This window comes from Somniosus microcephalus, chromosome 1 (genome assembly GCF_052327205.1).
Source record: "Somniosus microcephalus isolate GS21.2 chromosome 1, FLI_Smic_1.0, whole genome shotgun sequence".
Classification (NCBI taxonomy): domain Eukaryota; kingdom Metazoa; phylum Chordata; class Chondrichthyes; order Squaliformes; family Somniosidae; genus Somniosus; species Somniosus microcephalus.
This window is the reverse complement of record NC_140987.1, coordinates 123,508,895-123,653,073: the sequence shown is the minus strand read 5'-3', so window position 1 is coordinate 123,653,073 and position 144,179 is coordinate 123,508,895. Positions and strand designations below refer to the sequence as shown.

At 46.6% G+C, this 144,179-nt stretch overlaps 1 long non-coding RNA gene across 2 annotated transcripts; it reads right to left on the bottom strand.

Moving 5' to 3' along the window:
* Positions 1-43,726: 43,726 nt before the first annotated feature.
* Positions 43,727-118,360, bottom strand: LOC147124341 (uncharacterized). Of its 2 annotated transcripts, XR_015079761.1 has the most exons (4): positions 118,196-118,360; positions 61,635-61,699; positions 48,038-48,303; positions 43,727-44,024 (listed from the first exon to the last, which is right to left on the bottom strand). It is a non-coding gene; the product is annotated as an uncharacterized LOC147124341 (long non-coding RNA). The 2 variants fall into 2 exon arrangements; XR_015079763.1 differs by lacking the exon at positions 61,635-61,699.
* Positions 118,361-144,179: the final 25,819 nt, after the last annotated feature.

Genomic DNA, 144,179 nt, shown 5'->3' with positions numbered 1-144,179 from the left:
TGAGCATGGAAAGTTTACAGCAGCAGCAATTCTTCTGGTTCTTAGCCAATTTCTTGTACATTTGCACAGATATTTTCCAGTCAGCTTGGTAAGTTTGTTTTACAGTTTTTCTTTTCATTTCCAGTTGGATGTCACTTCTAGGGAGAATGTAGCAAATGTTTTTAATTGCTGGTAAACTACAAACTTTCAAAACTTGAACACATAATTACAATGATTGCTGTATGTTTTAATTTTAAATGGTGCCAAGATTGGATAACTACCGCCAATCACACCCACTGTTTGCGGGAAGCCAGTTTCCCTTGTAAAATTGGGCAAGTTCATCTCCCCATGGCACTTTGATGAACTGCAACTGCAGCAGCTCGACAGCCACAGTGCCGAGTTAGCACACAATTACACAAATAGCAGAGGGCACGACACATAATAAATTTGCAAGCATGTGGAACTCACAACACCTTCCCAGTCATCACAAAGTTATCGCCACCGGGCCTCAGCTGGAACAGTGAAAGACGGTATCCTCACGAGATATACAGGTGCTCCCTTTACCTACAATAAAGAATAATGTTTGTTACTCATTCAGAGATTCTTTGTCCAGTCTGCAGAAAAGAATTCCTTCATAACAGTTTCCTCCCAAAACAGTTTTGTTCTGTACTCATTCCAAATTGATCAGTGTCACAAGTTATGGCAGGAGATTGGGAGAAACCTGTGTAAATTCAGGGCCAGTGCTTGTTCTATGCAGGTTAATACCAATAGTAACTACCTGTCCAAATTTGGCTCAGTTTAACTTTACACTCTCTTGATACCTGAAAACTTCTTGCACATTTGCTCCTTGGTCCTATGGACTGGGAGGCTGCATTCACTTTCTCAATGACCACCATCCATGCATTTAAACTTTAGCTTTAACAGGAGAGTGCCCGTCAGCACCTCCTGCGGCAGGATTCAAGGCATCATTATCAAAAGAGGAATTTTCCCCACATCAATTCTCATATCCATTTCTTTTGCTAGCAAAAAAAATTACCCTCCCCTTTAGTGGCAAGTGTCTCTTTAACAGCTGCTGCCTTGCTGGATTTTCCATCCCCTGCTTTACACTACCAGTACTCATTCCACGCATGCAGGAAGCCTATTGAAATGAGTGCAAGATCCAACAAGGCCAGTCCTCCTGGCTCCTGGCCTGATCCCAATCATACTCACAGCAGGCTGGCAATAATTTTGCACATGCACTCCCAAATGTTATGATGGTGGTAAAATTCAACTTTGGCAGAGGTGCAAAACGGGCAGTAGCAGATGAACCACCTGTTATACCATCCCCTCGCGCCCCCCCCACCCCCCACCCCTCCATTCGCTATCACACACCAATGTCATGATGTCAATACTTCAGATGCATTTGAAATCCAGGAAGTTTCGGAAGGGCCAATGTAAATCCACTAACCACACCCAAAGTAAACTTAGGAGCGATATACCCCGTGCTCATCTGGTGTTGTGCAAACAAATCCCAATTCAAATCAAATCAAATCAAATCAAAATGAATCACTATCTAATGAATGATTAACATTGCTAAACAAATCAGGATTATGCATAACACAGAGAAAGTTCCAGACTAGCATAAGCTAATATTACAATTTTAGAGAACAATAGCAAGAACTCAATGACAACAATAGCAAGGAACAATGCCAAATGAAACGGGTAATTCCGGCAATCCGACACTTTCAGAAGGGAATGGCACTCACAGGGAGTGATTTATTAAATTAAAATGAAGTTACCGAAAATCAAATGCTGAATGTTTTCTATTTCCCAAGGTACATTCCTTGCAATTACAGAATCACTTCCAACTATAGTCCAACTGCAATGTAATCTAAACTAAGAATTTCAATCAAACAACCCACTTTGCTTTCACTCCCATGGTATAGAGTTCCTTATCCAAGCATTCAACTATTTCGGATAATACAGAATCCTGATTCAAGAACAAAATGTTTCCTTGTTTCTGGATTTCAATGCAGCAAACTGTTAATTTACTGCCAAGTTTCCCCAAGACTGCAGTACATTTGGAAGTCTTATCACTCCTATGCATGATTTATGCTATGTGAAATGTTTTCAGTTTTCTGTTGAGATTGAATTGGTAAAAAAGTAATTAAATTGGCTATGGTGAAAAGTTTTGCCAATTGGCTATTTTGAACAATAATTTAAGGAAACTGATTGAAAAACAAACTACTTATGTGTTTAGTAGAATTCAATTCTGTTACGGGGTACCAACCAAATCCAAAAGTTGGAGAATAATATCAACAAAAATACAGAAACATAACACAAGAAAAAGGAAACTTGCTATGAGAAATGCTGAGCAAAGTATTCCCAAAAACAAAAAGAGGCAACTAGAAAGATTAGCCATAACAGGGGAAAGATTGCAATCCAGATTGTAGTAATTCAAGCACACAGCAACAAAAATAAGAGCCTCGTCCACAAATTGGCACCACACCTGTTAGTCAGTGGATCAGTTCACAGCTTTCAAGAACACAATTATGCAATGAAAAATAATGGCCCAGAAATTCGGGTCGGAGGCTTCCCGCGGGTGCAAGCCCCCAACCTGCACTTAGCTAGCGCACCGGCCGTTGAGCTGTGGGCCCACGTGGGATTCCGATCCTGGGCCTCCTCCAACTGCCGGCGCGCAGTGCTTGCGTATCCCAGGGGCGCAGTTAGATCGATGTGTCCCCTGGGATCTGGTGGGCCATGGAGAGCCAATGGTAGCAGGGAATGCTTCATTCATAAGTTTGACAGGAAGAGCGGTCAAGCCTATAAATACTATAAGCCCCAAAACATCACTAAAACTTCAAATACATTTTTTTTTATCACATTTTTAAAATTACTATAAATTACATGAAATAACTATTTTAAACAATAATTTAAAGTTTTGAAAAAATTAATTACATTTTCTAACGGGGTTAAAAATAAACTTACCTTTCTTTAAAGTATTTAAAAATAATAAACCTGTGGAAAAAATGTTTTAATTTTAATTAATTCACCACTTACCTTGTTAAAAGCAGGCCTTGCGCCTGCTTTTTAAAAGCGTAACTGCTGGAGACTTACCCTCCCAGAGAACCCTGCAAAAAAAAACGTAAGTTCGATGCGCACGCGCTGCCTCTCCGGCGCACGCGTTCCACCTGTCAACCCCTTCTTTCAAGGGACCGGAAGTGCCGGTTTCCCACGCATGTGCAGTGCATGCACGAAACCAGCACTTTCGTTGGACCTACGCGTGAGTACCCCGTGCGTACTCATGCGTTGGGACCCGAATTTCTGGGCCAATAAAAATTCTCTGTACCCATTCGGCACGTTGAATTTTATTGCAACTGGTAAGGTTAACTCATTCCTCCTACAGTACGTTATGTGGTTTCTTCAAAAGCCAGTGAAAATTGAACAAAATGGGCTCGATTTTCATTCAGCCGTGGAGTCGGGCTTGGAGGCGTGCGGGGGGTTAAAATCACAAAAACTGGCAGGCGGGACCCCCCCACCCCCGCCTGGTTCCCGACTCTGAGCAATTTTAACACAGGCGTGTCTGATGGTCCCAACTCCATCCCGCATCCAACAGGCGGGACTGGTCTTTAAGGCCATTAATAACAAGTAAATGGCCTCTGTAATCCTATTTTAACAGGCCCTTGCAAATTTACCCCTTTTCCCACGTAAAACACGCCTGGTGGGAAACACAAATGTGAAACTTGGTGGGAGCACTATTGGATTGCTGACTATCAACTGCAGGCCAACCATTAAACAGGAGACTTGATCAGCCATCATTTGCAGGTGGCAGGACTTAGTGGTCTCAGGTCTGGGGCAACTTTTAGAAGGCTTAACCACACCTGTGGAAGGTTGGAGCCTCACACCCATCTCCAGTGTAACCTCCTGGGAAACCCCTCTCGCCACCTTCACTCAGCGCTTCCTCAATGGAGGCATATACCAGAAGCATGGGAGCCATTTATTTCCTTCCCATCTGGGAATTAGAGGTGCTCGAGCACCAGCCGCGGCAGCAGCAGAACCAGGAACAACAGCAGCACCAGCAACAGCAGCAGCAGCAGGAGCACCAAGCTGCTGCTCACCCACCTGAAGCTGCACAGGCCAGAAGGGGCCAGCGCCTGGAAGTGGCTGGAGAGCACCTTGCTGCACATCAGGGGGGCCGTGGGGACCCGTATCTGCAATGGCAGTCCTACTCAGAAGGACTTCCATGAAGGTCTGGTTTCTCTGTTCAATAGATGTCCATCGCTCCTCAAGAGATGTCATTCTATTCTGAACAATGACCATGTTTTCCATACCCTGGCGACTAAGCTCCTCCATGGCCCTAGCCATCCTCTCCTCTACCGTAGCCATCCTTGCCACGGAGGTTGCCATCCTTTCCGTGGTGATGCGTTCATGCGCCAATGACTCCACAAAGGCTCTGCTCATGTTCGCTATGGACTCCTCCATTCGTTCCACACTCGCAGCGACCCCAGAGACAAAACCTGCCAGAGACTCCTGCATCTATGCCTGGAGTTCCATCACCTCTGATCTTATGGATGGACCCAGAGGCAGAGGGTCGACATGCTGCTGAGCCGAGCTGGCAGAGTCCTGCGCCCTCCGACTAGGACTCGCCACTGCTGTCCCTGTCTCCATAATCTGCTGATGCTCACTTGTGAGCTGTGATACACCAGGTGACAACACTACTCTATGTCCCGAAAGTCCCACCGAGGTGTGAGTGTCTGCGCTGGTGCTGGGTGTGCTGAATTCTGCTGACGCTGCGCCCTCAGAGGTTGCAGCTTCCTCTGAGGAGTCTGGCTGCTCAGCCTCTTCTTCCTGGCTAGGGGGGATGGATGCTTGCGATAGTCCTGTGGGGGAGTAAAGGAAAGAGTCAGAGATGTGTTGCAAAGGCTATATGCGCATAGCTTTTTGCAGATGCTCATAAGTCCATCTGTTACAGCTTCACAATCATTATCAGCGACTCATGCAATGTCAAAGAGATGGGAAACTTTTCTGTCACCAGCTTGCTGTGTTACACCCGTCTGTCCGTCCCCCATGCGCAAATCATCCTCTATTCCCATAATTTCCAGGACAGCCTCCTCCCAGGGGGTCAGGTGGGCTATTGAGGCTGTCCCTCCTCCTGTCCTGGCTCGCTCTCTTTTGTTGTGAGCTCTCTTTTCCTGCAATGAGGGAGACAAGTGGAGGTTGAGTGAGAATGAAGGAGTGAGTGTAGATTGCATAGCATAGATAATTAGAAGTGTAACGTCCGTGTGTAATTGAGACACGGACTGCAGGAGTTGGTTATAACAGGTGTTTACTGAATGGAGACAAAACTGGAACTACTATACAAAGTTACTTCACAGGCTTATATACCGGGGTGGTCACTACTGGTACTGCAGTATACAGGGGCTGCAGAATATAGTTCCTTCTTCAAAGTACATACACTACAATTCCTCCCCTTTTAGCTAAACAGTACATAACATTCGATTAATAATTAAATAACATATTTACAATTACAGTTGCTATATACATTAGCTGAAGTTAAGCTATTATAAATTCAGTCTTTGAGGAGGCCTCCTGATTCTGTCCGGTTAACGCCTCTTTGGGGTATCAGGTTCTTCTGGCAAAGTTGATTCGGGATCAACATCGTTGTTTGGTTCGTCTGCTTCCAATATCACCGATTCTGAGGTAGATGCAATTGGTACTTCGGTTTCATCACCTGGTGTATAGGATCGTGGTGTGGATTTGACGTTTTCCAGTGACTCTAGAATCTGGTCAGCATGGCGTCTTACAATGCTCTCTCCAACGTCCACGATATACATTAGAGGTCCTTGCCGTGTGCAGATCGTTCCTGGCTGCCATTTCTCTGTGCGGTAGTCCCGGGCCAAAACTGGTTGACCTATCTTAAAACTCCTGGTTGGCCTTTCATTCATATTCTGAAACTGCCTGTTCTCCACATCTCTTCTGATGTTTGGCTTAACCAAATCCAAGCGGCATCTTAGTCTTCGATTGAAGAACATCATGGCTGGAGTTTGGTTGGTAACCGCATGTGTCGCATTTCGGTAGGCAAATAAGAAGTTATCCACCTTGTGTTGTAGGGGTATGTCTTCATTACACATTGCCTTGATAGCCTTCTTGAATGTTTGAACGAACCTCTCAGCCAATCCATTGGTGGCTGGATGATATGGGGCGGATGTGTAATGCTTAACACCATTGTTCTTTAAGAACCTCCGGAACTCTTCAGACACAAACTGTGGTCCATTGTCGGAGCAAATCTGTTCAGGCAGCCCATTTCTGGCGAATATGGTTTGTAAGGCGGTGATGGTTTTTTCTGTGGTGGTTGAGGACATTTTTATTACCTCTGGCCACTTTGAATGTGCATCCACCGCAATTAAAAACATCGAGTCCATAAATGGACCAGCAAAATCAACGTCTACCTTTTGCCATGGAGATGAGGGCCACTCCCATGGATGTAGAGGGGCTTGTGGTGGGGCGGTTTGGACCTTCTGGCATCCTGTACAGCTCTTGGTTATCTCTTCAATTTCTCTATCGATTCCTGGCCACCACACAAACGCTCTGGCTAAGTTCTTCATTTTTACCCCTCCCAGATGACCCTCATGAAGCTCATTGAGCACTCTATCCTTCAATTTGGGTGGAATTACTACTCTGGATCCACACATCAAGGTTCCTCGGCACACTGACGGCTGTTCTCTTCTCGGTGAGAATGCTGGCAACAGTGGTTCGCCATGTGCTGGCCATCCCTTCACCGTTAAATCATAGACCCTGGAGAGTGTCGGGTCATCTAGTGTTTCCTTTTCTATGTTTGCATTCGTCACAGGTAGACATTCGACTATGGTCGAGTGGAATATCTCCACAGGATCCACTGCAGGTGCTTCTTCCACCGTCGGCAACGGTAGGCGCGACAATCCATCAGCATTCCCATGCTGTTTAGTTCCTTTGTACTCGATGTCATATTGGTGTGCCCCTAGGAAAAGGGACCACCTCTGTAGCCGTTGTGCTGTCATTATCGGGACGCCCTTCTTAGGGTTAAAAATGGAGACAAGAGGTTGATGATCAGTTAGTAGAGTAAATTTCTGTCCGTGCAGGTAGTGATTGAACTTCTTCACCCCCCACACCAGGCTGAGGGCCTCTCTGTCAATCTGGGCGTAGTTACGCTCGGCTGCAGTCAACGAGCGTGAAGCAAAAGCTATCGGCCTCTCTGAACCATCAAGGGATTTATGTGACAGTACCGCTCCATCGCCGTAGGGAGACGCATCACACACCAGTCTTATCGGTAGTGATGGGTTGTAGTGAGCCAATACTTCTCTTGAAGTGATCAGTCCTTTACACTTCTGAAAGGCCCGCTTACATTCATCGCTCCATTTCCATGCTACTCCAGTTTGTAGCAGGACGTTCAGTCGGTGCAGAATTGTGGACAAATTCGGCAAAAACTTATGGTAGTAATTCGCCAATCCGAGGAATGACCTCAGTTGCGACACATTTTCAGGCGCTGGAGCCTTAACTACCGCTTCAATTTTGTCAGGGGACTTATGTAACCCCTCTTCATCAATCACGTGGCCACAATACGATATCTGTTTCTTAAAAAACTCGCACTTGGGGCGATTGGCTCGTAGCCCATGTTCTCTTAGTCTAGTGAGCACCTGCTCTAGGTTGGCAAGGTGTTCACTGTCATTTTCACCTGTCACTAGGATGTCGTCCAAGTAACATTGAGTCCCCGGAATCCCTTGCAGGACTTGTTCCATCGCTCTTTGCCATATAGCCGGAGCTGATGCAACTCCGAATACCAGTCGATTATACTGGTAAAGACCTTTGTGAGTGTTTATCGTGAGATATTTCCTAGAGGATTCTTCAACCTCCATCTGCAAATATGCTTGCGCTAGGTCAATTTTTGTAAAACCTTTCCCTCCAGATAGTGAGGCGAAAATATCTTCTATCCTCAGAAGAGGATACTGTACTGTGTGAAGGACTGGGTTCACAGTCACCTTGAAGCCCCCACAGATGCGAACCTTCCTTGGCTCCTCAGACTTATTGTTTAACGTTTTCTTCATGACAGGAACGATGGGTGTCGCCCACTGGCTCCAGTCTACCTCAGTTAGCATGCCTGCATTCTCCAGATTCTCCAGCTCTGCCTCGACGGCTGGGCGAATTGCATACGGTACTGGTCTTGCTTTGAGAAACTTGGGAATTGCATTCTCTTCTATTTTTATCGAGGCGGTTACACCTTTAAGAGTTCCCAGTTCTTGTTGAAATACCTCTTTAGCGTTAGCCAAGATTTTTGACAATTGTCCAGGAGTGACGTCGTCATCCTTTTTACCAGCCACCGTCAGTGCCTGAATGGAGTGCCAGTCTAAACTTATCTTTCTGATCCATTCACATCCCAATAATGGTGGTCCACCATCTTGCAGTATGTACAGATACAATTTCTGTATTTCCTTGCCGTTGTATTCGACAGGCACCCTTATTTTCCCTCTGGGGTATACTTTCTGCCCCGTATATGTCTTCAAGACAATGGATGTGTCTTTCAAGGGTATGTGTGAGAATAGCCGCTCGTAGTCTCGTCGATTCATGACGGTCAGGGCTGATCCTGTATCCAATTCCATTTTGACTTGGGGCCCTGCTATCGTGAGGGTGACCCAAATGGTTCGGTGATCCTCTTTTGTGATTACGTTGTATAGTTTGAGACAGCTTAGTCTCTTGTTCCCGGATTCACTATCACTCTTCTGGTCTTCGGAACTACTGTCCATCATCTTTTGTACTTTCCTGTACTTTTCCTTAGTAGTCTTTTTGTTGTCATTAGTCTTCTTCCCGGACCTGCAAACTCATGCAATGTGTCCCATCTTTCCGCATTGCCTGCATGTTTTGTCCTTGGACCAGCAGTCCTTCTGGTCATGGGTTGTTCTGCCGCAGCGATAACATTTTTCAAATCCCCGTGTCATTTCATGGGTGCCGTATTCCTGTTGCTTTTGCTGTATTTCCCCAGCTCCCCTTGCTGCTGCTTCGTACGATACTGCCACGCTGAAAGCCTTATCTAGCGTCAGCTCTTTCTCTGAGAGTAACCTCTTCTGGGTTCCTTCACTCAGGAGTCCACAGACAAATTTGTCCCGTAGGGTATCTGCCAGTCCTGCTCCGAACTGGCAGTGCTTTGATAGCTTGCGTAGTTCCGTAAGGTAATCAGCATTGCTCTCATCTTTATGCTGATTTCTCGTGTGGAATTTAAATCTTTCTGCTATCAGCAGCGGTGTAGGATTTAGGTGTTCCTGTAGGATATCAACAGTTTTGTTAAAACTCTTCTCCATCGGTTTGACTGGAGTGATCAGGTTCCGCAATAGGCCGTACATTCTTGCGCCCATTAAGTTTAGTAGTACCGATGCCTTTTTCTCATCGGCTACTTCATTTGCCTTGCAATATACTTCGACTCTTTCCACATACGTGGTCCAGTCTTCTATATCATTATCGAAGGCAGTGATATTGCCAGTCTTCGGCATCTTGGAGATCTAAGATGGCGCCTCCCGCGCTTTGCCTTCTTCCCCGATTGAACAAAATGGCGCCTCCTGTGCTTTGCCTTCTTCCCCACTGGATTAAGATGGCGCCTCCCACGCGTTCTGTCTATTCCGCTGCTGCTAGCGCTGTTGCTGGCGTTTTATGCCTTGATGGCGACACCCTATGGTCTTCACGCACTTCCCCCCCGCGCTGCTGCTAACGCCGCTCTCCGCGGTCCCCGTGGCAAACTGCAGCTCCTCACGGCTTTCTGCGCTTCTAATTTCTTTTATTTTAATTACTGTTCCCCTCGTCAGAGCAGACCCTATGGGACACTTTCCTCCCTCTTCTCGGGTCTGTACACTGCCCGGCTTCGTAGCACCGGACGTGCCCTGTGTGCTCCACCCTCTCTCTCTCTCTCCTCTTCCTGACAACGCTGCTCGGCCCCGTTGAAAAGCCACCCGATCGAGCTCTAGCCCGCCGCAGCCCAGGAAGGATCAGTGTACTACCTGCCACCAGCCCGATTAGCTGGAACACCATAGACTGGATAACCAAGCCCAGCTCTCGACAGCCTCTCCTGCAAATCTTCGAATTCGATGAATCAGAGGCGGTTGCCCACGGTCGACGCACGTTTCTTCTGTTTGTTTTTGTTTTTTTTCTTTTTGTATTTCTTCCTTCTGGCCTCGACCGCTAACAACTTCGCTTCAGGGATGGATCCCCGTGAGTTGGTGCAGAACTGTAGGTAAGTTCGGATCTGTTCGTCGCCAGTGTAACGTCTGTGTGTAATTGAGACACGGACTGCAGGAGTTGGTTATAACAGGTGTTTACTGAATGGAGACAAAACTGGAACTACTATACAAAGTTACTACACAGGCTTATATACCGGGGTGGTCACTACTGGTACTGCAGTATACAGCGCTGCAGAATATAGTTCCTTCTTCAAAGTACATACACTACAAGAAGGAGACAAAGATGGAGTGAGGTTGCAAGACCAAGGGCCCTCCCTGTGTGTTGTCAGTTGTGTTCAAAGCATCAGAGTGATAGGGAGTGTGAGGGCTGCATGGTCAAATAGTTATGTGAATGTGAGCATAGAGAGAGAGGGGATGGGTAAGGGTGCATGGATGTCAGTGTCAAGTGGGATGTGGAGGAAGAGATTGCTAAAGCTGAGTGCTGGTGAGGAAAGGCAATGGGGATCAGATTGAGGGTGATGGGAAATTCATACTCACTTTTCCAATGCGCTGAAGGTCATCTTTTCCTGCACTGTATCCAGGTTCTGCGGGTGACTCCCAAGGAGTTGACCTCCTCAGCCACTTGCATCCACACTGCCTTGGTCTGAGTGGGAGGCCTCTTCCTCCCTGATGAAGGGAAGAGCACCTCCCTGTTGGCCCTATCCCCATCCACTAATGCCTGCAGTGTCACCTCATCAAAGCGAGGAGCTGATCTTGCCCTCCCGCTTGTCATATTTGCTGCAGCTCCCTCACATTGCACAGTCAAGAAGCTTGGAAGCCTGCAGAAGAAGCAAGGCTTGCTGTGGACCTTAAATGCAGTAGCAATGATGACGTCATCGGAGGAGACTTTCAGTGATGAAAAACCCATTTGCAAAGGCTTCCCACACGTTGGAAATCAATTGGCCAATTCAGTTAAAATTGCATCAATCTCCCACATCCATTTAGATTTGTGTGGGAAACACGAAATTCGGATAACACGACACCATCCCGCACCTGAGTTAAAATCCCCCCCAATAACTTCGTGGGATGTCTATTTGAGAAACCAAATTTATGGCAGAATTGATAACCCTTCTCTAAGATAGAGTAGAGCCCATACATTTAAAATAATCCAAGTGGAGAATTAAACTAACTTTGGAAAACAAACTTTTATGTAAAAACTGGTAGATTATAACCAGCTGTTTAATGATTAACTATCAGTCCAACGGAAATTTAAGTAGAATATTTGACAAACAAAGAGATTGAGCAGCAGTGGGAAACATTTCAAAAGGGAATCAAGAGAGTTCAGGAGAAATATATTCCACTAAAAAACAAGAGCAAACTAGCCAATGATAAGACACCATGGACAAGTAAAGAGATAAGGGTAAAATTGATACTAAAGAAAAAGGCATACACTAAATACATAGGCAATGTAGGGGGTGGCGTGTGGTGGTGTTGTTTGGCACGTATGCCCAGTCAGTTATGCTCCTGACTGTTTTGTGAGCGGTTCGAATCGCTCCCACGCCCCTGGGTTCTAGACACCGGACGTAGGTACAAGGCGGTGGTACAGAGAAGACTCGAGTAACAGGTCTGATGTAAACAAAAACCAAGATTTTATTGAAGAGGAAAAACTTGATACAGTCTTATGGGAAAAATTACTAGTGTACACTTCTACAGGCAAAAATACAAAAGAGTAATAATAATAACTATAGTTATACAGGGAATGGGGACAACACAGCACATCGAGGGAAAACAACTATCTTAACAATCCCCTTATCCTTATCCCACCCCCTATACCTAACTAGATTAAGCAGTGAGGGGTCAGAACTTCATGCTCACCAATCAAAAGGTTTGTTAGACTCAAAGCAGCGGTTGGGTTCGGGGTTCGCTCTTGGTGCTCTCTGGAGCCTGCTGTCGTCACGTGGCCTCCAGGCGCTGCAAGGGCGTTGTCCAGGTTCGAGTACCCCAAAGTTAAAATCTCTGTTTGGGTACTTTACCTTGCAGGAATGATGCTTCGTCGACAGCCGCCAGATTGAGTTGGTGTGCAGTTATTCGAAGGTCGGCTGAGGCTGAAGGCCCGATAATTGGAAGCCTCCCCTCAGTTCGTCTCCTCAGTTGGTCTTCCTCAGTTGGTCTTCTTTAGGTGGCCCTCCCTCCGGTGGTCTTCCCTCCTCCCCTCGTCGCGTCCCGCCTCGCCTGGCCTGAATTGTCCGTGTCCGCCCAACCCGGTGCCGGGGCTAGTTCCAGATAGAGTGGGAAAAGGGCACGGGCAAAGGCCAGGGGGTAAGCACGGGACGGGGAAAGAGCGGCAGCCACGAGGGCGAGGGGCTGAAGAGCAGCACCAGCACACCAACCAACAAGAACACGGAACACGAACACACACCGACCATCTTGCTACCCGAGGGGGCCTTCAATTATACCTTCGTCGAAAACCCTTATCTGCGCGCCAAATCAGGTTAGTTCTTTGTTTTAATCTTGGCGGGCTATTTTAAATAATGGTAGCAATCCATACTAACTGGTTTTAGATGGCCGGTAATCGCATCTACCGGCCCGATAATTGACTTGTATTGTCCTGAAAGTTCCTTGATGGGCCTGTCCAGTCTCGATGGCTCTGTTAATCTGTTTCTGATAATATATGTAGACTGCTTCATGGCCTTAACTATAGGCCTAAACTGAACTTAGATTTGCCTCCAATTCGGTCTAATGCATAATTCAGAGTCCTGTCTGGTTCCAAAATACAAAGGCCTAGAAATTCATTAAGGCGCTGCCAGCTTTGCGCCCAGTTAACGCCTAAAGGGTGATTTTGCGCCAAAAATGAGTTTGCGCAGATATTCAGCGCAGCGGTATTGGCGGCGGTAGCCGTTAGCGCTGCGCCGGCACTGATGACGTCATCGGTGTGCGCAGTGCCCCGGTTCCGCCCCGAAACCGCGCCGATCCCCAGATTTAGTTGCGGCTGCCTCCTCCGAAGCGGCCGCAAACAGCGACCAGAAAATGGGGCCATCCTGCTGCCTTAGTGGGGCGCTTTAAAGCGGAAGGTGCGGCTGGCCGCTTTTGCGGCGGCCGCCTGCCCGCACCTCCTTCCCCAGCCTCCTCCACCACCCCCCCTCGCGGCATTGCCAGCTGCTTTCCGCGAGCCCGGCACTTCTCCGTGGTGCCGGGCTCATTTGCCGGCACTATCCAGCAGCGATCTCCCCGTTGCAGGCAGCTCCCCCTTAAGAGAAGGAGGAGGCCTGCAGTACCGCAGCCTGCCGCTGCGCAGCGCCTGGCGCAGCGGCGCCAAGAGCGCTGATATTCAGTGTCAGCACACCAAGCGGAGGCGGGCACACCCTGGTATAGCGCCCGCTTCCGAATTGGGGCGCTAACAATGAATATCTGATGATCGCTATAGGCTTCCCGCCCAGCGCTAACTTTTGGGCGCTAGCCAGCTGGCGGGGCCATAGTGAATTTCTAGGCCAAAGTCTCTCTTCACAGAAGCCTGCAGCTTGGTTTTGATTTCTCCAAGCTGTCTGCGTTGCAGAGTCCATTTTAAAATCTCACAGGCTTGCTGCCACGAGGCATGGACGCCATCTTGGGTACCCTTTTTAATTTAAAATGTCCACACAGTGTCCCGTTTATTAATAACAGCCTTCGGGGAAATGCAGAAATTTTGCAAATCTTACAGTCCGCCCTGTGATACTAAAACTTGCTTGAAGTATCATACATACAAAGTGAGCAAAATTTTTCTGACCCTCCATAGTCAACCTCCCCTGTAATTACCTGTCTAATATACCCACGACACATGCACTTCCCATTCCGCGAAAATGTAGTGTACATCAGCATACAGAGAGTAAAATTACAGACTTTACACACATCCAAGCATGGAGGGGTCCAACACCCCTGCACCACTTGGTACACATATCTTTATTAAACCGCGTCGTAAAAAAACAACAAAAGAAAAAACCTTTAATAAAAATAACAAACACAAAAGAAACGACAATCCTTTAATCAAAATACAGGGAAAAGACTTAAACCGGCGTATCTTCCTCCACCTTTACATAATGTTCCTTCCAAATCCTCTGGTTTCGGAATTCTGACCACCGACCTTTTCCCTTACACTGAATACAAACTAAATACAACACTATCCCTAACTGGCAAACCACGAGAATGTGGGAAGCCAGTCTGATCCATGAAGGGACCTCTATATTACTGAAAATGTTCCACCAGGGTGGAGTCACAATATCCAATATCTTAGTCCCTATCTGATGCGCTATCAATTCTAATAAGAGGCTGAGCAGAGTTCAGAACGACAGGCTTTTATTAACTACTGAATTGCACTTCAGACAGATCAGGACTATGCCTCTAGTGGACGACCGAATGCCTGGAGCTGCCATGCGGCCGTCCTTATACTCGGTAGCCGAGGGCGGAGTCAGCTGAGGCATAGTCAGACATAACAGTGAAACAAGAGTGAACGACAACAACAACAACAACAGCAACAAGTGAACACAGTGAACTACAGTGGTTTACCACATTCACCCCTCGTTTAAAATTAAGTCCGGCGGGGTGAAGTGTATCAAAAGTTCGAGTAGGCGAGTCTGTCAGGCGGCCTCGTTTGCCGTCGAGATCTTCGTGGCGACGGTTGCGATGTTACAGCTTCCAACGACGCGTCTTGAGCGGGGTCGGGCACCGGTGTATCGTCCCCTTTGGTGTTGGGTGGGCGAGTGGACTCCGGCTGGTCCTGGGGTCGCGGCATGCCGTCTACTGGGGTGGAATGGATAGGGGTGAGAATTTGGTCTACTGAATTTTGGGCCGTGTCGAAGGGGGTCGTGGTGGAGGGCAATGGTGACGGGTCAGTGGACCCCGAGGGTGCCAGATCTCTAATGGAGACTGTATCCTCCCGCCCGTCCGAGTATGCCACGTAGGCGTACTGGGGGTTGGCATGGAGGAGGTGAACCTTCTCTACCAGGGGAGCCATTTTGTGGGACCTTACATGCTTCCTCAGCAGGACGGGCCCTGGGGACGTCAGCCAGTGTGGTAGTGAGGTACCGGATGTGGACCTCCGGGGAAAAACGAACATTCGCTCATGGGGGGTGGCGTTGGTGGCCGTACACAGCAGTGACCAGATGGAGTGGAGCGCATCAGGTAGGACATCCTGCCAACGGGAGGTCGGAAGGCCCCTAGATTTTAAGGCTAGGAGGGCCGCCTTCCAAACCGTCGCGTTTTCTCTTTCAACCTGTCCGTTCCCCCGGGGGTTGTAGCTGGTGGTCCGGCTTGAGGCAATACCTCTCATGAGCAGGTACTGACGGAGTTCGTCGCTCATGAAGGACGAGCCCCGGTCGCTATGAATATAGCTGGGAAAACCGAACAGAGCAAAGAGGTTGTGCAGGCATTTAATGACCGTAGCGGTGGTCGTGTCCGGGCAGGGGATGGCGAAAGGGAAACGGGAGTACTCATCAACTATGTTGAGGAAGTACACATTACGGTCAGAGGAGGGGAGGGACCCTTTAAAGTCGACACTCAGGCACTCAAAAGGGCGGGTGGCCTTGATCAGGTTTGCTCTGTCAGGCGTATAGAAGCGCGGCTTGCACTCTGCACAGACTGGGCAGCTCCTGGTCATGGTCCTGACCTCCTCGATGGAGTAAGGCAGGTTGCGGCCTTTAATGAAATGGAAGAACCTGGTGACCCCCGGGTGGCAGAGGTCGTTGTGGAGGCCCTGTAGTCTATCGATCTGCGCGGTGGCGCATGTGCCTCACGATAGAGCATCTGAGGGTTCGTTGAGTTTCCCGGGCCGGTACAAGATGTCGTAATTGTAGGTGGAAAGTTCGATTCTCCACCTCAAAATCTTGTCATTTTTGATTTTGCCCCTCTGCTTGTTGTTGAACATGAAAGCGACTGAACGTTGGTCAGTAAGCAGGGTAAATCGTTTTCCAGCCAGGTAGTGCCGCCAGTGGCGCACCGCCTCCACAATGGCCTGGGCCTCTTTTTCCACAGAGGAGTGTCTGAGTTCGGAGCCCTGGAGGGTTCGTGAAAAAAAGGCCACGGGTCTTCCCGCCTGGTTAAGGGTAGCGGCCAGGGCAAAGTCAGATGCATCGCTCTCCACCTGGAAGGGGATGGACTCGTCTACCGAGTGCATGGTGGCCTTGGCAATGTCGTCTTTTATACGGTGAAAGGCTGAGCGGGCCTCCGCCGTCAGGGGGAAGGAGGTGGACTTGATAAGTGGACGGGCTTTGTCCGCATAATGAGGGACCCACTGGGCGTAATAGGAAAAGAAGCCCAGGCACCTTTTGAGGGCCTTGAGACAGTGGGGCAGGGGAAGTTCCATCAATGGGCGCATCCGGTCAGGGTCAGGGCCGATGACTCCGTGTTCCACCACGCAACCAAGGATAGCGAGGCGGGCTGTGCGGAATATGCACTTTTCCTTGTTGTACGTGAGGTTTAGGAGTTGGGCCGTGCGAAGGAACTTATCAAGATTGGCGTCATGGTCCTGCAGGTCATGGCCGCAGATGGTCACGTTGTCCAGGTAGGGAAACGTGGCCTGTAACGCATTCTCGTCGACCATCCGGTCCATCTCCCTCTGGAAGACTGAGACACCGTTGGTGACGCCGAAAGGAACCCTGAGGAAGTGAAAAAGACGGCCGTTTGCCTCGAAAGCTGTGTACTGGCGGTCCTCGGGGCGGATAGGGATTTGGTGGTATGCTGCCTTGAGGTCAATGGTCGAGAAAACGCGATATTGCGCTATCTTATTAACCATGTCGGCTATGCGGGGGAGAGGGTATGCGTCCAACTGGGTGTACTTGTTGATAGTCTGGCTGTAGTCAATGACCAGGCGCTGCTTGTTGCCAGTCTTAACGACTACCACCTGAGCTCGCCAGGGGCTGGTACTATCCTCAATAATCCCCTCTTTCAGGAGCCGCGTCACTTCAGATCTTATGAAGGATCTGTCCCCGGTGCTGTATCGCCTGCTCTTTGTGGCGATAGGCTTGCAGTCGCGGGTGAGGTTGGCGAACGGGGGGGGGCTGTGATTTTGAAGGTGGAGAGACTACAGGTGGGGCGCGGCGGGCAATTTAAAAACTGCTGGTTGCAGACAGTGAGCGGGGGAAGAGGTCCACCGTATGTCAAGGTGACGCTCTTAAAGTGACAATGAAAGTCCAACCCCAGCAGAACGGCAGCGCAGAGATGTGGCAGGACGAATAGCTTTACATTTTTATAAACGGAGCCCTTCACCGAGAGGGTCACTACGCAGTAGCCGCCGACGTCTGCTGAGTGAGATTTTGAGGCCATGGAGATCCGATGGCGCGTTGGCCGGACCGAGAGGGAATAATGCCGTACCGTATCAGGGTGTATGAAGCTCTCCGTGCTCCCGGAATCAAAAAGGCAAGTTGTGGCGCAGCCATTTACCTGGATGTCCATCGTGGACCTGGCTAGCTGATGGGGTCTGGATTGATCCAGCATAATGGAGGCCGCTGTGGAGTCGGGAGCGTCGCTGTAGAACCCCGGTGAGGCGGCGGTGGGTGAGTCGGGGGCCCATTGGCAAAATGGCGGACAAAATGGCGTCGGAGAAGAAGGACAAAATGGCGGCGCCCATGACGATCCCGATCCCCACGAGGCTGGAGGAAGGCAAGATGGCCGCTCCCACGAATCGCACGCGGCGCTGCTGGAGGTAGGGGTCTTCTGACTTCTGCAGACACCAGCGTAGTGTCCCTTCTTACCGCAGGCAGAGCAGACCGCGTTTTTCGCCGGGCAGCGCGCCCTGGGGTGTTTGGTTTGGCCACAGAAATAACATTTCTGGCTCGGGCGGGACATCGCTGCAGCAGTTGAGGCCGGGGCCCGTGGCGGCGCCGCATCCCAAGATGGCGGCGGCTGCGGCATCCATGAGGCGGCCGCGCGGTCCGGGGAGTAGGCCTCCATGTTCCGGTGGGCTACGTCCAACGAAAGGGTGAGTGAAATCGCCTTCTTCAGGTCGAGCTTGCTACTTTCCAGCAGTCGCTGCCGTGTGTGAGTGGATCTGAGGCCCGCAACGAGGGCGTCACGGATGAGCTCCTCCGTATGTTCCGTGGCTGATACTTGCTTGCATTCGCAGGCTCGGCCGAGTTCCTTCAGCGCCCGTATGTATGCTTCTGTGGGTTCCCCGGGCTGTTGTTTGCGAGACCCCAGGAGATGTCTTGCGTAAACATAGTTGACCGGGCGTGCGTATTGCTCCTTCAAAATGTCGATAGCCCCCTGGTAGCTTGTAGCGTCCCGGATAAGGGCAAAAGCTCGGTGGTTTACTTTAGAATTCAGCACCCTGAGCTTGTCGGCGTCGGTGGCGACGGTCTCGCCGGATGCAGCCAGAAAGGACTCAAAACAGTTCAGCCAGTGCGAGAACTTAGCAGTCGAGTCCGGTTCTTGCGGGTCGAGTTCCAGGCACTTGATCTTAAGTATCTGCAGCATCGTTATTATTATTTTTTTTTTTTTCAGTAGTTAATAAAATTGATGCGCTATCAATTCTAATAAGAGGCTGAGCAGAGTTCAGAACGACAGGCTTTTATTAACTACTGAATTGCACTTCAGACAGATCAGGACTATGCCTCTAGTGGACGACCGAATGCCTGGAGCTGCCATGCGGCCGTCCTTATACTCGGTAGCCAAGGGCGGAGTCAGCTGAGGCATAGTCAGACATAACAGTGAAACAAGAGTGAACGACAACAACAACAACAACAGCAACAAGTGAACACAGTGAACTACAGTGGTTTACCACACTATCTCTACTGTTTTCTGTTCAAGTGTATAAAAGTGTTTCTGCGAAACTGTAACGGCTTTGAGTATTTTGGTCAGATGTTCAGGGAGAGGGGGAATTTCATAGCCAAAGAGCGTTACGTACTTTTGCAAATCCGTAAAATTCTCCTTCACAGTGAGGTGAACAGTGGAGGGTTCAGGAATGGGGACAATTCACTCCTGGGCCACTTGAACTTCTGCCTCGGGTTTAAAACAGAAACTGCAGTCACTAACCAGATGCCGGCTATGCTGGCCATGCTGGTAGTGGGACGCGCCAGTGGTGACACAATATGTCCCACCCTCTATATATGCTACCTGCGGGGGAACATGGCCTTGTGCCATTGCCTCCATGGTACAATTTATAGGCTTCGCGTCAGCAGCTCTGAACCCACGCTGCGGTTTTGAAAAGGCATTCAAGTGCTGGGGACACAGGATTATGTGTGCTCCCCGGCTCTGGCACCCTGAGAGGTCAGTACCTGTCATAGCGTGCTCCCACTTAATGATGTAAGGCGGGACCGCTGTGAAACAAATGTGTGCACCCCCTTGAATGACTCCAGTGTTCTCAACCCTGTATACCGGTGCGGGTCGGGCTCTCCTACCCATGAACGGCATCCTAACTACTACTCCCATGATTGTGTGGTTGGACCGCCCACAATCCACAGGGACTGGATAGGCTTCGGAGGCTAGCCGGAGTTGGCATGGGCTCAATGCATTCTCAAAAGGGTGGAGGGCTGCGAGGTGCTTGTTGCTAATCCAGGAGAGGACCAAACCCTGTTTCAAATCCTCCAGATTACTGCGGCCCTCGCCCAGTAACCACGCCCTGTATAACACGCACACCTCATTCTGCGCAGCCTGGTCAGAAGCATTTCTGTCCTCCCTTATGAGAGCATTTACCGTCTTTGCATGTTTTTCCAACTCGGCTATGATCTCCTTTAAATGGACCTTCATGGCCTGGTCCTCATGCAACTCCGAGCCCACTACCTTGTTCTCATCCAGCAATATCCTTTTTAACCCGTTCATCTGGGTCTGCAGTTCTATGTCATCCAAGCTGTTGATGACAGAGGACCCAGTATTAAACGCAGTAAAAACATCATTCCATATGTCTTGTTTTGCACACTTTGTACAAAAATAATAACTTGCAGGACAACGGAGTATTACAGTTTAAACTCTTTTATGAAGCATCAGGTCTGTGATCTCAATCATACAGCACAGTGGGGACAAGATGGAGTTAGGACCCCAGCCTGGGTCTTCTAAACAATAGCAGTCCTTACAGATGCCTGCAGGCCAATGACAACTCAGCATGTGATCACATGTGAATATAATAGGTATTCCTTACAGATGCCTGCGGGCCAATGATAATTCAATATGCAAATGTACATCCCCTTTCTTTTAAAAGAAAAATGTTACGCATTACTTTTAAACCTTTCTTCTACCTAATGTTCTCGGTAGCATAAACATATAAGTAAACTCAGCATTTAACTAGCGCTGAAAACATCTCAACATTTCAATAACGATGTACAGTTTGTTTTTTTAGGGCAGCGATCCGTCTACACCCTTTGACAGTTCACAAGTCAAGGATAACTCTAGGCTTGACCTCTCGCCCCGACCTTGTGTGGTATGGAACTGAGCATGCTCTTGGATTCTGATGGATTCTCCATTGTGCAGCGGCGGCAGTAGTCTAGCTGACCTGTCATAGTATCTCTTTTGGTGTTGCTGTCTCTGTACATGTTTTGCATGCACTTGCTTGCAGCTGATGACCTCTGGCTGCAGCTGCTGATTGGTGCTTGGAAGGATTGAGCAAAGTCTGCGGCTCATCAACAGCTGTGCTGGTGACTTGAAGTTGTCAACTGGAGTGTTGCGGTACTCAAGGAGACTGATGTAGGCGTCTCTTTTGTCCACTTTGGCTTTGTCCATGAGTGTTTTTGCAATCTGGACAGTTTTTTCAGCAAAGCCATTACTTTGAGGGTAATGTGGGCTTGATGTGACATGTGTGAAATCCCATGCCTTGGCAAATGACTCGAACTCTTTTGATTTGTATTGGGGGCCATTGTCTGAGACTAAAGTCTCCACCATGCCATGCCTGGCAAAGGCTGCCTTTAGCTTGTGGATCACAGCTGCAGATGTGGTGCTGTGAAGCTTGTCCAGTTCAAAAAATCTGCTATAGTAATCAACAGTCACTATGTAGTCCTCGTTGTTCCATGTGAACAGATCCGTTGCCACGACCTGCCAGGGCCTGTCTGGGATACGGTGAGGTATCATGGGCTCTTTGACATTTGACGGGCGGCGTTCTAGACAAATGGAACCTTTTCCGACAATGTCCTCAATGTGTTTGCACATTCCGGGCCAAAACATAATGTCACGTGCTCTTTGTTTGCATTTTTCCATGCCCATATGTCCAGCATGAATTTTTGTCAACATCTCTTCTCTGAGACTGGTAGGAATGATGATTTTCTCCCCTTTGAAGATGATTCCGTTGATTTGTTACAGTTCGTCCCTGTGGTTCCAGAATTCAGATATGCTCTGAGGGCATTTCCTCCTTTCCTCAGGCCATCCTTCATGTATGACTTTGCTCAGCAGTGTGAGTTCTGCATCTTTCTCTGTTCCTGCTCGGATCTCCTTCAGTTTTGAGTCACTCACAGGTAAGATGTTGTACACCACGTGCACCTCACATCCATGCCTTCACTGAGGCTGCTGTCCTAGTAGCTAAGAGACTTTCTGGAGAGCGTGTCTGCGACAGGAATGTCTTTGCCTGGACGGTGAATGATTGTGAAGTTGTACTTCTGTAGCTGAAGGATCATTCTCTGTAGCCTTGGTGGGGCTGCGGCTAGTGGTTTCCTCATGATTGACTCGAGGGGCTTGTGGTCGGATTCCACAATGACTTGTCGGCCATAGACGTACTGGTGGAAACGCTTACATCCAAACAGAATTGCATATAGCTCTTTCTCGATTTGAGCATAGTTGATTTCACTGTCTGTGAGAGATCTGGAAGCGTAGCCGATGGGCTTTCCTTCTTGCAGTAATACTGCACCTAGTCCGTACTTTGACGCGTCCACTTGTAGTCTGAGCTCTTTGTTGGGGTCAAAGTAGGCAAGAACTGGTCCTGGTTCTCTGGTGATTAGGTCTTTCATTTTCTGAAATGCTGTGTCATGTTGTTTGTCCCACAGGAACTCATTGGATTGTTTGAGCAACTGACGCATGGGTGCGTTGATTTTGGAGAGGCTCGGGGCAAACTTGGCTAAGTAATTAACCATGCCTAGTACTGTCTCTAGCTCTGCACGGTTCTTCGGCGGCTCCATCTTCTTGATGGCGGAGATTTTCTCTGGATCCGGCTTAATGCCATCAGTTGAGAGGCGATGCCTGAAATAACTGATCTCGATGGATCCGATTATGCTTTTCTCGGGGTTGAGCTGGATGCCTTTCTCCCATGATCTTTGTAGCATCGCACGAAGGTTCCTGTCATGTTCCTCTCTATTCCTGCCATAGATGAGGATGTCATCTACGATTGCGACTACTCCGTCGAGGACATCATAGGTTTCATTGATCTTCCACTGGAATTCATCCTGAGCTAAGACCAAATGGTAAACGCAGAAATCGGTAGCGTCCAAATGGTGTGTTGAACGTTGTTAGCTTAGATGACTCTTCCGTGAACTTGATAGTCCAGTATCCTGATCGTGCGTCCATTACACTGAAGTAACATGCTTCCACTAGCTTGGGTGTGATGTCATCTAGCGTTGGTAGAGGGTAGCGAGGGCATTTGATAGCTTTGTTCAAATCTCTGGGGTCGAGACAGACTCTGAGCTTGCCTGTACGTGGTTTCTCAACCACTACTAACGCGTTGACCCACTCTGTCGGTTCTGTTTCCCGGACGATGATTTCTGTATTTTCCATGCTCTGCAGCTCTTCCTTCAGGTGACTATGTAGAGCAAGGCGTATCCTTCTCGGTGGGCAAACCACAGGGGTTGCTGCTGGGTCAAGGTGAATAGTGCATTCACCTGGGAATAGTCCGATTCCTTTGAAAACATCAGCAAACTCCTCCATGACTGTCTGCTTGTCAACTGGTGCTGTCAATTATAGCACTAGCTTGACGAGGTCCATGTCTAAACATGCCTTTAGACCTAGCACTGGAGGTGCTTGAGTGTCAACAATGTAAAAGTCCAACATCATGTCGCTTTTTTTGTACTTGCATTTCATCATGCATGTGCCTTTTACAATGAGCTGCTCACCCCCATAGCCGGTCAGTCTGCATGAGGTGGGCTGTAGCTCACACTCATCCTTCAAGCTGTGATACTCACTCAGAGGAATTACATTAACCGGAGCTCCAGTGTCTAGTTTAAACCTAAGCTCTGTGCCCTGTTTTCCTATCTCAATATCGGCAAAGGCTTGCTCAGTCTCTGAAATCTGTTTTTTCTGTGACACAGAATCAATAAACAGTTCCTCTGCATTTGGCTCTCTATCTGGCATTTGGCTGTCACTCACTGTGTGTACTGCCATTACTAAAACAGTCCTGCAAACTTTAGCAAAGCGGTTCCGTTTACCACATTTAGCACATTGCCTTCCTTTGGCAGGGCAATGCTCCTTTTCCCCATGCATCTTGTTTCCACAATATCCACAGTTTTTGAAGCATTTTATGTCTGTGTCGCTCATTTTTAGAACTCTGAAACACGCTCTCTGGGCGGTGTTCTTTGGTGTGTGTCTATTAACTGCATGCACTGTCTGCTCACGTGAGCTGCTCGTGGCGCCGGTTATGGTTTTCAACTGTGCTTGGGCTATCTCGTGCGATCTAACTATGTCCATAGCTTTGTCCAGCGTTAGCCCGGACCCAACATTCAAAAGTTTCTCTCTCACTTTAGCTGAATGTATTCCAAACACGATGCGGTCTCTGACCATCTCATCTTTATCGGCATATTCACAGTCTTTTACCAGTAGTTTTAACTCAGTCACGAACTGTTCAAATGACTCACTAGCTCCTTGTACTTTCTCCTGAAACTTGTACCTAGCAAATATCGTATTTGTCTTGGGCATCACATATGCTTCAAAACGGTCAAAATAACTTTTCAGTACCTTTGCTTCATCTGCAGTGAGAGACCATGGCCCAGTAATTCGGGTCCAAATGCGTGAGTACGGTCTGGGTACTCACGCATCTGGCCGGGTGAAATGCCGGCGTTCAGGAAACACCGTGCATGCGGAGAACGCCGGCATTTCCGGTCCTCTGAACGAAGGGGTTCAGAGGCACAGCGCGTGCGACTGCACAGGCAGCGCGTGCGCAGTGAACTTCGTCGATTTCATTCATGGATTTAGTGAGGGTAAGTCCTTACAAGTTACACTTGAAAAAAGCATGTGTAAAGTTGTTCCAAGGCTGCGGAGGAAGATATACTTTATCGTGGAGCTTCTGAAAGGCAATATTTTTGTTTGGGAAAGTGAGGAAAGTTATTTTAAGAAATGCTGAGGTTAGTTTTAAAGTTTAAATTTTTTTTTTTAAACGGTTTTTCAGTACGGTAGGTAGAAGGAGCAATTGTGGCTGTGTGAATTGAATGTGAGAATGAGTGTTCTAAAATGAGTAATGTAACATTTCCAACACTTTTAAGAAAGAAACTTTTCATCAGTAATAAGTAATTATGTATGTATGTCCGCATATATTCCTTTACGTATATGTATGTATGTTTTATATTCCTTTACTTATGTGTATGAATATGTTTTTAATTATGATTTTCCAATAAGTTACTTTCTCTGAAAGTCATAATTAAATACATACATTCATACACATAAGTAAAGGAATATATACATACATGCAAAGGAATATATACAGACATACATACATAATTACTTAAAAGAATATATTACTGATGAAAAGTTTCTTTCTTAAAAATGTTGGAGTCATTTTCACATTTAATAAACACAGCAAATTCAATTCACATAGCCACAATTGATCCTTTTACCTACAGTACTGAAAACCCGTTTTAAAAAACATAAATTAACTTTAAGACTTACCTCAGCATTTCTTAAAATACCTTTCCTCCCTTTCCCAAACAACCGCAGCCTCTGGAGCAACTGTACTCATGCTTTTTTCATGTGTAAGTTGTAAGGACTTGACCTCACTGAAAGCATGAATGAAAGCTGCGAATTTTACTGCGCACGCGCTGCCTGTACAGTTGCACGCGTGCTGCCTCTGAACCCCTTCGCTCAGAGGACAGGAAATGCCGGTTTTCCCCACATGCGCTGTGCATGCTGAAAACCGGCATTTCCTCCGGACAGACGCATAAGTACCCCGACCGTACTCGCGCGTTTGGAAAGGAATTACTGGGCCAACATTTTACATGTCAATAAAATGAAAAATTTAACAATTGCACGATTTGCCCCCTCGCATCTGCGACTGAGGGTCCAAGGAGGTGCATTGCGCAACAGGTCATCGTCGTACGTATCCTCACACTGTTCCCTTTCGGGAACTGTATGAAGTGGTGGAAGGATTTCTGGCCACGTTAACACTCCTTCCGTGACCATAACCATCTTCATACCAGCCATTAGGGTGGTTAGTCCTATGGCGTGAGGGTTTTACGGGCTCCCACAACCCATCTGAGGGGGGGGGCCACCCACACCCACGGACGCAAGTATCCCGCTGGATGTCCACCCAGAATTTATAGTTGGAGCTCCGACTCCACTTGCCGGGACTGTCTGGAGCGGGGTTCGAAACCCTACTCCTTCTGGCCCAGCGGCGGGGATGCTTACCGCTACGCAAAAGGCCCACTCCGCGCAAAAGGTGACACCCATACGTTTCCTGCGCCTTTTCCCTCCCCGTGACTGGAGCCCTATGCTGCCACTTGAAAGACCAAGCTATCATCTGTCCTTTTTGCGGCGCCTTTGACTTCTCATTACCAATGATGAGCAGGCGCTGCGCCTCCACCTCGTTGAGGAGATTGCTGAGGTCATCATCAGTTCAATTGAGAGTTCTTTTAATGCCGTGAATTGTGCTCATTCCAGCCATTTCACGTTGCTAATCGGATTGGGCCTTTGGCGTAGCGGTAGGATCCCCGCCGCTGGGCCAGACGGGGTAGGGTTTCGAACCCCGCTCCAGACAGTCCCGGTAAGTGGAGTCGGAGCTCCGGCTCTAAATTCTGGGTTGACATCCAGTGGGATATTTGCATCCGTGGGTGTGGGTGGCCCCCCCTCCTTGTATAGCTTGTGGGAGCCCGTAAAACCCTCCCGCCATAGGACTAACCACCCTAATGGCTGGTTCAAAGATGGTTACGGTCACGGAATGAGTGTTAATCACGGCCATAAATCCTTCCACCACTTCATACAGTTCCCCAAAGGGAACAGTGTGAAGACACGTATGACGACGACATTGGTAAATAAATAAATGGAATAAAAAAAATTATTTTAGGGCTTTTAAAAGTCTTTAAATTGCTTTAATTCTGTTTAAAACTACTTCAGATTCTTCAAAATAATGTAAACGTTTTTAAAAGTTTATAAAAGTTGCCAAAAGCTTCATAAAAATACCAAAAACCTATTTAAAATGCTGCTTTGCATGTAAAAATGCTTAGCAGCCTGTGAGAAACATTGGGGGCGTGTCCTATTAAACTGAGACCTCAAGGGGCATGTCTCACTTGCACAGCGCACTCCAGGCTTCGTGCTGGCTGCACTCCTGGGCGGCGTGATGTCAGACGCTGCCTGGGATTCTTCTTTTTCAAACACGAATTCCAGGCGTCCCTGGAGGTGAAATGTCAGCGCGTCGGGTAAGTGCATATACGGGGCTTGCACGCGCGGCAAGCCACCGACCCGAATTACTGGGCCCATGTGTTAAAAATGTCTCTCCCTTTTTCTCCAATCCACAGGAGTAGATAGCTGCATCTTTCTTCCTCCCCATTGCTTTTCAGTGGACCCGAGAACATCAACTGCACGTGTTGCTTGAACTTGCGCCATTCTACAGGTAAGTTCAATGATTCCCAATTCATTCGAGGCAAGGGAGCTCCAACGATGTCCATTTCAAATCCCTGTTCTGACACCATGTCTTGTTTTGCACACTTTGTACAAAAATAATTACTTGCAGGACAACGGAGTATTACAGTTTAAACTCTTTTATGAAGCATCAGGTCTGTGATCTCAATCATACAGCAGTGGGGACAAGATGGAGTTAGGACCCCAGCCTGGGTCTTCTAAACAATAGCAGTCCTTACAGATGCCTGCAGGCCAATGACAACTCAGCATGCGATCACATGTGAATATAATAGGTATTCCTTACAGATGCCTGCGGGCCAATGATAATTCAATATGCAAATGTTACACCATACACCCCTTCTTTGCCTCCCTGTGTTACCCAAAAATTCTCAGTGTGTTATGTAGAGTTCGGTCTTGTCCACGTGGGCAAAATCGAACTCGTAAAATTTCTTGAACATGTCCTTTAATAGGGCCTGGTATAACTGCTCTGTTTCTTTGGGGCACCACTCCGGTAAATGTACCTCCGTGAGATCACAGAGGCTACCGCGTAGTGTACCCTCTGATACAGCATCTGATCATTGAGAACATCTACCAGAAACGCTGTCTACGGAGGTCATTGACCATCATCAAAGACCCTACCCACCCCAGCCACAGTTTGTTCACCCCCTGCCATCTGGGAGACGCTACAGATGCATTTGCACCCGCATGACCAGATTTAGGAACAGCTTCTTTCCCAGGGCTGTCATCCTACTGAACTCTGCTAATAAACTCTAAAGCCTGCACATCTGTCAATGCACTTTATTATGTTTATGTTTATGTTACAAGCCAAATGTATGTTAAATGTCTTAATCAAAATGTACACTCTCGGGAGCCGCAAGCTTACATTTCGTTGTACTGCACTTGTGCACTAACAATGACAATAAAGTTGATTATTATTATTATTACCAACCCATTCCCTGGTCCCTTGGTGGTGGTGGGGCAATCTTCCCTGGATAACCTCGCCGCCTGTGCCATGGGCAGGGGCTTATGGGGGCGGGTCACCAGCTCAGTGGCGTTGACTGGGATCTGGGAATATGGGACTGCACACACCTTCCGGCTGGCATCCCACCTTATCCCCTTCCCGGTGTTGTGCCACTGCCGGTGGAACATAATGGAGGAATTAACATGAGTACTTTATTAACAACTGGGAAACACGTTTACAGACAGCCTGCATCAGCATCCTGGCATTCCACCTTGTGCTGACCTATACAGGAAGCAAACCTCTGATCTTAACAGGAAGCAAACCTCTGACCTTAGTAGCAGCATTGGCTACAGCACCACCTGGTGGATAACCTTAATCATAACATCCCAGATTACTATAGATATGCCTGCGGGGCAGACCGTCTCTGACCCCCACTTTCAGATGTAAATCCCTTGATCCGGTTCCCACCACTTGTCCCAAACACGCTTAGTCCTCCATGAGTCCCAGTGATTGTCCAATGGGTGTTGTTTCCCAACCGTTCCCAGTCGACTTCAGGGTTCCTCATGTCCTTGCTCAACTTCCTGAGTCACCACCATCTATCCAGTGGAATGTGTCCTTTACACGTCAAACATATTCGCTTTCCAACGGTGACGCTGACCCTCGTGGTAACGATTCGCACCCGGGGGCACAGGGGGGAAGCTTCCCCGTACGTGAATCCAGTTTGGCTGGAGTACTGAGACGAATTGGACCCCAGCCATCCTGGCCACCTTCCCTCGTGGAAGTAAACGGCGGTTTCCTCCGCATCCCGTTCACTGCTCCCATCGATCGCCGGGGCGCCTTGTCTCCCGAACACCCATAGATGTGGGAGTCTTGGACGTCGCCCCTCCTTTGCACACTCATCCCGATCAGGGCGAATAGGATTACGATCCATTCCATTCTGAAAATCTTTCTGCAAAAGATGTAAAAGAACATGCAGCCAGGTCCCCAAGAGATTCTCTGGCTTGGTGAAGCATGGTCGGGTCCCGCGACCTCGACCCAAAGATACACTCTTAACAGACTACTTACATAAAACTACCCATCACTTTATTTAACTTAAATTATAAACACCCAAACTTAAGCTAAATAATTACACTTTCTTAAAACTTAAACTTAAACTAAAACTATATACATGCACCGCCCGTCTCCGGGCGGCCAGGCTAATCCCTGGTCGGACTGCGGCTTGCCACTACCCCCGGCGTGACTGCACCATCCTGCACTGTTGGTCCCTCGCAGCCCGTGGCTGCTGGCTGAGGACCTCTGTCCTTGGACCTCTCCCTGGCTCGAGGGGCGGCCCTTGGTAACTGGAGGGCTGGTGACCATGGCTTTCTCGGCTGGGGCGTCCATGGGGACCTTCTAGGGGCTTTGGTGGGTGGGGCTGTCTTGGCCGCTGGGCCTTTAACCCAAACTGCTGCTCCCCCAGGCTTGACCCCTCCCGAACCTGGGCTGGGGGCAGGTAACTTTTCGCAGCCTGCTGCCGCGAGCTGAGAGTCTCCGCCCCCAGGTCCCATGGCTGGGTCCGGGGCGGGGTTTTCGCCCTCAGGTCCCTCCCCCTCGTCTGGATCCCAGAAGAGTGGGAGAGTGTCCCAACCGATGGGCAGGATGGTCCCTCCCTGCAAACAAGCCACAGCGCCTGCCTGTGCAGTCTGTGAACTCGCTCCTGCTGCAGGCTGAGGGTCTTTATCCTCAGACCTTTTCCCAACTGGCTGCTTTCCCCTTTCAGGTGTAAACAGCTTACACTGGTTGATATGAAACCATTTTGTACGCCGGGGCATCTTCACGGTGTATACCATGGAGCTGGCTTTATCTACAATACTGTAGGGCCCCATGTACAATGGTTCCAAACTACCTACTCGGGCATAATTCCTTACCATAACCCGATCTCCTACCTCCCACTCGTAGTGCTTTCTCGGTTCGAGCAGCAATCGGTTACTCCAATGCTGCCTTCCCATGTTCCCAGCCGTCTGCTCATGGACCTGCTTCAGGTGCTCAAAGAGGTTTCGGGCGAACCTGTCCTGGTTTACCTCCCTGAGCTGACCCTCCGTGAGCACCGGGGCTAGTACATGGGTGGGATCCGCATAACCCTGCCAGTCATTAGCTCGTACGGGGAGTACCCCGTGCTTTTAGACTGGCTGGCACGGATCCCCATCAAAACCAACGGTAGGACTTCGGCCCATTTATAGGGCGAGTCCACCGTTTCCTTTCTTAACCTTTCTTTCAGGGTCCGATTCATGCATTCTACAATCCCCGATGACTGGGGGTTGTGGGCTACGTGCCATTTCCCTTCGATGTCTAGCAGCATCAGGGTGTTCTGCATCACCTGTCCGGTGAAGTGGCTCCCTTGGTCGGACTCCACAAACTGTGGTAGTCCCCACCTCGAGAACACTTCCCGGACCAGGATCCTGGCAGTACCCAGAGCTGTGGCAGTTTTACAGGGAAAAGCCTCTACCCACTTTGTAAACATGTCCACCAGGACTAGGCAGTACTTATAGCCTCCCTGGGCGGTGGGCAGGGGCCCGATGTAGTCGACTTGTATCGACTGCCATGGTCCCTTAACCCTCCTGAAGTGTCCCATAGGGACCTTCCTTTTGTGGGGGTCAGGGTTGTTCGCAGCACACACGAGACAGCCTGCACAGAACTCGCGGACATCGTCCCTGAGTCCCGGCCACCATCCCGCCTGTTCCACCCGTTGCCAGGTGGTCTCAGGCCCGGGGTGTCCCGCTCCTGGACCCTCATGGGCCAGTTGAAGGAATTCCCTCCAGTGCTGCTGCGGCACAACCCACTGTTCCCCCCGGAACAGCATGCCCTCTTTAGAGTCGCTGTGCCGTATGGACCTTCTACTTTCTTTCCCTCTGCTATGGCGCCGAGGACTGCTTTGAGGACGGGGTCTTCAGCTTGGACCGTCTTGAGGTCCAGGGCTAAAGCTACCCCTGCACTCCCTTGGGTCCCGTCCCTACCTCTGACTGCCGCCATGAGTCTGGACCCAAATGGGTCTCAGAAAGTGCCTGTGTGGGCACCCTCCTTGGCGAGCAAGTCAGCCTGCTGGTTGCCTTGGCCGCGGGGTTCTGTGGCGGAATGGGCCTTCACTTTGTGAATGAAAACCTCCCCTTCCTCCCCCACTGCTGCCAGGATCTTTTCCAGCAGGGGCTTTACTGTGAGGGGTCTCCCATCAGCGGAGGTGTATCCGCGGCGGGACCAGATGGCTAGGTACTCCGTACATGAATTGCACGTAAACATACTGTCCGAGCAAATCGTGTAGGGGGTGGGGAAGATTTCGGGGTGTGTATCGATGTACACCACCGCGGACAGTCCAGCCTGCTGGGTGCTCATGGTGCTGGGGAGCTTAATCGCCAGGGCAATGTTTGCCGCTGGGTCATAAACTCCACACCCCGTGAGACGCTCGCCAGCAGATACCGTGCTGGAACCGTCTACATAGATCTCGCGGCCTGTGGGATGTATCCCGGCCCGTAAACCTAAGTTTACTTCCCAAACCCCTTCAATGGAACACTGATGGGCTGTTCCAGGATATACCATGTTGGCTGCGAGCTTTGGCTCACAGAGACCCTTCACCTTCAGATCCATCTGTGAGAGGAGCAAGGTCCAGCGGGCAATGCGGGCACTGCTCACTGTTCCATCCTTGATCCTCCCGTCCAGAAGCATCTGGGTGGGTGTGTGATGGGTGAGGATGGTGATGGGAGAGGTGCCTGAAGATCAATGATCTTTTCACAGCCCAATGTGTGACCAAAAGATGCCACTCACAATTGGAATAGTTCCTTTCCACATCTGTGAGTATCCTGGAGGAGTAGACTACCGGCCGCAGCTGGCCGTGCCGCTCTTGGAGCAGCACAGCACTGAGGCTGTCCCCGCTGGCTGCTACCTCCAGGAAAAACTCTTTCCCCCCATCTATGGCCCCTAAAGCTGGCGCGGTCTGCAAGTCCTTCTTGAGCCTGACAAATGCTGCCTGGCAACCCTCATCCCAAAGCCACTCCACTCCCTTGTGTAGGAGTCGGAGCAGAGGGGCTGCGGTGGCTGCATAGTCCTCAATGAAGTCTCTACAGTACCCGGTTAGCCCTAGTAACGACCTCACACCTGTTACTGTGTTAGGGACCAGTAGTTCTTGTACCGCCTCCCTCCTAGCCTTATCTATGGCCCTTTCTCCAGCGCGCACGGTCAGACCGAGGAATTTCACCTCCTGCTGGCCGATCTGCGCCTTCTTGGGATTTACCTTGAAACCCTTCTGTCCTAACAGCTCCAGCAGTTTGGCCAATAGTGGGCCATGCTCCTCTTTCGAATCAGTGAACAGGAGCAGGTCATCCACATATTGAACCAATTGTCTGGGCTGGCTAAAATCCTTCAAATTGTCGGCCATGCACTGATGGAAAATGCTGGGGCTGTTGTGGAAGCCCTGTGGCAAACAGTTCCACATGTACTGTTACCCTTTAAACGTAAAGGCAAACTTGTACTGATCCTCCCTCCTTACAGGGATGGACCAAAACCCATTTGAAATATCCAGCACCGTGAAGGTGGTCGTGGATGCTGGAATATTCCCGATGAGGTCGGCAACTGCTACTACTGTGGGTGCGCAGGCTGGGATGTTGCTATTGAGCGCCCGATAGTCCACCGTGGCCCTCCAGGGATTGTCCGGCTTTCTGACCGGCCATAACGGAGAATTCACGTGTGTAGTTATCGGTCTCAGAACTCCCTGCTGCACTAACAAGGACATGGCTGCTTCCATGTCTGGTTCTGCTTCCCTGGGGAAGTTATACTGTTTCTGTGGTCGGGCCATGGGGTCCCCGTCTACGCTGAGCTCAAACCCTGTGACCCTCCCGCAGTCGTGTTTGTGAGTGGCAAATGTGGCCAGGTGGGCCTGCACAAATGCCTGGAACTCGGGTGGGGTATTGCTGACCATGAGCCCGAAGTTATAATCCTCTTTGGGCTTCATGGTGCAGAGGGTCCCCTTCCCTTCCTTACCCGGGATAACTACGATCTCACCGTTCTTTACTTTTCCTACCCACCAAAGGCAGTGATTCCTCAAATCCACTAGGATCCCATGGCCCACAATAAAGTTAGCTCCCAGGACCCCTCTTCCATCCTCCGCGTCCCATTTCATCAGGACACACGTCCACTTGGAGCGGAGCGATCCTATCCGAATGGCGAGCAGGATGGAAACCGACCCGGCCTGTTCCCTACCCGTGAACCCCGATAGACTGTATGGGACCCCGCTGGAGAGAGGTGAGGTGATGGGGTTAGCTGAGTAGATCACGGTGCGCGATGCCCCCGTGTCCAACAGATAGGTCCCTGTCAACTTTTCCACCTCCATCTCCAAAAGGGGTCTCCTCCACTCATCATATCGGAGCGAGCACAGATAAACAGGCTGAGTTGGCTCTAGTCACGGCTGTGGGTTGGATGGGGCTGAGGGGTGAGAGCACCAGTGGCGGCTGCTACTCTCCCCTGGCCAGTCAATAAGGACCTCATGGCATCCAAAAGTGACTCGACCTCTGCGGAAGGGGTCCCTACCCCTGCCTTTTGGGCTTGGGCTGCGGGACGCTTTCCCTTGTTATCCTTCCAAGGGTTTTTGCACTCCTTCCGCCAGTGACCATCCTTTCCACACCCGTAACAATTTGTCTTTGTGTTGGGGGTGTTATTCCCTTCCTGGTGCCACTCCTTTCTGCTCTGCACTCCTGGTTTTATCTCATGCACCTTCCCCTTGGGTTGGTGTGCATCGGTTGTCCTGCCGTTTTTGTAGGCTAGGGTTAGCTGCTTTATTACCGTGAGCTCTGTGGTCTGGGGATCTTTGGGGTCGAACCAGGCTTCTGCCTTGGCCCGGACCTGTGGCAAGCTGTTCGCCACCAGGCAATGGAGCCAATACGTCAGGGAATCCCCGTTCAGGAACATCCGGCCTGGTGTCCCCAGGCAAGCTTTCTGGTACACTGGCCACAGCTGGTCCGCAAAAGCCGTCTTCTCCACGTGGGAGAAGGGACTTCCCTCATCCATCCCCATGGCCTCTAGAACTGCATCTCTAAGTTCCTCGTACCCACTCTGCCTCCTTTTACACGCATCAGAGAGGGATTGGAGGAGATTACTCTCCAGGAAGAATAGCAGCATTTTGGCCTTCTCAGCGTCATCGTAGTTGTTGACGCTGGCGGTCTGCTCTATTTCCCTGAAGTGGATCGAGGGGTCTCCCTTTGCGGAAAGCTTCGGATATGGTGGACCATAACCCTGAGCTGTTGGGTGTCGAAGGGTAATATGAACTGGTTTTGGAGGGGTCCCTCATTGTCGCCATTGGCGGGTGGGCCGAACCTCTGATGCCGCGCTGGGCACATCGGTCCTGGCTCCAGCCTCTCGGGCGGGGGTTGCTCTACCTCCGCCTCCACCTCTGGCTCCGCTTTAGGTTCCACCCCCGGTTTCACCCCCCCTTGCTGCCAAACCTCACTGAAACTTGGCGCTACGGGTGGTGGCCGTGAGGTCTCCTCTCTCTCAACCAGGTCGTCCCTGGGCACCACCGGTGATGTTGGAACTGTCCTCCCCTCGTTCCCCATAAAATCTGCTTGGCCTGCCTTTGGGCTTATAAGGCATACCATGCCTTTTGCCCTCCGGAGGGCCTGGCTCAGATTTTCTATCCTCTCTTTACAGGGGCCATGGTCTGCTTCCTCAAACCCCTGTTCATTTGCTAGCTTGTAAGCGGCTTTTACCTCCTGTACTTTCTCTTCCTGTTCCCTGATCTGCCTTGCCAAGCGGGCGTTTTTCTCCCGCAACCTGAACTCATTTCCCTTGGCCTCGGTGACTTGGCACCGTAGGTATTCCAACTGGGCCTTGTGTTCTCCTACTAAATGTACTCTCTCTTGGTTCAAAGCCTGCAAAGCTACTAATAACTTCTTCCCTGTGAGAGCCTTATCCAGTATCTCCAGGGCTGACTCCCTTAACTCGACTGCCTGTGCTGCAATGAGCCCGTCCAAGAGTTGGACCTGCTTTTTAAAGCACATCAGCCAAACTGCCTTCTCTAAGGACTTCTTGTGTTCCTTTCCCTCTGTCCACCTAGCTGCTGCATCTATTGGACGCCCAGCCTTTAACAGAGTGGTGATCCACTTCTTAGTGATATTCACCTTGCTAAACACATAATCAGAAATCCTTTCCTCCATCACGGTTCGCTCATCTGAACCACTGTCTACTGCATCGCAACCTTGTTGCCGGTGTCCTGCCGCGGTCGCCATTTCTGTAGGGGGTGGCGTGTGGTGGTTTTGTTTGGCGCGTACGTACGCCCAGTCAGTTATGCCCCTGACTGTTTTGTGAGCGGTTCGAATCGCTCCCACGCCCCTGGGTTCTAGACACCGGACTTAGGTACAAAGCGACGGTACAGAGAAGACTCGAGTAGACAGGTGGTTGGATGTAAACAAAAACCAAGATTTTATTGAAGAGGAAAAACTTGATACAATCTTACGGGAAAAATTACTAGTGTACACTTCTACAGGCAAAAATACAAAAGAGTAACAATAATAATTATACTTATACAGGGAATGGGAAACACACGGCACATCAAGGGAAAACAACTATCTTATCAATCCCCCTATCCTTATCCCACCCCCTATACCTAACTAGATTAAGCAATGAGGGGTCAGAACTTCATGCTCACCAATCAAAAGATTTGTTAGACTCAAAACAGCGGTTGGGTTCGGGGTTCGCTCTTGGTGCTCTCTGGAGCCTGCTGTTGTCACGTGGCCTCCAGGTGCTGCAAGGGCATTGTCCAGGTTCGAGTTCCCCAAAGTTAAAATCTCTGTTTGGGTACTTTACCTTGCAGGAATGATGCTTCGTCGACAGCCGCCAAATTGAGTTGGTGTGCAGTTATTCGAAGGTAGGCTGAGGCTGAAGGCGCGATAATTCGAAGCCTCCCCTCAGTTCATCTCCTCAGTTGGTCTTCCTCAGTTGGTCTTCTTCAGGTGGCCCTCCCTCCGGTGGTCTTCCCTCCTCCCCTCGTCGCGTCCCACCTCGCCTGGCCTGAATTGTCCGTGTCCGCCCGACCCGGTGCCGGGGCTAGTTCCAGATAGAGTGGGAAAAGGGCACGGGAAAAGGCCAGGGGGTAAGCGCGGGATGGGGAAACAGCGGCAGCCACGAGGGCGAGGGGCCGAAAAGTAGCACCAGCACACCAACCAACAAGAACACGGAACACGAACACACACCGACCACCTTGCTACCTGAGGGCCTTCAATTATACCTTCGTCGAAAACCCTTATCTGCACGCCAAATCAGGTTAGTTCTTTGTTTTAATCTTGGCGGGCTATTTTAAATAATGGTAGCAATCCATACTAACTGGTTTTAGATGGCCGGTAATCGCATCTACCGGCCCGATAATTGACTTGTATTGTCCTGAAAGTTCCTTGATGGGCCTGTCCAGTCTCGATGGCTCTGTTAATCTGTTTCCGATAATATATGTAGGCCTAACTATAGGCCTAAACTGAATTTAGATTTGCCTCCAATTCAGTCTAATGCATAATTCAGAGTCCTGTCTGGTTCCAAAATACAAAGTCTCTCTTCACAGAAGCCTGCAACTTGGTTTCGATTTCTCCACAAGCTGTCTGCGTTGCAGAGTCCATTTTAAAATCTCACAGGCTTGCTGCCACGAGGCACGGACGCCATCTTGGGTACCCTTTTTGATTTAAAATGTCCACACAGGGTCCCATTTATTAATAACAGCCTTCGGGGAAATGCAGAAATGTTGCAAATCTTACAGCAATAAAGGAGAGGATGACGCAAGGGAATTCAGAGATTAATGCATCAGCCAATAAGGTAAAAGCAGGGAACAATGGTAAAAAGTTCAAATTAAAGGCTCTTTATCTGAATGCACAAAGCATTTGTAACAAGATAGATGAATTAGTGGCACATATAGAGACAAATGACTTTGATCTAATAGCCATTACAGAGGTGTGGTTGCAAGGTCACCAAGGTTGGGAACTAAATATTCTAGGGTACTTGACGTTAAGAAGACAGGCAAAATGGAAAAAGAGTGGGGGGGTGGTGGTGGTAACCCTGATAATAAAGGCTAACATAAGGACAGTAGTGAGAAAGGATCTTGGCTCAGAAGATCAGGAAGTAAAATCAGTATTACAAAAAAGATATAGCACTGGAGAAAGTGCAAAAAAGATTTACAAGAATGATACCTGAACTGAAAGGGTAAACTATCAGGAAAGACTGAACAGGCTGTGGCTCTTTAATCTAGAAAAGAGAAGACTGAGAGGTGACCTGATAGAGGTCTTTAAAATCATGAAAGGGTTTGATAGGGTAGACAAGAGATGTTTCCACTTTTTCAGGAGTCCAAAACTAGAGGCCATACATATACGATAGTCATTAATCAATCCAATAAGGAATTCAGGAGAAACATCTTTACTCAGAGAGTTCTGAGAATGTGGAACCCGCATGGAGTGGCAGAGGCAAATAGCATAGATGAATTTAAGTGGAATCTAGATAAGTACATGAGGGAGAAAGGAATAGAAGGACATATTGAGATGATGAAGTAGGGTTGGAGGAGGCTCATGTGGAGGATAAACACTGGCATAGACCTGTTGGGCCGAATGGCCTGTTTCTATGCTGTAAATTGAATGTCCCTTTGAAGAATAAAAGTTATGTTCTAGGGGGTGGAAGAAGGGCTGGTGAAATGTTGCTTGGGGTGTTGAGGAGAACAAATGATCAAAGGATATGTCACAAGAATGAGATGAAAGGAAAGAAATAATATGTGATGTTTCATTCAAATTACTATACCATTGAAGGTGCTTCTTTGAGGAGAGGTTTCAGAGTTATTATAATTCAAGTATTTACAAAGCTAAAGTCCAATCCTGATTATTCAGTCAGAACAGAAGTCTCTATAGATCACCTGAACTAGAGCATGGAAGCAGTCACCATCCTCCAATATACCTATAGAAAATAATATATGCCAGGGAGTCAGATACCATACTGTTAGATCCCATTGTCAGATCCCACTTTCACCTCAAACCCTGTGGCACCATGAGTGTTCTGGACCAATGAACATTTTATGTGTGCAGATAGCACCCTCTGGTGGTGGTTATTGTGTTAACAGTTTGTATGCTGGAAAGGTCATCTGATCTTTCTTCCTGTGTGAGGTCATTTGACCTTTGTTCCTTTCTTCCTGTGAGAGGTCATTTGACCTTCCTACCTTTCTTCCTGTTGACCCCAGGAAGCAGTTTTGCTAGGAAGAACCTGACTTGAGTAATGGAGAATCTGCCATGAGAGGTTCCATTCACAATCCAATGTAATCTGATTTCATATGTTAGGCCAAGCGCAATATCTGTGAGTATCTTTGTTCCTTAGCATAATAGCAACGTTGTCAGAGTAATATTTTGATAATACTATGTTTATAAAAGGTTAATATTTGATAGTTATAGAAGTTAGTCCAAATATTAGTTAGTTATACAATTAGTCTATTCTACTGTTGTAAATATGTTTATATCTTATGTAATATCGAATGTATAGTACTCAGTTTATGTACAAAACATACTTTGTCTTTGTTTACAGTTTCACAAATTTGTTCAAGTAAAGCTTCAAAACAGCAATCGGCTTCAGAAGAATTATTTTTGAATAAGTGTTTAACTTGCTGGATAACTAGATAGGAGCACATCTAGCGCAGCCAGTACAGTGAAAAGATAGCAATACGGCTAGCTGTGAAGAGCGGAGCAGGAGGAACCCAGAGTAAGCCTTAACCTCGTAGAGCACATCTACCTCACATCAACATGTCAGAAGATAATAACAAAAATGCTTTGCAGCAAGTAGAAGACCTTAAACAGGCAGACGAAACTGTAGAACGTGACAATCGGTCTATAAGCTCCGGTTACTACAGATCGCAAGTTGGTTCACGGTCATCGGGTGGTTCTAGAGTAAGCATAGCCATCGCCAAAGCACGGGCTAAGCTAGTAGCAGCTCAAGCCAGAGCTGCGCATACGGACAGTGAAATAGAAATAAAAGTAAGACAGGCCCCTCTCCAAGCTGAACCCCAAGCAGAACAGGCCCGGCTCCAAGCAGAACAGGCCCGGCTCCAAGCAGAACAGGCCCGACTCCAAGCTGAATTCCAAGCGGAACAGGCCCATCACCAAGTGGAACACCAGGCTGAACAGGCCCGTCTCCAAGCCGCATTAGACGCTCTGCAGCAACAAAAAGAGATAGATGCTGCATTAGCCGAGACACAAGTATTCGAGGCAATTTTGGAGGGAGCTGATCCCGAGACAGCTTACAAACCTTTAATTCCCGTTCCATGGCAGAGTCCACGACAGCACACCATAGATTACATGAGCGACCATGCCGACATACAGTTTACAGGAGAAAGGGATGGAGGCCCGCACATCTCTACAGACGCAAACACTTCGTATAACATGCCACAAGTTGCCAACCAAGGTCAAAGCAGACGGCGTGCCTCAAGCCGCAGAGTCTCCCCCAGCAGAACGGAAGACACGGTGCAAAGGAATAGGACACCGAATAGAGAAAGTCAGAGGCAAATCCCCTCTCGGTCCCTTGAGACCCCCAACAGAGCCCCCAGCCAAGGCAACCCTGGCACAGGTCCCAGCACCTACGACCTCGCCAAATACCTTGCACGCACCCAGCTGGTGACTTCGGGGTTAATCAGGTTTGATGACAGGCCGGAGAATTATCGGGCTTGGAAGTCCTGCTTCCACGATGCCATATCGGGCTTAGACCTGTCGGCAGGAGAAGAGCTCGGCCTCCTTATCAAATGGCTCGGCCCAGAGTCCGCCGGACAGGCCTGCAGGATAAAAGCGGCCAATGTGGGACAGCTGCCAGAGGGGTTGAAGAAGGCTTGGGTGAGGCTGGAAGAAAGCTACGGCTCGCCAGAAGCCATTGAAAGGGCTCTCTTTGACAGGTTGGAGAACTTTCCGAGGTTGACAAGTAAGGAACCCCAGAAGCTCCGCGACCTTGGAGATCTGCTGTCGGAACTCGAAGCCGCAAAGCAGGACAGCTACCTACCCGGCCTATCGTACTTAGACACTTCCAGAGGTGTAAGTCCCATCATTGAGAAGCTTCCATTTAACCTGCAGGAGTAGTGGATAACGTTTGGATCAAAGTTCAAGCTAAAGCACAACGTGGCATTCCCACCATTCTCTGCGTTCGTTAAATTCATCCGTAAAGAAGCCAAAGCCAGGAACGACCCCAGCTTCAACTTCTTCTCCTCCCACCCAGCACTTGCCAGAAGAGACAAGTTCGACAGACATGGAAAGACACCAATATCTGTCCACAAAATGCAAGTGTCCTCAACTGAGCACACAAAGATTCAGAAGAAACCTGAGGATATGAGTAAACAATGCCCTATCCACAACAAGCCCCATCCTTTAAAGAAGTGCAGAGGCTTCAGGGAGATGTCCCTGGAAGATCGGAAACAATATCTTAAAGAGAACTCTATATGTTTCAGGTGCTGCTTATCCACGAGCCATCTCGCCAAGAACTGCAAGGTGGATGCAAAATGCACTGAATGTGAAAGTGATCGGCACGTTTCAGCACTACACCCAGGCCCAGCTCCTTGGAAGTCAGAGACGCCCCCTCCCGCATCAGAGCACGGCGGGGCGAGAGAGGGAGCTGCTGGTACGGAGATTACATCCAGGTGCACCGAGGTGTGTGGAGAAGGAGTGAGCGCAAGAGCGTGCTCCAAGATATGCCTCGTTAATGTGTACCCTGCAGGATGTCGCCAGGAATCTGAAAAGATGTATGCCATACTAGATGAACAAAGCAATCGTTCTCTAGCAAGATCCGAGTTCTTCAACATCTTCAAGGTCAAAGGAAGTCCGTCGCCTTACACGCTGAAGATGTGTGCTGGACTTTCAGAAACAGCCAGCAGGAGGGCCTGCGGTTACGTTGTTGAGTCAGCCGACGGGAAGATTAGTCTCCCCCTTCCTACACTCATCGAATGTAATCAAGTCCCCGACAACCGTTCTGAGATTCCCACTCCGAATGCAGCTCGTCATCACCGTCATCTGAGACGCATTGCAGATGAGATCCCACCTCTTGATCCAGATGCAAGCATACTTCTGTTGTTGGGAAGAGACATCCTGAGGGTACATAAGATAAGGGAGCAGATCAACGGTCCACATGACGCCCCTTTCGCCCAAAGGCTAGACCTCGGCTGGGTCATTGTTGGAGATGTGTGCCTCAAGGGCACTCACAAGACATCTCAGGTGAGCACACTCAAGACTTCCATCTTGGAGAATGGTCATCCAAGCTACCTTACCCCATGCAGTAGACAGATCCGCGTGGTGTTTGACTCCAGTGCACCATATCAGGGCGTCTCTCTCAACGACGTACTCCTCACAGGGCCCGATCTTAACAACAGCCTCTTGGGAGTACTCATGAGATTCAGGAAAGAGCCCGTCGTCATCACTGCCGATATCCAGCACGTTTCATTGCTTCGTGGTGAGAGAAGACCACAGAGACTTCCTCTGCTTCCTGTGGTATCGGGACAATGACCCTAATAGAGACATTGTGGACTACAGAATGCGTGTCCATGTCTTTGGGAATAGCCCATCCCCTGCTGTCACCATATACGGACTAAGGAGGGCTGCCAAGGAAGAAGACGACGACTTTGGCAGTGATGTGAGAGGGTTCATCGAACGAGAGTTCTACGTCGACGACGCACTGAAGTCATTCCCGACCGAAGCAGAGGCCATTAGTACCCTCGGACGAGCCCAGGAACTACTTGCACTATCCAACCTCAGGCTGCATAAGATAGCCTCTAACAGACCAGCAGTGATGGAGGCATTCCCCCCTGAAGATCGTGCTAAGGACGTCAAGGACCTAGACGTCTTCACTGATGACCTCCCCCTACAGCGTAGCCTAGGGATGCCATGGAACATAGCAACAGACACGTTCACGTTCCAAGTCCTAGACGCCAAGAAACCCTTCACACATAGAGGAGTGCTCTCTACAGTCAACAGCCTATACGACCCTCTCGGCTTCTTAGCCCCTGTCACCATACAAGGCAGGCTGCTCCTCAGGGAACTCTCCACACATGCTGAAGAGTGGAATTCACCTCTCCCTGAAGAGATGGAAGCAGAGTGGGACAGATGGAGAGACTCACTCCAAGACTTACAGGAGATCCGAATACCTCGCTGCTATTCGTCTTTCTCTCCCTTAAATGCCCAATTCAAAGAGCTTTGCGTCTTTGCAGACGCATTCGCTAAGGCCATTGCAGGTGTGGCTTATCTGAAGGTCACCACTCAAGAAGGACAAAGCAAAATCGGCTTCGTCTTTGATAGAGGCAAGTTGGCGCCCCAGCCAGACCTCACCATGCCCAGGTTGGAACTGTGCGTAGCAGAACGCAACCTACCCCCTCACAGCAGTCTACAGAAGCTGCATCCTATCATCGACATCGACGGACCGTCTCTGAGGTGGTTCTTCTTTTGTCGCCAGAGGACTCCAGTGACAAGTAGAGTTCGGACTATGTGGAGTCGTTAACGACCCCAGACGGGGAGTGTTCTGGACCAATGAACATTTTATGTGTGCAGATAGCACCCTCTGGTGGTGGTTATTGTGTTAACAGTTTGTATGCTGGAAAGGTCATCTGATCTTTCTTCCTGTGTGAGGTCATTTGACCTTTGTTCCTTTCTTCCTTTGTTCCTTTCTTCCTGTGAGGGGTCATTTGACCTTCCTACCTTTCTTCCTGTTGACCCCAGGAAGCAGTTTTGCTAGGAAGAACCTGACTTGAGTAATGGAGAATCTGCCATGAGAGGTTCCATTCACAATCCAATGTAATCTGATTTCATATGTTAGGCCAAGCGCAATATCTGTGAGTATCTTTGTTCCTTAGCATAATAGCAATGTTGTCAGAGTAATATTTTGATAATACTATGTTTATAAAAGGTTAATATTTGATAGTTATAGAAGTTAGTCCAAATGTTAGTTAGTTATACAATTAGTCTATTCTACTGTTGTAAATATGTTTATATCTTATGTAATATCGAATGTATAGTACTCAGTTTATGTACAAAACATACTTTGTCTTTGTTTACAGTTTCACAAATTTGTTCAAGTAAAGCTTCAAAACAGCAACCGGCTTCAGAAGAATTATTTTTGAATAAGTGTTTAACTTGCTGGATAACTAGATACTTGTTTATCTTCCTTGTCTATCTCAGCTCAGGGAGGGACAGATTCCTGACAATGAATGCATCGTAGCAACTTCCAGAAAATCAGACATCCACATGAAGGATACTTAGCATCTGGTCACACACAATCTAGACATTCAGAGAGTGGTACTCCTCTCTGTTAAGAAAGTTGAGGGATTGAATAGTAGGGGATCGTAATGGTATGCGGGTGCCATCTATTGCACCCTGCACTTTGGGGAACCTAGCATAAAACTGGATGGCCATATCACTCTGTTGCCTTCCATGAAAATAACATTGGGAGAGATGTAAAACGGGCTGCCGACTCACTATCACTCGTTTTACACTATCGCATAAAGTCAAGATCTGTCCCTATTAGGGCCAATTCTGCACTCCCAGCAGGGCGCAGCGCTCTCCGGGGAAGTATCACGGGAACTTGCTTGGAATTCAGAACCAGACCATTTAATTATCACCTTTCCAACCCTTTTTACCCACTACCACTTTTTACCTCTTCCCTATCTATACTATTTTTATTATTTTAATTTTCCATTTTACTATTTTCCGATGCTTAATTTACCCTTCATAAGTTTAAAACTATATAATCTTTTCCTTACTTTCTTCTGGCCCCCACTTTCCATTTTGGGTGCCGGAGTAGTTAAAAAAAAAAGCTCTAATTGTCTAAAAAACAAATGCAACGACCAATTTTTTTAGCAAATTACAACAGTAATGATCACTATAGTAGGATTATAGGTCGACAATACTCCCATGTCAATCATCCAAATTCTGTGGCACACTAAGAGTTAAGTCCATTTATTCTGCAATTTATTTGTGTTCTCGTGCACCATTATTTTTATTGGTCCAGGTGATCACCTTTGTCCCAGGGATTTCCACCATTGCTCCCATGCTGATCACTAATCCTGTGGTTTGTCGCTAATAATTATTTTGCCAATTAGTCTGAGTCCATAGTTCTTCAACTTGGGTTTCGTGTTAATTGTTCTGGTTTGATGGTTTCTTGCTAATGGTGCCTTGCAGGTTGTTCTTGTCTGTGGTTTCGTCTTGTCAGTGATTCACTGATAGCTGTCACACTGTAACCTGTGAGACAGAAAGAACCAGTGAATCATTGTTAGTTAAAAAAACATGGGACAAGACCACTCACTGCATCACTATTAGAGAAAAAGTGTGAAGTCATCTTAATCATCACTCCCAACTACTGAAGACTTGGATGTGTGTCTTTTTTAAATCCAGTGGACCACCGTTCTTCATATTGGACCTTCTGTAGCATTTAATGCCGACAGTATTATATCTGAACAGTTTCACCTTTAGACCGCTTTGCAATATCTCCTCTTTTTAATTTTGTTTTAGCTGAAGAAATACTTGTTGAACCTGCAACACTCACTTGGTTAAAAATTGTAGAGAATGTACACAAAAGAATGATTTAGAAGAGCATAAGAAAGAACTATATAAAACCATTTACTCCATCAAGCTCACTCCTTCCACAGACTATATCCAGTTATCCAATCATGAACACTATCCAACTTTGTTACTTTTCCAAGGGAAGGGAATATCCATGAGTAAAATTTTCGATAAACTAGAGCGCTGAGATTTCTTCCTGCCCCAAAGGCAGCATAGGGAAACACCAAGATAGTGTGTACCATCTACAAGATGCACTGCAGCAACTCGCCAAGGCTTCTTCGGCAGCACCTCCCAAACCTGTGACCTCTTCTACCTAGAAGGACAAGGGCAATAGACGTATGGGAACACCACCACCTCCAAGTTCCCCTCCAAGTCACACACCTTCCTGACTTAGACGTATATCGCCGATCCTTCATCGTCGCTGGGTCAATATCCTGGAACTCCCTCCCTAACGGCACTGTGGGAGTACCTTCACCACACGGACTGCAGCAGTTAAAGAAAGTGGCTCCCCACCACCTTCTCAAGGGCAATTAGGGATGGGCAATAAATGCTGTCCTTGCCAGCAATGCCCACATCCCATAAAAATGAATTTAAAAAAAATTGAACATTACGACCGAAATAATTCAACTTTTGGCTAGACGAAGTTTTTTTTTAACGAACAATGAATGATTCACTGGTTCTTTCTGTCTCACAGGTCACAGTGTGACAGCTATCAGTGAATCACTGACAAGGCGAAACCACAGGCAAGAACAACCTGCAAGGCACCATTAATGAGAAACCATCAAACCAGAACAATTAGCACGAAACCCGTACTGAAGGATTATGGACTAGATGAAGCTGTACAACAACGTTTGATCATTTATTTTCATACATATATGAATATTAGCAAGCTCTTTTTAGACATCCTAATCAACATACTATTACCTATCCAGCTTACTTTCTGAATATTATTTGCCGTAAGCAATACTGTGCTCTGATATGTTACCTCCATAATAACCTAATGGTATCTATCCTTTTGTGCCACTGTCAAATTGGTGCATTGACCGAGGGCATTAACCAGATTGAAAGTATAGATTCAGTATAGAGAGTCATCATTTGATTCCATATAGAGTCATCATATAGATTACAGAGTCATCGGAAGCAAAATTGGGATCAGTAGCACCTGCTTTTCCGGCACTACGAGTGCTATTTTATATACACGCACACTTCTAGTGCAAGTCACACCGGGCGCCATATTGGTGAGGTTGTTAGCGCGCGCGCGCAGTGAGCATCCGCTGGAAGTATGCAGAGTAGGCAGATCATGACATCAATCAGTGTGTAATGCTGATTTGACGCCAGCATTGCCATTTTGGAGCTCATCGCTCCAGCTAACTACCTCTCTTAAGCACACACAGCTGAACACGCATTCAGCAGCAGGAAGGAACCCCCACCAGCGCCATTTAAAGGGATCATCAACTACTTTCAGGTTAGTTGCCGATTGATTTCTATTAGCTGTTGCTGCGATTGTACAAGTGTTTGGCGCTTTCTAGAGTTCTATAAAGTTGCTACAGTCTACAGGGAGTGGTGTGCCTGGTGCTGAAGGACTTTGTCCTGACTTCAAGGCTTCTGCACAAACCACTTGCTCCAAGATATGGGTGCAGTAGTCAGCATTCCCTGGGAGAATGAGCAGAGGCAACACAGAGCAGAGCAAGCTGCTAGAAGGCAGAGGAGGAGGAGGGGGAGAAGGGCCATCAGCAGGAGGCCATATCCGCCCTGGGTGTTCAGGGAACAATTCTCCTACCTGAACCTCAGCGAAAAACAGTGTGTGAGACGTCTGCGCTTCAGTAAGAACGTCCTCACTGAAATCTGCTACTTGCTGCAGCCACAACCGCAACCTCAGCGCAGGGCGAGGGTCACATCGCCAGTGGCTGTGAAGGTTACTGTGGCTATGAACTTTTATGCGTCAGGCTCCTTCCAGGCTGGAGCTGGAGATATTTGCAACAGCTCACAGTTTGCCATCTATTGTGGCATAAGGGAGGTCACTGAGGCCCTCTACTCAAAGAAACCTGACTTAAGTTCATTCTCTCTTGCCAGAGAGCAGCAGGTGGAGCGAGCTCGCAGCTTTGCAAGGATTGCAGGCTTCCCCATGGTGCAGGGTGCCATTGACTGCATGCACATCGCTTTGCAAGTGCTGCATGTCAACGTGGAGATGTACTACAACCGAAAGGGATCCCACTCCCTCACTTCCAGCTGATGCGCGACCATACGCAGTGAATCATGCAGATCAATGCCACTTATCCTGGCAGCAGTCATGATGCCTTCATTATGCGGCTGTCTGCTGCACTAGATGCATTTGAACTATTGCGACAAACCAAAGGGTGGCTATTGGGCAACAAGGGCTATCAGTTGAGGACATGGCTCATGATTCTGGTGCGCAACCCAAGCACACGTGGGCAGTGTGCATACAATGAAATCCATGCTGCCACACGGAATCTGAAGGAGCAGACCATTGCATGCTGAAACAATGCTTCCGCTGCCTGGACCGCTGTGGAGGAGCCCTGCAGTACTCGGCAGAGTGGGTGTCAAGATTCATCATGGTCTGCTGCATGCTGCACAACCTTGTCATCATGAGGGCACAGCCCTTGCCATCAGCTATACAGCGAGCAGCTGAGGAGCAGGAGGAGGAGGAGGAAGGGAGGTGGCTCTTTCTGGCCGGGCTGTCCATGAACAACTCACCCGACTGTGATACCAGAAAACGCAATGCAATTCCACATTCACCAACAATCCCAAACCTTGTTTTCCCACTGTTACTGACCATCACAGTGTCGGCTTGGTCACAATGTAAAAATAAAAGCAAACACAAAATAAACATTCCAAACCAAATTTATAAATCAAACCATGCCATATTGCATACAAATGTAAACTAATCACCCTTATGCATTCCCTTAGTGCCTATCTAATGTATGCCTTTGCCTGTCCTAGTGCTCCTATGCAGTGTTACCCCAGTGGCTGCAGCATGGCTGGTGGAAGGCTGCTGATTTTCAGTGGGGGAGACTGCTTTGTCGGATGGCCTCGAGCAGCTCTGGGCCTAGAAGGCCTGGCATCAGACTGCAACATCTTGGCATAGGCTGCAGCAGTCTGGGCTGGCTGGCTGACAGGCAACAGCAAGGCCACTGGCAGAGTTGCAGTGGTGGGTGGGCGAATAGACGAATGGGTCATCCTGAGAGAGGACAGCAGGTTTCTGCTCCACGGAGCCACTGTGCTCCCCCAGGGCGACGCCTCAACAATCCCAGTAATCTATTGGAGGAGAGATTGCTGGACTGCTGTGACAACCTGCAAGGCACTTTGAACACTGCTATCCACAGCCATGATGGCAGCAAGCTGACCTTGCATGACAGAAGTCTGCGCTTTCACTGCAGCACCCAGCCATTGGGTGGCTTCTGCTTGTGCTGCAATGGACGCTGAGACATTGGCCATCAGATGTTGCATCATGGTTGGGTCCACAAGTGTGCTAATGGAGATGGTCACGACTTCTATGCTGGAAAGGATGGGTTCCAAACTCTGCGCAAAGCCCTGTACCAAGTTGGTGCCGGACTCCTCTATGCTCCTTGACATTGCACAGAGGCTTTCTGATAGACCTGCCAATGTACCAAGTATTTCACTGTGCATGCCCATCAGTGTTCTTCAGTAAACTGCCCCATCAAAGTGTTCACCTGAGTCCTCTGCAGCAGAATTCTTGTGCGACCTCGCCCTCCAGCGAGCTGGCACTTGCGTTAGCCTTGTCCCCTGCCCTGGTTGCAGGCCACACATGCCCAGTGTCTCACCACGTGCAGGTCCAGCCGCTAAGCTATCTTCTAAATTACGTACAGTGTGTCTGAGCTGCTGGCTGTGAGTGTGAAATCGAGTCACGGTGTTTCTTCATCATCACTGTCTTCTTCCTCTTCCACCACTGCCTGGCCAGGTTGTAGTTCTTGGGTATCTGAAAGGAGAAAGGCACAAGGATAGGGTTGTGGTGAGAGATGGGGCGGGGCGGGGAAGAGTAAGAGGTGCATACTTACACCATCTGCAGCTTGTAATTTAAAAGAGATTGTGGGATGAGGGGGAAGTGGGATGTGAGAAGGATTAGATATGAGACTACCCTTCCATGGTTTCAGCCCCGCTGCTGGCCACAGTCTCAGCAATGGCCCCTCCAGTGATGGTGAGCACCATCTCCTCCATGGGGGTAAGAATATACATCCACAGCCCTTGTGGATGAGCAGAAATTTTCTCCAATTAAATATTGGGAAGACCGAAGCCATTGTTTTCGGTCCCCGCCACAAACTTCGTTCCCTAGCCACCGACTCCATCCCTCTCCCTAGCACTGTGTGACTGAACCACACTGTTCACAACCTTGGTGTCCTATTTGACCCTGAAATGAGCTTCTGACCACATATCGACAGCATAACTAAGACTGCCTATTTCCACCTCTGTAACATCGCCCATCTCCGCCCTTACCTCAGCTCATCCGCTGCTGAAACCCTCATCCATGCCTTTGTTACCTCTAGACTTGACTATTCCTACGCACTCCTGGCCTCCCACATTTTATTCTATGTAAACTTGAGGTCATCGAAAGCTCGGCTGCCCGTGTCCTAACTCTTACCAAGTCCAGTTCACCCATCACTCGTGTGCTCGCTGCCCTACATTGGTTCCCGGTTATTCAACGCCTAAATTTCAAAATTTTCATCCTTGTTTTCAAATCCCTTCATGACCTCGCCCCCTCCCTATCTCTGTAATCTTCTTCAGCCCCACAATCCCCCCTCCCCCCCACCCCCACCTCCCCCACCCCCGAGATATCTGCGTTCCTCTAATTCTGCCCTCTTGAGCATCCCTGATTATAATCGCTCAACCATTGGTGGTCATGCCTTCTGTTGCCTTGGCCCTAAGCTCTGGAATTCCCTGCCTAAACCTTTCCACCTCGCTACCTCTCTTTCCTCCTTTAAGACGCTCCTTAAAACCTACCTCTTTGACCAAGCTTTTGGTCACCTGCCCTAATTTATCCTTATGTGGCTCGGTGTTAAATTATTTGTCTTTGAAGCGCCTTGGGACATTTTACTGTATTAAAGGTGCTATATAAATACAAGTTGTTGTTATTGTAGAGAATGTCAAAGAATCCAGGTATAAAAGGGGAGGGGCTAGTGCGGTGCACGGAGTGCTTTGTGCATTGAGTGCTGTTGGAGTTTTGCTAAGTGGGAGAAAAATCATTTAAGTGTATTTTGTGAATTTTAGTGTGTTAAGAAGTCAATTATTTGAAGTAAGTTTAATTTTTTAAGGGTTTTTTAAACTCTTGGGCAGTTTAAACAGGAAGTAGAATCCAGGTATAAAAGGGGAGGGGCTAGTGCGGTGCACGGAGTGCTTTGTGCATTGAGTGCTGTTGGAGTTTTGCTAAGTGGGAGAAAAATCATTTAAGTGTATTTTGTGAATTTTAGTGTGTTAAGAAGTCAATTATTTGAAGTAAGTTTAATTTTTTAAGGGTTTTTTAAACTCTTGGGCAGTTTAAACAGGAAGTAGAATCCAGGTATAAAAGGGGAGGGGCTAGTGCGGTGCACGGAGTGCTTTGTGCATTGAGTGCTGTTGGAGTTTTGCTAAGTGGGAGAAAAATCATTTAAGTGTATTTTGTGAATTTTAGTGTGTTAAGAAGTCAATTATTTGAAGTAAGTTTAATTTTTTAAGGGTTTTTTAAACTCTTGGGCAGTTTAAACAGGAAGTAGAATCCAGGTATAAAAGGGGAGGGGCTAGTGCGGTGCACAGTGTGCTTTGTGCATTGAGTGCTGTTGGAGTTTTGCTAAGTGGGAGAGTTCGGATAAGTGGGAGGTGAGGGTGTGTTTTTTGCTCTGTTTTATTCCCCACTCCCAGGCTTAGACAGCACTGCGGAGGCGGAGCAGCGAGACGAGTCAACCAAACAGGCTCCACAGACAGTATTCAAGGAGGAGGTTGGTGATCAGCTGGTTGGTTGGTTTTCTTCCTTCTCTTCTCTTTCATACCTTTAAGTTGGTAAGTCCTATTGAATAGTGGTGTGATATTATCATATATATCCGGGCAGGGTCTTCATAACTAATAATAAGAAATTTAATTAATTATATAGAATGGAGCAGGTGATGTGTTACTGTTGCGAGATGTGGGAGCCGGTGAACCCCATTGAGGCTAACGGTGATTACATCTGCGACAAGTGTTTGCTGCTAGAGGAACTCAAGTTCCATGTTATGGAGCTTGAGACCGAGCTTCGGACACTGCGACACATCAGGGAGGGGGAGAAGTTCCTGGACTCTATGTTTCAGGAGATGGTCACACCTATGAAGTTAATTACTGCAGATGTAGTCCGTGGTCAGGGACAGGACGGTGTGACTACGAGTGAGGAAGGTACAGGGATCCAGGATGTAGTGTTGAAGGAGACGCAGCCCTTGTTCTTGTCCAGCAGGATCGAGATTCTTACTCCCTGTGAGGGCGGGAGCGGGGACTGCAGGGAGGATGAGCAACCTGGCCACAGCACCGTGGTACAGGGGGCCATTCAAGTGGAGGGAGTAAAAAGAAATGTTGTAGTGGTAGGGGATAGTATCATTAGGGGGATAGATAGGGTTCTCTGCAGTCAAGAGCGGGAGTCCCGAAGGCTGTGTTGCCTGCCTGGTGCCAGGGTTAAGGACATCTCTTCTGGGCTGGAAAGAAACTTGCAGTGGGAGGGGGAGGATCCAGTTATCGTGGTCCATGTTGGTACAAACGACGTAGATAGGACAAGGAAGACGGTTCTGTTAAAGGAGTATGAGCAGCTAGGGGTCAAATTAAAAAACAGAACCTCAAGGGTAATAATCTCTGGGTTATTACCTGAGCCACGAGCGAATTTGGCTAGGATAAATAAAATTAAAGAGTTAAATGCGTGGCTCAAAGACTGGTGTGGGAGAAATGGGTTTTGCTTCTTGGGACACTGGCACCAGTACTGGGACAGGAGGGAGCTGTTCTGTTGGGACGGACTCCACTTGGCCAGTGCTGGGACTAGAGTCCTGGCGAATCATATAACTAGGGCTGTAGAAAGGGCTTTAAACTAATTAGTTGGGGGGAGGTTTCTAGAGAGCAAATAATAGAAATGACAACAGAGAAGGTCATAGACTTAGGTAGCAGTGGGGGAATTAAAAAACAGAATGTGTCAGGAAGGGACAGAAGGTATGGAGTAAAAAGTAAAGTACTAAAAAGGGAAAAAACAGGAACTAAGTGTTACAAAACATATTTGAAAGTTCTTTATCTGAATGCACGTAGCATTCGTAACAAAATGAATGAGTTAACGGCACAAATAATGACATATGGGTATGATCTTGTGGCCATTACAGAAACATGGCTGCAGGGTGACCATGACTGGGAATTAAACATACCAGGTTATTTAACAATCAGGAAGGACAGGCAGGAAGGGAGAGGAGGTGGGGTGGCTATGTTAATAAAGGAAGGAGTCACTATAATACAGAGAAATGATATTGGGTCAAAGGAGCAGGATAGTGAAACAGTTTGGGTGGAGGTAAGGAATAATAAGGGGAAAAATACACTAGTGGGTGTAGTCTATAGGCCTCCGAACAGTTGCAACTCTGTTGGACGGAGTATTAATCAGGAAATAGTTGAGGCTTGTAATAAGGGAACAGCTATAATTATGGGGGATTTTAATTATCATATTAACTGGACAAATCAAATTGGGCAGAGCAGCCTTGAGGAAGAGTTCATTGAGTGTATTAGGGATGGGTTTCTTGAGCAGTATGTAACTGAACCGACCAGGGGGCAAGCAACCTTAGATTTGGTCCTGTGTAATGAGACAGGATTAATTAAAAATGTCCTAGTAAAGGATCCCCTTGGAATGAGTGACCATAACATGGTTGAGTTCCATATTCAATTAGAGGGTGAGAAGGTTGGATCTCAAACAAGCGTGCTGAGCTTGAATAAAGGAGACTATGAAGGTATGAGAGCGGAATTAATTAGAGTGGACTGGGAAAATAGATTAAAGGGTAAGACGGTACATGACCAGTGGTGTACATTTAAGGAGTTATTTTACAACTTCCAAAAAAAATATATTCCACTGAGGAAAAAAGGGTGCAAAAGAAAAGATAGCCATCCGTGGCTAAGTAAAGTAATTAAGGATAGTATCCGACTAAAAACAAGGGCATATAAGGTAGCCAAATCTAGTGGGAGGATGGAAGATTGGGAAGTCTTTAAAAGACAGCAAAAAATAACAAAAATATTGATTAAGAAAGGGAAGATAGATTATGAAAGTAAATTAGCAAAAAATATAAAAACAGACAGTAAAAGTTTCTATAGTTATATAAAAAGAAAAAGGGTGGCTAAAGTAAATGTTGGTCCCTTAGAGGATGAGACCGGGAAATTAATGGTGGGAAACATGGAGATGGCAAAAACACTGAACAATTATTTTGTATCAGTCTTTACAGTAGAGGACACTAAGAATATCCCAACACTGGACAAACAGGGGGCTCTAGGGGGGGAGGAACTAAATACGATTAAAATCACTAAGGAAGTGGTACTTGGAAAAATAATGGGACTCAAGGCGGATAAATCCCCTGGACCTGATGGCTTGCATCCCAGGGTCTTGAGGGAAGTAGCGGTAGGGATTGTGGATGCATTGGTAATAATTTTCCAAAACTCACTGGACTCAGCAAAGGTCCCGGCAGATTGGAAAACTGCTAATGTAACACCCTTATTTAAAAAGGGTAGTAGGCAGAAGGCTGGAAACTATAGACCTGTTAGCCTAACATCTGTGGTTGGTAAAATGTTAGAGTCCATTATTAAGGAGACAGTAACGGGACATTTGGATAAACATAATTTAATAGGGCAAACTCAGCATGGTTTCATGAAGGGAAAGTCATGTTTAACAAATTTGCTTGAGTTTTTTGAGGAAGTAACATACAGGGTGGATAAAGGGGAACCAGTGGACGGAGTGTATTTAGACTTCCAAAAGGCATTTGACAAGGTGCCACACAAAAGATTATTGCTCAAGATAAAAAATCACGGGATTGGGGGTAATATTCTGGCGTGGGTGGAGGATTGGCTCTCTAACAGAAAGCAGAGAGTTGGGATAAATGGTTCGTTCTCAGATTGGCAACCAGTAACTAGTGGTGTTCCGCAGGGGTCAGTGCTGGGTCCCCAACTCTTTACAATCTATATTAACGATTTGGAGGAGGGGACCGAGTGTAACATATCAAAGTTTGCAGATGATACAAAGATGGGACGGAAAGTAGTGAGTGAGGAGGACATAAAAAACCTGCAAAGGGACATAGACAGGCTAAGTAAGTGGGCAGAGGTTTGGCAGATGGAATACAATACTGGAAAGTGTGAGGTTATGCACTTTGGCAGGAAAAATCATAGAGCAAGTTATTATCTTAATGGCAAGAAACTGGAAAGTACTGTAGTACAAAGGGATCTGGGGGTCCTGGTGCACGAAACTCAAAGTTAGTATGCAGGTGCAGCAAGTGATTAAGAAGGCCAATGGAATGTTGGCTTTTATTGCTAGGGGGTTGGAATATAAAAACAGGGAGGTATTGCTGCAGTTGTACAAGGTATTGGTGAGGCCGCACCTGGAATACTGCATACAGTTTTGGTGTCCATACTTAAGAAAAGACATACTTGCTCTCGAGTCAGTACAAAGAAGGTTCACTCGGTTAATCCCGGGGATGAGGGGGTGGTCATATGAGGAGAGGTTGAGTAGATTGGGACTCTACTCATTGGAGTTCAGAAGAATGAGAGGCGATCTTATTGAAACATATAAGATTGTGAAGGGGCTTGATCGGGTGGATGCGGTGAGGATGTTCCCAATGATGGGTGAAACTAGAACTAGGGGGCATAATCTTAAAATAAGGGGCTGCTCATTCAAAACTGAGATGAGGAGAAACTTCTTCACTCAGAGGGTGGTAGGTTTGTGGAATTTGCTGCCCCAGAAAGCTGTGGAAGCTACATCATTAAATAAATTTAAAACAGAAATAGATAGTTTCCTAGAAGTAAAGGGAATAAAGGGTTACGGGGAGCGGGCAGGAAATTGGACATGAGTCTGGGTTCGGAATGGTCATGGCCCTGTGGGTAGTGGAGCGGGCCCAGGGGCCGTGTAGCCTTGTTCTGCTCCTACTGTGTTCTAATTCTGTTAGATTTCAGGAGATGGTTTTATTCCTGTTCCTGGCTGGGGTGGAGATCGCCTTTACAGAAGGTAAGTACTGTAGAAAATATAGGGACAGAGTGATCTCCTGGAAGAATTTCGATCGCCTAGATGGGTCGGAGAGGAATTTCCCAGATTTTTTTCTCCCAAATTGGCCATTGGGTCTTTATCTGGTTTTTCGCCTCTCCCGGGAGATCACATGGGTTCGGGTGGATGCAGAGTGATAGAAGATTTGAGGTTAGGATCAGATCAGCCATGATCTTATTGAATGGTGGAGCAGGCTCGAGGGGCCGATTGGCCTACTCCTGCTCCTATTTCTTATGTTCTTATGTTCTAATTGGTAGAAGGATTAGAGGGGAGTTGAGGAGAACCTCTTTCACCTAACAGGTGGTGGGGGTCTGGAACTCACTGCCTGAAAAGATGGTAGAGGCAGAAACCCTCATCACATTTAAAAAGTACTTGGATATGCACTTGAAGTGCCGTAACCTACAAGGCTATGGACCAAGAGCTGGAAAGTCGGATTAGGCTGGAAAGCTCTTTTTCGTCTGGCACAGACACTGTGTGCCGAATGGCCTCCTTCTGTGCCGTAAATTTCTATGATTCTGTGATTCTATGATATGATTCACAACCCTCTGAGTGAAGAAATTCTTCCTCATCTCAGTCTTAAATGGCCGACTTCTTATCCTGAGATTATGCCCCTAGCTTTACACTCCAGCCAGGGGAAACAACCTCTCACCATCTACCCTGTTTAGCCCCCTCAGGATCTTACATGTTTCAATGAGATCACCTCTCATTCTTCTAAACTCCAGAGAGTATAGGCCCAATCTACTCAACCTCTCAACCCAGGAATCAATCTAGTGAACCTTTAATGCACCGCCTCTAAGGCAAGTATATCCTTCCTTAGATAAGGAGACTAAAACTTTGCACAGTTCTCCTGGTGTGGTCTCGCCAAAGCCCTGTACAATTGCAGCAAGGCTTTCTTACACTTGTACTCCAACCCCCTTGCAATAAAGGCCAACATGCCATGTGCGTTCCTAATTGTTTGCTGTACCTGCATGCTAACTCTGTGTTTCCTGTACGAGGACACCTAAATCTCTCTGAACACTAGCTTTAACTCATGCTAGCCTCTCATAATTTTGCACAGCTGCTCAGGCATGCTGCCACTCAACAGCGCGGTTAGCCTGGCTGCAATCATGTAAATTAGCAGGCAGCATGAAGTTTGCTTGCTGCCTGCATCAGAAGCAATGGGCAGGGGTTAATCCCGCATCACGATCCCCGCGCCCATTTTTGGGCCCTTTCCAATTTAGCCCCATCATGTACTTTCTCCCCATTTGCAGCTCTAATTTTTTTTTAATGCTTTATACATTTTTGTCATTTCTGGGCTGTCTATCAAATAATAAAACTTCTCATTTGTTGATAGATAGCGGTACTTCAAAAAGCACTTGAAGTATGGATCAAATATGCTTTTAAAACATTAATTATTAATTAAAGATAGAACCATTAAACTGAAATTGGTAGCCCATGATTGACTGCTGTTAATGATTAATAAATTACTGAAATGTTCTCTCGACCAGCTTAGTGAATAAGAGCAAAGATAACAAAAGTTCTACTGCCTTCTTATCAAGAGTGTAAATCAAACCTCAGTGCTTTCATTTAATTGACATCTGGCTACCTACATCTATTTAATGGGAACTGGATAAGCATTTTACAATGTTATGATGTACATTGAAACTGCTTTACCTACTGGCTAAGCAGATGTAATAAAATGTCACATTTTGTTTTTGATAACGCTCCTGTGAAGCGCTTTAAACCTTTAAGTTGTTGTTGTTGTAATGTGTATGCTTCTGATTTCTCTGAAACAGAGGGTGCTACTGTGGTAAACCGCTTTTATCGTTCACTATCGTTACACTATGGTTATCACTGTTATATCGTTACACTATGGTTATCACTGTTTACACTGTTGTATCACTACACGAGGTCGCCTCTTGTCACGCTGTTATACCTGGGCTGACCACTGCTGACTCCGCCCATGGCTCCACCTACTTGCCCAGGTATAAAGGTGGTCGACTGGCTGGTATTCCTCCTTGTTGGATCCGATCACCCACGAGGGTGGGCTCTGTTATTTAGCCAATAAAAACCTATAGTTACTTTCTTAACTTGTCGCTTTTCATTGGATGAATTGATAGGTATATCAATTTTATTGGCTAAATTTTAAAAATGTCCAATGAACCGTCAGACCAGTCAGACGCCCAGCTACAACAGCCACAGCAGCCGGCCTGGCTGCGAGCCCTCCGACCGCCGTACCTGGATCTAAACCCACAGGCAGCAAACTCAGCCCTCGACTTCAAACACTGGCTGAGCTGTTTCGAATCCTACCTGGGAGAATCCGGCGTGCCTCAGAGATCCAAACTAAGAGTGCTGACCGCCCAAGTGAGCCCTAAAGTATTCGCACTCATACAGGACCTTACTACATACGAGGCCGCCATCAACCTGCTGAAACAGCAGTACCGGAGCCCGGTAAATTCTATGTATGCCAGACACCTCCTAAGATCCCGCCCGCAACAGCCAGGAGAGTCTGTAGATGAATTTTTACGGGCGCTACAAACACTCGGCAGGGACTGTGACTTTAAAGCGGTAACGGCTGCAGAAAATACTGAAGAGAATATCCGCGATGCCTTCGTGAAAGGCCTTCAGTCCGACTACTCACGGCAAAGACTGCTCGAATCAAAGGACCTCGACCTGAACACAGCTGCAGCCCTCGCCCGCTCCCTGGAAGTGGCCCATCGGGACCTCGAGGCGTATTCCAGGTACTGTACTGCGCGACCCTGGGACTCCGGCCCGACCCCGGCCGCAATACCCCTCGCAACGCCGCCTCCGGGACCTACCTCAGCGTCGGCGTCCCAGAACTGATCGGGACCGCCACCCCCGGTACCGGCTGCAACATCGGACCCCCGCGATCGGGCCGCCGGCTGCTTCTTCTGTGGCCAGGCGAAACACCCGAGGACGCGCTGCCCTGCGAGAAACGCGACTTGCTCCCATTGCCAGAAGAAAGGCCACTTCGCTAAGGCCTGCAGGGGGAGAGCCACAGACGCCAGCAGTGCCTCATGCGAATTGTGTGGGCGGCCATCTTTCATCCAGGCCACAGATGCCAGTATCCCCTCGTGTGAGTCGTGGGGGCGGCCATCTTTGATCAAGGCAACCGACACCAGCAATGCCTCATGTGAGCTGTGGGGGCAGCCATCTTATTTAACCTCGTGGGCGCCGCCATTTTGTCCACCACAGTTGACTGCCACCTTGTCGCCAGACCCGGCCACCGCCTCACCCGCAGACTACAGCAGCTCGCTCAGCCATACACTAGCCTCCGTCACACTGGACCAAGCTCGCCCGCATCACCTGTCCAAGTCCATGATGGACATCAAAGTAAACGGCCACACCACGACCTGCCTGTTCGCCAGCGGAAGCACGGAGAGTTTCATACATCCAGACACGGTGAGCCACTACTCCCTCACTGTCCGGCCAACGCGCAACCGGATCTCGATGGCATCGAGGTCCCATTCTACAGACATCAGCGGCTACTGTATTGTGACCCTGTCGGTTAGGGGCACGGAGTATAAAAATTTTAAACTCCTCGTCCTGCTCCAGCTCTGCGCTGCCGTCCTACTAGGGCTGGACTTCCAATCCCACCTGCAAAGTGTCACTTTGGCATACAGTGGACCCCTCCCCCCACTCACAGTCGACAACCAGCAGCCTTTAAACCGCCCACCGCATACCACCTGCGGCCTATCCACCCTCAAGGTCCCGCCCCCCTCCCTGTTCGCTAACCTCACCCGCGACTGTAAACCCGTCGCCACCAAGAGCAGGCGGTACAGCGCCGGGGACAGAGCTTTTATTAGCTGTGAGGTGCAGCGTCTCCTGAAGGAGGGCATCATCGAGAGGAGCAACAGCCCCTGGCGTGCCCAGGTCGTAGTCGTTAAGACCGGCGACAAAAACCGCCTAATCATCGACTACAGCCAAACCATAAACCGGTACACCCAGCTGGACGCATACCCCCTTCCCCGCATATCTGATATGGTCAATCAGATTGCGCAGTACCGGGTATTCTCCACCATCGACCTTAAGTCGGCCTATCACCAACTCCCGATCCGCCCTGAGGACCGCCAGTATACAGCCTTCGAGGCGAACGGCCGCCTCTACCTGGGCTGGATTTGGGGGGGTGGTGGGTCACCAACGGGGTTTCGGTCTTCCAAAGGTAGATGGACCGGATGGTTGACCAGAATGGGCTGCACGCCACGTTCCCCTATCTAGATAACGTCACCATCTGCGGCCGCGACCGGCAGGACCACGATGTTAATCTGGAAAGATTCCTCCGTACGGCCCAACGGCTGAACCTCACCTACAATAAGGAGAAATGTGTGTTTAACACCTCGCGCCTTGCCATCCTCGGCTGCGTAGTAGAGAACGGAGTCATCGGCCCCGACCCCGAAAGAATGCGCCCCCTCATGGAGCTTCCCCTCCCCCACTGTCCAAAGGCGCTGAAGAGAACCCTGGGGCTCTTCGCCTACTATGCCCAATGGGTGCCAAATTATGCGGACAAAGCCAGACCCCTCATGAAGTCCACCTCCTTCCCCCTGACGGCAGAAGCGTGCGCAGCCTTCTCCCTCATTAAGGGAGACATTGCTAAGGCCACAATGCACGCGGTGGATGAGTCTATCCCTTTCCAAGTGGAGAGCGATGCATCCGACTTCGCCCTAGCCGCAACCCTCAACCAGGAGGGGAGACCGGTGGCCTTCTTCTCAAGGACCCTCCAGGGCCCTGAGATCCGACACTCTTCGGTCGAGAAGGAGGCCCAGGCGATCGTGGAGGCTGTACGACGCTGGAGGCATTACCTGGCAGGCAAACGATTTACCCTCCTCACCGACCAGCGTTCGGTCGCTTTTATGTTTAATAACAAGCTGAGGGGCAAAATCAAGAACGACAAGATCTTGAGGTGGAGAATCGAGCTCTCCACCTATGATTATGATATCTTGTACCGGCCTGGTAAACTGAACGAACCCCCAGATGCTCTATCACGAAGTACATGCGCCAACGTGCAAACTGATAGACTGCAGACCCTCCACAACGACCTCTGCCACCCCGGGGTCACCAGACTTTACCACTTCATTAAGGCCCGCAACCTGCCATACTCCATCGAGGAGGTCAGGACCATGACCAGGAACTGCCAAACCTGTGCCGAATGCAAACCGCATTTCTTTAGGCCGGACAGAGCAAGCCTGATCAAGGCCACCCGCCCCTTCAAGCGCTTGAGCATCGATTTTAAGGGGCCCCTCCTGTCCTCTGACCGTAATGTGTACTTCCTCAACATCATTGATGAGTACTCCCATTTCCCCTTTGCCTTCCCCTGCCCAGACATGACCAGCACCACGGTCATCAAATGCCTGAATGACCTCTTCGCCTTGTTCGGGTTCCCGAACTATATACATAGCGACCGGGGCTCCTCCTTCATGAGCGAGGAACTTCGCCAGTTCCTATTAGCGAGAGGTATCGCTGCAAGCAGGACCACCAGCTACAACCCCCGAGGGAACGGCCAGGTGGAAAGAGAGAACGCGACTGTCTGGAAGGCCGTTCCCTTAGCCTTAAAGTCTAAGGGCCTCCCAACCTCTCGCTGGCAGGAAGTCCTCCCGGCAGCGCTGCATTCCATCCGGTCACTGCTTTGCACTGCCATTAACGCCACCCCCCATGAACGAATGTTTGTTTTCCCCAGGAAATCGACTACGGGAACCACGCTGCCAACTTGGCTGACTTCTTCGGGGGCCCGTCTTACTGCGAAAGCATGTGAGGGCCCATAAAACGGACCCCCTGGTCGAGAGGGTGGTCCTCCTGCACGCCAACCCCCAGTACGCCTACGTGGCATACCCAGACGGGCGGGAGGACACAGTCTCCTTACGAGACCTTGCACCCTCGGGCACCCCTGAGACACCACCGTTACCCCCCACCACCCCCCCAAATCCAGCCCAGGTAGACGGCATGCCGGAACCCCACGAGCCTTCGTCAACCACGCAGACACCAGCATTAACACCGGAGACTGCAACACCGCCGCCGCTGCTGCGCCGATCAGAAAGGCTTACGAGGCCTCCGGACAGACTGACATACCCGAACTGGTAGTACACTTCACCCCGCCGGACTCAAATCTAAACAAGGGGTGAATGTGGTAAACCACTTTTATCGTTCACTATCGTTACACTATGGTTATCACTGTTATATCGTTACACTATGGTTATCACTGTTTACACTGTTGTATCACTACACGAGGTCGCCTCTTGTCGCGCTGTTATACCTGGGCTGACCACTGCTGACTCCGCCCATGGCTCCACCTACTTGCCCAGGTATAAAGGTGGTCGACTGGCTGGTATTCCTCCTTGTTGGATCCGATCACCCACGAGGGTGGGCTCTGTTATTTAGCCAATAAAAACCTATAGTTACTTTCTTAACTCGTCGCTTTTCATTGGATGAATTGATAGGTATATCAGCTACTACAGTACAAATATACTGAAACATAGACAAAATACATGACACTGAAGAAGAAACCAGAACATTAGTGTCTGCCGTCTATAAGCCTGGCTGCCATAAGAGAGGTATTGCTGAAGAGAAGAAGCTTTTGTTTAACATCAACAGTCGGAATTAGCTTCTCCAATTGCTTTGTGGGTAAAGGTGCCACTGGCCATACAGATCAGAATGTTTCAGGTTCATCGCTGGTTTATGCTGAGTTAACTGATCTAGCAAAGTCAGTATTTGGGGTACCCAAATTGACTTATTCCCAAGGTCTAGGAAGGGGAAAATCCAGCCTATATTCCTGCTCCTGATCACTATCCATTGACCCCTGCTGTAAGGTCCACATGTGTGGATATCACTTGAGGACAGAATCAAAGGCTGCTGTGATGCCATCTATAGTTGAATAGCCTGCTCAAACTTAGGAAGTCCTTTTTAGAGCTTGTTCCACTGGTGGGAAGCCTCGCCCATTGACTGCACTTATTAGAAAATCATGAGCAGGCTGCCCACATTTTCTGTCCATTATGAATCCACTGATGTGTGTAGATGAGGCTCCAACCCTTTACCGTTTAGACTCACACATAAAGAATACTTACTTGGGAAAGGTACATGAGGGTTTCCAGTGCCTGTAGAACAAGACCTCAAGAGTCAGGACCTGCAACTGAAGGGGGAGGGGCGAGGGGGAATAGGAGAGGAAAATTGGAATAAAATAATATGTTAAAAAAAAGTCTGGAAGTGGAAGTACACCGAGTTGGAGAAAATATTAACATTATTAACATTAGATATGTCTGAGTGAAAGATGCTCAAGAGATGAACCTAAGGAGCTATTGAATGTTTTATAAAGATAGACCTTGTTATCTTAGGGTATGAGTGCACTGTCAAGGCTGTTAGCTAGATAACTCTGAGTAGTGGGGTTTTAGTTTGCTGATTTAAAAATGCATGACAAGCAGATTTGGTTGCATCTGTATCATTACCCTGTCGATTTTTACAGTCCTCAGCCTCAGTTAGTTGGAAAATAGGCCTTTTGAGTCAATTTCGAACCAATCAGAGCCAACCTCAGATGATTTGGATCTCAACTAGAGGATGGTTGATTGTATTTCAGAGGCTTACATTTATAGAGTGCTTTATCAAATGTCCCAAAGTGCTTCACATACAGTGCAGTCATTGCATGTGAACAGGGTTACCATTTTACACACTGAAAGATCTAAAAAAAACTGCAATGTAATGAATATTCAATTAATGGCAGTATTGGTTGAGGGGAGACTGTTGGCTGTGACCCGACCAGAACTCCCTGCTCTTCTTTGAAAAGTGCCAAAGTACCTTTGATGACCACCTGAGGCCTCAGTTTAACATCTCCTCTGAAGGAGGCACCTATGAAATTGCAGCACTCTCTCAGTATTGCATTAGACTGTCAACCTTGATGTACTGGAGTGGGGCTTGAACTCATATGGGGGAGAAATTCGGTTGCTTAGCGCCTCCAGTTACTGCCTCCGCGGGGTGCTAGGAAGTTGGCACCCAAGCACGGCGATGTTAGCGCCGCTCGCGAAATTGACCAGACATTTTGCGGTGGCGCTAAACACTACCACCACGATCTCCTGCACCCGCAGATCATGACGTCAGTCGAGCGTGCAACGCCCCAGACCAGATATTGAGTCGCGCCCCCTGCCATTCCGCCTGCCGCTAGCAACAACAGGTAGAGGGGAACGTTTTGAAGTCGGGAAGGGGCTGAGGGAGCGCTATTTAAAGGCGACCGCTTCCAGCCTTTTCTTGTCAGCGAAATTTTTGCACACCCATTCTGAGGGGGAGAGAGACTTCTGGAGAGATTCAATGCTGCGTGAAGGAGTTTTGGGTCCTGAGCAGCACTTTGCAGGTTCATTTTGATTTGACCTTCATTCCAGCGATTTAGAAGAGACCAAGAGGGCTGCACTGAATTGGGGTGTCGTCCTGCGCCTGCAGAATCGGAAGCAGCAGAGACACAGAGAGAGTGGCAAACATGGCCAGAGGGAGGAGGACCAACAGGTCTCTGCACAGGAGACCTTACCCCTATTCCGGGAACAATTCTCCTACATTCAATTGTCTGAGGAGCAGTGTTTGCGCAGGTTGCGCATCAGCAAGGAGGTGGTCACTGAGCTCTGCCACCTGCTGCAACCAAATCTGCAGCCTTAACTGAGGAACAGGACATCTCTGTCGGTGGCAGTGAAGGTGACAGTGGCTCTGAATTTTTATGCCAGCGGCTCCTTTCACGTTTCTACTGGGGACATCGCCAATATCTCCTAGTTCGCTGTCCATTGTTGTATCCGGGAGGTGACAAATGCCCTGTATAAAAGGAGATGCCAGTTCATCTCTTTCCCCATGACCCGGGCCAAACAGCATGAACGCGCATGTGGCTTTGCTAGGATAGCGGGCTTCCCCATGGTGCAGGGTGTCATTGACTGCACGCATGTGGCATTCCGGGCACCGCATGAAAATGCAGAGGTATTTCGGAACCGCAAGGGCTTCCACTCTTTAAATGTGCAGTTGGTCTGTGACCACAGACAGCTCATACTCACCATCAATACCCGTTATCCTGGCAGCAGCCACGATGCTTTCATCCTGCACCAGACTGGTGTGCCAGGCCTTTTCCAGACACCACATCACCCAAGTGGATGGCTCCTCAGGGACAAGGGTTATCCACTCTGCACCTGACTGATGACACCGCTCCATAACCCCGACACCCCTGCTGAGCTGCAGTATAATGAGAGCCATATCACCACCAGGAACATAATTGAGCAGACGATCGGTGTGCTGAAGCAACAGTGCCACTGTCTGGACCACTCCGGAGGAGCCCTGCAGTACTCTCCTGAGCGAGTCTCCCTGTTCATAGTTGTGTGCTGCATGCTTCACAACCTGGCAATCCTGAGGACCCAGCCAATGCCACCAGGGGCTGTTGCACCACCTGAGGAGGAGGAGGAGGAAGAGGAGGAGGAGGATGAGGAGGATGATCAGCAGCAGTACCAACATGGGAGGGAGGTGCGCAATGTTGGCACTGCAAGGGCCGTCCGTCAACGACTGATAACAAGCCACTTCCAGGCCCCTACTCAGAAGATGGATTCTGGCATGGAGAACAACATCATGGAAAGCAACCCGCACCCGCTATTGCCCATCCAAAGCTGGAATGATTCCTGCTGTGTCTCCTTGTGTTCTTATACTATAAATAATAGACACTTTTAGCTCATTTTAGTTACTGCTTTTACTAGCTGTATTCTTGCCTTGTTTCTGTGCTGCGGCATGGTGCAGAGTGGTAAAAGATGTCCAACGCTGCACTGTGCACTGCCCGTGCACAGTGCGCCACATAGCAATATAACTACACCATACCAAAGTAGTTCCATACCAAAGTAGTTCCATTTAACGATGTGATACTATAACAATGTAACATCCCTCTTTCTCAAAAACTAAAACATGAAATTTAACAATTTAAATTAACAAATATTATATCTAAACTATTATTATCAACTACAAAGAATCGTGAGTTTTTTTTTTATTCGCGATATCGCTCAGATGGTTGGATGTTGTCCCTCCATCTTGTGGATTTGGTGGTGACCATTCCTCTCTGCGGTGTTTTGGTGTGTTCCGCTCTCATTGTTGTTGTTGCTGTCGCCTTTGGAGTTGGAGTGTGCATGCTCGTGGTTGTTTGATTTGTAGCGCTTGCTTCTGGTGTTGTACTGCTTGTGGTAGCTGGTGTTGTCAATGTTGCTGATGTTGTCTGCTGCTTATCCAGTTCAGGTGAAGGTCTGATGTGGAGTCTGTTCCATCTGTATTGGTTACCAGGTTCAGTCTCTACGAAGTAGGACCTTGGAGTATCAGCTTTTCCAATGACCTTAGCTGGATTCCAGGTTTTCAACACCGGGTCTTGCACATGCACTGATTGTCCATTCAGCAATTCTGGTAGCGTCTTTGCATGTTTATCGTAATGTTTGCATCCTACGATTTGTGCTTCTGCCAGCTTTTGTTTAAAGTCCTCCTGGTCCTGGGGAGGATGTATTTTTGCTGGTAGTGTAGTCTTAAACTTCCTCCCATTCAGCAATTCCGCAGGTGATTTCATGTCGGCTTTCAGTGGTGTTGATCTGAGTGATAGGAGGGCAAGGTCTTGGTCTTCCTCCATCTCACTACTTATGATGAGAGTTCTCTTGACAGTCTGGATCTGTCTTTCAATGAACCCGTGTCCCCTTGGGAAACATGGGGATGAGGTTACTATTTTGAACCCATACTTTTCTGCCAGAGCTCTGAATTCACTCGATGTGAACTGGGTTCCATTGTCACAGATTACCTTTTCCGGGATTCCTTGTTCAGCAAACAAGTTCTTTGTAATCCTGGTGGTAGTTGTGGCTCTCAAGTCTTTCATCCTTCTCACAAAAGGAAACTTGGAATAGTAATCTGCCACTATGAGATACCAGTCTTGATTGCACATGAAGAGATCTGCCCCAACAGTGTGCCATGGTCTTGATGGTATTTCACTAGGTGTCATCTCCTCTTTCTGTTGTGCATTTCTGTATTTCTGGCATATACCACATGCAGAGACCATCTGTTCGATATTTTTGTACATGCCTATCCAGTATACAGCTGATCTGGCTCTCAGCTTGCATTTCTCCATTCCCATGTGGCCTTCATATATGAGATGGAGAAGTTGTGTCTGCATCGTCTTTGGCACGATGATCCTCGATCCAGCAAGGAGAATACCGTCTTCTACTGCAGCACGGTGGCATAGTGGTTAGCACTGTTGCCTCACAGCGCCAGGGACCCGGGTTCGAATCCGGCCTCGGGTGACTGTCTGTGTGGAGTTTGCACATTCTCCCCGTGTTTGCGTGGGTTTCCTCCGGGTGCTCCGGTTTCCTCCCACAGTCCAAAGATGTGCGGGTTAGGTTGATTGGCTATGATAAAATTGACCCTTAGTGTTAGGGGGATTAAATACATGGGGTTACGGGGATAGGGTGGGTTATGTGTTGGTGTAGGGGTTACGGGGATCGGGTGGGATATGTGTCGGTGCAGGCTCGATGGGCCGAAATGGCCTCTATCTGCACTGTGTGATTTCTGTGATTAATATCACCTTTAATCGTCCAGTATTGATGAATTGTCGCCTGTACCTGCTGTATTCTCTCCAGCCACCCCTGTATTACTTGTTGTGTGAGTAGTTGCAACTCCTCATCTTTCCTAGTCTCACCTCTGATTTGACTGAGCTTTGTAGGGGTAACATTCACTAGGTGGTGGATTTTTACTGTTAGGCCCTCCACCTCGTGTTTGTCATATGGTGACAATCGAGACAACGCATCTGCTAGCATCATTTCCTTTCCTGGCTTATATTTAATCATGAAGTCATAGCTTTGGATCCTTAGAAGTAGTCTTTGCAGTCTTGCAGGCGCTTTGCACAGATTCTTCTTATAGATCTGTTCTAGTGGACGATGGTCACTCTCTATTGTAAATCGCCTGCCATATAGGTATGTATGGAATTTCTCGCATCCGTACACTACTGCTAATAGTTCTCTTTCTATGTTGGCGTATCTCATCTCGGCTGACGTCAAGGCCTTTGATGCGAAAGCTATCGGCTTTCCTTCTTGCACCAGAGCTGCCCCTAGTCCTCTGGTAGAAGCGTCTACTTGCAGAGTGACTGGTTTTCTTCTGTCATAATATGACAGACTTGTTTCTTTGCACAACAGTTCTTTAAGTTGTTTGAAATTCCTTTCGTGTGATTCAGACCACTGGTATTCGGCGTCTTCTTTCAATAGCTCTCTGAGATTTGTTGTATGTTCTGACATGTGTGGGATGAAAGAACTCATGTATTGGACCAAGCCGATGTAACTCCTCAGCTCTTTCTTGTCTTTGGGTGGTTTCATTTCAGCAATCGCCGCAATCTTCTCTGGATTTGGCTTGACTCCCTCTGGTGTATAAATCATACCAAAGAATTGGCATTCCTTGACTTTAACTATGCACTTATCTGCATTTAACTTGATGCCAGCCTTCCTGGTACTCTCCATGGCCTCATGTAGGTGCATGTCATGGTCTCTTTCATCTGCTCCATAGATCTGAATATCATCAGCTATTCCTATAGCTCCTTCACAGCCTCTGTATGTCTCGTCTATTTTCTGTTGAAAGATATCTTGACTGACCTTTAGCCCGAATGGTAGCCGTAGGAATTTGTAACGCCCAAATGGTGTGTTGAATGTTGTCAGTGTTGTTGATTCGTCATCCAACTTCACGTTCCAATATCCATTTCTGGCATCTAGTTTTGAGAAAACCTTGGCTCCTGCCAGTGATGGCGTAATCTCCTCCAGCGTTGGGGTGGGCTAGTGGTCCCTCTTTATCGCCTGGTTTAGATCTTTGGGGTCCAAACATATTCTGAGATGCCCGTTTGGCTTTTCTCGTACCACAATTGAGTTTACCCAGTCTGTGGGTTCAGTGACCTTTATGATCACTCCCTTTTCTTCCATCTCCTTTAGATCTCTTTCAAGCTTTGTCTTCAGCTCGATGGGTACTTTTCGTGGAGCATGGATAACGGGCTTTACCTCTGGATCGATGGTGATGTGGTATTGGAAATCTCCGAAACATCCCACTGTATCATCGAAACATTCCAGATACATGTCTATCAAGTCTTTTTTACTCTTGATTTGTGGGCGGTTCTCCAGTGGGGTGTTGCTGTCTATCTTCAGTGGCATTTCCATCAGCTCGTGATGCACTGAGATCAATCTCAACTTCTCGCAGCTGTTTAATCCCAGGATCGCTGGCCCCTCAGTGTCGGTGACATAGAACATGCAGTTGATGTTCTTTCTTTTATGTGTCCCTTTGATAAAGGTTATTCCGAGTTGTTTAATCTCACTCCCCCCGTATGCTGTCAGCGTGACATTACTTGCCTTTAAACAGCCATTTTTCAGGTAGCCATCTTCTCTCAGGTTTTCGGGAAAGATCTGCTGGTACAGTCTCAATGGGAGAATGTTGCTCTGAGCCCCTGTGTCCAGCTTCAACTTTAAGTTGATGGTTTGGGGCCGACCTTTGACCTTTTTTTTGATTTGGATGATGGTGTGCAATTCTCTCCTCTGAGTATTTTCTGCTCTGGACATCTCATGAAGCTGTATCTTTATGGTTTCGATGTTTAGTGCATTGTCGTGATCATCATCATCATCCTGCTCATCCATGGCATGGATATTGTGTTTCTTTCTCTGGTTCTGCTGTCCACCTTTGTTTTTGATGTATGTTCCTTCTTTCTTCGTTCTACACCTCTTTTCCCAATGCTTTAATTTGCCACATGCATTGCAGCTTGTTCCATATACTGGACATTTCCTCTTGTCTGTGTAATCGTGCGGTCTTCCACAATTTCTGCACGTTTCCCCCGTTGTCATGTGCATGTCTTTGTGTGTTGTACTTTTCTCTCACTGCATCCACTCTCTTGTCTGTCTCAGAAGCCATCCACATGTCAGCCGTTTGAGAAATCAGCGTTTTCATTTGCTGCTTCATGGCTTCATGATCTCTCGCAGTATCTACAGCCTCTGTTATTCCGAGCTTTTCTTTTCCTATCAGGGCTTTTTGTACCTCTACATGCGCTGACCCCCATATTAGCTGGTCCACAAGCCTTTCTTCCATTTCCTTAAATTTACACTTGCTGGCTTCATTTCTCAGCCTTGTCAGGAAATTGTCAGCTGTTTCACCGGGTTCCTGTCTTAGACTCTGGAATTTGTGTCTGTGTATACGGTGATTGGATTTAGGCTCTAGATGGTTGCTGAATTTATCAAAAATTGTCGCAGGGTTTTCCTTTTCCTCTTCAGTCAAACTCCAGCTATTATACAAATCTAGACCTTTTTCTCCTGTCCACAACAGAACGTAACTAACCATTTCCTCATTGGTAGCGCCCTTCAGGAAGCTTTTGAATGTAAGCTCACATTTCTGTTTGAACTTGCGGAATGCGTCTACTATATCGTCGGCTTCCCAGTTCATGAGGGGTTGCATTTGCACAGTCATCATTTTAGTTTCCCATACGATTCACTCTCAAATCACCGCAGACATCGGCACTCACAATCAGCTCATAAAATCACTTTTCGTCTTATTCGTAGTTCGTATAGCACAAATTTTTTACTCACTTATACCGCTGCCACCATGTTGTGTCTCCTTGTGTTCTTATACTAGAAATAATACAGACACTTTTAGCTATTTTAGTTACTGCTTTTACTAGCTGTATTCTTGCCTTGTTTCTGTGCTGCCGCATGGTGCGGAGTGGTACAAGATGTCCGACGCTGCACTGTGCACTGCCCGTGCACAGTGTGCCACATAGCAATATAACTACACCATACCAAAGTAGTTCCATACCAAAATAGTTCCATTTAACGATGTGATACTATAACAATGTAACAATTCCAAAGACCAAAAAGGTAAATTTTGAATATAAAGGGCTGGATTTTGATACTGGAGGCGTGTAGGAGGTGGGACTTCTGGGGTTGTAGTCCCGCCTCCATCGAGTTGTGGCCAACCCACTTGATTTTCACTTGATTGACCTTGTTGAGCCCACCCAGCAGGCTCAGCAGGCCAATTAAGATTAAGAGGCACTCGGCAACAGGTGACGGCACAGATTGACATTTCATCTGTCAAGAACTTTTGACAGATGAAATATCAGCGTTTGACAGCTCTTTGAAGCTGTCAAACACTGACAATCTGTACTCCAAGTTAATTCCTTCCTCTCAGGCTGATTTAGAGATCTCTCCAGAACAGAAAGCTGAATGCTGCAACTTTTGACAGCTCGCGGCCATTCTGCTTTCTGTGCCGGTGAGATGAGGGACTCCCGAGACCTGAAGAAAGGAAGGCTATAAAGGTAAGTAAAGGTAAGTAAAACTTCTTTAAACACTTTACACACACCAAACACACTTACCTCTTCACTCATGCACCCATCACTCACGTGAACACCGGACATCTCAAACCCTCCAAGCCCTTCAGCCCAACGATCCGCCTCGCTAACTTGGCGTAGTTTGGAGCCGTTGGGAATCCCACACTTCAGGAATAAAAATAGTGATTAGGCTAAAAACTGCCTGTTAACAGGCAGTTAATTGACACTAATCCCCTTCCCGCCTCGGGGAGGCGGCTCCAGGCACAGGTTGGGTATCCGCCTCCTTTGAAACTGGCATGGAGGCGGGTTGGGGGCGGGAAGGTTCATGCCCCCCGATTTCGAGATTTTAACCCCCCACACGCCTCCAATCCCGCCTGCACGGCCCAATGAAAATCCTGCCCAAAATCTTATTTATTTAACAAACTCTGTGTGTCATTTATTCAGGACAATTAGAAACCAACACAACAAATCATGAACTAACAGAACTCGTTCTCACAAGATGGAGATAAATGGTGGCACGGGGCACGGTGGCATAGTGGTTAGCACTGTTGCCTCACAGCGCCAGGGACCCAGGTTCAAATCTGGCCTCGGGCGACTGTCTGTGTGGAGTTTGCACATTCTCCCTGTGTCTGCGTGGGTTTCCTCCGGGTGCTCCGGTTTCCTCCCACAGTCCAAAGATGTGTGGGTTAGGTTGATTTGGCTATGATAAATTGACCCTTAGTGTTAGGGGATTAAATACGTGGGGTTACGGGGATAGGGTGGGATATGTGTCGGTGCAGGCTCGATGGGCCGAAATGGCCTCTATCTGCACTGTAGATTCTGTGATTCTGTGAAATGGCAAAACAGTAAACAAATGTAATCACACGAACCTCGACCTTTACCACAAACATTCCCACCATTTCTTTAGGCCTCCTTCTGTTTGACTTTCGAGGGTGATCTCCATCCTCTGCACACTTCCCTCCTTCCTACCCTACTGCTCCTCTGTAATGGGGCCCCAGTGGCTGTAGCAAGGCTGGTGGAAGGCTGCTGAATGTCAGATCCTGAGACTACAGATGCCCTTGAAGGACACCCTCGACCAGCACTGGGCCTGGAGGGCCCGGCTGCAGACTGCACCAACTCTGCATGGGCCGCAGCAGTCTGGGCTGGCTGTGTTGCAAGCCGTGACAAGTGCAATGGGGAAGTGCCAGTGGTGGGAGCAGGAATGCTGTCATCCTGAGAGAGGACAGCATCTTCCTGCTCGACCGACACACTGGCACTCCCATGGGGCAGCACCTCGGCATCTGGAGCAATCTGCTCGAGCACAGATTGCTGGCCTGCTGCGGCACCGTGAAAGCCCTGGGGCAATGTGGCCGACCCAGCGAGGATGACAGCAGTCAGGGCTTGCATGTCATTAATCTGAGACTGCATGAGAGCAGTCTGAGACTGGATGGCACCAGCCAATGACTGAATTGCAGCAGTAAGCCGTTGCGTTGCATCGGCCTGTGCTGCAGCAGACTGCTGCACACTCCTAGCCAGTCCATCCATGCTTTCGGGCATCCTTGCCATTGCACCCATGAGTTCAGTGTGCATGCTCAAGGCCTGGCTATTCATGGCCGCAATGGCGCGGTCCTCATCTGAGTTCTGTGCAGCAGGATTCGCTTGCCTACTCACCCTCCGGGGAGCTGCTGGCCCCCGAGCTTCCCTACCCCCATGGCGTTGCTGCAGCCCACTGGGTCCCGGAGCTTCGCCCTCATCAGGCCCTTCCCCCCTGCTCCCCTCCAGGGAAGGCGTGGTCCCAGTGTCGGAAAGGGCTCCCTCGGGAGACGCAGGCGGTGAAGCTCCTGTTTCCTCTTCCTCCTCGCCTGGGGCGTCGCTGCCACTGGTTGGTTGAGGGACAGGCTGGTCAACTGGTGGTTCACTATCTGAAAGCAGGGAGGTACAAGAGTGGCTTTAGCATCAGGACAGGGGGGCAGTAAGGGAGCAAGGACTGGAGACAGTTCGTAAGTTGGATTGAAAGTGTAAAAGGCTGGTGTTGTGAGGGGCAAGTGGAATGAGAGAGGAGAGAAAGCTTATGAACATACTATTGCTGTCCCCAAGGGGGTCGACCTCTCCAGCGGCCACGGCACCTATGACCCGGCTGGCAACGATCCTGTGCACGCGCGCCTCCAAATCGCTGAGGGTCTGTAGGTCAGCCGGTCCGCCTCCCGTGTGTTGCCATTCCAGCCTGTTATGAGAGAGCTTGGTGCAAGAAAAAGGACGGCGTCTGAGTGAATGTGCAACCATGTGCTTGCCTGATGTACCTCCCATAGTTGAATAGCCCTTAATGTATGCAGCCATGTGCTTGCCTGATGTGCCTCCCATAGTTGAATAGCCTTCAATGTATGCAAGGTGTGGAATGTGTGTGTCTGTTTTATGAGATGGCCATAGGTCTTAGATGAGTGTTGGGAATTTGGGGTTTTTAAACCCTCTGGGCACAGAGTGAAGTTGAGATGGAGGGATGTAGAGGTATTGAAAAGCAGCCACTCACCCTCACCACCCAAGTGAGATCGTTGAACTTCTTACGACATTGGGTGTGGGTCCTCGGCACCAGGCTCCTGGAGGAGACGTGCTGAGCCACCTCCCTCCAGACTCTTCTGTATTCACAGGGCAATGGCCTCCTGCCACTCTGTGGTACAGCAGTGCCCGTCGCCGCTCCACAGCGCCAACCAGAGCCACCAAGGCCTGGTCGCTGAAGCGCTGAGCTCTTTCCCTGGGCCTCTCCATTGGTGGTTCCAGCACAATTGCTTTAGAGGTCTCTCCAGGCCGAGATTCAAGGCTGCATTGAGCAGGGTGTGGCTGGCCAGCAAGATCGACCCTCCCCTTTAAGAACTGGCTGGCGCCAGTCTGTCTGTGTTCCATTGCTAACTGACATCACCTGGGCTTCGCCAGCGCTCTGAGGTAGTGCCTCGCTCCTCGACGTTAGCGCCTTAAGAGAGGTGTGTAGCACCTGATTTAGCGCTCAAATCACCTCCAGGGGCGATAAAGGCCAATTTTGACATCGGAGGCGATAATTAGCGTCAGGCGCTAAACTTTGCGCCCGGCCGATAATAGCGCCCCAAGCGGGGCGATACCAAATTTCTGCCCCGTGATCTTCTGAATTAAAGGTGAGAAAGCTGACATAAAGCATTTGAACATAAAAGCCCCAAAATTCCTCAGGGCTTCCTCTGGACTCCTAGCTTTGCTCTGGCGAGAGTTCAGTGGAACACACCAGGCAACAGTAGGGATCCAGTTGTGCTGTTTTCAGGATCTCTTGGACTGCCCTGTAAAGGGTGGAACCTCCATCCACCCCTACAAGGCAAATGATGCCAAGGGGGCAGCCCCAGGGCTATGGACTTCCTACAGCGGGAATGCCGGCTTCCCCAGCTCAATCATAGGATTAAATGCTGGTACCCCAAATAAGATAAGGCAAAGTGGCTTCCAGATGGGCTGTAGTGGGCCCCATCGGGGATCTAGGCAGGGGAAGAGGCTCAGACCCCGAGAGATAGTTGAAATGTTAGTTTTTTTTTTCAATTGAGATTGGTGCCCTTACACAGAAGCTGATGGAAGAATCTACAGGATTGCACGGGGTGAGGGGCGGGGGCGGGTGCAGTGGATGTGAGGGTTCTTGGGAAACTCCAGAAGTGGCTCGGCTACCTGGAACAAGAGATGCATCTGCAGTGGCACCTGCTGGCTACATGCAAATTAGTTGCCTTCCCGCTGACTCGACAAACTTGGTGGGATCACCTTCTGCCAATTATTAGGGTCAAAAAGCTGCAAAAAAGTAAAATAAAAAGTTAAAATAGGGTTATAGGAGAAAAATTGGACAAGCAATAACTTAGATTTAATAAAATAAAATAACCTTCAAACTCTTTGTTTTGGTGAATAAGGTTAATATTACAGTATTAAAGCTGTAATTTCATGATGTTACCACTGCCGTAATATTAGGATTTGTTCCAGTATTGAAACCAAGAACAACAACTTGCATTTATATAGCGCCTTTAATGTAGTAAAATGTCCCAAGGCACTTCACAGGAGCGTTATCAAACATAATTTGACACCAAGCCACATAGGATATTAGGACAGGTGACCAAAAGCTTGGTCAAAGAGGTAGGTTTTAAGGAGCGTCTTAAAGGATGAAAGAGAGGTAGACAGCGCAGAGATTTAGGGAGGGAATTCCAGAGCTTAGGGCCTCGGCAGCTGAAAGCACAGCCGCTAATGTGGAGCGATTAAAATAGGGGATGGGCAATGGGCCCCAATTGGAGGAGTGCAGAGATCTTGGAGGGTTGTAGGGAAAGGGAGGGGCGAGGCCATGGAGAGATTTGAAAACAAGGATGAGAATTTTAAAATTGAGGCGTTGCCAGACCGGGAGCCAATGTAGGTCAGCGAGCACTGGGGTGATGAATGAACGGGACTTGGTGTGAGTTAGAATTCGGACAGCAGAGTTTTGAATGAGGTCAAGTTTATGAAGGGTGGAAGGTGGGAGGCCAGCCAGGAGAACATTGGAGAGTCAAGTCTAGAGGTAACTGTTATGTTCATAAATAAATAGACGTTTTCATTATGAACAGCTAGCTTGAGCTAGTCATTTATTCAGCCATATGGACTAGTGTACAGGCATCCATCTTGACTACTGCCTTGTGGGTAACCTAGTGCATCATGGGTAGCCCACTCTTATATACATACAGCTCCACCTAGTGTACCATTCTAGGATGATATGTTACTAATCATTACATCGCCCTTTCTTTGAGGTTAAACAAAATCAGTATCAATCAATATCAATCAATCATAACGACATAAACATCTTCACAACAGTCAATACATTTTCAATATAGTTTTCTTTGTATTCAAAGATTAAGTCTATCAGGCTTTTTTACTTCACATGTGGATCTTCTCAGCACGGGTAAGTCTGATGTGTTTTCATGAGAGCCTGTATGTGTGTTTGTGTTAGATTGTTCTGGTGGTGAGTGACAAGATTCAGTTGCGGCATTGTCATCGATTTGCTCTTGGATAGTCTCTTGTGTTTTTAGGAGGGAACGGCGGTTCCTCCTGAGAATCTGTCCTTCCTCAGTTCTAACAGTGTATGACCTTGGTCCTACTTCCTCAAGAACTGTAGCTTTCCTGTTCCATGCATCTGGATCCTCAATCCTGACAACATCATCCCTTGTCAATGGTTTCAGAGTTTTGGATGACTTGTCATAGTTTGATTTCTGTTTCAGCTTTAACAGTTGAAGTCTCTGTCTTAGTTCCTTATTCTGCTTTTCTTTTGCACAGCAGGGTAGCGTGGTGCACAACTTGCGACCCATTAGGAGTTCAGCAGGTGAAGAACCAGAGTCTAAAGGTGATGTCAGGGCGAGGCTGGTTCTGGACCCAAGTGCAGACAGACGAGACGAGAAGCAGGTATGCAGTCTTAAATAAAAGTACTTTACTAGAATCACATAGGTAAACAGTTACAAACATAGGAGCTCAAGACAAGCTACCACTAGGCAAACGGCTTGTCAAGACTGAGCACAGAGGGAAGAAACCACAGAACTTAAATACAAGCAAAAACAGGTGAAACCAATAAACCTGATAAAAGGCAGATAAGTAAGCTAGTAACAATTTAGCAAAGGGAAACAAACAAGTGAAGGTGCCATCTAGGGGTTACTGAGGGAACTAACCGGTACCCTCACAGGACCCCCTCCCCTAGGAACGGCTCCTGACGTTCCTCCTGGATGATCAGGGTGGCAACGGCGAAAATCCCTGATGAATTCAGGATCCAAAATGTCCCGGGCCGGAACCCAGGAACGCCCTTCAGGACCATAACCCTCCCAGTCGACCAGGTATTGAGTGCTCCTCCTAACCTGGCGACTATCAAGGAGGCAACGGACAGTGTAGGCTTGCTGACCATCAATCGTGCGGGGCGGGGGGGGGGGCGGGGAGGTCTGGAAGCAGGAACCAAGGGATTGGTAAGTACCGGCTTGAGGTGAGAGACGTGGAACATGAGATGTATCTTCATCGACCGAGGAAGGAGGAGCCGGTAGGCCACAGGGTTAACTTTTTCCAAAATCCTAAAAGGTCCGATGAACCGGGGAGCCAACTTGCGGGACTCCACATGGAGTGGAAGATTCCGGGTAGACAGCCAGACCTTCTGTCCAGTCCGGAACCGAGGAGCTGGGCGGCGGTGTCGGTCAGCCTGCACTTTCTGCCGAGAAGAAGCGAGCTGCAAGGCGGATCGGACCCTCCTCCAGGTACGGCGGCAGCATTGGACGAACCCCTGGGCAGCCGGGACTTCTACCTCCCTCTCCTGTTCAGGGAAGAGTGGCGGTTGGAGGCCATATTGACATTCGAATGGTGAGAGGCCAGTGGAGGAGCTCTGAAGGGTATTGTGCGCGTACTCTGCCCAGACCAGATACTTGCTCCAGGTGGAAGGATTGGAGGACACAAAGCTTCTTAGCACCCTCTCCAGATCTTGGTTGGTTCTCTCAGTTTGGCCGTTAGACTGTGGGTGGAACCCAGAGGAGAGACTGACGGAAGCGCCCAGGAGGGAACAAAAAGCCTTCCAGAACCTGGATGAGAACTGGGGACCACGGTCAGAGACGACATCCAGGGGCAAGCCATGGAGGCGGAAGACATGCTGGACAACCAGCTGGGCAGTCTCTCTGGCAGAGGGGAGCTTGACAAGAGGGATGAAGTGAGCAGCCTTGGAAAAGCGATCGACCACAACTAGGATGGTAGTGAATCCCTCAGATGGAGGTAGCCCGGTGATGAAATCCAGGGCGATATGAGACCAGGGACGGCTGGGGATGGGCAAGGGATGCAGGAGACCAAGCGGAGGTTGTTGGGATGTCTTGCTCTGGGCACAGACGGGACAAGCGGAGACAAAGGCCTGGGTGTCGGCTTCAATAGAGGGCCACCAGAACCTCCTCTTAAGGAACTCGAGAGTCCGATGGATCCCAGGATGACCAGTCAATCGAGAAGAGTGCCCCCATTGAAGGACCTGGGCGCGCACCTGACTGGGGACATAAAGGCTGTTAGGAGGGCCTCCTCCAGGGTCAGCCTCCTGACGTTGGGCCCCTTGCACCACAGTCTCAATCTCCCATGTGACGGGAGCAACGATGCAGGAACTGGGGATGATAGGTTCCGGGGTCCGGTCCTTTTCCGAGAGGTCAAACTGGCGAGAAAGGGCATCCGGTTTGAGGTTCTGAGACCCTGGGTGGTAAGACAGGAGAAAGTTGAACCGGTTAAAGAAGAGAGCCCACCTGGCCTGCCGAGGGTTGAGGCGCTTGGCGTCCTGGATATATGTCAGATTTTTATGGTCGGTCCAGACGACAAAAGGATGCTCTGCTCCCTCCAACCAGTGTCTCCACTCCTCCAAGACCAACTTAACTGCCAAGAGCTCCCTGTTGCCGACATCGTAGTTACTCTCTGCTGGCTTCAGGCGACGGGAAAAGAAGGCACAGGGATGTAGCTTTTGGTCCTTAGGGGAGCGCTGGGACAGGACAGCCCCGTCTCCAATATCCGAGGCATCCACCTCTATGATAAAGGGCAGGGTGGGGTCCGGGTGTACCAGAATGGGAGCAGAGGTGAAACGTTGTCTGAGCTCTTGGAAGGCCCGTTCCGCTTCAGAAGACCAACTGAACCATAAAGACGAGCCCTTGGTCAATGCGGAGAGGGAGGCGGCAATGGAGCTGAAGTTGCGGATGAAGCGTCTGTAAAAGTTGGCGAATCTCAGGAACTACTGAACCTGCTTAACCGACGTGGGACCCGGCCAGTTCAAGATGGCTTGAACCTTGCTAGGATCCATCTGGACGCTTCCACAGGAGATGACGTAGCCCAGGAAGTTGACCTTAGAGACGTGGAATTCACATTTCTCAGATTTGACAAAGAGACGGTTCTCCAAAAGCCTCTGTAGAACCTGTCTGACGTATTGAACATGCTGCTGGGGGGACTTTGAGAAGATGAGAATGTCATCCAAATAAACAAACACGAACTGGTTCAGCAGGTCCCGGAGCACGTCATTGACCAGAGCTTGGAAGACAGCAGGAGCGTTAGTGAGACCAAAGGGCATGACGAGGTATTCCCAGTGACTGCTCGGGGTGATAAAGGCAGTCTTCCATTCATCCGCCTCCCTAATGCGGACCAGGTTGTAGGCGTTGCAGAGGTCAAGCTTGGAGAAGATGGTAGCTACCTGCAGCTGCTCAAACGCTGAAGACATCAAAGGGAGAGGATAGCGGTTCTTAATGATAATTTTGTTAACCCCCCGATAGTCTATGCAAGGCCTGAGACCACCATCCTTCTTCTTTACAAAAAAGAAGCCAGCACCCGCTGGGGAGGCGGGAGGGCGAATGACACCTGTAGCGAGGGCTTCCTTGATGTACTCTTCCATGGAAACATTCTCAGGGCCAGAGAGAGAGCAGAGCCGACCCTGAGGGGGGCTAGTGCAAGGCAGGAGATCAATGGCACAGTCGTAGGACCGGTGTGGGGGGAGTGTAGTGGAACATCTCTTACTAAACACAGCATGGAGGTCCGAATATTCAGGGGGCACATGAGCAAGGTCCAGCTGATCAGCTGGCTCAGGAGAGGAAGGACGGGGCAGACTAGGGAAGACCTTAAGACAGTTGGCTAGACATGAAGGACCCCACTCCAGCACAGTCCCGGTAGTCCAGTCAATGTGAGGGTTGTGAAGAGAGAGCCACGGATGACCAAGAACGAGAGGGAGCTCAGGTGAATCGATAAGGTAAAACTGCAGCAACTCTTGATGTCTCTCCCCTACTTGGACATGTAATAATCCGGTGATATGATGAATACACCCAGAACCAAGGGGCCTGCCGTCGAGGGCGATGACTTGTAAAGACTTGTCAAGGCGGGAGAAAGGAATTTTCAGGCTGCGCACAAGGGTGGCATCGATAAAACAGCCAGCGGCCCCGGAGTCAATAAACGCCTGGAGGTTGTACTGTTGTCCCTCCCAAGAGAGACGAGCGGGAAGCAGGGTTTGGAAGACAGAAGGGGTAGGAGAAGGGATTTGATCTGTCCGTATTTTCCCAATCCTCCTGGCTTTTTCCTGAAGCTCAGGGCATGTGGCTCTGAGATGGCCAGACAGGCCACAGTAAAGACAACGCCCCTCTCTCAATCTCCTCTGTCTCTCAAACTGGGAGAGCCGAGTTCTGCCGAGTTGCATAGGTTCCTCTTCGGCGCTAACAGGTGGACTCGGGGGTACTTGGAAACTCTTGGTCAGATTCGAAACACCGGAAGATCTCACCTCTGTGGAAGTAGTGAATCTCCTCTCTCTACCATGCTCCCGGAGGCGGTTATCCACTCTGATGGCAAGGGAGATGAGTGTGTCAAGGTCCTCCGGAACCTCTCTGGACGCCAATTCATCTTTGATAGATTCGGAGAGGCCATGAAGAAACGTGGAGAGAAGGGCCTCGGTATTCCAGCGGCTCTCCGCAGTGAGTGTGCGGAACTCAATAGCGAAGTCGGCTATGCTGCAGTTGCCCTGGCGGAGATTCAAAAGTCTCTTAGCTGCCTCCCGTCCACTCACAGGATGGTCAAAGACTTTGCTCATCTCTTCAACGAAAAGGAGAATGTCTGAGCAGACGAAAGATTGCTGCTCCCAGATAGCGGTAGCCCAGGCGAGAGCTTTTCCCGAGAGTAGTGATATGATGAACGCTACCTTAGAGCGGGGTGATAGGAACATGGAGGGTTGGAGTTCAAAAACTAGGAAGCACTGGGTCAAGAAGCCGCGACACTTGCCCGGATGACCGTCATAGCGCTCTGGCGCGGGTAGGTGAGGCTCTCGGTGAGTCTGGAGATCGGCGACCGGTGGGGTAGCACCCAAAGGAACTGACTGAAGAGGAACATCCTGAGCAAAAGCCACAGCGGCTGGGTGTTGAATGGTCTGAGTCCACGTATTTACCTTCTCCAAAATGTTTTGGAGAAGTTGCTCAAGGCGGCTGAGGGAAGCACCTTGATGGGAGAGGATAGAACGAAGTTACTCCATCACTGCTGGGTCCATACTGGCTCAGTCTTGCTGTCAGGGCGAGGCTGGTTCTGGACCCAAGTGCAGACAGACGAGGCGAGAAGCAGGTATGCAGTCTTAAATAAAAGTACTTCACTAGAATCACATAGGTAAACAGTTACAAACATAGGAGCTCAAGACAAGCTACCACTAGGCAAACGGCTTGTCAAGACTGAGCACAGAGGGAAGAAACCACAGAACTTAAATACAAGCAAAAACAGGTGAAACCAATAAACCTGATAAAAGGCAGTTAAGTAAACTAGTAACAATTTAGCAAAGGGAAACAAACAAGTGAAGGTGCCATCTAGCTGTTACTGAGGGAACTAACCGGCACCCTCACACGTGAGGCTCGGTAGCTCAGCAGGGCGAGATAAGGATCAGACTTGCTTTCTGTCACTTTCTTCAGTAGCTGTTTGAGAACTTGAACACCTTTTCTGCCTTACCATTCGACTGAGCATACAAAGGACTGGATGGGATGTGCTGAAAGTCATAAAGTGCTGCAAACTGTTGCCACTCCTTACAGTTGAAGCACGGACCATTGTCGCTAATGGCAATCCTGGGAATTCCGTGTCTGGCGAAGATGGATTTCACTTGCATTATGACACTGCTTGCTGTGGTGCTTGAGAGCAGCGCCATCTCAGGATAGTTAGAATAGTAGTCAATCACTAATAGTTATTCTTTACCATTCAAATGAAAAAGGTCCATACCAACCTTTTGCCATGGTGCTGTTGGTAAGTCAGCTACTACCATTGGTTCCTTTGCTTGTTTGTTTTGGTGTTTCTGACATGTCTCACATTTGCCTATCATGTTCTCAATGTCCTTATTTATGCCAGGCCAATAAACAGTGTCTCTTGCTCTCCTTTTGCATTTTTCAATTCCGAGGTGACCCTCATGAATCCTTTTGAGCATGTCTTGACGTAGAGCCTGTGGGATGACTATTCTGTTCTGTTTTAGTAATAGTCCACTTGCGACACTCAATTCTGACCTTATGTGATAGTACTTTGGACAGGAACCTTTTGGCCAACCATGATGAATGTTCTCTATTACTGTTTGTAATACTGTATCTTTTACTGTTTCTTCTGCTATTTGCTTTGATTTTGTGTCTGACACGGGCAGCGCAGCAGTGACCATACTCACATGAACATCCACGTCTTCTTCAGTAGAGCTCACATGACTCATTGTGGGTGCTCGGGATAGTGCATCTGCTAACACTATGTGTTTGCCTGGTGTGTCGATCAGTTCAAAGTCATATCTTTGCAGCTTCATCATGAGTCGTTGAATCCTTGGAGACATCTCATTCAGGTTTTTTTTTATGATGGCAACCAATGGGCAGTGGTCTGTCTCAACTGTGAAGGTGGGAAGTCCATATATGTAGCCATGGAACTTTTCTAGTCCAACTAACAAGCCGAGACATTCCTTTTCAATCTGGGCGTATCGACACTCAGAATCAGTCATAGACCTGGAGGCATAGGCAACAGGCTTCCAATCTTCACCCTCTGCTTGTAGCAAGACTGCGCCTAGGCCATCTTTTGATGCATCCGTTGACACTTTGATTCTCTTTGTTGGGTCAAAGAAGGTGAGTACAGGTGTGGTTGTCAGCACTGTTTTAAGGTTCATCCACTCTTGTTCATGTCTTTCTGTCCATGCAAACTCATTTGTTTTATGTAGCAGGTCTCGCAGACAGGCTGTCTTGACTGACAAGTTAGGAATGAACTTTCCAATGAAGTTTATCATCCCCATGATGCGTAGCACTCCTTTTTTGTCAGTGGGTCGGGGCATGTTGAGTATGGCGTTTACTTTTTCCATATCTGGCTCTATTCCTTTACCAGATAGATTATCTCCTAGGAAAGTGACTTCCTGGATGCCAAACTGACACTTGGCTTTGTTGAGCTTCAGTCCAATCTGACGTATGCTCTGTAGCACTTTAGTCAGTCTCTCATTGTGTTCTTTCAGCGTGGAGCCCCAGATGATGATGTCATCAACATAGACCCGAACTCCTTCCAGACCTTCAATTATGTGTTCCATCACTCTATGAAAGATTTCAGATGCAGATATTATCCCGAAAGGCATTCTGAGGAAACAATACCTGCCAAATAGTGTGTTGAAGGTACAGTATTTGGTGCTCTCTTTATCCAGTTTTAGTTGCCAAAATCCTTGTGAGGCATCGAGCTTTGTGAAGTATCTGGCACCTGACATTTCACTGGTGATTTCTTCTCGCTTGGGAATCTGGTAGTGTTCATGTTTTAGGTTTGCATTTAAGTCCTTTGGATCCATGCATATTCTTAGGTCATTGTTCTTTTTCTTTACACATACCATGGAATTAACCCAGTCTGTTGGCTCTTTGACTTTCCTGATGACTCCGAGTGTGGTCATTCTGTCCAGTTCATTCTTGAGCCGGTCACGCAGGGGTGCTGGAACTCTCCGTGGAGCATGTACCACTGGCTGAGCATCCTCCTTTAGCTGGATCCTGTAAGTGAATGGTAGAACTCCAAATCCTTTGAACACATCCTGGAAATTACTCACTACAGAATCCACTGATTCGTCTGGTCTGCTTATGGCACAGTTTAAACGGTAGACTCTCTTGACCAGGTCTAAGTCCTCACAAGCTTTGTCACCTAGTAGTGAATCAAGTCCTTCAGCCACAACAGAAAACATGAGATGATGCACTTTGTCTTTGACTGTTACTTTAAGTCTGCATACACCTAAGCTATCTATTTTCTGTCCATTATAGTTCTTCAGTAGTACTGACTTTTTTCTGTATTTTGGGCTTTTCTTTCATATTTTTTAGGTCACTCATGCTGATTAAGTTTGCTTTTGCCCCAGTGTCTAGTTTCAATGTAACTAATGCCCCATTTACCTGCAGTGGCATCATCCATTTGTTCTCTTTTACTGCATTAACTTTATGTTCAGCATTGTCCATTCCTGAGGGCTGCACATTTTCTGTATCCTTTTTAATATTGTCACATGACACCATTCCTACAAAAAATGTCTCACTTAAATCAGTGTCCTCAATCACATTGACTTGTTGCCCTTTCTTTGTTTTTACTTTTGAAAAGCATTGTTTGGCAAAGTGATTCTTTCCATTACATTTTGTGCACATTTTCCCAAACGCTGGGCATTTTCATGACTGGTGTTTGTAACCACAGCATTTACAATTAAAAATTCCTTCCTCCGATTGCTTTTCATTTCTGTTCTGCCCATGTTTCTTCCCCTTGTAGGACACAGCACCGACAGCAGCACTGTTACTTACTACAATCGCATTATTATTAATTTCACTGAAAGTCTTTGCGTGCTTTTGAGCTAGCTCACTGGCTTGGCATATTTTCACAGCATTCTCCAATGTTAGTTCGGTTTCTCTCAACAAACGTTCCCTGACTTTTTTATCATGAATACCAAACACAATCTGGTCACGAATCATGGATGATTTCAGTTCAGAGAAATTACATGTCTGTGCTTTCAGTTTCAGATCGGTCATAAAGCTATCAAAAGTCTCATTTTGCTGTGGTGTCCGTGAACGGAACACGTACCTCTCATAGGTTTCGTTCTTTTTAGGAGAACAATGTGTATCAAATTTCTTTAGCACATCTTCCATCTTTTCTCTGTCCTCCTCTTGATCAAATACAAATGTATTAAATACCTCTATCGCCTGTGGGCCTGCAGCCGTGAGCAGCAACGCTATTTTCCTTGCGTCTGGCTTCGTGCCGAACCCGATGGCAGCAATGTAGAGTTCGAATTTTTGTTTGAAAGTCCGCCAATTGCAGTCGACATTCCCCGTGAGTTTCAAACCCTCCGGTGGCTTCAAAGTCTCCATGTCGCATTTCACAATATTCAGCAGATTTTACCAATCCTGGTACCATGTTATGTTCATAAATAAATAAACGTTTTCATTATGAATAGCTAGCTTGAGCTAGTCATTTATTCAGTCATGTGGACTAGTGTACAGGCATCCATCTTGACTACTGCCTTGTGGGTAACCTAGTGCATCGTGGGTAGCCCACTCTTATATACATACAGCTCCACCTAGTGTACCATTCTAGGATGACATGTTACTGATCATTACAGTAACAAAGACATGGATGAGGCTTTCAGCAGCAGATGAGCTGATGCAGGGGTGGAGTCGGGCAATCTTATGCTTGTGGAAGTAGGCAGTCTTGGTAATGACATGGGTATGTGGTTGGAAGCTCATCTCAGGGTTAAATACGATACCAAGGTTATGAACAGTCTGGATCAGCCTTAGACAGTTGCCAGAGGGATGGAGTCAGGGGCTAGGGACAGAGTTTGTGGTCGGGTTGGTCTTCCCAATATTTAGTTAGAGGAATTTTTTTCTCATTGGACAAGCAGCCTGACAAATTAAAGACAGTGGAGGGATCAAGAGAGGTGGTGGTGAGGTAGAGCTGGGTGTCATCAGTATACATGTGGAAACTGAAGTTGTGTTTTCGGATGATGTCGTCGAGGGGCAGCATTCAAAAGTGCTTGGCCCACGGATGATATAAGTGTCAAAATGGTGAACATAACAACGCAACTGGATGTGGTAGAAGCAATATCGGTAAGAATTTCGTAACAATAAAGGAAACAAAATAGCAATTGAAAACTGACCAGCAACACAAGTTGAACACATGGCCGTTTAGGTAAATAAGAAAGGCTGCAGGCAAGCATACTGTGATAGTCATGGAGGTTTCAAAGCGCTGAAATAATATGGACCCACAAGGGTAAAACTTCAAAAAAAAATTTAAAGGTGATAAGTGAGCACAGAACTAATGTAGATCCTAGGTATAGTTCAAGTTGATTAAGTTATTAAAACCATGGCTAAAACTATGAATTTGTAAGGGTTTAGATGAGAACATTTTGGAGCTATTAGGAAAAGACCATAGGAAGTTGAACTGGAAAATAAAACAGAAGAAAAACAAAGGAGGGGAATTGTCCCAGCCCTGGGGAGATGGGTATGGAGGTGGGACTGCCGGGAAAATGGCAGAAACTGGGAGTGGGTACCGACCCCGCTCTCAACCCGCCTCCGTGCCATCTTCCCGGGAGGCAGGTCCTCGAATCGCACAGGGAACCATCTCCTCGAGGCGGGAGGGGATTAGAACCAATTAACTGCCTGTTAACAGGTAGTTAACAGGCAGTTTTGAGGCTTTTCCCCATTTTACGCCTGCAATTGCGGGCTTCCCGATGGCTGCGAATCTCGCCAGGGTCAGCGAGGTGAGCAGTGAGTCTGCAGGGGTGAGAGGGGTCGAAATGTCAGCTGTAGAGGTGAGTGATAGGTGCAAGTGTGGACAGGTAAGTATGAGAGGTAAGGGTAAAGTGTTGGAAAAAGTTTCCTTACCTTTGCTTCTTTCTGCAGACTTCAACCTTTGAGGATCCGGAGGTTCCTCATCTCAATGGCAGAGATGACAGAATGGCTGCTGCATTCTCAGATGCAGCAGCCATCTGCTTTCTGCTGAGGAGAGAGGTCTCGGTGAGCCTGTGTGCAAGGGCTCACCTTAGAACAGAGATTGTCAGTGTTTGACAGCTTCTCACAGCTGTCAAATGCTAACAATTCATCTGTCCAAAAATTTGAGACAGATGAAGCGTCATACGCTGACGTCATCTGTCACCGGCTTTCCCTTAATTGGCTGGTAAGCCCGCAGCGCGGACTTAACAAGGTCAATCAAGGGAAAATAGCATGGGTTGGTCAGACGTCGCTGGGGGTGGGACTGAAACCTGGAAACCAGAAGTCCCGCCTCCAGCACGTCTCCATTGAGAAAATCCAGCCCAAAATGTTTTCAAGGCAATTTGAAGCATATGGAAAATAAATACATCACTGTAAGAACAAATGTAACAAGACCAAGACCACATGGCTGAATAAGAAATCAAAACTTAGAAATTACTGTTGATGACATCAGCAATAAAAGATTAACATGATCAGAAAACATTCCCTTCTGTTATTTTAGTACAAGCAATTAAGCTGTTATTTTAAATAGATAAATGCCAGCATTAAAAAAGACAAAGAAATGTTGTATGAATGCATTTGTTGTTAATATTGCCAATTTCTAGACTTAAAAAGCCATGCAGAAATAATTTAAAACATGTGAGCTTAGAGCACAGATAGACACGTGGGAGTATGATATTATAGTTATTACTGAAAGAAGGGCCGGGATGGCAGCTCAACATTCCTGGTTACAGGGTTTTCAGACGAGACAGAGGGGGGGATAGAAAAAGGAGGGAGTTCACAATATTGATCAAGGGATCAATTACAGCTGTGAGGAGGGAGGATATCTTAGAAGGATCATCAAATGAGGCCATATCGGCTGAACTGAAAAACAAAGAGGGCAATCACACAGCTGGGAATGTGCTATAGACCTCTGAACAGTCAGTGGGAGATAGAAGAGCAAATATTAAGGCAAATTTCTGAGATGTGCAAAAATAGGGCAAGCCCAAGAAGAGAGGGGACGGTTCTGAACCTAGTTTTTGGGAATGAAGCTGGACAGATGGAAAGGTAGCATAGTGGTAATGTCACTGGGCTAATAATCCAGAGGCCTGGACTAATGATCCAGACACGTAAATTCAAATCCCACCACGGCAGCTGAGAAATTTAAATTCAGTTAATTAAATAAATCTGGAATAAAAAACTAGTATCAGTAATGGTAACCATGAAACTATCAGATTGTTGTAAAAACCCATTTGATTCAGGGTAGGAAATCTGCCATCCTTACCTGGTCTGGCCTATATGTGACTCCAGACCCACAGCATTGTGGTTGACACTTAACTGCCCTCTGAAATGGTCTAGCAAGCCATTCAATTGTAACGAACTGCTACGAAACAAAATAATAAGAATGAAACCGGACGGACCACCCGGCAGTGACCTTGGCTACGGACACGGCAACGGCACACCCAGCCCAGTCAACCCTGCAAAGTCCTCCTCACCAACATTTGGGGACTTGTGCCAAAATTGGGAGAGTTGTCCCACAGACTAGTCAAGCAACAGCCTGACATAGTCATACTCACAGAATCATACCTTTCAGCCAATGTCCTGAACTCTTCCATCGCCATCCCTGGGTATGTCCTGTCCCACCGGCAGGACAGACCCACCAGGGGTGGTGGCACAGTGGTATACAGTTGGGAAGAAGTAGCCCTGGGAATCCTCAACATTAACTCCAGACCCCATGAAGTCTCATAAGAACATAAGAAATAGGAGCAGGAGTAGGCCAATTGGCCCCTCGAGCCTGCTCCACCATTCAATAAGATCATGGCTGATCTGATCCTAACCTCAAATCTTCTATCACTCTGCATCCACCCGAACCCATGTGATCTCCCGGGAGAGGCGAAAAACCAGATAAAGACCCAATGGCCAATTTGGGAGAAAAAAATCTGGGAAATTCCTCTCCGACCCATCTAGGCGATCGAAATTCTTCCAGGAGATCACTCTGTCCCTATATTTTCTACAGTACTTACCTTCTGTAAAGGCGATCTCCACCCCAGCCAGGAACAGGAATAAAACCATCTCCTGAAATCTAACACAGAATTAGAACACAGTAGGAGCAGAACCAGGCTACACGGCCCCTGGGCCCACTCCACTACCCACAGGGCCATTGTGGTGTATGTAACCTGTACCACCTTAAGAGACTACCTTAAGACATGGACTACTTTCTCTTGGCTACTGTATATTGTAGTACCGGTGGTGACCACACCGGTATATAAGCTCTGTGTAGTAATTTGCTAAGCAGTTCAGCCCTGACCTTCGATTAGTAAGGACCTGTTTAAGTTATTCTTGTTGTCTGTGTCCAGTGATTTAGAATAAGCATATCTGGGACACTCAGACTCAACAGTGGCGACGAGTCCGATCTTACCCTGCGGCAGTTTTGCATCCAAGGCAGCTTCGTCCTCAGAACGGGCGCCGAGAAGAGGCATCTGCCCTCATCATCCTGCTGAGCACCGCATCGCACGGGAGGCATCGAGAACCCGGGTTGAAATTACTGACCACGAAGTCCTCCATCAGCGACAGGCAGTGATCATCCTTCTACCACGGTGGTGGGTAAGCCGATCTAGCGACACGGGCAGAATGTCGGCCGCGTTGTCAGTGGAGAAGGGGAGGGAAACCGGAGGAAAAAGGGCGGAGAACTCGACCGCAGCCGGTGAAAAGGGCCGGGCTGCAATCGGGGCCGAGAGGCGCAGCGACAAGGGCAGCGTTAATGCCACGAGAACCGCGGAGAACTCGACCGCAGCCGGTGTAAAGGGCCGGGCTGCAATCGGGGCTGAGAGGCACAGCAACGAGGGAAGCGTTAATGCCCACGAGAACCGCGGGGGAGCAAAAGCAGCGTCGGGGAAATTAAGAACCGCTGGGAGGCGAGAACGGCAACAGCGCGGTCATCGCCATTGTAGCCAGCGGGGGAAGAAGACAAGCGCGGGAAGTCGCCATTGTAGAGAATTTCTATCAAAAATTCTCACAAATATGCCCTGAATTCAGAAATCTGACTGACAACCAAAAACTCCCATTCCTACTGGGGGAGGAGAGAAGCTGTGTAACACTGGCGGCACACTATGTTACAGCTTGCCATGAACAGAGGGACAACCAGTAAACTAAGACAAGAGTATATATAAACAAGGCGAAAATATATTTATAAACTCAGGGATATACCTGTTTATACACTGTATGAATGGAACCGCGTTTATGTGTTCAACCATAAATGTATTTTGATGCTTTGGCAACATAAGATGTACCTTATCATGCCAATAAAGCGATTTGTATTGTATTGTATTGTAGTCGGCGGGGGAAGAAGACAAGCGCGGGAAAAGCCGCCAAGCGCGGGAAGCCGCCATTTTAGTAGGCGGGGGAAGAAGACAAGCGCGGGAAGCCGCCATTTTGGAAAAATAAAATATTTAAAGAAACTCTCAAGGATGCCTAAACACGGTAACATCACTGCTTTTGATAGCGATGTTGAAGATTGGGCCACGTATGTAGAACGCATTGGAGTTTATTGTACAACAAATAGAGGATCTGACTAAAAGCTGCTCAGGGTGCCAAAAAGTTCAAAATGCACCTCCAATTGCACCGCTGCATCCATGGGGATGGCCTTCAACCCCATGGCAACGTGTACATATTGACTTCGCAGGTCCATTCATGGACTCCATGTTTTTAATTGCGGTCGACGCACATTCTAAATGGCCAGAAGTGATTAAGATGGCGACCACTACCTCGGAAAAGACGATCGCAGTTCTAAGAACGATATTCGCAAGAAATGGATTGCCAGAACAAATATGTTCAGACAACGGACCGCAGTTCGTGTCAGAAGAATTCCAGAAATTCATGAAGAAGAATGGGGTGAAACATTATACCTCTGCCCCATATCATCCGGCTACAAATGGGTTGGCCGAGAGATTTGTACAAACGTTCAAAAAGGCGATAAAGGCCATGAGCGAAGACCAGATTCTACTACAACACAAGGTGGACAATTTCCTAATGGCATATCGAAACGCCACTCATGCAGTGACAAATCAAAGCCCTGCCATGATGTTCTATAACAGGAGGTTGCGGTCCAGGTTGGACTTGTTAAAACCAAATGTGCGGAGGGAAGTCGAAAACAAACAGTTCCAGCATATAAATAACAAGACCACTCGGAGTTTCGAAATAGGACAACCAGTGTTAGCCCGGGACTATAAGAATGAGAAATGGCAATCTGGAACAATTCGTGCCAGACAAGGACCCCTGATGTACACGGTGGATATTGGTGAAAACGTAATACGACGTCATGCTGACCAACTTGTAGAATCGAGAACAAGGGTCGAACCCATGACTACGACAGAGACACCAGTGGAAGAAGTTAGTGAACCTGAAGCATCTACCTCAGACGCCAATGTACCTGATGATGTCCAATCCATAAGAGATCAACTAGATGAGTCACCCCAGCAACGAGAATCAGAGACCCCTGAAAGGCGTTATCCAACTCGGATCAGGAGGCCTCCTCAGAGACTGAATCTTTGAACAGTTTTGCATGAAGTTGTATATATGTTATCCATGTTATGTTTAAATTGGGATGTACACTGTTAAGCTAAAAAGGGAGGAATTGTGGTGTATGTAACCTGTACCACCTTAAGAGACTACCTTAAGAGATGGACTACTTTCTCTTGGCTACTGTATATTGTAGTACCGGTGGTGACCACACCGGTATATAAACTCTGTGTAGTAATTTGCTAAGCAGTTCAGCCCTGACCTTCGATTAGTAAAGACCTGTTTAAGTTATTCTTGTTGTCTGTGTCCAGTGATTTAGAATAAGCATATCTGGGACACTCAGACTCAACAGCCATGACCATTCCGAACCTAGACTCATGTCCAATTTCCTGCCCGCTCCCCGTAACCATTAATTCCCTTTACTTCTAGGAAACTATCTATTTCTGTTTTAAATTTATTTAATGATGTAGCTTCCACAGCTTCATGGCTTCAAGTCAAGCATGGGCAAGGAAACTGCCTGCTGATTACCACCTACTGCCCTCCCTCAGCTGATGAATCAATACTCCTCCATGTTGAACACCACCTGGAAGAAGCACTGAGAGTAGCAAGGGCACAGAATGTACACTGGGTGGGGGACTTCAATGTCCATCACCAAGAGTGGTTCGGTAGCACCACTACTGGCCGAGTCCTGAAGGACATAACTGCGAGTCTTGGCCTGCGACAGGTGGTGAGTGAACCAACAAGAGGGAAAAACCTACTTGACCTCGTCCTCACCAATCTACCTGTCGCAGATGCAGCAGTGACCAATGCACAGTCTTTGTGGAAATGAAGTCCCGTCTTCACACTGAGGACACCCTCCATCATGTTGTGTGGCACTACTACCGTGCTAAATGGGATAGATTCAGAACAGATCTAGCAGCTCAAAACTGGGCACCCATGAGGCGCTGTGGGCCATCAGCAGCAGCAGAATTGTATTCCACCACAATGTGTAACCTCATGGCCCGGCATATCCCTCACTCTACCATTACCACCAAGCCAGGGGACCAACCCTGGCTCAACAACGAGTGTAGAAGAGCATGCCAAGAGCGGCACCAGGCATACCTAAAAATGAGGTGCCAACCTGGGGAAGCTGCAACACAGGACTACATGCATGCTAAAAAGCAGAAGCAGCATGCTACAGACAGGGCTAAGCGATTCCACAATCAACGGATCAGATCAAAGCTCTGCAGTCCTGCCACATCCAGTCATGAATGGTGGTGGACCATTAAACAACTAACGGGAGGAGGAGGCTCCAAGAATATCCCCATCCTCAATGATGGTGAGTGCAAAAGACAAGGCTGAAGTGTTTGCAACCAACTTCAGCCAGAAGTGTCGAGTGGATGATCCATATCGGCCTACTCCCGAGGTCCAAGCCATTCTTCAGCCAATTTGATCACTCCACGTGATATCAAGAAACAGCTGAGTGCACTAGATACAGCAAAGGCTATGGGCCCCGACAACATCCCGGCTATCGTGCTGAAGACTTGTGCTCCAGAACTAGCCGCGCCTCTAGCCAAGCTGTTCCAGTACAGCTACAACACTGGCATCTATCCGACAATGTGGAAAACTGCCCAGGTATGTCCTGGCCACAAAAAGCAGGACAAATCCAACCTGGCCAATTACCGCCCCATCAGTCTACTCTCAATCATCAGCAAAGTGATGGAAGGTGTCAACGAAAGTGCTATCAAGCGCCACTTACTCACCAATAACCTGCTCACTGATGCCCAGTTTGGGTTCCGCCAAGACCACTCGGCTCCCGACCTCATTGCAGCCTTGGTCCAAACATGAACAAAGGAGCTGAATTCCAGAGGTGAGCTGAGAGTGACTGCCCTTGACATCAAGGCAGCATTTGACCGAGTCTGGCATCAATGAGCCCTAGTAAAACTGAAGTCAATGGGAATCAGGGGGAAAACGCTCCACTGGCTGGAGTCATACCTAGCACAAAGGAAGATGGTTGTGGTGGTTGAAGGTCAATCATCACAGCCCCAGGACATCGCTGCAGGAGTTCCTCAGGGCAGTGTCCTAGGCCCAACCATCTTCAGCTGCTTCATCAATGAACTTCCCTCCAACATAAGATCAGAAATGGGGATGTTCGCTGATGACTGCACAGTGTTCAGTGCCATTCGCAACTCCACAGATAATGAAGCAGTCCATGCCCGCATGCAACAAGACCTGGACGACGTTTAGGTTTGGGCTGATAAGTGGCAGGTAACATTCACGCCACAGAAGTGCCAGGCAATGACTATCTCCAACAAGTGAGAGTCTAACCACATCCCCTTGACATTCAATGGCATTACCATCGCCGAATCCCCCACTATCAACATCCTGGGCATCACCATTAACCAGAAACTTAACTGGATCAGCCACATAAATATTGTGGCAACAAGAGCACGTCAGAGGCTAGGTATTCTGCGGTGAGTGCCTCACCTCCTGACCCCCCAAAGCCTTTCCACAATCTACAAGGCACAAGTAAGGAGTGTGATAAAAATGATAACTTCCGGGAAGTTATGTCATCACTTCCTGTGAACTATGAACTATGAACTATGAACTGTGTACATACCTCACTTCCTGTCATATGTCACTTCCTGTTGGACTGGTATAAATACTGGTCTGTTCAGTATTGTAAGAGGCTTCTACCAGAGGCATGGTAAAGACCTCTCGTGTATATAGTGTGTTTATAAGTTACTTAAAGCTTACTTTAAAGTTACTTGATGGTAAGTCTCCTTTTTCTTACATCAATTTAAGTAACTTAAATTTTACACTGACAAATACTAGACCTTCAGACAAACTCGGAAGTTAAGGATCCAGGGAACCACCCATCATGGAGAAAATCCTTAGACCTATTCGTCTGGACTTGGACCCGAATACACCAGCAGCTGGCAGGGTATGGAAGCATTGGTATCGTACTTTTGAGAATTTTCTGGATGAATGTAAAGCGGATGCTCCTGCTAAATTGAAGATACTTGTCAATTATGTGACCCCAAAAGTGTTCGAATATGTTGATGACTGGGATAATTACGAAGAGGTGATTCGGGCACTTAAGAAACTGTATGCGAAGACCCCAAATGAAGTCTATGCTAGACATCTACTGGCCACAGCCCGACAAGGGCCAGGGGAATCAATTGACGAATTCCTGCAAGAACTTCGCAGGCTCAGCGTAGATTGTAACTTTCAGGCAGCCTCAGCTGAGCTGTACCGCCAAGAAATGATTCGTGATGCTTTCATCTGCGGGATTGCCTCTCCATTTATACGCCAGCGTCTACTAGAAAGTAAAACACTTGAGCTACAAAAAGCTTTTGACCTAGCTTGTTCACTGGATTTGGCAAAGAGAAATGCAGACCTCTATCAGCTGCCCAGATCTCGATCTGCTGCTGTAGCTGCAACCAGACAATTCAAGCGGTCTCAGGTGAACCCTATCATGGGGGAATCTAATTCTGATAATTCTGATGAAGAAGAGGAGGACGACCCCACTTTAGCAGCCTCTTGGCAATCTAGGAAGGAATGCTTCTTTTGTGGAGATGCTTTTCACCCTAGGAAAACCTGCCCTGCTCGCAATGCAATCTGCAGTTATTGCGGGAAAAAAGGACACTTTGCTAAAGTTTGCCTATCAAGGGCCTCTACGAGGGCCAATCCAGCTAAGGCCTACCGAACTGCCCCAATTAGGGCCTATCAAGATGCTCCAGCTAGGACCTATCAAGCTTCCTCTCGAGCTCTCTCCCGAAGAAGCACACCGAGAGTTTTAGCCACTCTCTGTGCAATGACACCAATTACAGCTGCTTGCCCACAGAACCTGTCTCATGCAGCCACAAAAATTTCAATTAAAGGGCATACCTTAGATGCCTTAATTGACTCAGGAAGTACTGATAGTTTCATTAAGGAACAGATTGTTGCGAAATTGAAACTACATGTCTTCCCATCGGACCAGGCAATTGCGATGGCCCAGTCATCACTTAATACCAGAATCTCCGGCTTTTGTGTTGTTGATATGACACTTCATGGTCGTATGTATCCCTCCACCCGACTTTCGGTGCTCAAGGACTTATGTAGTGATCTCCTCTTAGGGCTGGACTTCCAAAAACAGCATAAGAAACTCACCATTGAGTTTGGTGGATCCAAACCCGGACTTACTATTTCTAATATACCGTCTAAATTACCATTTTGTGCATTATCAGCAGCTTCACTTGATGAACCCTCATTATTTGCCAGTATTCCGCCTCAATGCCAACCGATAATAACTAAATCGCGGCGCTTTAATCAGGAAGACCAATCTTTTATTGTGGCGGAAATCTCTCGACTTCTAGCAGAGGATATCATTGAACCATGTTCGTCGCCCTGGCGGGCTCAAGTCATCATTGTCAAGAACCCTCTAAAACCTCACAAACAGCGACTATGCATCGATTATTCGCAAACCATCAATCAATATACCGACTTGGACGCCTACCCATTGCCATGCATTGATGATATGGTTAATAAACTGGCCGAATACAAAGTGTTCTCAACTTACGATTTAAAAAGTGCCTATCATCAGTTACCCTTGAAGGTCTCAGATAAGCAGTACACAGCCTTTGAGGCTAATGGACGGCTGTACCAATTTCGTCGCCTCCCATTCGGGGTTACTAATGGAGTGGCTGTCTTTCAACAGGCAATGGATGGCCTGGTTAAGCAGGAAAACCTAAGGGACACTTTTCCCTATCTTGATAACATTACCATTGCAGGTCACGATCAACAGGAACACGACTCCAACCTCCAAAAATTTCGGGATGCCCTCCATCGCCGTAATTTGACCCTGAATGAATCCAAATCTGTTGAGTCGCAACCAACCATCAACATCCTTGGCTGCTGCGTAGGCAATGGTATCATTAAGCCAGACCCAGAAAGACTTCGCCCGCTCCAAGAGCTCCCGTCACCTAAGAATCCGGCTTCTTTACGTCGGGCTCTCGGTCTGTTTGCATACTACGCTAAATGGATTCCTCATTTTTCGGACAAAATCCAACCCTTGCTGCATGCTAGATCATTTCCACTGGGAACAGCGGCTGTTGCAGCCTTTAACCTTCTCAAAAAACAGTTGGAGAAAGCGGTTCTTCACTCCATTGATGAGAATCTCCCTTTCGTGGTTGAATGTGATGCCTCGGAGGTGGCGATCTCGGCTACTCTGAATCAGGAAGGTCGTCCTGTAGCATTTATGTCCAGGACCTTACAAGGTGCCGAGCTACATTATCCTCCGGTTGAGAAAGAAGCCACAGCCATCATAGAGGCAGTACGGAAGTGGAACCATTTTCTAGCTCGCCAGCACTTTACATTGATCACGGACCAACGATCAGTCGCCTTCATGCTCGATAATCGAAAACGAACCAAAATTAAGAATAATAAAATGCAACTTTGGAGGATGGAACTGGCCTCTTTTGGTTATACCATTCTCTATCGGCCTGGCAAGGAGAATGTGGCCCCGGACACCCTCACACGGGCATTCTGCTCCACTATGTCATCCTCCACTCTCATGGATGTCCACAATGGTTTGTGTCATCCTGGCGTTACGTGCATGCTACATTTCGTATGATCACGGAATCTCCCTTTTTCCACTGGAGATGTAAAGAAAATATGTTCAGAATGCCGGCTTTGTGCGGAATTAAAACCTCAGTTCTTCCGCCCCTCAGATGGTATACTCATACATGCAACCCAACCGATGCAACGACTTAGCATCGATTTTAAGGGCCCAGTGCCCTCTTCAACTCGGAACACATATTTGCTCACCATGATCGACGAATATTCACGTTTTCCGTTTGCCTTCCCCTGCTCCAATATGCTGGCGTCCACAGTAATCTGCTGCCTTGAGCAGGTATTTTCTCTCTGTGGCATGCCAGCTTATATTCACTCAGATCGGGGTCCATCCTTTATGTCAAGGGAACTCAAGGACTACCTCTCAGAACGGGGAATTGCTACAAGCAAAACAACACCATACCATCCCATCGGAAATGGGCAGGTAGAGAGGTATAACGGTATCATCTGGAATTCCGTACGTCTCGTTTTAAGATCTCGGGGCCTACCAGACCAGCAATGGGAAACAGTGCTTCCGGATGCATTGCACTCTATACGGTCCCTGCTTTCTACAGCCACAAATACTACACCTCATGAGCGGTTCTTTGGATTCCAGCGTCGCTCATCTCATGGGACATCACTCCCGTCATGGCTAACTACTCCTGGACCTGTATTACTCCGAAGATACGTTCGGACGTCTAAGAATGACCCTCTCATAGACGAGGTCGAACTAACCGATGCCAACCCCACCTATGCAAACATACGATATTCCGACGGCCGAGAATCTACCATATCATTACGGGATCTGGCTCCCTGCCCACCAGGACCTAGTGGGACATCGGGTGATGGCATTTCACCAGGAAACTCTTGGGACCTATCGGGTACCCCTCTCCAGGATCCTGATCGGACACCAACTAGCTTGGTGCCAGTAGAACCCCGTGCTCAAGGTTGCGACCCTCCCAGTACCGCGCATGAAAGTACTGATCCACCACAGACCAGCTCTGCACCTCCCTCTGAACAGAGGCAGTCCGACTTTGAACCTATTGGGGCTCGTACTCGAAGCCATGATCTCCCCGACCCTCCACAGGGCAATCCAGGCCACACAGACTCTGACCAATGGCCAACCGCATGTAAGCGGACCAGCGACCCTCTACGACGGGAATCCAAACGGGTGCAACTCTTCCTTGTTCAGCGGCTGCGGACCAAAAGGTAGACCACAGCCTCCTAATCCTGCAGGAGGGAAGAATGTGATAAAAATGATAACTTCCGGGAAGTTATGTCATCACTTCCTGTGAACTATGAACTATGAACTGTGTACATACCTCACTTCCTGTCATATGTCACTTCCTGTTGGACTGGTATAAATACTGGTCTGTTCAGTATTGTAAGAGGCTTCTACCAGAGGCATGGTAAAGACCTCTCGTGTATATAGTGTGTTTATAAGTTACTTAAAGCTTACTTTAAAGTTACTTGATGGTAAGTCTCCTTTTTCTTACATCAAGGAGTGTGATGGAATACTCTCCACTTGCCTGGATGAGTACAGCTCCAACAACACTCAAGAAGCTTGACACCATCCAGGACAAAGCAGCCCGCTTGATTGGCATCCCATCCACCACCTTAAACATTCGCTCCCTCCACCACTGGCGTACCATGGCTGCAGTGTGTACCATCTACAAGATGCACTACAGCAATTCACCAAGGCTTCTTCGGCAGCACCTCCCAAACCCGCGACCTCTTCCATCTAGAAGGACAAGGGCAGCAAGCGCATGGGGACACCACCACCTCCAAGTTCCCCTCCAAGTCACACACCATCCTGACTTAGAAATATATCGCCGATCCTTCATCATCGCTGGGTCAAAATCCTGGAACTCCCTACCTAACAGTACTGTGGGAGTACCATCACCACACGGACTGCAGCGGTTCAAGAAGGCGGCTCACCACCACCTTCTCAAGGGCAACTAGGGATGGGCAGTAAATGCTGGCATTGCCAGTGACGCCCTGGTCCCATAAACAAATTTTTAAGAAAGTGTATCAGTGGGAGAGCATATTGGTGGTAGTGATCAGAATTCAGTTAAATTTAGGGTAGTTATGGAAAAGGACAAGGATGGACCAGGAATAAATGTTCTCAATTGGGGAAAAGCTAATTTTACTAAGCCGAGAGGTGTTTTAGCCAAAGTGGACTGGAGACAGAAACTTGAAGGTAAATCAGTGTCAGAGCTGTGGGAGGCATTCAAGGAGGAGATAATGAGGGTTCAGAGCAAGATTGTTCCTTTAAAGAAAAAGGGTGGGACTAACAAATATAGAGCTTCCTGGATGTCAAGGGTCATACAGGGTAGGATAAAGAAAAAAGGGAAGCTAATGACAGATACCGAGGACTCAATACTGCAGAAAGCTGAAAGGAGTATAGAAACTGCAGGGGTGAAATCAAAAAGGAAATTAGGAAAGCAAAGAGAGGGCATGAAAAAATATTGGCAAGTAAAATCAAGGAAAACCCAAAGCTGTTTTATAAATACATTAAGAGCAAGAGGATAACTAAAGTAAGAGTAGGGCCTATTAGGGACCATAAAGTTAACCTGTGTGTGGAAGCGGAAGACATGGGTATGGTGCTTAATGAATATTTGCATCTGTTTTCACAAAAGAGAGGGATGATGCAGGCATTGCAATCAGAGAGGAGGAGTGTGAAATATTAGATGAAATAAACATAGTGAAAGAGGAAGTATAAAGGGAATTAGCATCTTTGAAAGTGGATAAATCCCCAGGCCAGGATGAAATGTATCCCAGACTGTTAAGAGAAGTAAGAGAGGAAATAGCAGAGGCTGTGACCATCATTTTCCAATCCTTTCTGGCTACAGGTGTGGTGCCAGAAGATTGGAGGACTGCTAACGTGGTACCGTTGTTTAAAAAGGGAGAAAGGGATAAGCCGAGTAATTACAGGCCAGTCAGCCTAACCTTGGTGGTGGGAAAATTATTGGAAAACATTCTGAGGGACAGGATAAATCTTCATTTAGAAAGACACGGATTAATCAGGGACAGTCAGCATGGATTTGTTAAGGGAAGGTCGTGTCTGACTAACTTGATTGAATACTTTGAGGAGGTAACAAGGAGGGTCGATGAGGGTAGTGCTTTTGATGTAGTCTATATGGATTTTAGCAAGGCTTTTGATAAGGTCCCGTATGGCAGACTGGTCACAAAAGTAAAAGCCTATGGGATCCAGGGCAAAGTGGCAAGTTGGATACAAAATTGGTTCAGTTGCAGGAAACAAAGGGTAATGGTCAAAGGGTGTTTTTGTGACTGGAAGGCTGTTTCCAGTGGGGTTCCACAGGGCTCAGTACTGGGTCCTTTGCTTTTTGTGGTATATATCAATGATTTGGACTTGAATGTAGGAAGTATGATTAAGAAGTTTGCAGATGATACAAAAATTGGCCGTGTGGTTGATAATGAAGAAGAAAGCTGCAGACTGCAGGGAGATATCAATGGACTGGTCAGGTGGGCAGAACAGTAGCAAATGGAATTCAAATCTGGAGAAGTGTGAGGTAATGCATTTGGGGAGGGCTAACAAGGCAAGGGAATACACTATAAATGGTAGGACAGAGAAGTGCAGAAGATCAGAGGAACCTTGGAGTGCATGTCCACAGATCCCTGAAGGTAGCAAGACAGGTATATAAGGTGGTTAAGAAGGCATACGGGATACTTGCCTTTATTAGCCGAGGCATAGAATATAAGAGGAGATTATGCTTGAACTGTATAAAACACTAGTTAGGCTGCAGTTAGAATACTGCGTGCAGTTCTGGTAACCGTATTACAGGAAGGATATGGTTGCACTAGAGAGGGTACAGAGGAAATTTATGAGGATGTTGCCTGGGAAGGGGAATTTTAGCTATGAGGAAAGATTGGATAGGCTGCGGTTGTTTTCTTTGGAACAGAGGAGGCTGAGGGGAGACCTAATTGAGGTGTATAAAATTATGAGGGACCTAGATAGAATAGATAGGAAGGACCTATTTCCCTTAGCAGAAGGGTCAAAAACAGGGGGTATAGATTTAAAGTAATTGGTGGTGGGGGTCTGGAACTCACTGCCTGAAAGGGTGGTAGAGGCAGAAACCCTCATCACATTTAAAAAGTATTTGGATATGCACTGGAAGTTCCGTAACCTACAAGGCTACGGGCCACGTGCTGGAAAGTGGGATTAGGCTGGATTGCTCTTTGTCGTCCGTCACGGACAAGATGGGCTGAATGGCGTCCTTTTGTGCTATAAATTTCTATGATTGTATGTACAAAAAAGAAAATAGTACTGAATGAAAATCACGCAAAATTCAATTGAGGCTAATAAACATGGGTGATAGAAGGAAAGAGCTTGCCTTTATAGAGCTGTTTATTACATCTTCGAGATATCCCAAAGTACTTAATATCCAATGAATTACATTTGAATTGTGGTCACCATTCTTATGTGGACAAATGCAGGAGTCAACTTGCACACAGCAAAATCCTGCAAACATCAAATGAGATGAATGTGAGCAGTTTTTCTTTTGGCACTGTTTGTTAAGGGAGGAATATTGGCCAGGACATGTAGGTAAGAGAGCAGACTGTAGCAAGGGTGATCTAAAGATTTTTTTAAGCAATGAAAATAATACATAGAAGAGTGGAACAGTCCTTTAAGGGTAAATGAGGTATTATAAAACATATAATTGAAGCCACTCTTTAAAACCTGCTGTAAGTCACACTCTGCCTCCAATTCATTGGTTGACACATTGGTGGCAATAGACATTCTGATATAAATGCAAACTTTTGTTTTAATTATAAGATAAGTGAAAGACAAAAAAAAAACAATTCAGCCAATTGGAGCAGATTCATCTATTACTCTAACACGTGTACATGATAAAGGGATTCTCATTAGCAAAGCTGGACAAGCAAAAGGAACTTGTATGATTATTGACTATTCCCAGTCTGTGTGAAATTGTTAGCAATGAGGCTAATTGTGTACTGGGATGCATCAGAAAGGCATTTGATTATAAATTGTAACAAATTAATCTGACCACACGCAGATCATTGAGGAGGCTCTGTTCTAAATCTTGAGGAAAAGATTTATTTCTGTGCTGGGTTTAAAAAGAACATGTTTACGATTTTGCTACACCCAATACAGCGAGGAAATCTTCCCTATTGTATGCATTTTTGGGTGCCTTACCTTCAAAAGGGCATTGATATTGGGAATGATTCAGAGAATGACAAGGATGATTCTAGGACTTATGGCTTCAAGTTATGAAGAGAGAATGACAGAACTCAACTTGTTTTCTTTGGGGAAAAAAAAATCATGTTTTAAAATGCTGGGATTAATGGATAATATAGTTACAAATAGACTATTTAACTTAAACTTTGAATCCCACAATAAAGGGCACAATTGTGTCAAGCTAGGCTGAGGCTAGAAGAAACTTTTTTTAAACCAGGATTGTGCATGAAACGAAAAGGACTAAAGCAGTCAATTAGCACTTAAAAAAAGAGCTATGTGAATATTGGATTATGAATAGGATTGAGGATTATGGAATAAATACATCTAGATCTGTTTAAAGGCAGTGTGGAGCATGATTGTTCTGAAGATGCCGGGAGCATGGAAATTTCATTCCATGAAAAGGAACTAGTCAAGAACGAATGATGCAAAATCTAAGGTAAGATCATTTCCGCATTTACCACAGGGAACAAGGAGAAACTTTTCAGAACCTTTCTTCAGGAGATTCAATGAGTTGGCATGCAATCCATGTAAAGAAAGGACTTGATGCCCAAATGGTCTTTTCCCATTGACGCTTTCTCATGTTCTCATAAGTAAGTTTCACTGTATTGGATTAACAATTCAGTGTGCTCTGTTTGTGGAGTTTAGCATGGAAATCGGTTACCTTAAAAACAGAATGAATGATAGGAACAAGGAGGCAGATTGCTATAACGCATCAAGTTCTTTCAGACTTGCTCAACAAAGATGAGAATGACCAATTGAGTAGGCAGTGACCCACTTATTGGTGGCCTCGTCAAAATTAGCAGCAATGAGCATTTGCCAGTCTCCTTGGTAACAGCCTTAACAGTTTGCTGGTTGATTTTTCTTTATCCTAGTAGATAAAATATGTGTGCATGGGCCTGGGAAATAACTGAGAACAAATAAACCTTATGCTGAAAAGTTCTCATCTTATTTGTTAATGAAATGTGGTGGATTCTTTCTTTCCCTGCCTTCCTTTTTAAGCTGCGAAACCAAGAACCAGAAACCCCCCACAAAAGTAATGAACAGATATCACCATCATGTATTGAACAACAGAGGACAAGCTACTTTTGAGAGGGGTTAGAATAAACAAAGCTGAACAGTCCCAGCGCCAGTACTTGTTTTGGAGCCAGGCCACAGCATATCATTTAAAGCTTAATTTGCTCGCTAACCCATTTCTTTCTGGAACATCTGAAGTCTACCTGTTTTCAAATGGTTTAGAATCTTCCGGAAATTAAAAGTGGTTTATAAAGTTTCTTGAAATCTTACCATGACAAAAAGATCGGAAATATTCCAGCTACCAGACAAATAGAATGGGCTTTTAAATAAAAACCATGGCAATTATTCAATTAATTCAGAAAACATAACAATTTGGTAACTGATTTAAAATAAACTGGTGAATGCTTGCAGCAAAATAGCAAAAATTAATGCCCTAAAGTTGTTGAATGTTAAATTATCAAATCTGCCATTTCAGTGGCTCAGGTTTTAATGCAAATGAGCCACTAGATTATTTTTGTTGGCCGGTGGTCTGCCTGATTGTAAGCATTTATAAAAAGTGGAAAAGCAAGTAACACATTAAAGTGCTTGGGTCTTGTTCTTTGGTTATGAGATCATCTGAGCAAAAAGAGCGAAATGGACTCCATTTTATAAACTGCCACACATTGTCAGCATATACCACTATTCCTTTTTGGTATCCCACTTGTGTGATATTCAGTGCTAAATGATCAATTCTTTTAAACATTGCTAATATGTAGAACATTAATAACGCATAGTCTGGCACGCATATCACCATCTGCAATCCCAACCACCTATGGTTATTGGAACCAGCCGTTTATACCGAGCAACTAAATTTAACCATTATCCTTTCCCATAAATGTCAATGCACCACTTAAACTTTATTAAGCGCTCTGGCTAATTTGGGCAGACTCAGCTGTTCAATCAGTAGTCAACCTGGTTAAGGTGCAATTACATTGGCTACTTAATCTCGTCATTTGGGTCAGGTTGCCATTTGCACTAACAGTAAGGACTGCATCAGTAAACTTGGCCAGAAAGAGATAAGTGATGAGCCTCAGCATGAAAATTGACCTCCTAAAGAAGATGAGCCAGCATGGTCCACCTAAAAGAGTAGCATCCCGATATAGAGCCAAACTGGGACACACTAAGGAAGATGGAAAAAGTTTGGTGTCTATTCTTCCAGAAAAAGACAGATCAAACACAGATCACAGAGTTTTTCACCAGAGATGAACACATGAACACACCCACTGGTCCATCCAGCCTGTCCCATGTAGTTGTGATGTCCTACGCATCACAGTACAGCCATGTAATCTCCTGGGAGAGACGAAAAAACAGCTAAAAACCCCTTGCCAATTAGGGAAAGAAATCTGGAAAATTAACTACTGTGATGTAAACTGTAAAGTACAATTACATGTTCTGTAATGAAATGAGAAGTTACTGCTTTTATGCTAATTTTTAACAAGTGTGGCTTAAAAAAAAGTTTGTGAACCCACAGGCATGCTGGTTTATTTTGTTTTCTGGTGATTTGGTAGCATTTTAAATACTAGTCTAATGTTTGAGAAGCGTTACTTGTTTTACTGTCCATCTCATAGCGCAGGAATACCACATTAACCGATAGTCCACACCGCTTATATTGGGCCTGTCTGTTTTTCTGTAATAGATTTCAAAACATCAGAATAAGGTATTAGCACATGATTCAGAGATGCTGCAATAATCTCAGCTGTATGACAAAGAACATCCCCATAGAGTATGCTTAATTCCATAAGCAGGTCTTCGACACTTTAAAGTCACAGCCATGTGTTTGCTACATCTCCCAGGGCAATAAGTAGCACAGGAGATTGGCTAATAACAAACTAAAAGGGTATTGATGCCAACTACAAGAGCCAATGAAAAACATTAAAAGCCTCTCTGTTTCAAAGCAGATTATATGTAATTTTGATGACTCAATGAGTAAATGCACCTAAGTAACTGCACTTCATATGTGAACCTAGGCAGCAAGTAGAAGTTTATTAAAATCAGATGGCAAGAAATTATTCATGCCATTATGCAATGCAGTACCATTTTGCCGCTGTATAATGCATGATGATTAAAGAATAGAATTTGGCACCATATTATAGTTCCCTTACTAAAAAGAAACATATAAAATTGTCCATGTGTAATGTACCTGCACCAGTTTTACAATATGCTTTCGTATAGTAAGCTTTAAAAAACACAGGTTTAATGCCTGGGGCCTGGCTACAGCTGAAATCCCAAGCTAAGAATAAGGACTAAATGGGCTTTAATCAGTTTGCTCTTCCCACCAGTTAAGATGATCCAACAACAAGTGACATCTTAACTCGTGGCAAGGGGCAGAACTAATTAAATTGCCATGATTGCAGCTGACAGATCTAAGCTTTAGCTAGCTCCAGGGCTCCAAACCATAACAGAACTATTAATTGGGTATTTACATCTCTGTTTCGAGTCCAAGGGTTCCAAGGAGATAAACCCTTCACCTTGATTAAATAGCTATCTAAAATGTTAGTAATTTGTAAAAATGCGACTACATTTAGTTTACTGCTGTTGAACAACACCCACTTTATGCAAATAGTTTTTGGTGCAATCCCGAAGATGACTGGTTATTTAATACAGGTGTTGCTGTGCTCTAATCATTCTCACTTTCATTTAATATTATATTGTAATGTGTTGTTATTAAAGTAACTGAAGATTGCTTTTTGCAGTAGATGTAATCGTAGTAATTACCTCTTTTTTTGTTACCACTATCAAATATTGTTACATTCTGGTCTATGGGTTTGATTTTAACTCTTCCCTTCTGGTGGAAACCAGGCTGGTGAGGGTTGGGGGGCACAGTTAAAATGATGCAGGGGACTTACCCACTCCTTTCCCGCATCGATCGGGATGATTGCAATTTTAAATTGCAAGCAGCAAGGACACTCGCCCCAAGCCAGCAGAGCCTCTTGAAATATACAAAGCGGGCTCCGCTGACATCATCAGGGCCTGCTCTGCTTTCTTAACCTGAGGCCTGAGCAGGGGAGCAGTGATGGCTTCCCCACTAGGATAAACCTGCTGAAAACAGGAGCCAGGGACAGAAGAGATCCAGCAAGGTAAGTTTTTTTTAAAATTTAAATTGGTTCTTTGTGGACCAGGAGCAAGAGTGCTCCTCCGGGCCCCACATGGAAACCTTAGATCCCCACCCCAGCCTCCCCACGCCTCCTAGACCTTGTGCCAGGGACCATTCCCCTGGGTCCTCAGCGACAGTCTCCTGTCACCCAGTTTTAAAGGCCACTTTTCCATGTTCCTTGGGAGTTAAAATTGAGACCTATATTTCAATAACTCCATTCCTCAAGTTACACTTCAGCTCAAAGTTCTTACAATACAAGGGAGAGACCATGGCCTAGATTTTCCAATTGGAACTGTTCATTTTACCAGCATAAATTGGGCCGCTGGAATTGAAAGATGGGCAGGAGTTCCACTTGTTATGTTCATTAATAAATAGACATTCTTATTATGAACACAGCTAGCTTCTAGCTAGTCATTTATTCAGTACATGTTCTCTAGGTACAGTATCTGTAGAGATGCAGCATGTGTGCTCCTGTGTGCAGGCTGCTGCCTTGTGGGTAGCCTAGTGCTTCATGGGTAATGTAGTCTTAATATATATACAGCTGGGTAGTGTAGTCTTATATACAGCGCTACACAGCTCTACGGCTCCACCTAGTGTCCACTATAGAATGACATGTTATTGATCGTTACATCCCCTTTTCTTTGAGGTTTAACAAAATCAATATCAATCAACTTTCAAGAAAACAATAAAGATAATATCAGTAACACTTTTGTTAGTGCTCTATAAACATAAACATTTTCAAAACAGTCAACACATTTTCAAAGCTTTACATAGACTTAATCTTTGAGTACAATCAGGCTTTTTTACTTCACATGTGGATCTTCTCAACACGGGTAAGTCTGATGTGTCTTCATGAGATTGTTCTGGCGGTGAATGACAAGATGCAGTTGCGGCACTGTCATCAATCTGCTCTTGTATAGATCGAGGTCTCCTTGCGATCTTTGCTTGGAGAGGGTTTCAGTGTTTCCTTCACTCTTCATGCCATAACTCTCAATGTAGTCAATGCACTCTCAAAAAACTGCTGGCAGCTGGATCCCATCATACAGCATAGTCCTCTCAGCAGCCTCGGCTAATGGAACACCAAAGATTGGCCTGAGAGAAGAAGGAGTATCCACCGGAACTGCTTCCTGCTCTGGTGCAGGCTTCTTCTTTTTCTTTTTCTCTTTCCACTGCTTAACAACATCTGCTGCAGTTATATCTTTGGACTTTTTCTCCTTGTGTTTTTCCTCTTTGTGCTTTTCTTCCTTTGGCTTCTCTTTGACCTTAAAGTCTTTTTCTTTCTTCTTGGAGAAACTAGGCTTTTTGAAGACATGGATACCCTTTGGCCTTTTCATCCTGGATGGGCTCTCTGCTTCATCACCTGAGTCATCTGGTCTGCTTATGGCACAGTTTATACGGTAGACTCTCTTGACCAGTTCTAAGTCTTCACAAGCTTTGTCACCTAGTATCGAATCAAGTCTTTCAGCCACAACAGAAAACATGAGATGATGCACTTTGTCTTTGACTGTCACTTTGAGTCTGCATACACCTAAGCTATCTATTTTCTGTCCATTATAGTCCTTCACTAGTACTGACTTTTTCTGTATTTTGGGCTTTTCTTTCATATTGTTAATGTCACTCATACTGATTAAGTTTGCTTTTGCCACAGTGTCCAGTTTCAATGTAACTAATGCTCCATTTATCTGCTGTGGGATCATCCATTTGTCCACTTTTACTGCATTAACTTTATGTTCAGCATTGTCTATTTCTGAGGGCTGCACATTTTCTGTATCTTTTTTGATATCGTCACATGACACCATTCCTACAAAAAATGTCTCACTTAAATCAGTGTCCTCAATCACATTAACTCGTTGCCCTTTCGTTGTTTTTACTTTTGAAAAGCATTGTTTGGCAAAGTGATTCTTTCCATTACACTTTGTGCACATTTTTCCAAACGCTGGGCATTGTCTTAACTGGTGTTTGTAACCACAGCGTTTACAATTAAAAATTTCATCCTCCGATTGCTTTTCATTTCTGTTCTGCCCACGTTTCTTCCCCTTGTAGGACACAGCACCGACAGCAGCATTATCACTCATTACATTCGCATCATTATTGATTTCACTGAAAGCCTTCGCGTGATTTTGAGCTAGCTCGCTGGCTTTGCATATTTTCACCGCATTTTCCAAATTTAGTTCGGTTTCTCTCAACAGACGTTCCCTGACTTTTTTATCATGAATACCAAATACAATCTGGTCACGAATCATGGATGCTTTGAGCTCAGAGAAATTACATGTCTGTGCTTTCAGTTTCAGCTCAGTTATAAAGCTATCAAAAGTCTCATTTTGCTGCTGTGTCCGAGAACAGAAGATGTATCTTTCATAGGTCTCATTCTTTTTGGGAGAGCAATGTGCATCAAATATTTTTAGCACATCTTCTAATTTTTCTCTGTTCTCCACTGGATTAAATACAAATGTATTAAATACCTCTATCGCCTGTGGGCCTGCAACCATAAGCAGCAACGCTATCTTCCTTGCGTCTGGCTTCGTACCGAATCCGATGGCTGCAATGTAGATTTTGAATTGCTGTTTAAAAGTCTGCCAATTGTAGTCGATTTTTTCTGTGAGATTCAAATGCTCTGGTGTCTTCAAATTCTCCATGTCGCTTTTCACAATTTTCAGCAGATCTTCACCACCCTGGTACCATGTTATGTTCATTAATAACTAGACATTCTTATTATGAACACAGCTAGCTTTTGCTAGTTACTTTTATTGAGCACATGTGGACTTGTACAGCATCTTGTAGAGGCTTCCATCTTGACTGCTGCCTTCTGGGTAGCCTAGCCTCATGGGTAATGTAGTCTTAATATAATATATAGCTGGGTAGTGTAGTCTTATACATACAGCTATATACAGCTCTACTGCTCCACCTAGTGTCCACCACAGAATGACATGTTATTGATCACTACAGAAGCCTGACACCGGAGGAGGCAGACCTGCATGGGAGCGGCAGTGGGACCTGAGAGAAGGCGGAGCGGCCATAACGGAGCGTGGCAGAGGAAGCCTGACACCGGAAGAGGCAGACCTGCGTGGGAGCAGCAGTGGGACCTGAGAGGCAAAATTCAAAAGAGTGACATCAGAGTGAAAAAAGTGACATCAGCACTAGGGAAGGAGCTGATTGGTGAGTAGCTGGTGAGTGTTTTTTTTAAGTTTTTGAAGTTTATTTCTTTTTTTTGAGCATCACTTTTATTTTGTCTGTAGCCTTTTAGTCTTTAACTAAGGGCAGAGGGTTATACTAAATACTTTAGTTAATGAATCTAATAAATAGAGGCATGGCAGGGCAGCTCGGTCCCGTGGAGTGCACATCCTATGCCATGTGGGAAGTCCTGGATGCTTCGCATAGCCTGGACAACCACATGTGCAGGAAGTGTTGCCAGCTGCAGCAACTCGAACTCTGGGCTTCGGAGCTTGAGCAGCAGCTGGAGTCACTGAGTGCATCCACGAGGCTGAGAGTTACGTGAATAGCACGTTTCAGGAAGTGGTCACCCCACAGCTTAAGAGTGTGCAGGCAGAGAGGAAATGAGTGACCGCTAGACAGAAGAGGAGGGCCAGGCAGGTAGTGCAGGAGTCCCCACAGTGCATCTCGCTCTTCAACCAGTATTCTGTTCTGAGTACTGGTGAGGACGATGGTTGCTCTGGGGAGTGCAGCCAGAGAGAAGTTCACGGCACCACGGGTGGCGCAGCTGCACAGGTGAGGAGGAAAAAGAGTGGAAGAGCAATAGTGGTAGGGGATTCAATAGTTAGGGGAGCAGATAGGCGTGACTCCAGGATGGTATGTTGCCTCCCTGGTGTCACTGAGTGGCTGCAGGACACTCTGAAGGGGGAAGGTGAACAGCCAGAGGTTGTTGTCCATATCGGTACCAATGACATAGGCAGAAAGAGGGATGAGGTCCTGCAGGCAGAGTTTAGGGAGCTAGGAGAGAGATTAAAAAGCAGGACCCCCCCCCACCCGATTGTGGCCAGAACCCCCCTTCCCAATTCGGCCCATTGAGTCCATGCCGGCTCTCTGTAGAGCAATCCAGTCAGTCCCATTCCCCCGCTCTATCCCCATAGCCCTGCAAGTTTATTTCCCTCAAGTGTCTATCCAGTCTCCCCTTGAAAACATTGAGTGTCTCCGCCTCCACCACTTCCGTCGGCAGTGAGTTCCAGGTCCTCACCACTCGCTGCGTAAAAATGTTTTTCCTCACGTCCCCCCTGTATTTCTTGCCCAAAACCTTAAATCTGTGTCCCCTAGTCCTTGTACCATCAATTAGTGGGAACAGCCTTTCCCCGTCTAGCCTATCCAAACCCGTCATAATCTTGTATACCTCTATCAAATCACCCCTCAACCTCCTTTGCCCTAATGAAAACAAATCCAGCTTCTCCAACCTGTCCTTGTAGCTAAATCCCCCATCCCCAGAACCATTCTGGTAAATCTCCTCTGCACCCTTTCAAGTGCCTTCACATCCTTCCTAAAGTGTGGTGACCAGAACTGGATGCAATACTCCAGTTGTGGCCTAACCAGTGCTTTATAAAGGTTCAGCATAATTTCTCTACTTTTGTACTCAATACCTCTATTTATGAAGCCCAAGATCCCATATGCTTTGCTAACCACTCTCTCAATATGTCCCGCCACCTTCAGGGACCTATGCACATTAACTCCCAGGTCCCTCTGTCCCTGCACACTCTTTAAAACTGTGCCATTAAGTGTATATTGCCTCTCCCTGTTCCTTCTGCCAAAATGCATCACCTCACACTTCTCTGTAATAAATTCCATCGGCCACTTGTCTGCCCATTCTACTAGCCTTTCTATGTTCTGTTGCAGTCGATTGGTATCATCATCACTGTTTGCCACACCCCCAAGTTTGGTGCCATCGGCAAATTTAGAAATTCTACTCTGTATTCCAATATCCAGGTCATTTATATATATCAAAAAAAGCAGTGGCCCCAGCACTGACACTATCATCCACCAGCCCGAAAAACAGCCATTTACCACAACTCACTGTTTTCTGTCCTGAAGCCAATTCCTTATCCAAGCTGCCACTGACCCACCTATTCCATGACCCTCAATTTTGTTAACCAGCCTTCTATGTGGTACTTTGTCAAACACCTTCCTAAAATCCATGTAGACAACAACCATTGCATTCCCTTCATCAATCCTCACTGTTACTTCATCAAAAAATTCAATTAGATTAGTCAAACACGATCTGCCTTTTACAAATCAGTGTTGGCTCTCCTTAATAATTAGCTTAAACCTCTCCAAATGCCCATTAATTTTTTTCCTTGATTATTGTTTCACTGCTGTTTCTCGGGACTTGCTGTTTTCAAATTGCTTGCCGTGTTTCCTACATTACAACAGTGTCTACACTTCAAAAGTACTTCACCAGCTGTGAAAGGCACTATATAAATGCAAGTTTGTTCTTTCATTTTCTTTCACTCTCATATAGGAGATTTTCTTTTTACCATATCTGGCCAATACATCAAGGGTGCAGTGTGAATATTCGTTCTTCCCTCCACAAATATACCATCACCTAGAGACCCTTCTCTGTGTGCAACAATTCCTAAAGCTCCCATTCATGTTATCTAAAGAAGAAATCTCTGTCCTTTTCCAAAATGCTGCCTGTACAAGAACTTCAGTGCTACCATAATTTTATTTGAAACCGACACTGTGTCGATGTACTGAGTACTTCTACCACCATGCCTCCCCTTGACACCAGTGTGTGATGTCTGCACTCTTAAACTCAATTTTATGCTCCTCCTAGGTGCTACTTGAGTGACAAGGGTGCATGGGGTACTGCATTCCTGGGACTGAGATCGCCCTCATCTCACATGGCCCTGCATCTATGTCATGAGATGAATCTGATGCAGCCTACACTCTCAATGTCCTGAGATGAATCTGATGCAGTCTACACTCTCAATGTCCTGAGATGAATCTGATGCAGTCTATGCTCCCTATGTCCTGAGATGAATCTGATGCAGTCTACACTCTCAATGTCCTGAGATGAATCTGATGCAGTCTACACTCTCTGTCCTGAGATGAATCTGATGCAGTCTACACTCTCAATGTCCTGAGATGAATCTGATGCAGTCTACACTCTCAATGTCCTGAGATGAATCTGATGCAGTCTACACTCCCTATGTCCTGAGATGAATCTGATGCAGTCTACACTCTCAATGTCCTGAGATGAATCTGATGCAGTCTACACTCCCTATGTCCTGAGATGAATCTGATGCAGTCTACACTCTCAATGTCCTGAGATGAATCTGATGTAGTCTACATTCTCACTGCCCTGAGATGAATCTGATGCAGTCTACACTCTCAATGCTACTGCATGGGCAGCCTGGCCTGTGCCTTTTCTGACATCAGTGCAAGTATCAGAGGAAGTTGCCAGGGGGCCATGCATGTATTGCTATCCTGAGAGAGGGCACCATCCTTGTGTGCATTCCTACCATACCACTAGCCCTGTACTTTAGCTCAGCATGGCCACTGAGCTATAGGAAAGCAGACCCAACTGAGATTTGTGAAACTGGTGGAAAATCTCACACCCAGGATTTGCCCATTGCTGACCGCTCTACTATTAATCGGTGGAGTGAGAGAGGGGACAAGTCTGAAAATGCGGCAGTTATTCTGCTATATTACCTAAAGACTGGAAGATGCAGTAATATGTCTCCCGCTTCCCATATTGTAATAGACTTTGCAGTGAAATTTGAATTGCTTCTTATGTTTGCATTTGTCAGCGTAATTAATGTTTACTGTATTGTGATTGTTAGACTATTGACTCCTTAAGATACATCAATTGTCTAGCAGTTTTGTGTTGGATTGCCCCTGCTATGCTTTGTGTAATATGGTAATTCTGCCATGGACTATTTAAAAGCACTGTCTGAAGAAGTGAAAAACACTGCTCCTCAGCTAGCTGAGATCAGCAAAAAGGTAAAGTGCGGCCATTTATTTTCAAATAAATATTTATGATGTCAGGTATTTAACCTTGGCTTGATGGTAAAAAAAATCTTTGGTAAAAATTGCTGTTCAATACGTGAAAATCTTTATTTCAGCTGTAATCATTTTCTGAGATGCTTTTCTCTAATGTTCTGGGAACTGTGATGTAACTGCTGTGTGGAGTGAATCATTACGGTATTTAGCTATGACATATTCTTGGAATAAATACAATGCATTAGCAAGAAATCTGCAGAGCAATATAACATAGTTTTTTTATACATATAATTGCAAATTAACTATCCAGGACTAGCCTGGGAGGTGCAATAAAGAATGGGTCCAGCCTATCTATCTCTACATCTCGCAATCTGTCTTTCTTTTGTTACAATTCTGCCTGTTGCTAACACTTTTATGGCAGATGTTAAAATAAGTTTTTTTTTTCAAATGCCAGAATCCATTAGCTTCAATCAATAATGCACAAAAATTTAAACTGGTTGCTGAAAGCATCTGCAGATCGGGACAGGTGGGACTTGATCAACTTGAAACTGCTCTCAAGAGCAACCCAAGAATTTTACTGAAGTATTGATCCATTTAGGGGAATTGTTAGACAGTTCAAAGAAAAGCATCAAGATACACCATCTGAATATCTGCAGCCTTTCTGGAGCACTCTCGGACGGGATATGGGCGGAAGGGACATATATTAGGCCAGGATCTAGATACAATTGGTCCTGACTTTATCCGACAGTTTCCATGGGGCCTTGTTTGGGGTACAGTCTCCACACGCTCCAAGCAAAACCAGCAGCATATATGGGTTTGTGGGGGGGAGTGGGGGAAAGGGTCTCCCAGGCTGGGAGTTCTCACATCCCCAGCCTTGTAGGACATCTGCAGGCCAGTACACCAAGTGAAAGCAGCTGTATTGGCCAGCCAGTTGGCAGAACTGAGCCCACATTGGGAGTCCAGGCTTGGGATGCGGCCTACAACCCCAAAGGTTTTGTATAACTTGAACGTTTTCTTGGCTCTCTTATAAAGGGGGCTGATGCCACTGTTTTGGAAGGTTTCCAGGTGGGTGCGTTCCCCTCCCCCCTTGGAATGGGCACCTAAAACCATTTCTTCACCGCAGAGTGCCTAAGGTTAAAAGGTCCTCAGATCGGCCAATGGGCCTCGATGTTTAAAAAGTTTACAGTGAAATATGTTCAAATGCAGTGGGTGTGAAGCCAAGCAGTGTGGGACTTTCTTTTGGAGGCAATATCACACTTCTTGCTTCAGTGCTCTTCATGTAACTTTGGATCAAGATTACACGACACAGTTTAGCCACAATTCTTCAAAGCTCCACTAGTGGCATGGAGCCTCTCTGCTGGAGACTGGCGCCGGAGGGGCTGGCAGTGCAGATTGGAAAATCCAACCCCCAACACTCTATACCTGATTCACCACACATGGCATTTTGTGAGGTCTGATTTCAGGGGGCATCAACATCAAATACTTGTTTAATTTTGATCCCACACCAAATTTAATATCTTCAGGCATGCTCCGCCTGTAACAATATCTGAGGCAAATAGCATAGATGCATTTATAGGGAAGCTAGATATGGCCTTGATTTCTGTAGGGTCCACCGATCTCCTCTTTTACCTTCAGCGGGAGATTGGCAGAACCTCTACAAAAATGGTATAAATGGAAACTTTTAGCCATTTAAATCATTTGTTCCGGATCTCTACCAATCTCCCACTAGAGAACACACGTGGAAATTCCAGGCATATTTTTGCAAAGGGAATAATTTTCCCTGTTGAAAGCAGGTATCAGCTTGACAGTACACAGAGCTTGCACTGGGTGACAGGGTTCCTTTGAGGATGAAGTGGTGATGTTGGTACTCCTGCAGGCATCTGGGCTTCTCATAGCAACCCCATGGCTTACATGAACTGAAAGGGTTTGCATTTCAATAATGTTTAAGTGCTACCTCACCATAGAAACATCAATATGCACATCTATGACTATTATCCAGGAAACAGCCATAACATTCTTAATTATTCATTAGTCAAAACTTCTACATCCATGGCTGTAGAGACACTCTTGCCAACAGAAATAGGCTATGGGATGGAAACCTAAACATCTGTTTGCTGTTTCTTGGCTGTTGCCTCTAGCTACAAGAAAATGCACCACCTCGCTTTGGCACAATGAAAGAATGTGTGCAAGAGAGTAAAGGTCGTGTGCAATACTCAAAATGATATCCCCCGATAGGATGTGGGAGTTCCCAACTGAAGTTTCTACACTTGATGGAGAGCACAAGAAATGTGTGCAAAAGTAAGCAGTGTACTTACCTTCCTCCTGATACCAGCAAACATTTTTCTCTTAGTAAATATTTTCTATTTATCAAGGCCATGGTACATCCCTCATGGTTGTACAAAGGATAATCTGCGTACTCCAATTGATTAAGAATAATGGGAGGTATAATAACTGACAGGTTTGACTAAGTGGACTAAGTGCAAATTTTCCATTAGTCTTTTTCCATTCAAGAAGTTTCATCCTTTTTTAGTTCATTTTCTTTCACATTACACATTACTTGAGCACTGTGTTTTGTTTTTTTGAATTAATGTAACGTACGTAGGCACATGTTATTATTCTATAGTAACACTTTGTAAGATATTTCCTAAGGTGTGAGTAAGAGGTATTTCCCAACTGAAAAAAGCATATTTTAGTATGTGGGAAGAGTATGGAGAAGCAGAGTGGGAAGGCAATTCACAGCTTAGATTTTTTTAAATGTGGTTAGTGATTGTAGGTTGTGGTGATGAACTATAAATGTGTCATGTGTGGCAGAATTACTAATAATTTTGTTTTGCAAGTAGAAGCATTGAGCTTTTAGTTGAATTTTGTGCTCATCAAGGATGGTGAGTGCAGCACTCTTTCCACTTTTGTCATCCAATGTTAGTGTGAATCATTCCCAAATCGGGTTTAATGTTTAATGTATTAAACCGTAGAGTGAAGCTCTCTTTGTTCCATATTAACAAGAGAATCTCTTACTGCACTCGTGTGGTTTTTCCCACTTCTAACATCAACTATCCTTATGACTTTATTTAGTGAGATTGCCAACTGTTGGGCAGTTTTTCTCCGTGGGGTCAAGGAATTAAATTGAGATCACCTTGGACTCATTACAGATCACCTCTTACAACTGAGAGATGGAGGAGACATTCATGCTATATTTCTGGACTTGATTCAAATGTTGGTTGAAGAATTAAAAAGGTAATGGGTTAACCCACTGCATCACATAATCCCCCCAAGTAGCAAAGAATTTAATACAATTTAAAAAGATTAATGTTATTACAACAGGATGTGAAATTGATAGTTCTCATTTATACTTTGTTTTGTCCTGGCCAATATATAGCCCTCAACCATTATCACTAAAACAGATTATCTGGTCATTATCACATTACTATTTGTGGGATCTTGCTGTGTGCAAATTGGCTGCCATATTTCCTACATTACAACAATGATTGCACTTCAAAAGTACTTCATTGAATGTAAAGCACTTTGGGACGTCCTGAGGTCATGAAAGGTTTTTTATCATCTTTGGTAACAAGATGATAGGAGAACACTCCTATCTTAAAGGAGGGGAGGATTTTAGCTGCCAATACGTTTCTGGTGGGAAACCATTGATTTTAATTGGTTTCCCACCCACCCACGACAGGATGAGGTCATGCTGATTTTAACTGCCGGGCCTGATAAACATGCCTCCGGTTCACTTCCTGCCCTGAACAGGCAGAGCTTGGGTGGCAAGGGGCTGCCGGATTCCCGCTGGCACTAAGATAAGTGAGGGGAAGGGAATTCCTGGAGCTCTCAAGGTACAGAAGGAGGGAAAATGTGAGGCAACAGAGGTCTAAACTTTCCTTGTGGCACCCAGAGAAGCAGGAGTGCACCTCAGGGACCCACAGAGGAGAATAAAAACTTACCTGAAGGGCCTCTTCAACTTCCCAGCCCTCTTCACACTGGCCTTCAGCTGGAGGAAATGCCACAGCAGCTCCCTGCTCAGGCTGAAGTTAAAATGGCTGTCGGACCCCGATGACATCATTGGACCGTGAATTAAGACCATGCCTGCTTTGAGCTCAGCTGCCTGCCCATAGGCTTTCAATAAAATTTGAAACAGCAGGATCCGGGATGGCTTTCTGGTGGGTTAGTAACCCGGGCCGTTTAACTGGCATCCATCCCATGGAAATGAAAATCGGGTGGGTTGTAAAATGGGTGGCCAATCTGCAAATGCCTGGCGGTAAAAGTGAAAATTCAGCCCAGAGAGAGAGAAATTGTGGAGAAATTAGTCCCTGTTGCACCTAATTTCTGGGTGAACAATAGGAGTTGAGGGGACCAATTTCCAGCCACAAACTGCTATGCCCGATTCTCCCTGGATGTGCCGCGCCTTTCAAATTGGCAGCCAGCAACTTCCGTGTGACCAGGATGCCTGCCTACAACAGGCAGTAGGACCTCTTGAATATGCTAATCAGGGGCCTATGCATGTCTTAGGACCCCAAATCCAAATTTGCTGTGCATGTTCTTCTCAATTATTCTGGGTATAGAGCAGCCTAACCAACGGTCCGTAAAGGGACCACTGGAGGCTGCCGAAGAACAGGTAAGAACATAAGAATATAAGAAATAGGAGCAGGAGTAGGCCATTTGGCCCTTCGAGCTTGCTCTGCCATTCAATAAGGTCATGGCTGATCTTCTACCTCATCTCCACTTTCCTGCACTATCCCCATATCCCTTGATTCCCTTAATATTCAAAAATCTATTGCTTTCTATCTTGAATATAGAAACATAGACGATAGGAGCAGGAGTAGGCCATTCAGCCCCTCGAGCCTGCTCCGCCATTCAATGAGATCATTGCTGATCATCCAAATTCAGTACCCTGTCCCTGCCTTCTCCCCATATCCCTTGATCCCTTTAGCCTTAAGAAATATATCTAACTCCTTCTTGAATATATTTAATAAGTTGGCCTCAACTGCCTTCTGTGGTAGAGAATTCCACAGGTTCACCACTCTCTGGGTGAAGAAATTCCTCCTCATCTCTGTCCTAAATGGCTTACCCCTTATCTTTAGACTGTGACCCCTGGTTCTGGACTCCCCTGCCATTGGGAACATCCTTCCTGCATCTAGTCTGTCAATCCTGTTAGAATTTTATACGTTTCAATGAGATCCCCTCTCATTCTTCTAAACTCCAGCGAGTATAAGCCCAATCAACCCAATCTCTCCTCATACATCATTCCCGATCATCCAAACTCAGTACCCTGTCCCTGCCTTCTCCCCATATCCCTTGAACCCTGACTGAGCCTCCACAGCCCTCTGGGGTAGAGAATTCCAAAGATTCACCACCTTCTGAGTGAAGAAATTTCTCCTCATCTCAGTCCTAAAAGGTCTACCCCTTATTCTGAGACTGTGAACCCTGATTCTAGACTCCCAGCCAGGGGAAACATCCTCCCTGCATCTACCTTGTCAAGCCCTGTAAGAATTTTGTATGATTCAATAAGTTCACCTCTCATTCTTCTATACTCTAGAGAATATACACCTAGTCTACTCAATCTGTCCTCATAGGACAATCCCTCCACCCCAGGAACCAGTCTGGTGAACCTTCGTTGCACTCCCTCTATGGCAAGTATATCCTTCCTTAGGTAAGGAGACCAAAACTGTGCACAATACTCCAGGTGTGGTCTCACCAGGGCCCTATATAATTGCAGTAAGACGTCTTTACTCTTATACTCAAATCTTCTTGTAGTAAAGGCCAACATACCATTTGCTTTCCTAATTGCTTGCTGTACCTGCATGTTAACTTTCAGTGATTCATGTACAAGGACACCCAGGTCCCTCTGAACACCAACATTTCCCAATCTCTCACCATTTAAAAAATACTCTGCTTTTCTATTTTTCCTACCAAAGTGGATAACTTCACATTTCAACACATTATATTCCATTTGCCATGTTCTTGCCCACTCACTTAGCCTGTCTCTATCCCCTTGAAGCCTCCTTGCATCCTCCTCACAACTTACATTCCCACCCAGATTTGTATCATCAGCAAACTTGGACATATTACATTTGGTCCACTCATCCAAAACATTGATGTAGATTGTGAATAGCTGAGGCCCAAGCACTGATCCTTGCGGTACCCCACTAGTTACAGCCTGCCAACCTGAAAATGACCCATTTATTCCTACTCTCTGTTTTCTGTCCGTTAACCAATCCTCAATCCATGCTAGTGTATTACCCCCAATCCCATGAGCCCTAATTTTGTTTCATAACCTCTTGTGTGGCACCTTATTGAATACCTTCTGAAAATCCAACACATCAACTGGTTCCCCCTTATTTATTCTGCTAGTTCCAATCTCAAAAAACTCCAATAGATTTGTCAAACTCGATTTCCCTTTCATAAATCCGTGTTGACTCTGCCCAATCCTATTATTATTTTCTAAGTGCCCTGTTACCATGTCCTTAATAATAGATTCTAGCATTTTCCCTACTAATGATAAGTTTTTTTTCACTTACCTTGAAGGCAAGAGGAGCTGAAGTGTGCCTCCTGGCTCTACAACAATACTGCGGGCCGCTGGTCCACGATTGGCCCTCTGGGAGGGTGGTTCGCCTCCCTCCCTCCTAGAACCTACCTGCGGGCCGACTCGCCGCTCAGGACAACCAATTTTGAGAAGGCCCCAACTGACGAACTGCATCGGAATGCCCGTGGCCCAAGGCCCAGTTTTCAGTGAGCCTGGGGCATTTGTCTTTGGGTGTGCGTTACAGGCATGTTGTTCACTTGGCACCGCTGTCTGCCGCAAGACCAATTACCCAGCTGTTATTACTATCACAGCAAATTTTTAGATTTTTTTATTTCTTGTGCATACTGCCTAAGAAAAATAAGGAATCTGTTTTATTCTTTCCATATTATTCCTTGGTTGTGTTTGCACTTGTGTCAACAACAGCAACAATTTTTTTTAAAAACACTGTGCAAACAGCCTTGGCAAATCTTGGTTACGATCCTGGAGCAGTGAAACCTCGTTTGCTCAAAACATCTCCCTACCAGTTTATTCTTTGTCTCCAATCCCCTCCCTTGCTGTTTCTTCAGTTGTTTAGTGAGATGTTCCTACAATAGTTTCAATGACCCAAAAAATTAAAGGGATGCATTTGTATTCAGCACCTAGCAGCTGCCGCATCAACAGATTCCAATGGCATTCAGAAACATTCTCGGTTTGGCATCTTCTCTGGACAAAGCTAAGAGTTTATTGGGAGATATGGCGCTAAATTTTTATTGCTGCTCTTAGTGTTGGCTGAAAGACATGAACCATCTCACTCGTTCACCAGAATACCTCATCCTGCCTTCTAATTTAAACCATGTGCACTTTGTTACTTCTTAAAAATAATCGGTTAGCGAGGTTTGTTTTCATACTTCTGCAATATAGCTATTAACATGACCAACATGTCCTTGGTTAGAATCCAGATTTTAATACTATTTCAATATGTATTACAGTTTCCATCGATTATAGGGGGCGCCTTGTTGCTAACGTTATTTGCCCGCTATACACATTGGACGGTTTATATGAATCTATGTTGTTTGTTTATAACTCTGACTGGAACATTTTTCCCTTAATGAATATTTCAAAGGGTTCCGTTTAAAGCCCGTTAAACGCCCCTGCCGCTGACTACCTGAACGATCCTGTCCTAATCAGGTACATGGGAGGCGCTACTGGAACTCTAACCTGCTCATATTTTGTTCTGGTGTTCTGTGTCACTGACGGGACATGGTAAAGATCCACAAACTCCTGACTTGCACCTCCACACTCATGCTGTCCTCGGAGATTTGTCAACTTCGCCCAGTTTCTCTTCAGCTGGAATCCCGAATGCGGCTCCATGCCCGAAATAGCCAGCTTGCTTAACCGAGGGAATGAACAGGTGATTGCACCTTAATGAATGCTAATTACTCACCAGTTTCTGCCCATAATAGCCGGTGCACATAATGCGCTGTAAGCGACAACTTTGTAATTGACAATGGTAACAGCGAGTGGTTTGCGCTATTTGCCCGATTTCAACGATTGCCTGATTTAAAGGTGGGCGGTTTAAGTGGTGGGGACTATTTCAAAACAAATTGCCAGTTTTATTCTCAACAAAAGAAAGAAAACTGGAAAGCAGCGTAGCAATGTTTCCAATGGCAACAGTGAGACAGATCTGTACAAACTGTCTTGGCAGAATAACAACTCCATCAATCTGTTGGCTGCAGTATTCTCTGGTTCTCAGGCGCAACATGCACTTCACAAGCAAACAGTGTCCTCAGACACTCAGGCCTAGCAGCCTCTGTAATGGTGGCTTTTGTCACGTCTCTGCAGGTTCATTAGGTGGCCAGCATCAATGGAAGGAAAGCCTGGTGGTGCCCATCATCATATATATAAAGTGCACTTACTGTGGGTAACATTAAGGAGCATCACTGCACCAGAACAGCAGACTGGAGAAGTGCATACCCTGGCCTAGCTCGCATCCCCCTGAAGGAGACTGCGTAACTGTGAGGGCAAATGGAAGGGAAAAAGGAGGAAAAAAACTACTATGCCACACCTATCACTTGGGGGTGATATCCGCCTTGGGTGGCAGCACGTAGCAGCCGATAACACATCGGCCACCCGTTTTACACGACGAATTTCACCCCCATTATATTAAAAGCAGTATGCCTGCATGCGCACCCTGTCCATCACACTTCAGTCACCATGCTGCACACACTTGATTAAATGTAATCAAAACTGCGAGCAGTTTCTGAGTCAAACTTCAATCTGAGTAGCTGGATTTATGCATTCATAAAAAAGCTACACATCTGATGTGCTGATATGCAAATTTCATGATTGCAATTTAAATTTATTAATGGTGATGCAAATGTATTAGAAAAAAGCAAATCAAGTAAACCAATTAAATTATTCAATATACATTTTTCATAATATTTTCAACAATTAATTTTTTCCTGCAGTTACTGAAATAATGTCCTGAAAGGTCTGCAGCAGCAGCTGGATTTCTTCCGCTATGATTCTGGGCCGAGTTTACTGCCAGGGACCGCCCTGCATAGGACACGTTGGGCTGTGCTGTTGATCAGAATTGGAAACATAGGTGGGGTTCCGCTCCGATGCAGTTCACTTTAGTCTGCATCCATGACTAGTGCCTGGGCGTAGGAAAGACAGGAATATCTTCTCACATTCTTTCTATTTTCAAATTATTTGAAAGCAATCTACAGAATGATTTTTTTTGTCAGGGAAAATTTTAGCTTAGAGAAATAGACATAATTCAGAGACAGCTAGCCAGAGAGAGAGAGCGAAAGAGATATTCAGAGAACCACTGTGCTGGATTTTCCTCTGATTGGCAGGTTAGCGGCTGTATAGGATTTCCACCTGCCCATGTGACCCACCGTTTCTTCCTGGGACGACTCTAATTGCGAATGCGGAGCGGGTTTAGAGTGATAAAATTGCTAGTCATGAGCTTACCACCACTGAGAAGAAGGGAAATAGGCGCTCCCCACTGCTTTTAAAACGCTGCAGCTGATTAAAGAGACATACACTTGTTGTGAATTCACTCGCCCCTTCACACTGTGTCTGCGTGGTACTTCACAAGGATGCGAGGATGACAGTGTCGCTGCTCAGTCAATATCCTGGCAAGATGCTGTTAATCTTGCCATCTCCCACAGTAAGAGCCGAGTGCCTCGCCATGAGCTCCATGACTTTTACCTTAAAGAGGGAGAGGGGTTTAAAGGTGGCTATGTCACCTGGTGCCCTGCCTGTGGCAGGCGTTGTGCGCCAATTTGTCCTGCAAGAAAATAGAGTAAATGAGGATAAGGCTAGCCTTTGAGGGGCGTATGACAAGTGGCATGGGAGAAATGAAATAAGAGATGTGGGGGTATGAGGCTGTTAAAGTGGATGGAAGGGTTTTTAGAGTTGCACATGTAAGTAATCATAGAATGGTTACTGCACAGAAGGAAGCCATTCGGCCAGTCGAGCCCGTGCCAGCTCTCTGCAAGAGCACTTCAGCGAGTCCCACTCCCCGGCCCTTTCCCTGTAGCCCTGCAGTTGTTTTTCTGTCAGGTACTTATCCAATTCCCTTTTGAAAGCCACAATTGAATATGCCTCCACTACCCTTTCAGGCAGTGCATTTTAGATTCTAACCACTCGCTGCGTAAAAAACGTTTTTCCTCATGTCGCCTTTGGTTCTTTTGCCAATCACTTCTGGTTCTCGACCCTTCCGCCAATGGGAACAGTTTCTCTCTATGTACTCTAGCTAGACCCCTCATGATTTTGAACACCTCTATCAATCTCCTCTGCTCTAAGGAGAACAACCCCAGCTTCTCCAGTCTATCCACATAATTTAAGTCCTTTATCCCGGGAACCATTCTCATAAATCTTTTCTGCACCCTCTCTAAGGCCTTCACATCCTTCCGAAAGTGTGGTGTCCAGAATTGGACACAATACTCCAGTTGAGGTCGGACCAGTGTTTTATAAAGGTTCACCATAGCTTCCTTGCTTTTGTACTCTATACCTCTATTTTTGAAGCCCAGAATCCCGTATGCTTTTTTAACTGCTTTCTCAACCTGCCCTGCCACCTTCAACGATTTGTGCACATATACCCCCAGGTCTCTCTGTTCATGCACCCCCTTTAGGATTGTACCCTTCAGTTTACATTGCCTCTCCTCGTTCTTCCTACCAAAATGTATCACTTCTCACTTTTCTGCGTTAAAATTCATCTGCCACGTGTCTGCCTATTTCACCAGCTTGTCTATGTCCTCTTGAAGTCTATCACTATCCTCCTCACTGTTCACTAAACTTCCAAGTTTTGTGTCATTTGCAAATTTTGAAATTGTGTCTCCTACACTGTTCCAATGAAGCTCAACGTAAGCTTGAGGAATAGCACCTCAACTTTCGATTAGGCACTTTACAGCCTTCAACACTGAGTTCAACAATTTCAGATCATAACCTCTGCCCCCATTTCTTCGGATGACAGCTGTTGATGATGCTGCTATTCCCATTTCCACCTCCTCTAGACTCATCTTTTGTTCCTTTACTTGTCCCATTACCATCTCCTTTTGCCTTGTACCATCACCCCTTTTGTCATTTAATCTCTCCTACCTTCCACCCGATCACAGACCTTCCCTTTTGTTCTTTCCTTCCCTCCCTCCTTTTCCTGCCTCTGCACTAGCTTAAAACTTGTTGTATCTTTAACTTTAATACAAAAGCAAAATACTGCGGATGCTGTAAACCTGACGAAGGGTCATTGACCTGAAACATTAACTCTGTTTCTCTCTCCACAGAAGCTGCCTGACATGCTGAGTATTTCCAGCATTTTCTGTTTTTACATCTTTTACTTTCTTCAGTTCTGACAAAAGATCACTGACCTGAAAGGGTAACTCTGGCGGGAATTTTACCAGCGCTGAGAGGGCAGGATCAGAGTCGGGTCAGCTGTCGAAATAGAAAAGATTGACAGCGTGTCGGAAACCCGTTGTCAAGCCGCCTGCACGCGAGTCTCCCAGGTGTCGGGTCTGTCAGTGCAGAACTGACCTGACACCAAGAGACAGGGGAGACAATTTAGATCATTAAATGCATTGTTAAGAAGCAATTAAGTATTATTTTAAGCTTACCTTTAGATTTTTAGAGTTCGCCAATGGCTTCCCCGCTGCTTGGGGATCACATCAGGTAAGGAGGTCGGGTGTTGTGTCAGCATGTGATCATTTACTAACTTGACAGCTGCATATGGTTTATAAAAGCTCCCATTTCATAGGTCTTCACTTTCCAAGGTTAGAAGCTGTTGCTTACTGCATTTGGAAGATAGATCGAGCTTTATGGAGCTAGCAAGTGTTTGGAGCAAACTTCCTATCCAGTGTCATCTCATTGGAGCAACCTCTCTCACCATTGACAGGTCACTTCTGTCATCTCAACTTCACCTGCCATCTATTCCATCAGCGTCGGTGCCCTTGAAAAAATCTCACCTTGGTCCTCAGAATCCTATCACAATCAGCCCCAACACCAGCAGCACCAGGCACACCAGCAGCACCAACATCAATACCAATCTTCTCCACAATCAACTGATGCTGCACAGGACCCAGGACATCAGCACCCAACCACATTGCTGCCAGGGATGGCCTCACCATGGCCAGATTTACTTCACTTGACGCTGCACACCCTGGCTGCCACATGATGCGTCAGGTTAGCACCACCCCACACCAACACCATAAAGCTTCCCTACAATGCCCAAGCCATTCCTTTCACACACATCACCATTGTGGGGGGTACCGTTATGTCTCACTATTCACTACAACTCACTAAGCCACATCTAAAGGTGCACGCAAATCTGTCTAAGAACGCAAAGTGTTGAAAATAAAGATTTCAATGTTTGACAGCACATTAACAGACTCTTCACATGAACATTGGCTAAACCACCCAAGTGCCTACCCTTGTGTGTTGTTAGTTGGTATGCTTGCAGAAGGATGAGGGTGAGTGTGAGAGGTGGCTAGTGAGATAGGGATGTGATAATGTAGATAGAGAGGGATGGGTGGAGGTGCAAGGTAAGTTGGTGTGAGTAAAGATGTGCTGGAGTAGGGTAGGGAAGGCAGAGTGATGGGGATGTGATGTGCGGCACAGCAGGATGAGCTTGAGTGTGGCTTTGTACTAACGTTTCATGATCTACTGAGATCATTTAAAGGTTTGCGCCATTGTAGCCTGGTCCTCCTGACGACATCCCTACTTGTGCCCTCCTGTGCAATGTGCAACCAGGCTGCGTTGGTCTCCTGGGGAGGTGCCTTCCGCCCATTGGAAGTCAAGAGAACCTCCCTACGTGCTGTGACTCCCTCCATAAGTCATGGGAGAGCCTGGGTGCAGCTGTGCACCTTTGTGCAGTGCTTATCAGTGTTTGCGGCACCTCAATGCTGTAGAACACTGACAGCACAACTGTCAAAATCAATTTGGACATGGCCCCTTTAAGGAAACCGGCAGATTACGCGTCATCAAATGACGTCATCAGACCAACTTCTTTTAATTGGCTGGGAACCTCGCTGGGTGGGCTTAACAAGCTCAATCAATGTGCAAGCACTTGAAGAGATCGGTCTGGAGCAGGCAGCGGGCTGGGACCACACTACTGACCCCGGCCACCCCAGACCCACCTTGGTCAGTGAAATCATGACCTCTGTTTCTCTCTCCACAGATGCTGCCTGACCTGCTGACTATTTCCAGCATTTTCTGTTTTTATTTCCGATTTCCAGCATCAGCAGTATTTTGCTTTTGTTTAAATTTCATCATATTGGTTTAAGCACTATTTTCCCATTGTGTAATGATACCAATATGCTAAATAAGCTTAGTGACAATAGTGAGTAAAAGAAATAAATAAATTGCATTTATATGGCTAGTGCCAATTAGTGTAAGGGTGTGCGAGAAGGACTGAGGCTATTCTTTTATGGTAGACCTGGATTTGTTAGTACAGTGGAGCCTAATCATCATACTGTTTAATACTATAAATTAATCAAGGTGCTAAATGTTACATATCAACCCTTTCCCTCCTGATTATCATGTTTTTTCTAACTTTGATTTTCTGAGTATTTGATAAATCATAGCTATTGATACTGCTTTTAACTAATTGGTAACACAGGGTTTCAGAACACTGTGATACTACGGAGCCATAAATGTGTTTTATTATTTCACACCCAGGTGTACTGTTGAATAATTCAGTTTCATACATTGTGTTAACTATCTAAAAATTCTTGAATAATACATGAAAATTATCCATGTGGCACTAAATGGGCAGAGATGTCTCTGTGCCAACAGAATATGGACGGAACTGTGAGGTTTAAATGATAAAATGAGAGAGGAAGGATATGCTGCGCCTCACTGAATGTAGACCCTGGAGGTCATTGCTCAAATGTCTAGCTCTGAGGTTTAGAATAATATGTTATTGGGCTGATCATTCCTAACTTAGTAAAGACACTGGTGGTCATTTTGACTTTGTGCACAAGTGTATAACAACAGACAGAGCTAGCTGCATTCAGGGCAAACCGATTAGGTTAAAAGGGGCATCAAACAGACATTAGACCCCTTATTTGTATAGGCATCTTTTGATGCCTATACTAATAAGGCGGGCGGAGCACTCCCAATTCAGAATTTGCTTGTGCACATGGCCTGCCATTTTGGATGCTTTTGCGTCCATTTCAGATCTGTAAAACGGGTGCAGTATCATTGAATTTCTCGGCGCTGGTGTCTAGCATTACTAAGGAGGTGGAACGGGAGCTCAGAAATGAAACACCCGCCTTGTCTAGTGTAATCGATTATTCAGTCCTGCCAGTGTGATCGATCACAAAGCAACCAATTACAGTAGGCAATGCAGCAATTTTAAAATACATTTTACAAAATAATTTTATTTATTTTAGCTTTTGTCACTGGCCATGCTACACATCTGTAGTGACTTTCCTTGACCTCTCCACTCCCACCCAAGGCTGCACCAGAAGGAGTACCGAGAGCCTATCACTAGCATTCAAGAAGATCCTCCATGGTCAGGGTTCTGGAAGGTGGGCAGGTGCTAAGGCTGAACTGCCACCAATCTTGACCAGATTCCTGCCTGATATTCTTAGCAATCTTATATTCAATGTTAGGAACATAGGAAAAGGAGTAGGCCATTCAGCACCTCGAGTCTGTTCTGCCATTCAAATAGAGCATGGCTGATGTGTATCTTAACTCCATCTACCTACCTTGGTTCCGTAACCCTTAATACCCTTGTTGGATGAATTGAAGTGGTACGCCAGTGCAGTAGGGGGTGTTTTTCCTAGCGATTGGTTACGATGCCTTTGTCATACTGAACTTTCTACCGCGGAGGAAGCTCACTGAATAATAACAATGTGATACTTTTGCTTCCTCCAAACATTCTACAATCACTTTCCATGGATCTGTACATGGATAATTCATTTTAGAAGAAGCCAAAGTGCCTGTTGAATGCCGCAAGTTAACCCTGGCCTTATTCATTGTACTGGTACATTGTTGGCAATCTGAGGTGTTCCGCCATGCCAGTAAGTTGTTCCAATGCATGTTATGATGCACGTTGCATTGTAGGACATTGCATCATCTTCCCTGCTGAACTGTCAACTTCGCCAGATCTCAGTGGAGTCTCTACATTTAAAACCCCTTTGGAATCAACTAATTTTAGCATAAGAACGGCATTAGAAATTGGAGTAATCTGCAAGTTGCTTTGCATTCATTATTTGCTCTTGCAATGCTTGATGACAATACTGGCTGGTAATGTTAAAATTCCCTTCCACACCCTTGTTATTTTTGACATGGATGTGTAAAACATAAGACAAAAATAATTATTATTTCACAAAATATGTTAAATGCTCCTATGTTTGTTTCTTGAACATAAAGGGCCAATTTCCTCCTCCTCCTCCAACCTGGGCATAAGTCAGGTAGAGTGCATTCAAAGTGCACTCTGTCAGACCTGACTGAAGTTGCCCATATTTCTGAATTTAGGTGATTACCCTAGGCCCACTATTCCCTCAGCACAATCTACACCTTGCCAGGGACTGGTACCTGGAAATAGGGTTGGAAAGCCTACCTGACAGGCCTGCAGCAGTGATAATAGTCACTTGTTTGGATCTTCGGGCTGCTGTCTAAAAACAGCAGGCAGAATGCCTTCATCCCAATGAATGTCCTCTGGCCCTGATAAAAGAGACCTGCCTTGTTTAAAAAGGGAGAAAGGGATAGACTGAGTAATTACAGGCCAATCAGCCTAACCTCAGTGGTGGACAAATTGTTGGAAAAAATTCTGAGGGACAGTATTAGTCGTCATTTAGAAAGGTACTGATTAATCAAGGACATTCAGCATGGATTTGTTAAGGGAAGGTCGTGTCTGACTAACTTGATTGAATTTTTTGAAAAGGTAATAAGGAGGGTAGTGCGTTTGATGTAGTATACAGGGATTTTAGCAAAACCTTTGACAAAGTCCCACATGGCAGACTGGTCAGAAAAGTAAAAGTGGATCCAAGGGAAAGTGGCAAGTTAGATCCAAAATTGGCTCAGTCGCAGGAAGCAAAGGGTAATGGTCGATAGATGTTTTTGTGACTGTAAAGCTGTTTCCAGTGGGGTTCCTCAGGGTTCAGTACTAGGTACCCTGCTTTTTGTGATACACATCAATGATTTAGACTTCAATATAGTGGGCAGGATTAAAAAGTTTGCAGATGATACAAAAATTGGCCATGTGGTTGATAGTGAAGAAGAAAGCTGTAGACTGCAGGAAGATGTCAATGGACTGGTCAGTTGGGCAGAAAAGCGGCAAATGGAATTCAATCTGGAGAAGAGTGAGGTAATGCATTTGGGGAGGGCGAACAAGGCAAAGGAATACACAATAAATGGTAGGACGCTGAAAAGTGTAGAGGAACAAAGGGACCTTGGAGTACATGTCCACAGATCCTTGGAGGTAGGACAGGTAGATAAGGTGGTTAAGAAGGCATACAGGATACTTTCCTTTATTAGCTGAGGCATAGAATATAAGAGCAGGGAGGTTATGCCTGAACTGTATAAAACACTAGTTAGGCCACCACTAGAGTACTGTGTACAGTTCTACTCACAACATTATAGGAAAAATGTGATTGCACTAGAGAGGGTACAGAGGAGATTTACAAAGATGTTGCCAGGACTGGAGAATTTTAGCTATGAGGAAAGATTGGATAGGCTGGGGTTGTTTTCTTTGGAACAGAGGAGGCTGAGGGGAGACTTGATTGAGGTGTATAAAATTATGAGGGGCCTAGATAGAGTGGATAGGAAGGACCTATTTCCCCTAGCAAAGAGGTCAATAACAAGGGGGCATAGATTTAAAGTAATTGGTAGAAGAATTAGAGGGGAGTTGAGGAGAACCTTTTTCAGCCAGATGGTGGTAGGGGTCTGGAACTCATTGCCTGAAAGGGTGGCAGATACAGAAACGCTCAACACATTTAAAAAGTACTTGGATATGCACTTGAAATGCCGTAAACTGCAAGGCTACCAACCAAGCGATGTAAAGTGGGATTAGACTGGATAGCTCTTTTTCGGCCAGCACAGACATGATGGATTGAATGGCCTCCTTATGTGCCGTAAATTTCTATGATTCTATGTTTCTGCCTCCAGAATCTCAGGATTGCTACCAGTGCCACGTGCTAGTCAGAGTAGAAATAGAAGGATATTTCAGATGAATACGTGGCTAGAGGAATGGCGCAAGGGGGAGGGATTCAAATTCCTGGGACATTGGAACCGGTTCTGGGGGAGGTGGGAACAGTTCAAACCGGATGGTTTGCACCTGGGCAGGGCCGGGACCGATGTCCTAGGGGGAGTGTTTGCTAGTGCTCTGGGGTAGTGTTTAAACTAAAATGGCAGGGGGTTGGGAACCTGAGCAAGGGGACAGAGGAAAGGGAAACAAGGATAAAAGCAAAAGATAGGAAGGAGAAAAACAAAAGTGGCAGTCAGAGAAATCAATGGTTTAAATCAAACATGGCCACAGTAAATAATAATTCTAATAGGTGTAAGAGCGTTAAAAAAACAAGCCTGAAGGCTTTGTGTCTTAATGCGAGGAGCATTCTTAATAAGGTGGATGAATTAGCTGCACAAATAGAGGTAAAGGAATATGATTTGATTGGGATTACGGAAACATGGCTCCAGGGTGGCCAAGGCTGGGAACTCAACATCCAGGGGTATTCAATATTCAGGAAAGATAGGCAAAAAGGAAAGGGAGGTGGGGTAGCATTGCTGGTTAAAGAAGGGATTAACATAATTGTAAGGAAGGATATTAGCTCTGATGATGTGGAATCTGTATGGGTAGAACTGAGAAATACCAAGGGGCAGAAAACGTTAGTGGGAGTGGTATATAGACCTCCAAACAGTAATGCGGAGGTTGGGGACGGCATTAAAAGGGAAATTAGAGAAGCGTGCAATAAGGGCACAGCAGTCATCATGGGTGACTTTAATCTACATATAGATTGGGCTAACCAAATTAATAACAATACTGTGGAGGAGGAATTCCAGGCGTGTTTAAGGGATGGTTTCCTGGACCAATATGTCGAGGAACCAACCAGAGATCAGGCCATCTTAGACTGGGTATTATGTAACGAGAAAGGATTAATTAGCAATCTTCTTGTACAAGGCCCCTTGGGTCGGAGCGATCATAATATGATCAAATTCTTCATTAAGGTGGAGAATGAAGTAGTCGACTCAGAGACTAGGGTCCTAAATTTAAATAAAGGAAACTACGATGGTCTGAGGTGCGAGTAGGGTAGGATTGATTGGGGAATGTCACTCAAAGGGTTGACGGTGGATAGGCAATGGCAAACATTCAAAGACTGCATGGATGAACTACAGAATTTGTTCATCCCAGTTTGGCATAAAAATAAAACAAAAAAGGTGACTCAACCGTGGCTAACAAGGAAAATTAGGGATATCATAAGGTCCAAGGAGAGGACATATAAATTGGCCAGGAAAAGCAGTAAACCTGAGGATTGGGAGCAATTTAGGATTCAACAAAGGAGGACAAAGGGATTAATTAAGAAAGGGAAAATAGAATATGAGAGTAAGCTTGCAGGGAACATAAAAACTGACTGTAAAAGATTTTATAGATATGTGAAGAGAAAAAGATTGGTGAAGTCAAGCGTAGGACCCTTGCAGTCAGAATCAGGGGAATTTATTATGGGGAGCAAAGAAATGGCAGACCAATTAAATATATATTTTGGTTCTGTCTTCACAAAGGAGGACACAAATAACCTCCCAGAGATGTCGGGGAACATAGGGTCTGATGAAAGGGAGGAACTGAAAGAAATCAGTATTTGTAGGGAAATGGTGTTAGGGAAATTGATGGGATTGAAGGCCGATAAATCCCCAGGGCCGGATAATCTACATCCTAGGGTACTTAAGGAAGTGGCCCTAGAAATAGTTGATGCTTTGCTAATCATCTTCCAGCATTCGATGGAATCTGGAACAGTACCCATGGATTGGAGGGTAGCTAATGTTACCCCACTATTCAAAAAAGGTGGTAGAGAGAAAACGGGGAATTACAGACCGGTAAGCCTGACATCGGTAGTGGGGAAAATGCTAGAGTCCACTATAAAAGATGTAATAGCAGAGCACTTGGAAAACAATGACAGGATCGGACAAAGTCAACATGGATTGACAAAAGGTAAATCGTGCTTGACTAATCTACTGGAATTTTTTGAGGATGTAACTGGTAAAATAGATAAGGGAGAACCAGTGGATGTGGTGTATTTGGACTTTCAGAAGGCTTTTGATAAGGTCCTGCATAATAGATTAGCGTGTAAAGTTAAGGCACATGGGACTGGGGGCAAGGTATTGACTTGGATAGAGAACTGGTTGGCAGACAGAAAGCAAAGAGTTGGAATAAACGGGTCTTTTTCCGAGTGGCAAGCAGTGACTAGTGGGGTACCGCAGGGATCGGTCCTTGGGCCCCAGCTATTCACAATATATATTAATGATCTAGACAAGGGAACTAGATGTAATATCTCCAAATTTGCAGATGACACAAAGCTGGGTGGGCGAGTGTGCGATGAGAAGGATGCCGAGAAACTCCAGGATGATTTGGGCAGGTTGGGTGATTGGGCAAAAGCATGGCAGATGCAATATAACGTGGATAAATGCGAGGTTATCCACTTTGGTGGCAAAAACAGGAAGGCAGATTATTATCTGAATGGCAATAGATTGGGAGAAGGGGAAGTGCAACGAGACCTGGGTGTCCTTGTGTACCAGTCGCTGAAGGTAAGCATGCAGGTGCAGCAGGCGGTTAAGAAGGCATGTTGGAATTCGTAGCGAGAGGGTTTGAGTACAGGAACAAGGATGTCTTGCTGCAGTTGTACAGGGCCTTGGTGAGACCACATCTTGAGTATTGTGTGCAGTTTTGGTCGCCTTACCTGAGGAAGGATGTTCTTGCCATGGAAGGAGTTCAGCGAAGATTCACCAGGCTGATACCTGGGATGGCAGGAATGACGTATGAGGAGAGATTGGGTCGATTGGGCTTGTACACGCTGGAGTTTAGAAGAATGAGAGGGGATCTCATTGAAACTTATAAAATTCTGACAGGACTGGACAGACTAGATGCAGGAAGGACATTCCCGATGGTCGGGTTGTCCAGAACCAGGGGTCACAGTCTAAGGATAAGGGGTAGGCTATTTAGAACAGAAATGAGGAGGAATTTCTTCACCCAGAGAGTGGTGAACCTGTGGAATTCTCTACCACAGAAGGCTTTAGAGGCCAATACATTAAATATATTCAAGAAGGAGTTGGATATATTTCTAAAGGCTAAAGGGATCAAGGGGTATGGGGAGAAAGCAGGGACCGGGTACTGAATTTGGATGATCAGCCATGATCGCATTGAATGGCGGAGCAGGCTCGAGGGGCCGAATGGCCTACTCCTGCTCCTATCTTCTATGTTTCTATGTTTACCTGTCCCTCTCAGATCCTCCAGTCCAATGGCACCTGGGCACAAGTGCTAAGGACCACTAATGTGGTCATCGTTCTCCTCAGGCCTCCGCCACATGGAGACCCAGGGAAATGAGGCAGGAGATTTGGTGTTGTCACTGTCATCTCGTTTGCATGGCCTGTGAATGTCTGCACCCATTCTAGCTGAAAGTGCTTGACCCACATTCTGAGGAAACCTTGGAAATATGAGGACAAAGCAAAGGGAGTGGCCCCTTTTTCATGCTTTGCTCTAGGTTTGAGCTTTCACGGGTGAAAAACAGAGGCCCTTTAAAGTTGTTTTCTAGAAACATACACTTAATTGTGGAACAGGTTAATTGTGCAAATGAATTTATCAACTGGGGATAGGGGATGAAAGATCTGGAATTATCAAGCAAGGACTATCCAGAGAAATCACCTGTTGGAAAGCTGGATCTACTGGGCCTCCCATTTTGTTATTTTAGTTATCATGATAAAATAAGAAATCTCCATAATATGAATCATGTTTGTAATTTACCCAATTAGCTGAGGGTTGCAAGGTCAGTTCCCTATTGATTTAAAAGAACAAAAATTACACAAATGTTTAATAGGAGGTGAAGATCTCTATAGTAGGCCAATTGCACTGATCTAGGATGAAACATGGTTACATTAGTACTTTCCACAATATTACTTAGGGAGTGGTGGTAGAATGGTACATGCAATACAACTGCTGGTTCAATATTTGTATCTGGTAATAATTAATTTCATAGGGTTGAGTGTCCCAATCGGGATAGCGGCTGCCCCTTTAAAAGCTGCATCTCTTTAAAATCTATTAAGCTGTAGGACCCTGGTTAAAACTAATTTAATAAAACCTCAGGGTCATTTCATACCTTACTTATGGTCTGCAGAATGCATGATGAGGCTTGCCACTATGTCAGGGAGGCCAAATGAACAGTCTGGAGATGAGGCGGTTATTTTATTGACAGGTTGCGTTCCTTAGAGATGCCACAAAATATGGCTTTGTCTGAGGATTCATCAGGCCTTGTGATTTGTTTGCAATTAAATTTAGTGGGAGTGAAAAAAAATCAATAGCAGAGAAGGAAAGCACTAGGAATAACTAATTGAAGGCCTCTGTGGGTAAATGGACCTAGCAGTGCGCCCTCAGATATTTCAGATATTCCAGTATCAATGTCAATTATTGCAAGGACGAGCAGTTCAGGCCAGATGAACCATCCTTGGAAATTTATTTCTACATCAGACACATTGGGCTGGATTTTGTCAATGGGGACGTGCTGGAGGCAGGACTCCCACTTTTTGGGTTGTAGTCCCGCCTCCATCGATTTGTGGCCAACCCACGCGATTTTCCCTTGATTGACTTTGTTGAGCCTGCCCAGCGGGTTCAGCAGGCCAAGTAAGGGACACCTGGTTACAGGTGACGTCAGGGATTGACATTTCATCTGTCAAAAGCTTTTGACAGATGAAATATCAGCATTTGACAGATCTGTGAAGCTGTCAAACACTGACAGTCTGACTTCTAACTTGAATCCTTCTCCACAGACTCAGTTAGAAATCTCTCCAGAACAGAAAGCTGAACGCTGCAACTTTTGACAGCTCGCGGCCATTCTGCTTTCTGTGCCGGTGAGATGAGGGACTCCCAAGACCTGAAGGAAGGAAACCTGCATTAGTAAGTAAAGGTAAGTAAAACTTATTTAAACACTTTACACACACCAAACACACTTACCTCTGCACTCATGCACCCATCACTCACCTTAACACCGGACATCTCGAACCCTCCAAACCCTTCAGCCCGACGATCCGCCTCACTAACTTGGCGTGGTTTGGAGCTGTCGGGAAGCCCATGCTTCAGGGCTAAAAGTAGGGATTAGGCCAAAAACTGCCTGTTAACTACCTGTTAACAGGCAATTAATTGGCACTAATCCCTTTCCCACCTCGGGGAGGCGGCTCCCAACACAGGTCGGGTATCCGCCTCCTGGGAAACGGGCATGGAGGCGGGTTGGGGGCGGGAAGGGTTCGTGCCCTCCGATTCTGCAATTTTAACACCCCACACGCCTCCATTCCCGCCTCCACGGCCCTGGGAAATTCGAGCCCATTGCCTCTGATTGGCAATTAGTGCGCATGTTATGTAGTACACATTGCATGAACGTGGATTTTCTCCTATTATAAAAAGAAAGAAAAAAGCTAAAAATATAGGAACAGGAGTAGGCCATTCAGCCTCTCAAGTCTGCTCCACCATTCAATTAGACAATGACTGATCTGTGCCTCAACTCCATCCACCTGCCTTAGCTCCATATCCCTTGATACCCTTACTGTATAAAATTCTTTCGCTCTCAGTCTTGAAAGCTTCAACTGACCCAGCATTCACAGCCTTTTGGAGGAGAGTATTCCAAATTTCCACTACCCTTTGTGTGAAAAAGTGCTTCCTGATTCCACTTCTAAATTGCCCAGCTCTAATTTTAAAATTGTTTCCCCTTGTTCTTGATTCCCAGGAAATGGTTTCTCTGTATCTAACCTATCAAATCGTTTTAACATTTTAAACACCTCGATTACATCACCCCTCAATCTTCTACACTTGGGAATGCAAGCCAAGTTTACGTAGCCTGTCCTCATAATTTAACCCTCTAAGCCCCGGTATCATTCTGGTGAATCTGCTCTGTATCCCTTCCAAGACCTTCCTGAAGTACAGTGCCCAAAACTGAACACAGTTCACATGGGATCTGACCAAGGCTCTATACAACTGAATCTTTAGGAGATGAAGCTGAACAAGTTAAGAAAATTGTTTTCCTACTTTTACAATAAAGGATAATCGCCTTCTGGTGTAGAAAATAACGGCTGGGAAATTCCTCGGAGCTGCTCCCGCTACACACATAAAGGGGGATTCCACTGGACTTCCGGCAAAGTAACGCCTGCTGAGTGGGAGTAGCTGCAAAGAATTTCCCAGCCAATGTTTCCAAATCAAGATGATGGCTGCAAGTGATTTTGCTGACAAAGTTTCAGTGCAATCCGAATCTGTAGGGGGAATTTAAATCGCCCCTCGCCCCTCGCCCCACCCCCCACGGCGGGAACAGTGTGGGCAGGGATTAACATGGCAAGGGGGGGATTGCTCTGCGTTCCTGCACTTCACCATCTTAACTAGCCTGAAAGCAGGCATGGGAAGGCTGCCCATTCCAGAGGAGCAAGTGCCTAATATAAATAGGTCAGTCTCGTCCCGATGGCGTTATCCTGGATGTGCTCGCCATTTAAACTAAGGCTCACACAGCCTCAAACCCGCCAGTGAAAGTTGGCAGCAGGCCGGTATATTTTTTTTACTCTTTAGAGGTGCATTGTAGGCTGGGAGGAGCAAAAATGCTCCTCCTGGTCCTACAAGGATATTTTGGACATCCCCATGCCCGGGGATTAGTTACCTTTCTTAGTGGAAATGAGAAAAAAATTACCAATTATGATGCACAAATAACAATGCTGTTTTCAAACGTCTTAAGAAGATAGAAACATAGAAGATAGGAGCAGGAGTAGGCTATTCGGCCCCTCGAGCCTGTTCCGCCATTTAATGTGTTCATGGCTGATCATCCAAGTTCAGTACCCGGTCCCTGCTTTCTCCCCATATCCCTTGATCCCTTTAGCCTTAAGAAATATATCTAACTCCTTCTTGAATATATTTAATGAATTGGCCTCAACTGCCTTGTTTGCTAATAAGTTTGCATTTAACGAAAATAAATATTAAATATTTCATAAGATGTTTGAAAGGCCATTACACAGACCAAGAAATTCCATTGAGGAAAGAAAGGAAAATAGAAAGTTGCCTTTATATAGACCTGATCATGTCAAAACATCTCAATGAACCACTCTTGGAGTGACTATTGTTATGTCAGCCAAGATATAGACAGTGATTGTAAATCATATGAATTTCTTGTGGTATGATGGGGAGCAAGGTGTTCCATAAATTTACAATAGACTCAAAGCTGACAAGATCAACCTGAGGCCAACCACTGCGAGGACCTGGAAGGATCTATGGATCTTCTATGACTTTAAAAAGAGCAATATGTTAAGGGAAGAATATGGAGATGAATGATCTACATGCATGATACTTTTAACTTTATCTTGTTAAAGATATTAAACATATATTAGTGAAATATACAGGAAGTACTAAGTCAGTCAAATTAGTGAATGCAATGCAAGTGGCACAGTAGTCTCTCTGATTAATCTGCAGTGCTTTTATGTTTACATGCCATGGTAAAAGAAAGATTTGCATTTATAGCGCCTTTCACGAACTCAGGACATTCCAAGTGCTTTATAGCCAATGAAGTACTTTGAAGTGTAGTCACTGTCGTAGGAAGCACGGCAAACAATTTGTGCACAGCAAGCTCCCACAAACAGTAATGTGATAATGACCAGATCATCTATTTTTAGGGATAAATATTGGCCAGGACACCAAGGAGAACTCCTCCGCTCTTCTTCAAATAGTGCCTTTGGATATTTTACATCCACTTGATTCGCCGGGCCGCTAATTTTAGCACCCGAAAAAGTTTGCGCCCCCGCGGCAGATTTTCCCAGGTAGCGCCCTGAGAGGGAATAGGGGCACTACTGGAAGTGCCCCACGTCCCTCTTGGGGTGCTGTGAGCCAATATTGTGGCACTACGTTCCGCGGTAATGCAGGCCTTCCACCCCTTATTAAAGGGGAGAGGCCTGGCGCAGCCTGACCCGGGGCCCAGCTGGGCCACCAGGGATCGGGAGTGCCGGCAAACAAGCCCGGCACTCAAGAGGAGTGCCGGGCTTACGGAGAGCGGAGAGTAGCCAGCACCCCGCGGGGGGAATTCACTGGGGCCTGGGACAGCAACGGTGGCAGGTGCTGGTAGGCGGCCAACAATAAAAATGGTCGCCCGCCACCTCCCCTTTAACTAGCGCCGCCCCGGCCGCAGGTAGGCCCTCCTGACCCCGGCAGACATAGCGTCCGGCGGTAAGCCAGGGGGCGCCACCCAATGTTACAGCCGGGGCGCGAGCGAGGCGCTACGCACGGCGATGACGTCATCGCCGGCGGCGCAGCACCGTGCGGCACTAACGGTTAGCGCTGCGCGCGGGAGGTGTTAGCGGTGCCACGCCCAGGCACTAGTTGAATTGCGCCCCGTTAGGGCCCTCTTAGGGCGCTAACGGGAGGTGCAAATCAACCAAATTTAACCCCCATAACATCTGCCAGAGCAACACTGGAGTGTCGGTTTGGATTTTGTGCTCATCTCTGAAGTGGGACTTGAACCGCAATCTTCTGACTTAGAGGTGAGAAAGCTACCACTGAGCCTTGGCTGACACCAGTACTGGGCAGCAAGGCAAAGAGTGAAGCAGGCAGTGATGTGTCCAGGAGCTAACATAAGCAGCACATAAGGCAATTAATAGGGATGGAAGCTCAGGAAGGCTCTGGTCCTTAGGAGGTTGGACGGCTCCGTGAGCCACCTGGTGTAGATATATATTCTATGATTTGCACTATGTGCTACATCAGCATCTGCCAACTCACTGATTGCATTTAGTATGAAGCACTTGCGCGCAATGAAGGCACAATATCCAAATAGATAAGTATGCTTAGGGACTAATAATGTGCCATCTGCCCTCTTCAAAGTGCAAGGAGAGGCAGTAGTCAGCAGGGTACAGCCTCACAAGAGTATTCACCACATCACCAAGCATTATCACCCACACTTGAAGCAATCAGATGCACGTGCTTCATATATATTATTGACTGATACGGATGAGGCAGCACACATAGCATTGGTGGCAAAAAGTTAGCAAATGATGCAGCTGCTGAGAGGAGAACAGCATTGGCCTGCTTTCCAGCAGAGGATGTAGGAACGCTTGGATTGTGTGGCACAGGCACTGGATTAGCTGTCTGCACTGCAGTCTGCCATTCAGTAGGAAGTGATATTACTGGCAGCTGTAGTGATGATGGTGGTTATGCAGGTCATAGACACAGCAGTCAGAGCATCATCCACAAATGCTACCAGTGCTACTAAGGATGTTTTGGGGCCCAAGATCCAAGAAGCTGTCAGTGGCTAATTGAAGAGTTCACTAAAAGCTTTGGTCAATGAGAACCTCATGCACCTATCTGCAATGGCTGCTGGTAGCTCCTGGGCCCCATTGTTTTCCTGCTCTTTCATGCTTTGATGGTGTTTCACATCCAAATTGATGCTGAGGCCATGTCCACAGATATTTTATATAGCATGAAACAACAGACTGATACAAATATCTAAGGTATTGCATTAGCACCCCAAATATTTGTTCAGTGAAGATCCTGGTTTACAATGTGCTTTGTTGTATCTGATCTCTCCTGGTGTTTGGGGATTGTGGAGAGGTGTGATCAGCTGTGGATACACTGCTTAATGTTTGGGACAGCACTCTATCTCATCATGCATACTCCCAGGCAAGTGCCCAATGACATGCATTCATTTCTGGTGGTGGTCATATACCATCTGCACGTCGATTAATAATAACCCTTCCTGTTTAGGTATGTTACAGCATTATTGGTAGGCGCCTGAATGGCTACATGCATTGCAGTCAATGATGTCCTGCTTCTGAAGGCAATGGTGACCTTCACTGCCACTGGTGATGTGCAGATATTTGACTATCTCTGTAAATCATAGTGGACAAGATGGCTCACCTCAGTTGCATGCTTTCTGCTAAGTCTGAGTTTATTTAGCTACTGGTCCTCTGTGAGGCCCATGTTGTGGCAGCTCATTGTGTGGGATAGTTTGTCTGTGAGTGTGTGCTCCCAATACTCTCTGCATTCCTATTCCACCCATGCTTCAAGATCTTGCTGCACTGTACAATAACCAGAAATGGCAGCTGGATCCATGCTGTGGGCATGAAAAACTCCGCCACACAATTCGTTCAAGATTTGAAAACTTGCCCTTTTCCTGTACAACAAAAATCACAGTTATGCCTGTGAGTAATGAATTAAATTTTCATATTTATGCCCCTGCATGCAACACTGCATGAGTTTATTCTGATTGCTCTTAACAGGGATTTTTGGTGGGCTAGCCTTTGCAAATACACAAGAGCAAGACTGAATAGAAACATAGAAGATAGGAGCAGGAGTAGGCCATTCGGCCCCTCGAGCCTGCTCCGCTATTCAATGAGATCATGGCTGATCATCCAAACTCAGTACCCTGTCCCTGCCTTCTCCCCATATCCCTTGATTTCTTTAGCCTTAAGAAATATATCTACCTCCTTCTTGAATATATTTAATGAATTGGCCTCAACTGCCTTCTGTGGTAGAGAATTCCACAGGTTCACCACTCTCTGGGTGAAGAAATTCCTCCTAATCTCTGTACTAAATGGCTTATCCCTTATCTTTAGACTGTGACCCCTGGTTCTGGACTCCCCGCCCCGCCATCGGGAACATCCTTCCTGCATCTAGTCTGTCTAGTCCTGTTAGAATTTTATACATTTCAATGAGATCCCCTCTCATTCTTCTAAACTCCAGCAAGTATAAGCCCAATCGACCCAATCTCTCCTCATACGTCATTCCTGCCATCCCAGGTATCAGTCTGGTGAATCTTCGCTGCACTCCCTCCATGGCAAGAACATCCTTCCTCAGATAAGGCGACCAAAACTGCACACAATACTCAAGGTGTGGTCTCACCAAGACCTTGTACAACTGCAGCAAGACATCCTTGTTCCTGTACTCGAATAGAGGTAAAAATGGAAGCTGTGCCTCTGTTTTCCATAGTCCTACTCTTCTGTTTATCCACATCTACTTATCTTTGCTAAACTTTACACACAGAGAAAAATAAGGCACTTAATAAGCTTGAGAAGAAAGAAAGAACTCATATATATGAGGCTGGGCCTCTTGTTCTGTAATTTGAATTGTCATGAATGGAAAAAGGAAGTCCACCTCTCTTTGCAAAATAATTTTCAGCTCTATCAAGGAAGCAGCTAATAAAGAGAATGTATAAACACAACTCTGAGACACCCTCTTTTCCCACTCTCTCTCCCACTCTATCCTTTCTCTTTCTCCTTCCCCTCTCCCTTTATATCTTTCCTCCCTTCATTTTCTTTATCCTGACAGTTGTACTGGTTCTGGCATTGCCTCAAATAAATAACAAAACATAGAACATCGAAACCAGAACTGTTATGCTGGAAATTGTAGGCACAAAATTAGTCAATAAAAGTATCATTCATCAATCATATAAACTTTATGATTTAAATGCAATATAATGCTACAATTAAAGTTGGTTTTGGAAGCAAATGTTCTGATAGCTTCACCCATCCCCCAAATGCTCACATTATGACATTGCGTTTTGGTAGAACTGAAATCATTTTTGAATATTGTGGTTATTATGCTGATTTAGCTTTTAAATATAGAAAAGATCTGAAAGTTAGTATTGTCATTCTATTCCATACTGGTCCACAAGCACTTTGTGCAGTGAATGAGCCATATATGTACAATGTTAGTGCTGATTATGCAAAGGAAGAAACTGATTGAAAATTGAAATTTAGGTCAATGTCACATCAGGGACTTCCTTACAACAGCTTACATTTCTATGGCACTCCACGTACAGAGGGTTGTCTCAAAGCACTTTGCAGGATAGTGGTCATGTGAACATCAAGCAGGATGGAGAAAGTGAAGAGCGAGGTTAAGAGGGGGCAAAAGCATGCTGGAGGAAAAGGGACTTTAGGAGTGTAAGGGCGCAGAGGTTTCAGGGAATAGAGGCTTAATACTAAAGGAATGGCCACAAATAAAGCCGACACTGAGAAGGAGGTCAATGTCAAAGAAACGGAGAGTGCACAAAGGGACATACAGTTGGAGGAGGTCGTTGAGATAAGGAGGAACGAGCCAATGGAGGGATTTGGAGGGGAGGATGAGAACCTTACATTCAATTCTCTAGGACATTGGAAACCAGTAGGTCTGGTCAAGGATGGGGGTGGTTTGTATGATTGTGTCAGCCAATGGCTCAGTGGGTAGTGCTCTCTAGGTGGGAGGGGCTAGGAGTGAACCAGGTGTTACTGGTTGCCTGATTGCAGCAGGGAGTTGGAGGGAGTTTGTAAAAAGTTGGTGCCGGGCCCCTCAGAGGACAGTGTTCCCAAGAGGAATTTAATTAGGGAAGAAACTGTGGTTGAAAAGGAAAGAATAAGGCCCAAAGATTTGGGCCGGGACCCCAGGAGGTTTGGAAAAGAAAATACGGTGGTGGTTCAGTGCGAGGATAAGGAGATATGAGCTTGGGATATTATCCAAGCGGTACATGAGGACTGTGGCGAGGGAAGCTGCTTTGCCTGCCGACCAAAGCCGAATGTTGGGTTCGAGGTGACGGTCAGTGGCCGACAGGAGGTGGAAAGACTTTTACTCAGTCTGAAAGTTGGCGATAAGTTCTTGGAGGTATCTCTGCTATATTCGGAAGAGGTGGTGGTCTCATTCTTAAACTTGCCAGTTTATATTGAGGACGAAGTGCTAATAAAAAAGTTGGAGTCGTGGGACATTAAAATTTGCTCAGCAATAAAGAGGAGGTACTATCCAGGAACACGTTACGTAAAGGTGCGGTTCCCAGAGGGGGTGAGGTCATTACTGTACAGCATGAAATTCGAGACGCTGGAAGGAGTGCAGTACTTTCGATTGCTGCATGATAACCAAGTGAAAGTTTGCTATTATTGTCTTGGACACGACCATCTTGTAAGAAACTGTCCAGACTTGTACTGTTATAATTGCGGCGAGTCTGGACACCTTGCTTGGAGCTACAAGGCGGTGAGCTGTGGGGTGTGTCACAAAGGCCCCACCCACTGTGAGTGTGAGTCAGAAGGAAGCTCTATGAGTGATGAGGAGATGGGAGAAGGAGCAGGAGATGTGAGTGGAACGGCCGGAGGAGCGGAGCAGTCGGAGGACACAGCTGGTAAATTGAAGGAGAAAAGAGCACAGGAAGAGGCAGAAAATTGCGGAGCAGAGAACAGGATGGAGATGGTGGAAAACACACCAAGTACTGTGGAAAAGAACAAAGACAGCAGCGGGCAGCAAGGGTCGACTGCAGACTCGAGCCTTAATACGGTTCAGCTCTCCCTAAAAAATCTGGTGTCCGCGGGGGGAGAGGAGGCGGGAGCGGGGTGCGTGGTAAATGTAAGTACGCCAAAGAAAGACAGGGAGTCAGACATCTCAGTGAGCAGGAGGGGGCAAGACAAGGAGAGGGTGCAAGAGGCAGGAGCCTTAAAGGGGCAGCAGGACGGGAGCGGCGAGACAAAGATGCCAGAAGGGAACAATATAGGTGCGCCATTGTCCCATAGAGAGAAGGATCAGGGAGCAAGGGTCAGAGGTGGAGAGGAGGTTGAAGGGAGCGGCACTGTTGGTGTAACCGCGATAGCAGGAAGACTCTCTATGGGAGATGATGTATCTGACGGGGAGCAGGATTATGTATCTGACAAGGAGCAGGCACAGAGGGTTGCAGAAGAGCTTGAGAGTGAGGAATTAGAGGGGGACAGAGACATGGAAGTCAGGGGTGGGGTGGCATCATGTGGAAAGGGAAAGGTTAGTGAGGGGCAGAAAGGGTAGCTCCGGGGCCCAAACTTAAGGCAAGGAAGAGGCTGAAACAGCAGGGAAGGTTCAAACAGAAGGTGAAAAAGAGCCAGAGGCTGCAGGAAAAAGCAACAGCTGCCCGAAAAGTTGAGAAGGAGCATGAGAGGAGGGAAGAGCCAGAGATTAAATGATGGGGAGATTATCAGGCATACTTCCCTTCTTTGTCTGCAAGAAACCTTTTGGGATGAGGATATCCTAGAAAGAGTTCAGAAGGGAGAGGTGTTTGCAAGTTGTGCAAACAATAACCGTAGAAGGGTGGCTGTTTTGGTGAGTCCGTCCATAAAAGAGAACGTTGCCTTGGTAGATAAGGACACTGAGGGGAGATTTTTACGGCTAAGGGTAAAAATGGAGGGATTTAATTGCGATCTCTTTAATATCTATGCACCGAACGACCATTGCAAGCGTCGCAAGTTTTTTCGGGGGTTATTCACTGAAGCGGCAGAGGTGGAAAATCCTTGTATAGTGGGGGATTTTAATGTATTTTTATCACGGATGGACATTTCAGCCCAGATGACCTTTAAGGATGATAACTCCAGAGGGATGATTGTAAAAATGATGGCAAATTTAAATTTGAGAGACATATGGAGGGACATAAAAAGGAAGTTCTCCAGAGCAGGTTGGGTGGGTGATGTTTTAAAACAGAGCCGAATAGATTTTGTGTTCATGCGGGAAGGGTTAAGTTCTGAGGTGATGGAGATTTATTATAAAAAAGTATTTTTTAGTGATCACTCGGCTTTGGTTCTTAGAATTAGGAACAGCAGAGTTAAGATCGGTTCAGGGGTGTGGATTTTAAACAATCAATACCTGAAAGAAATTGCCTATAAAGAAGGGATTATAAATATAATAAAGAATGCTCTGAAGGAACCTTTGTTCTTGAAAGAAAGAAGAGTTTGGTGGGACAATTTCAAATATGAGGTAAAAGTTTTTTCGGTACGTTATGGGAAAAAGAGGGCGGCAGCTAACCGGCGTCGAGAAGAGAATATAAACAAAAGGTTTACGGATGTCTGTAAAGCAGTTGACAGAGGGGATAAGGGAGCTGAGACTAAGTTCCGGGTGCTAAAGGAAGAGTGGGAATTATGGCAAGCTGAAAAATGCAAGGGGGCCATTCTCCGTGCAAAGGCTAGAGAGGCATTGGAGGGCGAAAGATGCACTAGATTTTTTCTAGAGCAAGAGAAGCTGCGACAGAGATTATCGTTAATTGAAGAGTTGAAGGTTGGGGAGAAGATCAATCATGAAAGTGGGGAGATTTTAGAGGCGGCTAGCAGTTTTTATCAAGAGTTATATACAAAAGAAGACATTTCCAATTTGGCGATGGAGAAGGTTACTGCTTTTATTGAAGAGGGTTTAAAGGAGGATGAGAGAAGCATGTGTGACAAAGAAGTAGGATTAGTGGAAATAAAAGTAGCAATAAGTGGAATGCAGGGGGGGGGGAAAGCCCAGGGTCCGATGGACTAAGTGCAGAAATTTATAAAGAATTTTTCGAGATTTTAAGTCCATTGCTCTTAGAAGTTTTTAAGGAAATTAAAAT